The sequence below is a fragment of the Megalops cyprinoides genome, chromosome 21 (genome assembly GCF_013368585.1).
Source record: "Megalops cyprinoides isolate fMegCyp1 chromosome 21, fMegCyp1.pri, whole genome shotgun sequence".
Taxonomy (NCBI): Eukaryota; Metazoa; Chordata; class Actinopteri; order Elopiformes; family Megalopidae; genus Megalops; species Megalops cyprinoides.
In genome coordinates this window covers 11,422,218-11,560,651 of record NC_050603.1, presented here as the reverse complement: position 1 = coordinate 11,560,651, position 138,434 = coordinate 11,422,218, and the positions used below count along the sequence as shown (strand labels likewise).

General features: G+C 41.9%; 2 protein-coding genes across 5 annotated transcripts; one reads left to right on the top strand and one right to left on the bottom strand.

The window, feature by feature from the left end:
- Window positions 1–33,876: 33,876 nt before the first annotated feature.
- Window positions 33,877–62,787, bottom strand: LOC118768969 (ephrin-A4-like). Of its 3 annotated transcripts, XM_036515965.1 has the most exons (5): window positions 62,177–62,787; window positions 44,111–44,406; window positions 41,440–41,508; window positions 36,676–36,696; window positions 33,877–36,438 (listed from the first exon to the last, which is right to left on the bottom strand). In XM_036515965.1, exons 1-5 carry the CDS (start codon window positions 62,299–62,301, stop codon window positions 36,338–36,340), a joined length of 612 nt encoding a protein of 203 aa, XP_036371858.1. In that variant the 5' UTR covers window positions 62,302–62,787; the 3' UTR covers window positions 33,877–36,337. The 3 variants fall into 3 exon arrangements, with proteins under 3 accessions (XP_036371858.1, XP_036371856.1, XP_036371857.1); XM_036515963.1 differs by lacking the exons at window positions 33,877–36,438; window positions 36,676–36,696 and having other exon boundaries at window positions 40,796–41,508; XM_036515964.1 differs by lacking the exons at window positions 33,877–36,438; window positions 36,676–36,696 and having other exon boundaries at window positions 40,796–41,508; window positions 62,172–62,208.
- A 21,965-nt stretch (window positions 62,788–84,752) lies between these two features.
- Window positions 84,753–137,442, top strand: LOC118796248 (ephrin-A3-like). 2 transcript variants are annotated; one of them, XM_036555056.1, is made up of 5 exons: window positions 84,753–85,600; window positions 130,598–130,884; window positions 131,739–131,804; window positions 133,047–133,124; window positions 136,448–137,442. In XM_036555056.1, exons 1-5 carry the CDS (start codon window positions 85,491–85,493, stop codon window positions 136,564–136,566), a joined length of 660 nt encoding a protein of 219 aa, XP_036410949.1. In that variant the 5' UTR covers window positions 84,753–85,490; the 3' UTR covers window positions 136,567–137,442. The 2 variants fall into 2 exon arrangements, with proteins under 2 accessions (XP_036410949.1, XP_036410950.1); XM_036555057.1 differs by lacking the exon at window positions 133,047–133,124.
- The last annotated feature ends 992 nt before the right edge of the window (window positions 137,443–138,434 follow it).

Here is a 138,434-nt window from a genome sequence, read left to right as displayed (position 1 = left end):
GTCGCACTTGTCAGAGCTTTTCCCTCTCACCAGATGACTAAGATTTGTATCCTCTATGGCAGCGTTTCCCAACCCTGCTCCTGAAGGCACACCGTCCTGCATATCTTCTATCTATCCCTGCTCTACCTACCTGACTGAACTCATCAGTGGCACTTTTGATTAGCTGAGCACACCTGATTTAGTCAAGCAGGAAGGATACATAGAAGATATGCAGGACAGTGTGCCTCCAGGAGCAGGGTTGGGAAACACGGCTCTATGGAACAACAAGTGGGCATGGGGAGTGATATCTATATACATATATATACATATATATGATTTTGCTTCAGGTTCTCAAGTTGTTGATGTATTGAAGCTGTGTCCCTATCTACCCATGTTGCTCGGTTGGGACGGATTGGCCTTGCCAATTAAGTAATTAAAAGCCAATTGAACAGTTTTGTTTAGAGACATTCAGTGTGACAGTAAAATTTATGCACAAAGGTTGCCGGGGTTCATCCTCTGCTTCAAGCTTTTGAAAAGCTCTGGTTGCCAGACGTGTAGAAAATAAAATGACTTTCCTTCTTGATAAACCCCTAGACTACCCCTACCAATATCTATTCACAAAAACAACTTTAAAAGGAAAACATAGCAACACAGTCCAAAGGGTTTGTATAGAACCAAAGCTGCAAATGTCTCCAGTGATCCAGAATGCATTTTTTGTAAATAGCCAGAGATGGTTTGTGTATAATTAAGGTTTTGTGATCTAATGTAAATCTATTGCTGTGCAATGAACCTACAGTTCTCGTACAGTAATGACAGTAACACACCATGTGCAATAAAGAATATCACTGAGCTTCTGTCAGAACTGTTGAGCATCAGTAAACATAGCTACTCCTTAGCCATTGCAATTCCTAATTCAGAAATAAGGTTATCTACCCATATTCAAACTGACAGATACCGTGGAAAATGACTGATGAATTCTGATAACATGGCAACCTGCAGTTGCATCTCCTGACCACATGGCTGCACTGTCTCCTTGTTTTATATATGATGACAATAAATACTTTTTTTGTGTGATTACTTGAAAGGGTATTGATTGCTTCTCTAGGCCTGGAAATGAGGCAGCACTCCAGCAACAAGGATCAATGCAGGAAAATCTCACTTACAGTCTTCTTTGACTGTTACGCCTCCAATTACCACTACAATGGCCCCTTCACTCCCACTTCTGCTGGATTGACTGCCATTTTTTAATTTGTCACATTAATAGTATTGATTTTTACTATCATGCATTGATGCATACTTGTAATAAACAGACCTCTTCCCTTTTGCTTTCAGTGAAATATACATACAATGTACATCAGTCAGTGGAATGAGGGATAGAGGTGGAGAAAGAGCTGTGGAAGAAGAATTCTAGGGATTGTGAATATGTGTGTAGCCTATGCATATTTTTACAGGTGAATATATGTGTAGTGTAATTTGTGTTTCAGTAAATATTGATGCTCTTTGTTCTATGTGTGTGAAGCACTGCATATGTATTCTATACAGTATGTGTGTGTGTAGCATCCTGTTTGAGTGTGTTTTCCAGTTTGTGCCTGGTGCACTGTGTGAGTGGCTTGTTTGCTCAGTAGTTCTGCCCGGTGTTTACAGGGTGAAAGCTGAGCAAATGCACTCCGAATCCCACTGCCCCCTCTCCCACTCACCTGGCCCAGGGAAAGAGTGGACAATCAGGAGTCCCACGGGGTGATGCAGAGGGATGAGGGGAGAGGAGGGGAGGATGGGAAAGGGACAGGAGCTGGAGGAAGAGGGAAAACAGTGAGAGGGAGAGACGTGACAGTGAGCACACAGGGCCCCCTGCTGTGCACATAGTTTCATTCCTAGTCGGGGTACGGCGCTGCTGTTGCACTTTTGAGTGATGTTGAACGTAAATATGTAAATAATCGCTGTGCTTTTTAAATTGTGCTTTTAAATTTTGTCTCTTGTTGCCGCCTTTACCCTGACGCTCATTGTGCCGTTTGAAGTTGTTGAAGTTTGCCGTTTGAAAGTGTATCGTATTAGTTGCCCTATAGGCTGTAATTGTACAAATCTGATAGTACTGTGTCCTCAAACAGACCTTGCTCTCAGCTGAGAACTGTCTCATTGTGGAACTGTACACATCCTGTCCCCGTACTGTCGCTGTACTTACTGTATGCACTTTTGTAAGTCGCTTTGGATAAAAGCGTCTGCTAAATAAATAAATGTAAATAAATGTAAATGTAAATATCAACAGTAAAAAAATCAGCTGTTTAAATCAATAGAGGGTAATGCATGAGCTATTTCAGTCATTCTTTTGGGTGATGTCTGCTACACTAATAATTGATGATCGTGAGAAGGGGGGAAGACAAAGGCAGCCCCTTGTGCAAACACTAACATCAGCCTGAATGCATAAGGCCTTCATGCACACAAATATGCATTTGCTCAGTAAATGTACAGTACACTGTAATACAGGTATTCAGAAAGTGTGGATTAAAGGGGACAAATAGAAATTTACGTTACTTCATTTAAAACTGTACAACCCACAGTAATCCCTTTACAGTAATTGCACAAGAGACAGATACGACACTATGCACTTCATCCATGCATACATATGAGAGAAAAAAGTAAAGCCAGTGAAATTACTACAGGACCGCCTAAAGCGTGCAAGGCAACAAAACACAATTTGCAATTGTACAATATGAAGTTGTAGGGGTTTGACTGTGATATAATGGAGTCATTCTCTGTGAGATTTTTCAGTCCGGCTGAGTTCATTCCACTTTACACATGCACAACACTTTAAGAGATGCAGGGTTTGAGGTAGAACGCCAGAAGAAAACGGATAAGGACTTCGACTAAACTGTAGCACATTCATATCATCCACTAGAGGGCAGCAGCAGTAGTAATTTGCGATTTCAAATGACTTCCCAATCTGAAATCTTTTGTTTTTGTTTTGTCAGACATAACTACCATTGAAGAAATGTACAAGTCTGACCCACCCAGCTGGCAATATAAGATTTAAGACTAGTTTACTGTACTACTCCCAATGTAGTGCTAATGATTAAATGTCCTTGTGGTTTATGTTATCAGGAAAAACTCACAGGTGTCTGAGGACTTGGATCAGTGAGCATTGGTATGTTAAATGCATATGGAAGTGAGGTATAAGAAAGTAGGTACCAAGCAACTGGTTCACAGTGATGGATGTTTCAAGAAGGACAGACGCATTAATCTCCCCTTGTTGTCTTTTTCCCGGGCCCTCTGAGACCTTCTTATGCTTCTGCATAACTGTTAGGAATATTGGCAAAATTCACAGAGAGTTCTCATACAAATGCGTGTGCTGGGGTGTCCAACCAATGTGATGTGTACTGGGGGTACACCATGCGCAATGGATGTACACTTGATTGAAGGGGACAATCGAGGGGAAGTGAAAGTTCCTCTTCCTCATTTTGGGGGCCCCTCATTTTGTTGGGACTGAAATTAGGGAAACTGGAAAAAACCACTTAGGACACAAACTAAATCTAGTTCTTAGTACCCCTCACATACTTGTTTTTTGCAGTCATGCTGTGAATATCAAATGAAGTTGGAGACCAGAACCCCAGGAGTAACATTCAAAAGATTAAATTAGCGATTTAATAAGTTATTCATTATTCTTGCAAAGACACTGGATAGCAGGCTACATTAAGGTATGTAGTTTACAAAGTTACATGTTATGTCATTTACACACAAAGGTTTTTCATTTCTCACGTCACTGCTTACATGGCTTGATTAAGACATGGTTAACAGTTCTGCTAAGACTTGGTATAGGAATGATTCTGTCCCACTGTTTTTGTTACTATGTGCCTGATATCCTTATATTAGTATGTTTTAGCAAAATGTACTCTGATGGAAAAATAATTGCTTTCAAGTCAAAAAAGGTTCCAATTCTCTTTGCTGTACCCAAAACTGCACACTAATAGCTCCTCATTAGACAGAATAAACCCAAAGGGAATCAGTTGCTAACAGGTGAATTTAGCTGAAATCAGCAAACCAATCATGAATAATGTTGTCAAGATTATTATCAGTTTCTCTGCCTCCTGTATATGTAGCTAACCTAGCTCCACAAATCACTTCTTCATCTATGCATATGCAGTATCTGTGCCTGATGGAAAACTAACACCAAACAACACAAAGCAACAATGTCCCACAGTAAACATTTTACCCTCTGAATTATGATATCAGCTGAGGGTTGTCTATGTTTTCATACTAGGTGGCTCCATCTTAAGAGCTCTGAACTAACAAAGGCATTTTAGATAGCCTGCCTGAATGTGAAACTGAAAATTGTTCAGGACGCACATATAGCAGAAATTTCTCTACCAGGATTTTCCATTCATTAAGATTATTTTGCCCAACCTGATTCATGTCACGTCTTACAATTACAGTCTCAGTTGCATTACTATGATTCCCTTAGCATTATACCATTATCTTCACCTTGACCTTACTCTATTACCCCTATTATTTGGCATCCTCCTGTTTTGCTTCTGTTTTAATGTTGTCTAACCTGTTCCGATTCTTGTTCCTCTCATAATTATTTTCCCCTTCTGCCTTTCTCTCACCCTGTTTGTATTGGTTCTGTATGCTTGATATCATACACTATATATTTTTTTGTTTACGTCCTCTGCTGTTATTGCTTTTCAAAATGTAAATGGTTTTTTGTTGTCACTTACTTTCGTCACTGCAATCTCGATTGTATCATTTCAAGTCTTGTCCTCACTAATGTAGTAATGACAACTTAACTGTAACTGTGTGTGAAATGCTGTAATCAAATGTCAGTTTTGCAATAGCAGGCTTTGTGAGGCACTTTCTCTCTGGAATGGCGCCACACAAAATTAAATTTACTGGCTTGCTCATACATGTAAGCACAAGGGACTCCTCTGAGATCAAGAGTTATTGGAGGAGTGATACAGCAGTTGTAAAAGGCATTAAGCCTTTATCAAGCTTTAACTGATTCTCAGTACACCACTGTACAGAACTTCAATTTTTATTTCAAAATACTTTAATAATAAAGTAGTCCTCAAAGAGTAGTCCATATACAAGTCACTTCTTGCATCCACAAACATAACCCACCACTGCTTGAAATCAGAATATGTTTTTTTTAATTTTATTTTATTACTGACACAAAGTCTTGGCAAAATGTAGAAGTGGTAGTCTCATTAAGCAAGCAATGGAATCTTGTGCAAGTTGCAGGCATTTTCTCCGATGTCATTGTGGTACCCTGCACTGGTATTTACTTCCTGCTATGCAAGTCAAATTATATTCAAAATATACCTATCAGGATGGACCAAAGAGATGGGAAGGTGATCATGTGACCTCCCCATGCTGGCTGCTATACGCACTGAAGGAGCTAAGCTTCAGCTGCATACGCTTCTATGTTAGAATGTCTAACCAAACCGGAAAAGTCACACAGACACAGGCTAGGTGAGTGCGCTTTTCTTTGCTTTCAGATCTGGTTGGTTTATTGACAGTTGCTAAGAGTCACAAAGGGTTAACATTACTGGTTTTCACCAAAATTCAGGGATAATATTTATCATTGCATGGGAGTACCATGGGTACTCTGTTCAATACACAACGTTGCTGAACAAGTGAAAATTAGAGTGATAATGCCTTGCTTTCCCACACAGCTTTTTGTCAAAGATAATGAGAATGAGGGGTAAGTTAATTCTGCGGGTATGCTCTTTGGGAAACTTAAATGCACCATATGGTATTACACAAGGGATTTACACAGCAGTTTTAAAAATTAAATCATTTATGCTTTTTTCTGGTGTTAACCTGTTAATACATCACCATTCCTTCACAAGGACCTTCAGTTAATTTATAATCTACTCATAGAGTCAACTACTATTGTGAGTGTGCCATGGTCATTTTGAACTGTAATGTACCTTACAAGGGAGACCTGACATAGAATCATTTACAGCCAGGTCTTCCACAAAAGCACATCTGGTTCTGGCTGCGTACCAAGGGTTATCCAGTAAAAATCTGTGATAAATTCAAACTGTGAAAATGTCAAAATGTCAGCTTGGGTACATTTCGATTCAAAGAATGTTTTGGACTTGCTTTGCCTTATTTTAAAATTGTTAGCTTAAATTAAATGTAATGAATATAGTATTGCTCTAAATATAAGGCATTCCTGACTATGAGGTAAGAAGATAATATTTTTAATGACAAAAATGAACTTCATGAAACCAAAAACAGTAATCTTAAGAACACACATGGTCAAGGTAGGTGAAAGTAAGACGCAAGACTACTACAAACTCCACGTTAAGGCAGGTGTTTAGCTCTAGCAGGTGCATGGATCCAGTGAAGTTACATCAACAATGGATAATCAGATAAGCCAACAAAACATGACAATTCAGTCAGCTAATTATGAAAGGAGAGATGGCAAGTGAACTAAGCTAATATTATATGTGCACCTGCAGATTTATGTGTGTTAACTGTGACTTCTGTGAAACAAGACCAAATGGCTTTTGCTGTTCGTTGAATGGATGACAAGGTAAATCCATGGAACTTTACTATAGTATTAGAGGTGAGTGTTGTGTTACTTTGGTGGTGGATTGATCACAAATACTGTTGGGAAAAAATGCTCCACCAAAAAACTCTGCAATGATGTGGCAATAAGCTGCCTCATTACAAATGCAATTATGGAGACAAAAATAATACTTTCTTAGCATTAGAGCTAACCTTAGTAGGTGTCACCAATCTGGCGGACCTCATTTATGCAATCCAAGTAACAAGGTTTGCACATTATTGTGTTGGTAATTGGATTTCCATTGTGTCATTTCGAGACCAAAAAGAGGACTGTCTTCTCACCTGTTTCCTCCTGACGACTGCATTTGTGGCCACAAAATAACTTCCTCTGAGAGTTAGCATCCAAAAGATGCTCTTTTTGCCTGTACACCATCTCTGTATTTTCACCAGCGCTCATGCTTCTTTAACTACCATGATTTTAAAATTGGCTGAAACAAGTTGAGTTTTTACAGAATAATTTACATATAAAAATATTACATTTAGCCATTACTGCATATTGCACTTTCTTTGTTTCTCACTTGTTTTGCAGGGGTTCATAAAAACGAATTTATTCATGCTATTAAATCTCAACAATTGTTTTTCAGAGTCCTCCTGTCTTTGGATGATTATTGAGTTTAGTGAACATCTGTTCACTAAACTGTTTCCCTATTAATAAAAAGGAAAATTAATCTAATGGCTTAATGCACTCATATCTTTACCAGCTAGCTTGTACCTTGTCTGGCCAACCACTGAAACCTGGTCATGCAGCGCTTCTAATATTGTTGACTCCTTATGGTTTTTTGATTGTGTTGTACTCTGCCTCACTTGTAAGTCGCTTGCATAAAAGCATCTGCCAAATGAATTAATGTAAATGTAAACGCATTCATTGTGTAAAATATGTCTTGAGTCATATTGAAAATTTGTTTTCACTCACAGGTCTCACACATGTACAAAGGGGATTTCAGCAGCTGTCCTTTTCGTGGAACACAAATCAGACTCCTCTGAGCCATGGCAGTGAGAGACCAGCAAACACTTTGCTTTGTCACTTGGAACACAAGAGGCTTGCAGTCAACGAAGTCCTGCCCCCGCAAAACCGAAAGCATTCTAAATCACCTCACAGCCCTGGGGGCAGATGTTGTCTTTCTCCAGGAGACTCACATAGGTTTGGATGATACACATGTCTTAGAGGAAGCAGGAGGCTGGAGGATGTACCTCACAGTGTATGACTCACTCCGTAAAGGAGTGGCCATCCTGATAAAACAGGACATAGATCACGAGTATATAGGCCATGAAGAAGATTGCGACGGAAATTACCTTGTGGTAACCTGTAGAATGCATAATCGGCTTTACACTCTGGTGAGTGTGTACAACCATCAGACAGACAGACAGGTTTTACTCAAGCTCACACAGTACCTGCAGGAGATGGCCACTGGGGTGTTAGTAATCGGAGGAGACTTCAACACAGTTCTGCACCCAGGCCTGGACCGGACATCTTTGTCCCACAATGCCCATCATTCCGTACTGAGGCGATGTGTAGGGAAAATCATAACATGCCTGCACCTTGTGGACATCTGGAGAAAACAGAACCCTTCAAAAAGGGCTTACACCCACTATGACCCCAAGACGAAGGGGCGCTCCCGGATAGACTTCTTCTTGATCCCCCAGGAGACGGTGAGCAGCGTACATAGCTGCCAAATTGGCAGCGTGCCGCCGGGCATATCTGACCATGACCCCGTCTCCTTGAGACTTTTCTCTGCCTCTCCAGATAGTCCCTGCTTCTCTCTGCAGTTGCATGGAATGATCCCACCCCCTCAGCTCGCCACTCCACTCATATGTCTGTGGCTGCAGCAGAAGCACAGAGCCCTCCTCTCCAGGGAATCTTTGTCAGAGAGGAGAGTGGGACGGATCAGCGGGGGTGAGATCATAAAGGCCCTCCAGTGCCTGATGGATTATGGGAACCCAGTCCCTGATGGTGTCCCTGTCTGCTTCTACCAGAAGGCATGTCGATGGATGCTGACGTCACACCTCAAGGCGCTTTATAACAGGATGCTCGACGATGGGTTTGTCCCCAACTCCTTTAGCGATGCGGTCATCCTGACGCAAAATGGTGGCCACCACCACAGCTTCAATGTTGACTACTTAATCTTTGCCAGAGTATTAGCCAGACGTCTGGAGAGGCACTTAGGGCCCATTACAAAGAAGGACAGCAAGTCATTTGGAGGAATTACTTCACTCGTCACCTACACAGAGGGATCTAAGAGGGTCAGGTGGACCTATCTGGTGAAGGTTCTTGAGGCACAGGGACAAAGAGGCCACTCTCTCACTCGAATTATTATAATATTGGAAAAGCTCTTGAGAGATACTGAAGGGCCAGACCAGGGTTCCTCAGACCATTACAAACAGCTGTGTCAGGGCTGTCCTCTGACACCAGTGCTGCTGTCCCTCTGTCTGAAGCACCTGGCCAAGCAGATATGCTCATGTGATCCAGCAATAGAGTTGGGAGTCCAGACAGAACCCAGTTGCCCTCACAAAATAGCCATTCTCGCAGGAGGCTCCACAGCTTTGTTCAAATGTAATCTGTCAGCTCAGCTCCAAAATTTTTCAGTGGAATCTGGGTTGCTGGTCACTGAAGCTATAAAGGATGAGGGGCAAATTCTGGTTCAGGTAGATGAGGAACAGTGCAAACAGGAACCACAAACTCCTTCTATGTGAAACTGCCAGTCAGCACATAAATAAGTAAAGTTAAATCTGTAAGTTGTTGGATAAATTGGTAGGAGCCCCTGGATAATCAAGAATGTACTCTTATTATGATTCATGATCTCGCTTTCAGGTCTTCTCAGTGCTCAAAGCTCAAAGCAGTGTTCCAAGCTCTCAAAGCCTGTAGAAAATATAATCCAAATCTATAACATAAGCCTCAGAGGAAAAAAAAAATCATGTTGAGTTATCAGAAATAAACTAATCTAAGATTCATTCTCATCAATATTACTTCATTAGTTCAAACAGACCATAAGACCAAACAGACCAACAAGTTCATTGAGCCCATGTGTCTGGCTTTAGATTTACCCCTTTCAATATGTTTATGGATTCCTGGAAATTGTATTGAATAAGGCTAAGGCTAAGATCATGAATAAACTTTACTGCTGTTCCAAATGATTCAACAACACTCAATGCTTTTTAATACATAATGTCTAATCACTGTACTCTCTGTCAATTCTGACTCTATGTCCAGAGGAGGATCCTTGGATTTATGCTGTCCTGCCTGCATAGAGAATGCTATGCACAAAAGCAAAAAAAAAAAAAAATTCAAACGGGCTTAGTCTGGCTCCTGTTTAATCAAACTCCTCTGCTGGGCTTCATTTCAAAGGGTGCAGGTCAATCAGAAACTAATGGACAGTATCAACCCTTGAGTGACTGAAAAACCTAACTCTGTTTGTTATCCTGCAACAATTTCTGATAATTTCAAAAGCCTGCCACTTTTAATGAGGATTATCTGCTTTCCTCCTGCTTCCTTTTTACATGACTGCATATGTAACATATTTGTGTACTTGTCATGAAATCATTTCAGTTGTTATGTAATATGGTTACATTTTGCCTATAACTATAATCTTTTGTGTTAAGAAAGGTTTTAAGTTGAATCTGATACCTGATATCTTTGTAATGAGAAAAATTATTAAATATGACCTAGATCTTTGGTATAATTAAAATCATTTTACATGAAGCACATTTTAAAAGGAATCCGCTGTTAACAAGCAATACTTACTAAAATGTCTAAACTTGTTAACCTTGAAATGCAGGTTTGGGACCTACTGAATATGTAATGAAGAATGCTAATTAATCACATTGAAATTCCACGGTTGTCTATAGTTAGCATTTACTATGTGCAGAGAAAAGTAGGAGTGGAGTATTTCCAAAAGGGGTGTGGGGATTGGCAAGACTACTTCATCAGAGACTGACGTACTGTAACTATTGTGCCACTTGTCTCAATACACACTGCTTGAAGAAAGTATGTAGCTAAATGAGCAACTCTAAAATGTCATCAAAACATGAAATATGGGCATATATGGTCAAAATGCTACTTATGTGCAATTCCATGCATAGCTCATTTCTTCCTTACAGATGTGAACAAGCAACTTACATACACATTGCATATACACTGTCAATACATACAAATAACATTTTTGTTTTGACTGTGGATCTGCAGTTTGACTGCTGTTGTGCAATCAAGACGCATTGTACATGTGCTGTATGACAACCACCACTGTTGTTGTTTGGGTGCAGCCGTAGCCAAGTGAAACTACATTCTGTTGTGCATTAAACCTGTGGTTTTCATTCAACCTGAGAACATAAAGAGTATGTCATCAAAGAAAAATGTGTGGGCTGATATTCATTACATAAATATATTAATTAAAGGGTCACATTGCCTTAAAAGTTTGATAAAAACAATAAATGATAATGTATTCCTTATTTTTCAAACAGCTTATAAACAGGTAACATGCAGGTAGAACACAGATAAGATTTACACACTGTTTGTTGATGTACCACGTTTCAGGGCATGACCAAGATGCATTTCGTTTTATACATATCAATGTCACAAGCTGACATTAAAAACAATAAATCTCAAGTACATATTTAAAAGAAATATTCTGAAAGAGTGATTTTTTTTTTTAGAATGTGTGCTGATTTCACACTCTAACATTGGAAGTTTATTACTAGCATTTATTAGTAGCATTGTTGCTTCCACACTATCTGTGGTGTTAATTACATTAAAAAGATGCAATACGTAACTGATCAGCCCTAATATATCAATCAACTGTTTGCTAACAGCATTCATAGATCTTTAAAATAATGCAGAATGAATAGACTATGACACAAAATTTACCATCAAAAACAGAAATTCTCCCTGGTAGTCATTGGATTAAGTTTAAACAGACCATCAGTACAAAACTTCCACACTGTCACACAAGAAGAGAAGGTGGAGAGATGGAAGGATCATGGGAAGAGTGTATTGAATATAGTAACAGGTGGCTAATGCCACCACAGCATGGCAGTATACAGTAATTGAATTTTCATTGTCAGAATAACAGAAAGAAGATATATTGAAATGAATATATTATTAATCATTAATATCATCATTAATCATTCATATCTATAACAAGGATATGAGTGAGACTCATAAAGACTATAATATGTGTAATTTATTTAGATGAATAATGAAAAACCTGCAAGTACAAAGGAAAGGAAAACGGAATAATAAAAACTACTTATAATGGGAAGTAAGTGCACTTTGTTCTAACTTGCTCATCTGAGATAATTACAGAAAGGAATGTTGTGGATAGTACTGTGATTGTGTAAATATATCACTCAGATATGATTGTAACAGACTAAACATATTGCTGTGAGTCAGACTTGATGCATGATCACTAGTTAGACCTTGATCAGGTGGTACAGCTTGTTTTACATGGATTTGAGTATGCCATTCTCCATGTTATTAGTCACAGTGACGAAATGAAACCTTTTCTCTACGTGTGTAGGGATACTGATTTGGGTGTGTATAATACATGTTTGTAATCATATTTGTGTGTATGTGTGTGTGTGTTTGTTTAATGTGGCATATATAAGGCTCCATTTAACATTTAGAGACAGAAACAGATTCAGAACTCTGCAATCTGCAGTCTCTGTGGAGCTACTAGACAGGTAAGTGCTCTTAGTTTCTCCTTGATTTGTGATATAGTTGCAGTAATTAATGCTTTGGACAGTATTTGTAAGTTTGTAAATATAATTGTACCAGACTTACGTAGTCCTAGAGCATGACCAAGATCATATCTTATTAAGATCAAAACTTTTCTTTTAGTTGGCTAGAGCCTATTTCAAATATGATTTGAATCAACTACTGATCAAACTATGAGGAAAGGACAAAAGCAGCATCCCTGTCTGTAAGTGACTGAGGGAACTGAGCAAGCAAGTCAAGCTTTACACTTGTTTGAGGAGGTGGGTGAAGGGTACTTTTGGGATGTGCATTTGAGACACACTCCACTGTCATCTTTGCAGTTCTGTGACTTGTGACAAAGCAAGTGCAACTTCAAAAATTTGGAAAATTAGGAAATAAGGAAACAATGAAAATAGCAGAAGCAGCAACATCTGTATATAATATGGGAATCTTAGCCAACAACACTAATCTGAAAGTGAGTTTTAACACTACACAAATTTTATAAATCATGTTCTCTCCATACTGACCTTTCCCACCATTAACAAGCACAGTTTGGAAACTGAGGGCCAGTACGAAGGTAAAATTAGGGCATCCGCTTTCACACACAAGAATAAAGAACACAATATTTTTCTTTTTAGATTGGGGGTCTGGGGATTTCTGTTTAGTTTTTGGAGCATTGATCTGCATTCATGAAGTACATAATATTTTAAAGCAAAAAATCAAACATTATACTTAAAGTTAAAAGTTGAAATTTATTGAGTAACATTCCTTTTGCTGAAAAGGAATACCAATGAACTCATGTACTTGGATTTTAAATACAGCTTTAGATGAAGCAATTTTAATGAAATCTAATCGGATCCAAGAGCTGCAAATTCGATCAATTATGATTGCAGATAGCTAGTTATGACCTTACCACTATCATTTTTATTTCAAGATTAATTTGACAGGTAGCAATTACTAGTTGCAACCACAGGGCCATAGGTAGTTAACTTGCTACATCTCAGTGAAAAAAATGTACTAATCACACAATGCACCTACTAATACTAATGCACCACTTTACCGATTTGCCAACTAACAACATTTTCTGTATTACCCTTATAAAGTGTGAAAAAATGTATATTAGTTCTTTAGCTAGCTAGGTATGTGGGACAGCTAATGGGACAGAAAATGTGTCTTTGATCAATTTGGTAGTGCGTATCTGAAAGTGCATTGACAATTAGTAGAAAATGAACATGGGCAATTACATCAGTTGGCAGTAGCAAGCTAGCTATTAAGGAAATCCAATGCCTTTAAACAGCTTAGCAGTTTCATTCATTTTTACAGTTTTCAATTAATGATCACATTAGACCAATATTATCATTTCAGGGTAATTTATGTATATATTCAAAGTAAACTGAATATGATGAGCAAAATGTAACCTTTCCCTGAGTTGAGTTCCCATATCCCATAGATGTGCACATTTTCCTTTCAACTCCTTTCACAAGGAAAATATTATTTAATTGTAATGTACACAGACAACAGGCAAAGACAGGGAATGCTGCTGCTGCTGAATCTACATGAGTGACAGAGATCATATTAGAAGACCAGCTGATCTAATTGTTGTATGTCATGGGTTCTCATTTGTCACAATTTGTATTTCTTACACAGGCCTGTGGACACAGAGATAAACTACACTTCCCTAGAGTCAAGAGACTCCCTGATGTGAAGAATTTAATTTCCTGTGTGTGACATTCACACCTGCACATTCTGTTGCAATGAGTGGAGACAAACCACTCCATTTTATATCCTGGAACATCAACGGACTTAAATCTAAAACGGAAAAGGTGTTTCAACTAATAAAACATGCTGACGTTGTCTTCCTTCAAGAGACTCACACTGAATCAAAAGATCAAGATGAATTTAAGATGTTCGAGAGCTTCAGACAATTCTTCTCACACTATCAGTCCAACAGCCAAGGCGTGGCCATCTTGGTTAAAAGGAACATAGACTTTAAGCTTTTTGATCAATATGCTCTTGATGGAAGATTCCTTGTAGTTATCTGTAAAATACGAGACCAGCTTTACACTCTAGTGAGTGTATACAACCATAAGCATGACAAGCACATTTTACACAAACTCACACAGTGCTTGCAGGCAATGGCTACGGGAGTGTTAGTGATTGGAGGAGACTTCAACACCACTCTCAACCCATACATAGACAAGACATCTTTAACACAAAATCAGCAACATTCTACTTCGCGACAGTGTGTTGAGGAATTCATAACATCCATCCACCTTGTGGATGTGTGGAGAAGACACAACCCTACAGAGAAGCAATATACTCACATACATGCAGTCAAGCATGGAGAAGAGTGGGGAAATGAACAGGAAGACAGTAATACAGAAGAGTCCAGGTTGGACTACATTTTCATGCAAGAAGAGTCTGTGTGGAGAGTTCAAAAGTGTGAAATTGGGAAAATAAATGACAAGGACCACAACCCTGTTGGTCTCACATTGCTCTCAGGCATTCAAGCCTCATCATTCAACAAGAAGCAAGGAGACCTCAATGGAAAAAGAAAGGAGGATGAGCCCGGAGACCTGCAGGGTCTCAGATTGCTCTCAGATTGTACAGAGGACACCTCCTTGTTCAACAAAGATTTCATTTTAGAGACAAAACAAGGAGAAAAATGCTCTCTCCATGACTTTGAGAGTTTTGTGCTGACCTCATGGCTACAAAAAAAATGGAAACTTTGGGGTTGTAGGACTGATTTGTCCTCTGTAGTAGAGCAGCAAGGCACCATCAGTGAAGGTGACATTGTAATGGCCTCCCAGTCTCTGCCCAAGTCTGAAAACCCACGACCTGATGGCTTTCCAGTAAGCTTCTATAAGCGGTACATTTCACTTGTGGCACCACATTTAAAAGTTTTGTACAACAAAATGATGGATGACACTTTGGATGTCACATTCAAGCAAGAGTTTTTTAATAAGTCAATTCCAGCTCAAAGTGAGAGCAACCACCACTTCTTCAATGTTGACTATTTAATATATGCAGCTGTACTGGTTAGGTGCCTCGATAAGCATTTGAAACAGTTTAAAAACAAGGAGGGAGACCAGAAAAAGGAAAAAGAAGAAAACAAGGGTTGGATATACATCTTTAAAGAACAACAAAACCAAAAGGTGAAAAAATCTTTCCTGAAGGAGGTAATAGAAAAACTTGGACCTACCCTTAGTTTCAGCATGCTTGACAAGCTACTGAGAAATGATAAACAAGACCAGGACTGCAAACAGCTGTATCTGGGCTGTCCACTGACCCCTGTGCTGCTCTTGTTGTGTGTTAAACACATAGCAGAGAAGGAAATAGAAACTTTGCAGATCTCTACATCAGAAATTCGCATTTACAGGGAGAACATGACAATCATTCTTCCTAATGAGTCCATACATACACTTTCCAATAATCTTGAGAAAATGTTGCCTCGGTCTGGGGTGTTGAGGAGCCTTAAATGCTCTTCATCAGAGGATAAGAATTTCATTTGCGATGATACTGAAAGCATGACTGTGGATGTGAATTTCACTAAGAATGAAGCAGAATGGACATGTGATGAAGAAATGGAAGATGGAGGATGCCAGAAGATGTTGACACTTTTCCAACATCATATTTAATGACAGGAAATCGCACTCTATAACAGTCAATATACCAACAACAATATGTACAATTCTAATGAATTCATAATTTCTGACTAATAATTTAATAATCTGATGACCTCAAGCGTGACATCCCATAATAATTGTGCAAAGACTGAGTGGGCAAACATGGGCGCAACATCCTCCAGCACAATCTCACACGTTATAATGCAGGGGATGCCAACAGCTGAGCAAACAGAGAGAGAAAGACCGCTAGGGAGCATTATGGGAGCCCAGCCCTACTGCAATTACCATTAGCACTCTTATGCTATACTCTTTTACTGTTGAGGTTAAATCCAATAGCTTTGTTTGTTCTTTGCATCTCGGCTGAGTTTTCACTCATTCTTTCTCACACAGACTGGGGATGCCCTATGTGATGTCCTGGGGCAATATGTTGTCCATACATTCTACCTATTATGAATTTATCTGCCCTGCTAGTAGATTATCCTAATTTATCCTGCATCATATGTAATCTATTTGGTTTGTAATTGTATAATTGCTCCTCTCTCCAAATCCAGTTCTATGTTTTATATGCTATAATTGTGCATTACTTTTCTGAAATGATTTTGTAAAGTGCTCTGTGGCATTTTTTGAGTGCTACGTATAGATTAATCTCTGGACGATCACTTAGTCGACACACACTTTATTATTGTTGCTATGCAATGTAGATGGCTAGGGCATTTTTGTTGAAAGTGGCATGAAGTTTCCTATTCCCCAAAAAAGGGAATGACCCTGGGATACTATTACAGAGTATTAGTTACTCAGTCATTAAAAAAAATCATTAAATTATTGTAATTTACTAATATATTTCTTTAAATTATTTTGTAACACTGCAAAATGTTGCAATTTGCAAAACTACTCTTGCACTTGTATAATTAAGTGAAATTAATTGCTGATCAACATAGATACAATTCCAATGCAATAAAATTTCACTCAAACATAAATCAGAAAAGCGGATTCAGTTCTGCAGTAACTGAGGCTGTTATTTTATGGTTTTAGCAACAATCCTGTTATATGTCCCTTTATCCCTGTTGGTGAGCAGGGATAAACTGTAATGAAAACAAGACTGGGATCCGAGAGCGGTCAATAAAGTTTAATAATGCAAGGCAAAATTGTCGTCAAGGACAAAACGGGTCGGGAACTAGAAGCAGCAGAGCAAATCCAGAATCCAAAAACACGAGCAAGGTCCAAAAACAGGCAAGGGTCAAAAACAGTAAACGCAGAACGGCTGAGTGCTGGCTTGGTATGGATGCAGCAAACAACAATTCCTCACAAGGAGGCAACAGAAACCGAGTCCTTAAGTAGCCTGGGCTTGATTGAGGAATGAGTCACAGGTGCGCTTGATGAGTGGGTGTGGTTGAGCCGGGCTGGACTGGGTATGGCTGAGCTGGCTGACTGGGAGTGGGTGTGAGATAAACGGACACATAACAGTTGTTACCACTGTTTTTGGGTATGCCATCATGACTGTTGACACCATTCCCCTGACATATTAAGTTGGTTTACTGTGTCTGTAACTGATGCACCTGCAATTTGGCTACTACCTATTTAGATCTCTCACTTTGTTTTAGAAATTTACATATTGAAGTATTGAGTTTATAATGTCTTTTATAGCAGGAACATATTAGTAATAAGTATTGACTTTAACATGGCACACATATGTAGACTCCTTTTTAAGTGTGATTTAGTTTCTTTTGGTGTCCTTTTGGTGTTTCCATTATTTTCTCAACCCCTATATGTTCACCACTCTGTAAAGACTCATTATGTAATATATCTGTTATTTACAGCCTCATTGTTTAAATTGTGAGTTGATTCCACAAAGCATGTTTTGATTTATAAAAAGCACCAAAACTAATTGAAAAGTGCTGGGACTGATTTGTTAAAATTTCAGAAGTGCCACTACTGTGTCCTGGACAGCTCCAGTCCAATGCAAATACTGCTATCGACAGTATTTTTATTCTGTAAATTGTTACTTAATTAAATTTAATTAACTATTTAAGTAATTATTGGCACTTAGCAGATGCTCTTAGCCAGAGCAACTTTTTTACAATGTTATCCATCCTTTCTACTTGTCCTTTGTCTTTTTGTGTATTTTTAATGCTGTAATTTTTGTTTTGTCTGAAACTTGGTGTGCTGCTTTTCTTGGCCAGGTCTCTCTTGTAAAAGAGATTTTAATCTCAATGGGACAAACCTGGTGAAATAAAGGTTAAATAAAAGATAAAAAAAAATGTATACAGCTGGATATTTACTGAGGTTACTGTAGGTTAAGTACCTTGCCCAGGGGTGCAGCAGTAGTGCCCCAGCTACACTGCTGCCCTGCTATGCAAATACTGGGCGCCAGACTTACATAGTCTCACAATCGAGAACTTCCTATTCCACTATTTAACTCTTCCTATTTTACGTGCCATTTGCTTATGACATTTGCAGATGATGAGACGAGAACAAGTTCTGCTGGTATGTAGGACGATAAGGCTGAGAATAAAGGCAGATATTGTTCACAGTGGAAAGCGAAAGTGCATGAGTTCTGCATGAGATCTGAAAATATATTTGTGTGTGTTGCCACTAAGATGAATGTTTCAAACTTGAAATATAGGATGAATATTTATTTTGAACCTAAGATTTAAGATACAATTTCGACATTGTTTTAAAACTACATATTTATTTTTCAAACTATTTGTGAACACATACTATTAAAGCAACCATATTTGTTAAATGTATTTGCCTCATTGAAAAAGAACCCTGATTGCAGCTTGCGGTACACATCTGTCTGTGAGACAAGGCATAGTCAGCCCTGCTCTATGGATGCAGAAGGAGCCGGTACACTGGGACAAATGGAGGTGACTGACTCTGACAGGGTGTGTTAGTGTAACAAGCATGGAAGAAGATCCACAATTCTGCAAGTGAGACCTGAACCCTGGTTCTCATCACGTAAACTGATTCTAATGGCCAACGTTAATACCACTTGAGCTAAAGGCAATTACCTTCCTTCAACCTCCTCCTCCTCTACAGCAACCTAAGCCAGAGATCCGGGTCATGACACCACTGTAGCCAGGGTGTGGCACCTGACCGGAGGAGCAGGAACCCTGGAATAGGTACTTGGCGCATGGCTCACCAGTGTGTGGACATGCCCTGGCCCTATACCAATCCCTACCTCAGGTATGGGTCAAAAGGGCAGCAGAAGGAGTTTCACCCTCAGTTTCAGCCAACAAGATGATGATGATATATATATATATATATATATATATATATATATATATATATATAGTACATAGGATATTGCACAAAATTCAACAATTCATACAATAAATTAAAGACAGTAAATAGTAGTATAGATACCACAGGTGATAAGCTAATAATCAATTTATCCATTTTAAAGATATGGAACAGGAAAAGGCATATAGATAATATGAACCACATTTGTACAATATGTGTCTTCATAAAAACCGAGAAGTTAGCACTACTATATTGACCAGAACAGCTGCGTCAGCAGGAATTACAGTAAGCTAACCTACCCAGCCAGACTGGTGTGAAATGGACCTGCTGTACTGCAGTTTGCGTATTCGACCTCTCACTACAAAAGATTTATGAATGGGAAAATACTATTAAAAATTCTAACACAAACTACGACATACAAACACCTACAACATCTCCACGGTTTTACAATGCAGAAAACAAAGAAACCCATGGGAGTCACTGTTAGAAGCAATTTCTGCATGCCCTGGTTAAAAGATAAAAATGACAGATAACCGCTACCAGCAACTCGTCAGAAATACATGGATGAAATAAAGTGAAAATACACATTAGACCATAACAATCACTTGTATGTAGACTGTAGGTCACAGATATTTGAAAGAGAATACAACACTCACTTAAATTATACATAACATGCAACAACTTTTATACACTGATATCAAGCGGAGCGGTTTATCTATCTTTCAGTTGGAAAGAGTTTTGACTAGTGTGCATGCACACATGACATAGCTGCCTCTACACACTTACACACTGCATATACAGCCAAAATATGGCTATATATGAATATATATATGAATATATATATAAATATGGCTGTATATGAAAGAAATGAAAATGAAAGAATGGTCTAGTGAAATTCAGAAGTGGCTATATTACCTTTTTACAATGGCTGTAAAAGGCCCTTTGTAATAACAGCGAGAGAAACTGGAAAGGAACTGAAAATTCGCAGCGCACGCACCCTTGAAAGGGGACAGTGTTTAAGTGCCCTGTTTCGTTTTTTATGCCTTTTAAACATTTTGTTCGTTATTTGCGGACTGTGAGGGCAAACCATCGAAGAACTCATTTGGTTTTTATTTCTCTTAAGTTTTAAAAAGAGATGGCGGATACTTTAATATACAGTAATGTCATATGTACTTCAACATATTTCGGTTTGTTTCACTGAGTCAAGCAATGAATCACCAGAATTGTTCCATTTGGCCTTGCTTCTATCTCACAAAGCACTGTAGCATTCACACATGTCTGCAGAGTATCTGACCATGTGGTAGAATTTCTACTTTGTTCCCAGCAACCAGGGCAGTTTGATGTTAAGATCATGGACTCTGTAAATGCAATATACATTTACAGCATGATTTATGTTAAAAGTTTTGTCTTTGTCAAACGTGTATAGATTTGACTACATTGAATTTTGTGTTGTAATTTAAATACTCTAACTTTGTATGAAGAAAAAGAAAGATATCTTTAGATATAATTTAAAAAGGGATTACTATACCTGTTAAAGGACACTGATGAAAAATTGAACTGGCAGGCTTGTTAATCATGCAAAATTAAGGAAAACACCAAGAGATCAATGTTCAGTGTAAAAGAAGTAATGCCTCTATCTGATGCCCATACGCCCCCACTGATTGATGTACATGTTCATGTATATGATGAATATATGTATGAATAAAACATGGATTTGCAGTATATTCTCTGAGGGCTTATCCCCATTCTTTTTACAAAGGTAAATAAATAAAGTAGTCCTCAAACAATATTGCATACAGGGATCACCTGATGAATCCATAGTCCACCATTACCTGAGGTCACATTAGGTTGTTTCTGGTCATTTCTGACAGATGCAAGAGCTTTGTAAAATGTTTAAATGCTGTCCTTATTAGGCAAACAGTGAAATCTTGTGCAAGGCACCACAGGTATCCTTGTGGTCATTTTTGAACCGTGGCTTTGTATCCACCTCCTGTTACAAGTTGCCACCTAAAACCACCTAGAATCAAATCATTCCTATCAGGAAGCACCAAAGGGATAGGCGGGTGATCATGTGACCCCCCCATATTTGCTGCTATATGCACTGTTGGAGCTGAGCTTCCGCCCATACTGTATCTGCATCACTGTATCTCAGCTTCACACAGATGGACAGGGCTCACACAGTTTCTGCTGGTTGAAGTTCAGGTGGGTGCACTTTTCATTGTTTTCAGATCTTGTTTGTTGACTGCTGGTAAGAGTCATCTAGGACCACTGTTACTGGTTTTCACTAAATTGCAGGGCTGGCATCATTGCATGGGAGTGGTACAGGTACTCCGTTCAACACACAGCTAAACAGGAGAATTATATAACGCTTAGCTTTCACACAAAACCTTTTATCAAAGCTCATGAGAATTAAAGGTAAGTCAACTCAGTTTGTTAATTTGCCATTTTAAATAGCCACTGTTGTCAAATCAAAACCACTTGTCAAAAGATAGCGGGACCACGAGAAACTCCACATGAAACCAGATGTTTATTTACTGCAGGTTCAGAGAGTGATAAAATAACATACACCGACAGATTAAATAGTCACAATACATGAAAAATCTGTCAGATATTTCTGAAAGGAGAGATGACAAGCAAAACAAGTCGGTGAGATATAAATATATACTCACCTACAGATTTGTGTGTGTACACGGATTATGGTAAAACAAAAAACCAACTTGTTCTCACAGTTTTTTAAATGGATGAAAAGATAAACTCCCGATATTTTTACAGGTAAGCGTTGCATTCATTTGCAGTGGCTTGATCATGAATGCTGCTGGGATTAAAAAACCAAAAACAAAACAATCCACTCAAAAAAAAAAAAAAAAATCAGTCCAGTCTATGAGGGTGTTTCAATGGTGTCTGTTAGAACTCATGTTTCACAAGAAGCAAAGCTTGAACATTTTTGTGTTGGTTCCCAGACTGCAAATTCAGGGTTACTCTTTCATTTTATTTCAAATGGACAGTATTTAGAACTGCAAATCCATTTCCTTTTAGAGACAGCTTTATGCCTGCACCATTGTCTCATATTATTTTCTGTTACACTTTATTTTCGTGAGTGGGATAGTTTCTGTGAAGCTGTGGCCATCCTGCAATAAGTGCCTTCATTGATGTGCTGGGAGTGAAAAATAGTCACGGTTAGCACGTGCATGTGTCAAAGAATTGCCCTGGTTACTCCCCACTGCTCCATATGACAACAGTGTAGCCACATATCCAATTGGCAATAGTATCCAAGTGACAACTACTAAATGAGGTAAATTCAGCAAACTAAGGGAGGACCATAAAAAGAACTACCATTATCTTAAAATTGAGTGATATATCTTGTTTTTTTTAAATATACCTTACATATGAAAATGTGTAATACATTGATTATATTGGTCCTTTGCAGTTTCTTTTTTCAAGTCCAAGGTCATTCTTCTCCTTCCCTTGGAATTTTTAAGGATCATTAAATTAAGTGTTCACTACACATTGTTCAATTTCAGAGATGCATCATCATATCCATATACAATAGTAACAAAAATGTACTTCCACAGACTTGCAGTTGCGCAGTTTACAAAAGGCAAGGCAGTAGCTTTCCTTTCAACACAATGGAACCTGGTCATACAGTTTTACTCAAACTCACGTACCTGCAGAGGATAGTCACTGGCATGGCAGTACTTGGAGCAGACATCAACACGTTTCTTCAATTAAGCCTGGACCAGATGTCTTTGTCCCACAGCAGCCTTCATTTCATACTGAGGTGATGTGTGGAGAGAATTACAACCTGCCTACATCTTGTGGATATCTGAAGAAAACCCTTCAAAAAGGGCCTACATGCATAATGATGTCAGCATTTACAATATTAGAAAAAAATGTCCATTGTGATAAAAATCTACATTGTCTGGCTGCATATAAGGAATACTTCCCCACTGTAGAATAAAGGTTGAGACGTTTACCTAATTTCTCTACCAGGCACTGGAACATTTTTATGAAATATTGCCAATGCATGGAGATTTTTTTTTTCTTCAAAATATCCCTTAACTAAAAGAATCAATGCAATTCAAGCTAAATTGTCAATTAGAAAAAATCTATGAAATTCATGCTCATAAATATTTGTTCATCTGAAACAGGCCATAAATACATGAACAGAGTATCTGAGCCAGCACTGTCCTCTGATTGTATAAAAGAAGAATGGGCTACTTTCACAAGGGCTTTGGTGTCAGATTACACAAAAAGATAAGATTGTTTCAGTTTCACTTTAGGCAACTACAAATCCAGGAAATAGGTTGCCTTGATCTTATCAAACTGAAATAAGTGTCAGACTGTCTATCAGATATGATCCAGCCTTTTACTAAATTAAATAACAATTAAGCAAAAAGTTGATATGTAAAATACTTTATCAAAAAAACAATTTTTAAATGTGTTCTGAATTCTTAGGAAATGTATGAAATAAGGCTGTAGTATAAGACCATGAATAAACCATGACAAATCTCTCATGAAAACTACCCTCAGCCCCATTTACAACAATTCTGATCACTTGTGGATAACCAGAATCAACATGATTATTGCACTCTGTCCTCATGTCCAAACTACTGGTTTGATCAATGCGCTGTGATCTGGTGTGCCAGCTACAGTTTTACTGTTCCCTGTCAATTCTGTGCCTTGTTTCACCTGCCTGTAGAGTGAATGACAGGAGCAAAGGCAAAGGGAAGAAAGGAATTCACACAGACCTGGTGTGGCTCGCTACCGTATCAAACTCCTTGGGTAGGATTTGGTTTTAAAAAAAAAAAGGTGCAGGGCAATCAGCAAGATTTATTTCCACTCCACTGGAAGCCTATTGCAGGATCAGTTCCATATTTTTTGGGATCCTGTGCAAGATTTAGTGGACCACACCCACACCCACATTAATCGGGTGAATTTTATTGTTTGGAAGAAGTTAAATACAATATGTAACCAAATGTGGAACAAATTATAAAGAATAACTCTGTTCTCCAAAATAACATTTTTTGGTTGTGGACATACATGTCCTTTAAGATGCTATGGTGCCTAAGCTCTCTGCCAGTTTCTCTTCAAAATAACTTGTGTATGATTGTGATTGCTAGAGGGACCCCATGCAGATATACTTTGCATGTGCCAGGAGACAGCCCTGATGTATGGAATAACAATTTCATATCAACTGAATAATTAATTCATGAAATGTGACGTAACCAAAATGAATTTCAAAATAGACCACTGAATCAAGGAATAGAAATTGTGATTTATATTTACAGCACAGGTTATCTTATGGCTTATTGCAGCATTTCCCAAACCTCTCCTGTAGGACCCCTTGTCCTGCATGTTTTAGATCTCTCCCTGCTCCAACATAGCCGATTTAAATGATCTATTTGTTATTAAGCAGCTTCAGGAGTTCACAACGAATTGATCATTTGAATCAGCTGTGTTGGAGCAGGGAGAGATCTAAAACATGCAGGACAAGGGGTCCTCCAGGAGAGGTTTGGGAAATGCTGGCTTATTGCATTATCAGTCAACATGATTAAATTATTTATCAGAAAATGACTGTTCAACAGACAAATCAATGAGTCATAATCAGTCAAAGGTTGTCAAATCAGAGCAACCTGAAGTCTACCATGTACCTCTTCAGTCACCCTAATGCAGAGAGGACTCCAGACTCAGGACATTAGGTTTAAAAAAAGTTCTCTGTACTAGAGACTAGAATACCAAGGGAGCTTCAGCAAAAGGACATAGGCAGGCAGCAATTCAAGACTGAGACTAACAAAGGGCACAACCTAAATAACAGTGAACACAGCTGCAAGCAATATATAATCAACACAGCTGCAACACATGAGCTAAATGAGACATAGAGAACACAAGGGAATTACTCGTTACGAACTCCTGAAGCTGCTGAATAACAAACTGATCATTTGAATCAGCTGTGTTGGAGCAGGGAGAGATCTAAAACATGCAGGACAAGTGGCCCTCCAGGAGAGGGTTGGACACCCCTGGTGTAGATGAATGGACCTTTTCAGTGAAAGAGTAGGATTAAGATTTGTACTGCAAAAGAACTTCAAGTTCTTAATATGTAGTGGAAATGTGAGGAGTAATCAATTTTGCATCAATCAAGCAATCAGAGTATATTCATATGTAAGCAGAACCTATTGCAGAATGTAATAATTTATTTTTATCAAGAAAAAATTATACAAGCTAAATCTGGGGTGATTGCAGAGTTATTAGATACCATTCAAATGTTAAGCTATCAAAAATACTGTATGAACTGAGAATGTAATAATACATTAACAGTAGAACATTATTACATCATTATAAAAATTATTAACTACCATATCCATCAATTTATTAATTAGTTAAATGAATTAAACATTTGTGGTTAATGCACAATTTCACAGTCTTTTCCAGGTTTAGATATGAACTACATCACATTCACCTACTGTCCTCTCTGCTTAAAGAAGACTTACCAGAGTCTCATCTCACAGGCTAGTGTGTAAGTAAGGGGAACCCTTTTTTGTTTGTTGGCCAAAAATAACAAAAAGAGAGGCGTGAAGATATTATTTATAATTCATATTTCTTGCCATTGCACACATTACTGATTAATGTAAATATATCACCATTATATTCTACTCTGACCACAAACGAGGGTCCCGCGTGCAGAACTGCAGTTTCGACAATGCATCAGTTCTCTGTGCCCCACTCTAAATAGCAAATAAATTGGACAAGAAGCAAGAGCAAAGAGAGGAACTTCATTTATTATATACAGGGATGGGTGGAGGAGAACATGATGGTTTAATCTGTTAAGGTTGATGGAAATTACACAAAGCTTTATTTCTTATTCTGTAACAAGCACACTGTAAACACAACTATTAGAAATATCTGTTGGATGTCAATTGGAATAAAATATTGTGATATACATAGGTAAGGGTTACAATATAGGCGGTATAGTGCTGGAATGAATATGGTATTGTGGTATTATAATAAACCACATCTTAATTACATGCATTTTGCAATGTGGATGAAAATAAACAGAAACTTGTGGCTTTTCTCTGAAAATATCATTAGCTTACATTACATTATCCTTTCATATGGTTTTATACATCCACAGCTTGAAATCCAAAAGTCAATAAGCAGTATTTGAAAATGAACCCAAGAGTATATATCTAGTTAATGTAGTATCCATCCTTATAACCACGTCTGCCCATTCACCATCAATGTCTTGGATAGACATAGAATCTACACAAGCATTTTAGTGTGATCTACTGAGTAAATTTGTCGTACAAGGTGCAAGGTCAAATAATAAGGTGCAAGGTGCAATAATCACCTGCAAGGTCTAACCAAACACATTCCTTGAGTTCTTTTCATCATAGACACACCGCTAACCTCAGTCCTTTTGGTAAAGTATTATTTTCATAAAAAGTATGGATGACCAACATGAAATGTTGTTTTTTAACCGAGTAACAAACAGAGATGGCACTGTATGATATGACATGATATCTCTGATTGAGGCTGTGGTGTGCGTTTTCATTTTATCTATCCAAATCTGCATTTCCCACACAGGCCTGTGATCGAGATGCACCCAACTCAGGACTCTTCTGACGCAATAAAATCTGAGAGCAAATGACACACGTACTCTAGCCATGACTAGAGTGCTCCGTTTTTTTTCCTTGAACATCAACGGTGTTAAATCTAAGAAGGAGAAACTACTTCAAAAACTTAGGTCAACACGAGATCATGTTGTCTTTCTTCAAGAGACTCGTGTTGGATCAAATGAGGACAACATATTAAAATTAGAAGACTGGGAAAGTTACTGCACTGCATACTGCTCAAAGAGTAAAGGAGTGGCTATACTAGTTAAACATAGTACAGATTTTAAATATGTTAATCATGTGAAAGATTATGAAGGAGGCTACATTGTAGTAACCTGTAAACTACATGACCAGCTTTACACCCTTGCAAGCGTGTACTGCCAGTCAGAAGACCCATGCGTTTTACACAGACTGAAATCATGTTTAGAAAATATGGCTTTAGGAGTATTACTAATAGGAGGAGACTTCAACACAGCCCTCAATCCATACATAGACAAGAAATATCCAACACAAAATAAGAAACACGATGCAATACGGTGCTGCCTCGCTAGCCTCACGTCATCCTTTCACCTTGTGGACATCTGGAGAAGACAACACCCGAAATTGCTTGAATACACTCACAAGTGCTTAGGACAAGAGTCAAGGTTAGACTACTTCTTCATGCCCGAGGAGTCTCTGCGGCGTGTTCACAGCTGCGAAATCTTATCAAAGGAAGACTTGTCAGACCACATCCCTGTTTGTCTAAGTTTGTACTCAGGCTGGAAAGATGGCTGCTCCTCATTCATCAAAAAACAGAAAGACAAAAAGGGAGACAAGCCAGGAGACCAGCCAGGTGACAAGTCATTCTTAGTGGAAACGTATCACCACTCCTCCCCAAACAAAACTTTCATTTTACAAACTGAGAGGGAAGAATATTCTTCATGCGAGTTTGACAAGTTGGCGTTCACTTCTTGGCTAGAATATAAAACTAAATTTTGGGGGTGCAGCACTGACTTTTCACAAAAACAACGAGGTCAGATCACTGAGGGTGAAATTGTACTGGCCGCACATTCTTTGGTTAAGTCTGAAAACCCAAGACCTGATGGCATTCCAGTTACTTTCTATAAGAAGCACTGCTTTTCTCTTGCACCAGCTTTAGCAGTCCTGTATAACAAAATGCTTAATGACTCTACATTGACTGACACATTCAAGTCTTTTAATGACTCATTTTTACCACAGAATGGCAGCAAACACCACCTCTTCAATGCTGACTATTTAATCTTTGCAACAGTACTAACCCAGCACCTGAATAAGTATCTGAAACCCCTTGTCTACAAGATGAAAACAGCCTCCCGAATAACAAACCCCAGAACAAAAAATGATTCAAGGAAGCAGGATCAAGCAGGGCAATGTGAGGATACAGAGCTAAAGAACAGACATTGGATAACAATCACCCACAAATGTCCAACAAAAGTGAAATGGTCTTTCCTGGAGAAGGTGATAGACAGACTCGGAGATCCTACCCTTAATTCTACCATCCTGAACAAGCTGCTGAGAGACACTGAAGGATCAGAGCAGGGCTGGAAAGAGCTGCGTCTCGGCTGTCCACTGACCCCCGTGGTCTTGTCTCTGTGTCTGAAACACCTGGCTGAGGAGAGTTTAAAAGAGAAGGAAATGTCAAAGCAATCGAGAATTTTCATTTACAGAGAGACTATTACAATCACATTTCCAGCTAAGATAGAAAAGCTGTCAGATTGCCTTCTGAAATTCTCCACAGAACATGAATTTGAGATCATTGTTACTCCAGGCTTAGATTATTCTGAAAAAGATGATCAAAATCAGCAAGATATAGGGTAATGGAAGTGACGAAGTGAAATAAAAGGGGGTAAGTGAAATAAAATAGATGCATCCCCAATGGGAGACACAAGTTTACCCCCCTCAATATTCCTAACCACAATACTTACAATACTATTAAACTAGAAGTTTAAAATTCAAGTTTTATTTAGCACCAATCTGTGCAGCACAGGACAAAGATTAACACATAGTTGACAAGTTGACTTCAATACATTATCTTTGTTTTTTCTTTCTTCTCTAAAGTGAGGAGCCCACTGGATTATACTTATTTGCCTGCATCATATCACCCTAAAACACCTATACCACATACCACCTATGCACATTTTATTAACATATATTGCCTATATACTGCCTGAATGTGTATTAAACCACATGTACTGATGCTCAATCAGCTACCTCTACAGTTTCCTAAGGCTTGACTGGAACTGCCTATCCTTTAGTTACAGTGACTGGGTACATCTAAAGTAGAAGATGAGAATACTTCTGCAGTATTCCTTCATGTTAAAAAGCTGGCAGATGCCACTCCCATGAAAAAGTTTTAATTTAAAACAAAAAATCATGAACAGAGATGTAAAAATAATTTATTATTTTGACTGTTTGGAAATGAACATAATGACAAAAAGCTTTTCATTTCTAGGTTCGTAAGTGAAAATGCACAGGGCCCTTACACAACACATTCATACACGTTCCTAAATGAAAACAGCAAGGAATAAACGGGGAAAACTAAATATTCACACTCCGTCAAAACTAATTTCAATAACATTTTAGCATTTGTCACAATTTAAACAGAATGACACAAACCAACATGCAAACGTCTGTCCATTGGAATGAGGATGTAGACATGCTGACGTGACAGGGAACATCAGAATACTGAAGTGCTGATAACAGAGGTGGAGAAACGTTGCAAACAGCTGACTTGGGAATGCAGGTGTGTCAGAAAATTATGTCTGTAGAAACCAGTGCAGCCAGTTTCACTGACGATTATCTTCTCCACCCAATCTTCTTTTTGAGCTCCATTTTCTGTAACTTTAATACATGTAATTTTACAATATATTCTAAACTTAAGTAAAAGGACATCAGAGACTGAGGAACTGTCAAATGAATTATTCTGAAAAAATTCCACCTAATTTCAGTAACATTTTAGCATTTGTCACAATTTAAACAGAATGCCACAAACCAACATGCAATACTGAAACATTTGAACGTATGATATCAGTCTTAATGTACAGTATAATGCTGCACGGTTTTATGGTGACACAATTTGGATTGCTGAAGTTGCCCCCAAATTAGGTCTTGACACAGTTCACCTTAATACAAATCTGCCAACATTTGAGACCTTTTGAGATCAAATGCAAATAAAAATGACATTTTCAGTGTTTTAGCAAGAAATGATGTTCGGAGTGAGAGCATTTGCAATTAATTATATTTTAGATTAATAATTAATCTAAAATATAAAAGCAGTACTACAGTTAATTTGTTAATTTGTTGTTGTTTGTTAGCAGGGTACAAGCTAAGTTAATGGTCCCTTAGTTCCAAGGAGTGGGAAATATAGGTAAAATTTAGAGAGCAGAAAATTAGTGCAAGTCACTGGATCAAGATTCAGCACTGAGCGATTTGTGTTTGTTTTGTTCATTTTCATTGACAGAACTGCAGAGATGAATATTCTGGATATGACTTTGAGTTTGTAGCCATATACTGTACACTGCAACTATTATGTGCCAGGTCAAAATGTCTTGTTTGCCTGCTGTACCAGTCTTTCATCTACATATAAAATATTGCAGTAATAATTAGGAGAATCTGACCTACACTGCTGGGATGAGATAAATAAATTGCTAGGTGGGTAGAACTGCTAGTTATGTTGCTACCAGTGTACACTGCAGTTCACAATCTAGCTAAATTTAGAGGAATATTTAATCTTGCTTGTTAAAAACTGAAATGAAAGCTAGTTAGTAATTTTGTTTTCAAGCTAATTGTCAGTGAAGTACAGTTGATCTACCTTTTTAAATATGACAAAATGTTGATGTTTTTTCGGTCAGTATGCTGGCTATCAAGTGAAAATATATGTATGATTTGACCAAACAGGCAAACAGCATTTGGAATATATACGTGGTTTCCAGTATTGTATATAGGTATATTGGTATCAATCTATTCCAAGCTAAAATTGAACATGTTCAATTATCAACTTGGACACAAAAAAATTCATGGATGTTTTTAATATGTTTTTAATACTGTTTATTTGTCAATACTCTGACACTAGTGTATAAATCTTTAGTTATATCTCTAACTATTTAGTATACAGTTGTATAGCTTGATTACCAATCATTGATCATTGATTACTTTTCCTCCATATGTACAGCTGGAGGAAATCACTTCTTGGTTTTTGCTCCATTCTGTGTCAAACATCTTTCCATTTCTCAGATTTGTTGCTGGTGACTTTGTCACAGATCACCACAAACAATGTCAGTAAAAGATTATTTTGAAGCTGAATAATTTACTCTCCCATCCCACACTGTTATATTGTTGAAATCTAAACCAATACATTTTTTAATTTTTTTAACAGTGGAACTCAGTTTTTACTTACTTGCTCACTGGTGATATCTTATGTTGTGCATGGAAAGCACTTTCTCTATAAATGCTACCTATTATGAATTAACCTACCCTTCTTCAAACTGGATTATGCTAATTTTCCCAAATTTAACACCCTAAAATGGACTAAACTACATGATTAAAATGCATTACCTCTCAACAAAGGTACTGTAATGTAAAACCATTATCTATCTTCTAAACATTAATGCAAGTGCAAAATTCCGTATATTTCATTGTTTTTAGTGACAGTACTCTATGCAACTTGTTTAATTTGTCATTGTACAATTGCTCCTATTTCTCTATTAAACTGTATATCATGTCTGTTTCAATGGTATATGGTCTTGTCTCACCAAAAAAGAACAAACTTAGACTATTGTAATGCCCTGCTTTCTGGATGCCTGAATATCACCTTAAACTGGCAGCTTGTTCTAAATGCTACTGAAAGGATCTTAACAAGAATCCTGTTACCCTTTATCATTAGCCAGTCTTGTGCCATCTAGAGGACAGTGGACTACAGACTCCACTAAATTCCAGAGACATCTAGAGTGGTACTTACTATTTCAGATGTTTGTTTTATATGGTATTTTTACTTGGTTCCCCCAAATGACCCAATAACCTAGTCATACCTGTTACAGTACAGGATAAGTGTTAAAAAGAAAACACTGCTATCAGGATTTATATGTGTTTGTGGCTTGATCATACCTTATTATGGATGAACTTCATACATTTTCTAATGCAAAATCAATGCAAATACTACGGGAGGTGTTCTCAAACCCTGCCCTGGGGACCTACTGGTTTTCATTCCAACTATAATTGCAACTAATTTATTGTAATAAGCTGTTAGTTTTTTTTTAACTAGACCATTAAAATATAGAAGGGATATACAACATAGAAGTAATAAACAACAATCTACCATCTTTTTCTACCATTATGTCAGAAATAGCTATGCATGCTATGATGAACTAATTTTTCATATTCACATCTTACAACTTTTGATCAGTCATGATAAAAATGCTTTCATTTTCTGTAATCTGCTGTATGGAAAATGATTCCTTCAGAAAGAGGTTACATTTTTTAATTTATTAAATATAGACTGACAGGTGAAATCAGATACCTGGTGCACACCACACCGATTCAGTTGAAGAATTGAGATCAATTGAGAAAAACTGCAATTAGCTTGAGTTCATACTCTCATTTTGGTGGATGGATCTTCTCCTAAAGGAAAGCTGTAAATGCTGGAGGGACAGAATGTTGGTGAGTGTGGACTCGCTCATCTCCGCTGTGTTGCCTTCATAATTGTTAGTGCACACAGAGTGCATGTTGCCTTTCATTTTTGTGCTGCTTGTGAATTTGAGTGAACATCTGAGCACGACCAGCATGCGGTCTGGGAGTAATGCAAACTGAGGTAGCTGAACAGACAAGGACACATCGAAGGGCTGATGTCATTACAGGGACAGAGCCGTTTTCCAGTAAGAAATGAGACAGGGGAGACGTATCCAACATCCTACACTGCAGTCTCAAAAACCATCGTTTGTGTGATAATTGACTGCCTCATCCTTAAGGTCATATTCTTGTAGCAGATTCACAAGGGATGTTTCACCATGGTGAAAGCAAGGTGGCCGATTCCACCATGAGACGGTGCATCAGTGGCATACCTCAAGAAATACAAACATTCACAAAATATATCCTAACTTAGAGCATATTAGCACCGTGTATATGACTATGAGCCCATAACTCAGTCAATCCCCAACTCTTTCACGTTACCAGAATGTTTGTCAAATGCTTTCAAGACATTTGTTTTTATTTCACAGACACTTAGACTTTCATTTCACTGATAGATGGCATTAATGGCATTGATTTATCTTGTTTTTCACACCCTAAGAAATTAAAATCCCCATTTCACCTTTTTTCTGAAGCCAAATTCTGCAAGGCCAAACCATTATATTACACCATTTAGGAAATATTTCTGCTGAAAATGCACCTTAGATATAACTTTTTCCCCCATACAATTTGAGTAAACCATACTCAAGCTTGTAGCTGAGAATGTAACACTACAGTAGTATTGTAGAAAACAATGTTGACATCTGTGCCACAGTATACAGAGATGTCTAAACATTAGCCAGTCTTGAAGTGCCATCTAGGGGACAGCAATATACTGCAGTCTCCACTAGATTACTGCTTACTATTGACGTAAGCAGGTATTACATTTTATAGAGCATGTGCTCCTAAAAGACCCCATAACTTGACATCATATTTTATCTGTTACAGTACAAGGGATATGTTTTCAAAACACCTCAGAATAACATATATTATACGTGGTATTTTTTCAAATGTGAAGTGTGTTCATAAGACCTCTAACCATCTGATGCATTGCATGGGATGCCGTCTCAAAAGCATTCACAGCCACAGAATCACACAGGCAATGTTCCATATGAGTTATGTGGTATACTGTGCTTTCTCGAAAGACCAAATAACCATAGAGATCCAAGGAATGTGGATGTGAAGAAGTAACAGATGTATCCTCTGGACCCAGGCTTGGAGCAATGAGGAAGCACAAGCACTCACACACACAGACGCTGTATATACACAGACTGGGGTGGACAGGACAAACATACTCATGCACACTTATTCTCAATCAGGTTTATTAAATCTATTTGCCTCATTACAAGTGGGAATCTAACTGCAGATCTTCACAGAAGATGTAAAACAATTCACTAAAATGTGAAAACAAGAAAGTACAAATATATTTATATATTTTCCAACAGATGACACAGGTTCAAAAAGCATTCTCATGCTGTGATTGTGATATGTTCTGAATAGAAATTCAAATCAGATTCAAGCTGATTGGACCCTGAAGAGAGCACTGGTACATGTGTAGACATAATATAAGGAAGTATTGATGCCACTGATGGCTTGTGAGTTTTAAAAGGAAATGACAGAAATGTTACCATTAAACTGATTTCCTTCAGCATCTTTTTAAATTTTGTTTGGTTTGTTTTACTTGACTAACAATTAAGCAATGAATCATTTGAGTACTCTGGTCCAGTTGCTCTTAACTGTATTTTGGCTCTTTTTCTTTACACCCCAGACTAGTGCAGCATTTGCACAGATCATTTGACCATACTTCCTTGCATGCTGGTGAGAGTGATTTTCAGTGAAAAGGTATGATTTCTGCCTCTATTTGATGCCCATAATCCCCCACTGATTGATGTATACGTATATGGATACGTATATGATGCATGAATTAATCTTGGATTTACAGCATGTTCTCAGAGGGCTTCCTCTTTTCCACCTTCTCTCCGCTCTTTATTACAGAAGTGACGTCAGTGTTAGGAGGTTAACTCAGTCCGCCTGACACCACAGGTAAGAAGGCACATTTGTTGCAAGATTCTATCACAGAGTGTGAATGCACCCCCCTGACATGAGGCATTACTGCATATTTGGGCTCCCAAAGCAGCCTTTTGGGGTGCAGCAGGCTAAATTAGCCCTTCCAGAGGTTGTATGCATCCCTTAAAGCTCTAGATGAAATGTCTCCTTGTTTAGTCAATTTCAAGGACTTTGTATAAAGCTGGTACAGAGTGTTTGACCTGATTTGGTAAAGTTTTCGGTCTGTTTCATACCTTGTTAGTCCACTCTGTGTGCTTGGGGGCTTTTCTATATACAGTGTTAGCTTCCATGAAGACTGGCATTCTCTTAGTTGACATGTGTTTCTGAACCCTGCAAGACTGTGGCCCTCAAGGACCAGGGTAGCCTCGATTGCATCCAGAGAATGCACGAAGGGCCGATAACAGGTCCTGTTTGGTGTCTGTAAATACTAGAATTTCCTTACCAGCACCTTTCCACCATCTAGTGGCTAAAGTAGTTACTTTGTGGGAGTGGCACTCTAGGACAGTTATGGATTGAGTGGTGAGTGAGAGACACTACTGATTCTATGGTTGCGTAGTCACAACCAAAGATACAGTTTTTCATTTACCCAAAGAATGTCCTCTTTTCAAAAATCAGTATGATAGTCTCCCATTGGTAGAGGCCAATGCACATTTTAGCATTCAGTAAATAATCCCAAAACAAGCAGAATCCACTTTTCTAGAGGGTCTGACAAAGAAAAAGTGCTGCTACTTGAATGGTGAACCTCTTCCCACTGGTCCATGAGAGCTTTGACTGGAGGTCTGAGGGGTTTGAGAGTTCTGAGGGAGGAGGGTTTAAGCAGTCCAACCCAGTCCAATGTACTACGCTGTGGCTCTCTTACATCCATTCACACAGCCTATTCCAGCAGTGCAGAGTTCATCCCGAGCCAGACCAATACGGCCTATATCCAGTTATAGAGGATGTCAAGTTTTCACAGTCTTGAAGAAGAAAAATCTGTCTGGGTTTATCCCATATGAACCCACAGGAAGAGTTCTCATGAAAAAATGTTTGGTCCATATTAGACTTGTTCAAGACACTTTTAAAAAATTCAGTACAGTGTCTTTTGGTTTGGTAATGTTTTGATCAACTTCAGACCTTGTTAGTGCTAACAGTGTGGCTGTTCAGTTCAGTCACAGGTTTGCAAGCTCAAAAAGGCACTTTAAACTGGCCTGCATTCATGCTCTTTGGTCCCTTCAAGTTAAAGAGAGGAAGAGAAATAGAGAGACATAGCAAAGGCAGAAGCAAGACAGAGGTGAGAAAGGAGAAAAACAGACACAAAGGTATGAAATGAAAAGACCAGGCAGTGATGTGAGATTAGCACCACTTCACATGAGAAACTCTGCCAAGAGAAGAGGGCAAAAGGGGCACGGATGGACAGGAAGCTGGAGACTGATCAGTGGAGAGAGAGAGAGAGAAAGAAAAAAAGGGAGTGGCTGACAGAGAGAGAGATTCATTGTGCTTCCAGGAAACTGAGCAAGACAGTGGGAAAGTGTGATTTACTTTTCTCCTTATGAATCTTCAAGTATAATGTTTAAATGTGTTTACAAATTAGAAAAGCTATAAGAAATGTATGTGTTCAGGTAAAATCTTTCTCTCATAATTAATCCAAAATCAGCTCACCAAGCCCTTGCCCTAGCCTCAACCTTTAGCTGTACAGAGCTGAAACTGACCCAAGGTATGGGCTTGGGGGATACAGCATACGGTACACGCACCATTCATTGTGTACCATTGTTTGTACATCAGACAGAGGTAGGAACTTACAGTACGCTGACCCCTTGTGTGTGCGTGTGTATGGGGGAATGTCAGATGAAGGGGAGGAGGTAGAGGGGGATGAGGAGGAGGAAGAGTGAGAGTTGAGTCTTCTTTGCTGCTGAGCTGACCTTGCTGTGAGGTGCTGGTGTTTCTGAGGACGGGAGGGGAGGAGAGCAGAAGATAACCGTTAGGGCCTCTGGAACAGTAAATGTAGCTTATAAACATAACATAACACATTCACAGTCTGTTAAAATAGCCAGAGAGAGAGAGTCTGAATGAGAGGCAGAGGTGCACACTGAGGCACCACACAGGACTAATGAAGGCACAATGGGCAGAACTAAAACAGGCACTAAAATGCAGACAGAAGATGCTGCCCACTGAAACTTACCCTGCTTTGATCTTGTTGTTGCTGAAACAAATACAGAGATAGAGACAGAGAGGGAGAGAGAGAGGGAGAGAGAGTCATTAATGCTTAATTATCAAATACATGACCTGATGGAGAGTCACTCACAAAAAGCCACAAGAAGAGAACAAGTCATTCTCTGTTGTAATGGAAAGACTGGAAAGAAATTCCAAAACCCTGGTTTTAACCACTGTATTGATTATGTCTTGAACACTGTAACCAATGTGCACCCCTTTGGTGCCCACACCATTTGAGAACATTTAGAGATTATAAAACATGAAGGCCAATTTCACCCAGTGTCTCAGTTTGTTTTCCACTTTTCTATGTGACCACTTGGTGAAAATGTAGAAGACAAGCTAAACTTTGAAACAAGCTAAACTCTGAAAGTGACTGCAAAGGAGAAGGTATGGAGGTGGCATACAGGGGGATACTTTGGAGGAGAAGCTATTTACCAGTACCACAAGTGCAAATACTATTTAAAAAGCTGTTCAGCACTACATTTCCCCAGCGGAGAATTCTCTTAAGGAAGCTGAAAGCGAATGAAAAGATAAGGAAAAAGAGAGCAGTGTCATGCTCAGAAATGGGAGGGAGTATAAAAGAGATGGGTGTAAGGGGAGAGACAGGGGGGTGGGTGGGGGGGGGGGAGGGGGGCGGGGGAGAAATGAGGGGGGGGGGGTTCGACACAAAGAGAGGAAGACAGAGTGACAGAGCGAAACAGAGGAAGGGACAGAGGAAAGAAAGAGAGAGGGAGGAGAAGAGGAAAAGTGGTATGAGAAAAACTGGGGGAGACATGCGGGGAGAGACTGAAAGATCAGACAGAGAAGGGGGAAGGAGAGACGGGGAAGGAGGAGTGTTTGCGTCTGGGTGTCATTTGCACAGTAGGGGGCAGACAAAAAGGAAATAATGGAAGGAGGGTAAGGGGGGGGAGACAAGGGGACGGAGGGAGATGGAGAAGGAGAGCTGAGGTGCAAATAGGATGTTAATGTTAACAGTGTTACATGGCCGTTTAGGATGAGAGCAGTGATTTAAGACAAGACTCTCAGCCTAGCCAGCTCATTTCACCTGGAATAAATCGAGCACATTAAATTACACTTGTTGATAGAACTGGAGTTTCACTTTAATGGAGTTTGTTGGCTATCGATCCAATCTGGGGAAGGACTCCAGATTTCCACAGCCTTGATCTGAGGCCCGATCTGACCTGAAACCTTTGTGCTGTGGAATCAATTTCCATGAGAAGCCAACACTAAGTCCAGCCGTCGGATGAATTGGCGAGGGGCCTCTCTTGTTGCTCTCAGCCCTCCAGCAGACTCTCATCGCTAATCAATAAGCGCAGCATGAAAACCAATATACTTCAAATGAAATGAAGGATGGTGACACTCTGAAAGAGGAGGGGGGGGATACGTCTACCCTTAAATACGTATGTAATCATGCACACACTATTCTTGCATGATCTTATCCTTCTTTCTAGTCTTGCTACAAGAAAGACTGTCTGTTGAAAATTACCAATGTCCTGAGACTGGGAACAAGAGGTGCATTCTAATATGCAGCTTGTTTCTTTCATGTTATACCCACCCTGATATAAATGGTCTTGAAATTTGTCAGTTATTCTGCGGATTAAGGTAAACACGAGAATGTACAAAATCACCTTCAAAGGAAGTAATGGGAGCAGGAGGCATCTCACTCACCTCATAACCTAGAGCTCCATTTTAGGGACACATACTCATTTCTCTCTTTGTAGTTTTTCCTTGGTCACATAATGTGTAAACAACTGTTCCATTTTTTGCTACTTCTTCCACAATGTGAGCTTTCTTGCTACACAGATTACTGAACCACTAAAATTTGTTAGTCAGAGATGAGAACAAGCTGCGGCATGAGAGCACTGAACACCACCTGAATGTCACCCTCTGAGTTGTCAGTTAGCCAACTGCCAGCAGGACACACAGTTCCCAAACATACACTGAGTTTAGCAAAAGTCCTGTGCATAATATATAGTCATAGTAAACAACTCACTATGATATTCAAAAGATTCAACAAAACTGCAATTAAATCACATACAACTCAATACAACTCAACCATATATCTAACAATACTGAAAGGAAAATCATACGACCGCATATTCCTATCACACGAAGCAGGTTAATATATTGAGCTGAATACGGCTGCTTTATATCTGCTAAAGCACAAACCAGGCTAGACACACTGATATTACACAAGGCTTCACTCAATATTTCACAATCTTACATCGGAGCAGGAGCCCTTAGTCACAGGCACTGCTCAGAAACACGTTCACAGCACCACCCTCTGCCTCACCGCACCACAAACAGGCGCCATGTCAACTTTTTCCGCACCGCCATTTTAGCTCGACGCAGGGAAAAAAAAAAACATCCATAAATCAAACACGGAGATGGATACAGCTTTTCGTTAATCTCGAACGACCTGTAGCATTAATGAACAAATTGTCTGAAAAAAAAATATCCCGCGCGGATTGGTAAGACTGGACTCGCTTTGCTAAAAAAGGAGAGAGGTGGACGGACAGAGAGAGGGGGAGGAGGTGGAGGGGAATAAAAATGGATAAACTCTCAGCCAGTGTAAAGTGTGGAAAAAAAGGAAAAGCGAGGGTGACAGGGAAGGGGCAGAGAGAGAAGGGGGAAACAATTAGAGAGAAGGTAGAAATGGCTGTAATGGTTTCTCACAGTAGGGGAGGGGGCAGAGAGAACGAAAAAAGAGAGTGAAAAGCTAGCATTTTGTTTCTACAGGTTGCTTTATAAAAATGGTGCGAGGGACACAGGAGGAGTGAGAGGGGACAAAGAGGAGGGACAGTGAGAAAATTGAAGAAGCATTGTCTGAAAGCCCCGTCATGCTGGAAGTGATTGATGTTTATTGTCCCCTCTGAACAGGAGTCAGCTGAAGATGGGAGAGGAGGGGAGAGGGTGTGGAAGGAGATTTTCTCAAGCAACTGCCAATCCTGATCCCAGAATTCCCCTTGTGTTCCGCTGTGTTCCATCTGAGCACAAATGCTTTGATTAGTAACTTGCTTAACTTGAATTGCTTTAATTGCCTGGTTGGACTCTTTTCACATACTGTTGGCTGACAAACAATTGATGACAGTCCAGGCAATGAATTAGTAATGCAACTGGAAGAGAAATTCATTGACACAGTAGGTTTTTTTTTCTTCAGAGAAAAGACACAGTTGTAAATACATAACCACATGAATCATAATCCTCCACAGAGTGCCTATTTATTGTTACTGTACCTGTCGGATAATGGGGAATCTCACAAAAAAATAAAGAAATACAAGCTAATCACATGACTGCCCTAAATATTCCTTTCTTAAGATATATTCAGCCAATTCAATGAGGGTGGAGGATCTCATTCTCCCATCTTTCACCTATTCCTCTATTTCCAAAAGTTTGAGATCCATCTTTCCCCTGTATCATCCATACATCACCCTTCATTTCCTCTGAACAATGAGAGAGGGAGCAAGAGAGAGAGAAAGAGAGGGAGGATAGAAGTAGATATGGGGAGATTAGTTTTGCTCTGGTAGCAACAGATGATAAAAACAAAAGAGGAAGGGAAGAAGAGATGAAACATAGAGAGGGGAAGATTAGTGCCACTTCAGGAACGACAGAACAGTGGAAGGAGAAAGAAGCGGAGGGTGGTAGAGGGGAAGGAGTTTAGTTAGGATTAGTCTTGCTTTGAAAACAAGGGATTGCAGGACTGGGAGAGGGTGAGACGGAGAGCAACAGGACAAAAGGAGAGAATACAGAATACAGATGGGTGTAAATACAGTCCTAACAGCTTTCAGTGTTTTTTAAGTCATACATTTCATATGTTGATAAAAAAAAACATTAACTTTTTTATTACATCAAGTAATAATGCCACTTCTGCCAATCACCATACATTTCAGTATAAAATAGTCTCTTTTAATATCTCTTGGTCATCCTCAGAATGGCCAGTAACAGCTTTTGTCCCAGAGGTGTATAGTATAAAATAACTGACTTAGACAACAATATCCTATTACCTGCAGAAACAGAAGCAGACGTGAACTGCCAATCAAAGTAAGTTGGATTGTGTTGTGAAGGAGTTATCATAGGCTAACGCTGGTTCTTGTCATAACTTCAGCCAACGTTCACTTTTAATATTACGGCTTGTCGAGACATGAATAAGCTTAAAATACAATTCATTGCTCTCCCGCGTGGCAGCGCTATTGAACAGTATTAGAACCCCCTTACAATCATACCAGACATGACTGGTTATGGCTTGAGTAACACCATTCCAAGGCGTCACTTTGGAGAGAGGGGTGTATGGGGGAGCCACACACGTGTGCAGATAGGGACAGGAGAGAAGGAGGAAGAAAAAAAGGGGAGGGAATTGAATTGTCATTATTCCCAAAACAGCCCCATTTATGGAAATGGGAGGGAGGGAAGTGAAGTGGGAGGTGGATGAACGGACAGGAGTAGGACAGGACCCGCAGGGCGTTCTGTCCTGGCAGGAGGACCGGACAGGGGCCCGCTCCCTGGCTCTGTGACAGGAGGTGTACATCGGAAGGGGAGGGAGGCGGGGGGGTTGAAGAGATAAAGGGAAGAGGAGCGCACTGACTGCACCCACAGAGCGCCGTGACTTGGCTCGGAAAGAGAGAGGGGTGGAGGGAGGACAGGAGGGGTGGGTGTCCTCCCACCAGCTCCGTACAGGGTGGGAGGAGGTGGAAGGGGAAGGGTGAAGGGATGAAAAGAGGAGTGCTGCACTCACTGGTCTGACAGCAAACTGTGACTTTGAGCTTCATGCACGGCAGCTGGGGGCTGTCCTGTGTGGCCAGGGCTGAGGAGGTGAGGGAAAAGGTGTCATTCTCACAGTCATTATTACTGTTCTCACAATCAAATCAATAATAAATCAATAATCAATAAAACTGAAAACACACAAAATATATGTTGCAGGTTAAAACAGAAATATATTCAATATACTACTTTAAGGCAATGGACATTTCTCCTGGGGAAAATGAGATCTGTGATCAAAGTAAAAGGGGTACAATAACAGAGATTCAGAACGCAGGAGATGCAGAGGTCTGGTAAAAAACAGATGTGTGTTTCGAGGTAGATGTAAGGTAATAAGAGACTGCAGTCTTAATCAGTTTTCAGAACACAAAGGGGATCAAGAGTAACAAATACAAATTCCCTCTGGAGCTGGCTGCGTGAGCTGGTTCGGTCCTTGCCGTACGTATGCCACACACATTGCTAGGATTAGCTCACCAAGCTAAACACCTGGGTCCATGCCCAAGGGAACATACTGGTGTCTTGGCTGCGTCTGGTGACGTCACCTGTGGTGGGCTCTTACGGTTCTTCTCAAACAAATGCGCTCTCGATACCGTGCTAACGGATCTCAAGTTCCTCCCAGTGACAACCGCTGCATATCAGATCTACATAAGCCATCAGTGGATGCCGGAGATACTGGCAGAAAGACACAAGTGTCTGACAGGGACTCTTCACACCTGGGCCCTTGACTGACAGAACAAAGGAGGGCAGCTCACACACGCAGGCTCACGCTTGGGCCGTGACACCCAAATCAGCAACACGGAGGAAAAACAGTAACAGGTGTGGAGGAGGGACAGGTGATGTTCTGAGCAGGACACTGGCGCTTAGTCAGTCTTCGCTGGAAGGGAGGGAGGGACGGAGGGAGAGGAGGCAGGACATGCGAGTGATACAGCACTATCCAGTTCTACTGCTTACTGCTGGTGTAAACAAAAGCAGTGGTTCTGTTCTAACACGGAAAGATCGGCCTATTCTTTAAAATAGGCCGTTTCTGGAGGCGCTTTTAACTAACTGTAAACTGCAAAAAAACCTGTTGATGGAGATGGTTTGTTGTTAGCTTTGTTAGCGTTCCTAAACCATTCCCTCTGCTTAAGTGAGTAAACACTTCCTTAAATATACTGAAAAGGAGCAGAGCCTACAACGCGAATCAGAAGCAAATAATGTGAACACAAAACAAGCAGTACATCACAATACAACCTGGGAAATTACAATCATTGAACAGAATACAAAGACCTCGCTTCTTTTAAAATGCCGATATTTCAGGGCAACTGTTTGTGCTTAGCCACAATAAATGCCTCTTACCCTGTCAACAAATCATTACTTACATCAATGCGGAAAATTTCACAGTAGAACACGCGTTCACAATTTGCATACCGCTTACTGATTCACCTTCACGAGACGTCCATCACACAATGTGCAAATGTGCTGAATTTTTAAAATCTGAATCTGAATACTCTGTCTCACTAAGTCCTTTTTTCTCCCTTCTCTTGCTTGGTCTCTTTCTTCTCCCATGAGAACAAATCGCACCCCCTCCCATTCTGTCAGTCCCCCTCCATCTTCATTCTTTCTTCCTTTTTGACACCTCTCTGCCCCTCTGTGTTCTTACTATGTCAGTCCTCGCTCTAATTCGCTCTGCTAGTCTCTCTCCCACTCCTTTTCGGTGGTATTGTATCTCACAACCTGATTCAGAGTTCCTCCGCTTTTCCATGCTGATCTTATGTTCTCATGTTTGCCTCAATCATTCTAACAGGTGAGAAGCGGAGGTGGGACAGAATAAGACAAATAGAAGTTTGGAGCATAACCAAGACCACTGAAGAAAACACAATCCTTAAATCGCATCTTAAATCATGAAGGAGAGAAGAGGAGAGAGAGAAAGAAAGCAAAGGAATTGCAGGAAAGAATGACCGAAAACTAAAGTTTCATCTTACCCCTGTTGTTCTGATTACTCATTCTTATTTATGTGTATGCTCTGCTTAAGTGCATGGCATCGTAAATGGCCCTCGGCATGTGCATTTATCAGAAGTAAATGCACATAAAGTCTCAACACGGCTGCACATAAAGAGGTGTCCCATGCCACATTTGCTCCATATATTCACTGCTTTTTAAATTGTTATGTGTAGTGCTTCATTTCATACCCAGATGCATTCTGTCAGATGTCATTTTTCACACTACCAATTCTTTGCTTTAAGGCCCTTCTACTGCATTTGTATCTATTAAATTTGCGGTGACAGCAGGCAAGCTGATAGAACTTGCCAGATATCATTGAACTAAGAATGCTAGCGTTCTGGACACTTGCTGTTTAGCAGCGCAAGCACAAGGCAGCCCATTCGGAGACGTTTCTTCCTCCTTAATCACAGTTAATGTGATTTAGGAGTGTTGCTGTGTACCTGGGCCCGTGTGTGCAGATGTGTAATTACAGTGTACAATGCAAAGGGATAACCAGCCTCTAAAGGCTGGAGCAGCTCTGTGGTCCAACAGCGGACATCTCTGAGTGTCCTTCATCGGCACATTATGGCTCAGCTACCGCTACGGGAGGGTGATGGAGAAGACACACAAACACATACATACACACACACACACACACACACACACACACACACACATAAAAGACTCACAGCTGTAGAAGTAGTGGCGCCCGGGCAGGAACTCGAACCCCATGGAGAAGGGTGTGAACCTCTGGATCTTCTCCGAGAAGCGCACAGGGCCAAAGGGGGCGTAGGGGTGGTTGCACTCCCAGCGTTTCACGGCCCCCTCCGTCTCCACGCACCCCCGGAACTCCTCCTCCCTCACCAGGTATAGCGCCAGGGTCTCCGGAGGTGTGGAGGTGGGCGCCCCGGGAGGGTAGTGGGGGCAGTAGATGTCCAGGTAGTCGTTCGGTTTCACCTCAATGGAGAAATCGTCCTGCATTAGCCTGGAAAGCGAGACAGAGGAAGAAAGCAACAGTGCTAATATTAGATTACATTACAACCATTTAACAGACGCTGATATCCAGGGTGACTTCCAGCTAAGGCTGCAACAATAACCGCATCACCGCCATACTAGGAGATGTACGTATTAGGAGGTGTACCGCGGTGTTGAGCTCATAACTGCCATTACCGTCCTAACAGCTTTTTTTTCCTTTATCCGAGAGTGCTTCCATCCTCATGTAGCTTTTTGCTTTGTCTGTGGCCTTGTCTACACTAATCCGGATATTTTCCAAAACTCAGTTTTGAAAAGAATCACATCCACAGTACACACGTTTTTTTTTATCTCTCCACATGAGAATGAGAAAACGATTCTAAAATGCCCAGACCTCTGCACTGAGCATACACATAACATTTAGCAAGCGCAACACGAGATTGGAAAAATTCTTGCTAATTTTAGCTTTGAGGAAACAGCGATGTTACATTAAAAAATATAACAAATGCGGCGGTGAAAACTATGAGAAGCTTAATAACGCTAAGGAAAACATAATGAACCATATAACGTAACATGCATGCTACATAAAATAAGTTATGTGCGAAAGGGTTAAATGTGGGTAATAACTATTTCGTTAGTTTTAAGTTAATCCACCAAATATTTAGCATTTCATATGGTGTTTGAAATGCATGCCATGAATAACTAGTACTATTAGCCTAGGCTATGGCCTAGAACTCAGGCGATGGGATTTTTGTCTTTTGAAAGCGATAAAACAGTAGAAACAATGTTTGAGATGTTAAGGGACGAGCAACGTCAAATTAATGAATAATTAAACACGGCGCTTTGGTTGTGTTTATTACCACAAACCGCAAGGTGGCATTCTTCGAATACCGCGATAAGGAAATTTCTATACCGCTGCAGCCCCACTTCCAGAACAACAGAACCCATTCAATTTAAATGAGCAACACTGTCAGACCAGGCTAACAATACTACCAGACCAGTGAGTGTGAACATAACACCCTTCAAGCCCTACCACAGGTTAACTTGTTCAATCTGACTAGGCAACAGAAGCCAAGAATACATACATCAGTCACTACAATCCAACATCCATCGCAATACTACACCTAACAGCAACAGCAAGTGCTAGAGGTAGCGGGGATTGAGGTAGAACCTCACACGCAGTCTGAGGGATATTAGAAGTTAAATTATGCAGCTATTTATTTTCCCAGCCACCTGCCAGAGGTAACACAGGGGGGTACTGACAGAAATGAGAGGGAACATTCAGAGCATGATAATTATGATAACACTCCAACACAATGGGAGCACACTGTGCTTCATTAACGGGATCACCTTTAACCTGCTCTGCACCGTCCTTCTCAAAAAAGGAATGTACGAGAGTGGGCCTGAGGAATGTCATACATTATGTAACCGTTCCATGTGTAGAAATGTATTAAGTACATGCAGTACAGACCTGGCCCCACATGATGAAGACCATCACCATATTATATATGTGTGACTGATAACGATGGATAATGATGTTGCATATACTGTACTTTCTGTATATTTCTACACTGTACTTGCCTGTCACTATGTCATACTAGGTCTACAGGGTCTTGCTTTGATTACTAATGAGGTGAAGAAGAGGCTGCTTAGTTACTCCGTTCTGAATGATTAACAAGCCTGTCCCTTTAAATAAGGATCACCCATCAGCAGTTGCTCCCCTTGCTAGTTGATTGCATCTAATGTGGTGGGTCAATGCAAAGGTCATGCCATCTGAACAGGAGGCTGTGTTTATGACGCTAACCATTCAAAAACATGCTCAACACAGTTAAAATTATATTTGTTTTGTTCCTGTTTTTGCCCAGCCCTAATTCAAGTTCAAAGTCCTTCCTACAAAAGGCTCCAGTTCTTTGCCAGGTTTATGTTTTGGGTGGCAAATCCTCTAAGCATGGTCTGCCATATCAGCATTTTTGAGCACTGGAGTGGTGGAAATGTCCCTCTCCCCACTGTGAATCTCAAAAAAGGTAGGCTTCTGTGTAGAACTGAAGCACATTTCACATTTGCAGACATGGCATAACACCCTTTGTGTGTGGCAGTAGTCTTGAAGTAGTCTGCTTAATAACTCACCAAAGGCAAACCTCCTGCGGCAAAGGAACATGGCTACAGGCCGGGTTTTAAATGTACATACATTATTTTTCTCAATATGTATTTAGCACTTTAAGTTCACTCATCCAAAAGTTCTGCACTGCAACACTCTCTGGCCAAGAAAGAGGAACCGAGGGAGAGAGGTGGATAAAGGGGAACAGGTTTGTACAAGACGTACCAAGAAAGAGCAAAGGCAGAGGAGTTAAGAGAACAAATGAGCCAGAATCTGACTGAGAGGGCAAGTGAGAAAGAGGCTAGAAGAAGACGGAAGGGTTTCTGTGAACACCCAGCGAACCCAGGAGCTTTGCCTCCGTGCCAAAATCCTAAGCCAAGAAAAACGGATTTTTATGCAGAAAAATTCACCACCGGATGGTATCATTAAAGGATACCTAAGGGCTGTTCTCTGAAAAATCAGCAGTTGAACTTACAATTATCATTTAAATCATGCATCTTATTGGAACTCGTAATTAATATTGATACATATATGCCTGCACTCATCTGTGCCCCCAAGTCACTAGCTTTGAGTGGGAAGCATATTATTGCATGTCTTCTTCCAAAGAGTAAAAATGGGTAATACCATCTATACATCTGAATATTTAAGCACATCTTCAACATGGGTGCCAAAAAATTCATCATAAATATCATATATCATCCGCAAAATTTCATATTCATCATATTCATTGGTTAGGCTTACAAGAAAAAATACTATTTGCCTTCTTTCCACAGAAACCAGGCTGACATACTGCTCTCTTGTCAAACATGGTAACATAATAAAAAGCAAGGTATATAGCCTTCACAGTGAATGGTTTTCTTCTTGTTTCACATATGTCTGTAGAGCCTTAACAACCATTTGAGTACTGATCCAAATCATAATCTCAGGGCTGAGTATTCGAATAAATGAATGTTTGGCCTCACCCCTGCCAGGTATCAGAGTGAGGAAGAGAGAAGATGACAGCACTCAAAGACAGACAGTGGAAAAAAAGAGAGCAGGGTCCTGCTTAATTAGGGGCCCTACAGAGCAACTTGTAAAAGACAGTGAGAAGACAAGACGTATTCTAATTGGTCTTGCTCTGCAGAGAATGAGGGAAAAAGAGAGAGAGAGAGAGAGAGAGAGAGATGGGGGGACTTGAAGAGGAGAGAGAAGACCGAGGCTACAGTTGCAGGTCTAATTCCGGGGGGGGGTTCATGAGAAAGTGACAGAAAGAGAGGGAGAGCGAAGGAAGGAGCGAGAGAGTGCAGAGCCACTGAAGGGAAAAGTACAGAGGGCTCATCAGGACAGAGTGGAAAAGAAGAATAAGACCAGGGAGACACGGGAGAGGGGGACCTGAAACAGAGGGACAGGGGGGAAGATTTGAGGATAGAGCTGGCTCAGCGAGGCTGATGGACAGAACAAGATCGTAACAGAGGTGTAAAGCCTCATGATCCTTGCAGTGGGTGGAGCTACCAGGCACGGTCAATCACTGACACTGAAACAATCGTTCCAATCATTTGGTCCCCACAGCAAACCAGCATAATTGGTTTAAATCATTGCACAACTGATAATACATGGTAGCTCCGCTCACTTTGGGAGGGGGTTAATAACATGTAAATGTTCATTCACTGCAAAATGAGGAAAAAAGTGAAAAAGAGGACAAAGAAACAGGGGCAGGCCAAAAAAACAGAAAACAATCATGATGCCGGGAAAAAGAACCGAAAGAGGAGGTGAAAAAACAGAATACACACAAAGAGCAAAACTGCTCAGCCGGTTTCCCCATTATCCCACAACATGACAACGGCAGCATTTTGCTAACCACCATCATAATCAATACAGGGAAGATAATTGGTGATCAATCAACCTGACAGGACAGAATTGATCAGGTTTGCTCAAATGTGGCTTGAACAACCGCCTGGGATCAATACAGTGCCTGTGTGCTTAGCCTCTGATGAACACAGCACATCTCAATCAAATGTACTCTGTACTATTGGTCAGGACAAGACAGACTGATATACTAAACAGCCATAAACACAGATTTATTGGGGGTTGTGTGTCAGCTCCTCATTTCATGCAACAGAATTTGGTTTCTAACATGCTGTCGCGGACTGATGATCTTTTTCCCCCCCCGCCGACTCGAATGAGCCCTGCAGGGAACTATTGAGATTCCAGCTGACAGAGCTGAAAAACAGGCCTCTCTGGTTGATGGAGGCGGACCACCCCTCCATCGATTTGTGCGGAAAACTCTGAGGAATCAACTGGATTCTTTACGGTTTTCTGCGGGCTGAATCAGCTCGCAGCCAAGTCTGCGGCGTAAACAAAAATAGCTCCTCCCAAGGAAAGGGGTGGGTGGGGTGCGCGCGTGTGTGTGTGTGTGTGTGGGGGGGGGGGTGACTTCTGTGAATGACAGCTGTGTGTCTGTGTCCCTGATACTGGCGGTCACATCTCTGATTGGTGGTCCTGCCTCAGCTGGTCTCTCTCACCTACATACATTGCTCCGTTTTTGTCCGTACCCCAGCTGTCCTTGTCTGATGCCTCTTTTCCCTGAAGACCTGTCACTTTTTCCTCCCAATCTCAACGTCTCGGCTCTAACCCCCCCCCTCCCCCTTGAAATATGTGCAGATAATTACAAAGCAAGGAAGGGTGTGTCAGCATGCCTCTGCTGTCAGCCACCTCTCCCTCTCTTCCTGCCTCCCTCCGTCTTTGTCCCTCCCTCTCCAGCTCCCAGAGAAAAAGCACACGCTAATTATACCTTGCAGCCTCTAGTTTTGCCAACAACTGCTCAGAGAAGGACACGCACAGAGTAACAGCATGTTTCTGGAACAGTGGTGGATGCTCCAGTGTGCTGTGATGTTGCTCAGTCCTACACAAGGCTACAGTACGCTTATGGTGCAGTACAAAACGGAGTGTTCCCCAGTCCTTTCCCTGCAAGTTAAAAACACTCTCCATCTGTTGCCAGACCAAAAACACCTATTTCAAATTTCAAAATTCACATGAATAAATAATTTCTTTCACACAGTGAGAGTCCCTCGCGACAGTTGGCACAGGGGTACAGACACTATAAATACGAAAGGTTATGGCTTACACTGCTGTGATTTATGGAACTCGCTTTCTATATCATGTTGGCAGTTCCGTGCCAAAAAAAAAAAAATGCAAATGAGAAATTGGGAATTCTAACGTCACAGATGCATAGCCCTGTGGTCTTCTGTAAGCCGATGTACACAAACATTAACAATAAAAAAAAAAAAAAAAAACGGTCCAAAACTACAGGACATATGGTCTTACTAATTACCAGGACAGGGCCCTTGGGCCTGAGTTATATCCAAAGCCTTAATTGCTGAATTGACGGGATTACTGGGCTTAATTAATCACATCTGCAGTTTCACATAATCAAGGTGTTCCGCGAGTATAGATTCGGCGCGACCTTGAAACCCCGCAGCATTATGGAATAGCTTTACGGGGCTGTTTACTGGAGCTCGACTGGAATGAGCATTAAAGCCCGCCTTCAGAGCGGTGCAATGCTCTGCAGCTGCATGGCTGCATGGCTGTGGCGCCGGTGCAGAGCGGTGCCAGGGTACGGCCGGGGGGGGGGGGGGTGGGGGAGCAGGGCGGAGAGGGAGGGCAGCAGAGGGGAGAGAAACAACCAAAGAGGCCGGCACCTACAGGCGGGGAGGGCGACGGAGCGAGAGAGAGAGGGAGAGAGGAAGGAGGGGAGAGTAATCAAAACAAAAGTGAGAGCGCATTCCTCCCTAAAGGGCCTACATCGCTTCAGTGACCTTTCAGTCTGCGGGCCATCCCTCCATCACGGAGCGAAAGAGGGGAACGGACAGCACCGCCCCGAGTCAGTGGAGCGAGGGAGACGGGGAGGGAGAGAGACAGAGAAAAAGGAGAGGGAGAGAGAGAGAAAGAGAGAGAGAGAGAGAGGTAGAAGGAGAGAGAGAGTAGTGGTGTTTATTGTATCTGTGATTGCTATTTACATTTGCTGTGTTGATTGCTGTTATTAAAATAGGTGTTATTGGTGTTGTTGTTGTATGAATTAGGCTTTGCTTGCTGAGCATTGTGTTTGTGTGTGAGTGTGTGTGTGTGTGTGTGTGTGTATGTGATGGGAGGTGGGGTGAGGGGGTAGGTGCTTGTTGTTTGGCAGGTGTACTTATCTAGAAGGACTTTTACATATTGTCCATTTGTACATCCTGGCACTCGGCGAAGCCTCACCTGGGAGCCGAACCCCCAATGCTCAGGTTCAGTCCCTTAACCACTGCACCCGCTGCCGCAGTGACGCACTCCACACCTCTGTACCTCTGCCTCTGTAACCTTCCCATTCACCATCAACCTTCACCCTCCCCTGTCGCACTCAACTCCCCTACCGCGTACTTCGCAGGGTCGCCAGGAATGCCAGGTTGCTGTCGAGGCTCGATAGTGCCGCAAGACACATGAGCACACCGTGGTAAAGACTGCATAATGGTCAACTGCATAACTGACCTTCTATCTGTGCATACGGACAGACCAAACGCCCAAACTTTTGCAATGGACCTATCGGAACACCTAATCCCCGATTAAGAGCATTATACTCTGCATTACACAGGAAACACAACCGTGCGCTCCATGGGGCTGTTGCAACTCTGACCATCTGCTCCCTCTCTCAGAGAGGAAAAGAAACTTCTACGGAAAACTATTCACTCCATCATTTAAGATTTTGTGCATATTTCTGCAAATCTCAAGCTCTCTCAGGTACCCCCTCTTAGGTCTCAATTACTGAAAAGCTGTTTTTATGCGTTTCATATCTCACGCGCACACACACACACACGCGCCTTATTTGTCATGCCAGCAAGCTTCACCCGCCAGGCTGTGATCGCTGGCTTTGTGTATGGGGTCACGACCTAGCTTTGTTTCGTCCACTCCTGACCCTGGCAACATCTTCTTCTGTGAGGGAGCATGTGGAAAGGCCAGGTGCCATTCCTGTTTACCGTGTGGCATTACCTCATTGGTCGTTTTTTTCCTCAGCTTAAATTGATTTGTTCCATATTTGCTGCAGGGAGTTTTTTTTAATGGAGGTGACGTTTGCCTGGCTCAACAGGATCCTGATTTTATTGAGCTAGAGCTTTGAAGGGATTGTGCAGTAGCGTGTGGTTGCGGATGTATATGGAGCCCTGTGTGGAAGCGGGACTGAGGGCCGGCCTGTTGCAGCAGCACAGGTGGGCTCAGGTCAAACGCTCACGTCTCCATGGAGAAGAGTGGTGGGAAATGCCCCAGTTCGGCCTCAGCAAGGGCCGCTGGCTGTGCTCCTGTGAACCTGCAGGAGGCTTTTGAAATATTCTACAAAGAAACGAGGCAAGGGCATTTGGTTTCATTTCCTTGGGAAAGGAGAAGTGTGGGCCTGGTCTGTGATTATAATACTGTTCTGTGATCCTGGGGGGGGCACGGTTGGCCATGAAAAGCTCCCACTGGGTGAGTAAACGGCCCGAAAATTCAGTTTACTGCCAAGTTCCTCTGATTGCAGCTGTGGTAACCTCAAAGTCCAAACAGCATGTACAGAAATTCATCATCAATGCTTTACAGGGATCATCTGGGTTCAGGCATTCAAACCCTGGCCTGATTATAAAAATGTGCTGTCTGACTATAAATCACAGTGCCGTGATTGATGTTCAAGTGTTGTTTGATAGTGCTGTAACGTGATTGGCTCTGAAATGAAAGGGCGCGGAATAACAGGCTTTCACAAGGCAGACGAGGTGGGTGACGGGGTTGGAAAAATCGTAATTCCTGAGATCGAGAAAAATATGCCTAACTCGGCATGCAGAAAGGCGTTCCTTTCGTGTTTCTCAAGAAATCAAATGGAATGCTTCAGTCTGGAAAAAAAAGGAAATTGATTTAATTTTTTTTAAACACCACAGAATATTGGGTAATGAGTATGTACTGACTGAAATTAGCTACGTTTCTAACTGTCATTTCAATGCACTTGTTGAAAACACGCAGTACGTGATTCAAAAGCCAACTGCGTCCCCTCACTGCGTTGGAAGCCCAGCTGGACGGGGGACAGCGGAATAACTCTCCCAAGGAATCAATGCGCGGTCAGCGGTTATGGAGCAAAAAGGCGGCAGTTTATTAACTCCGGGGCTGTACGGGTGACAGCGAACAGGCTGAGAATATTCACACAATCAGGGTTTACAAAACAAGAAAACAGAAGCAGAAAGAAATAACCTGCGAAAAGGCAAGAATAATGCAGCAGCAAACACACAATACATAAACACATTTCTGCTGCCAAAACAGAGCCTTCGCAGCCTGATCTTAATATTCAGGACCTCAACCAACCTGAAAATGATTTTTAAAAACTTTAATACAGAAATGCAAAACCTTTAGTACCAAAGGTTGTACAGAGGAAGTATTACTCATACTCATAGTTGTATCTGAACTGCAAGGGGTAACATTTGTATGAGTGCCCATATGCAATATTCTCACATATTCCCGCTGTTGGAAAGCACTGATAACCAGACAAATGACTCATTTCCAGTATTACCCGTACCTGTGACGAATTCTGCAAAAAGCCACCATGGCGCATTACTAAGGTGCCCACAGAAAAAAAGGTGATGGGAAATGGGGTTGGTGTAGAAAAGAGCTGCCAAAGGTGAGACAGCTCTCAGCACTCTCCCACAGCTACTCCTGTCCCGGGACTGTCTGAGGCACCACGCCCCTGGCAGGAGGGGGTAGTAGCTCAGGCCTCACACTGTGTCTAGGCACTACAAATAGAGAAGCTGTAATTACCCTGATCCTGTGCTTCTGATTATTCTCCAAGATTAACAATCATGTCTGTTTAAAGAACCACCACTCATGTGAAGCAGAATCCTTTAACATCATCTTGTGCACTTCGCACAAATTCATTCTTCGTCTAATGAAAAAAAAAGCAAATGCTCTTAACTTAAAACCTGATCTCCAATCTCTTTGTTAAATTCAGAATGATTTAACGTGACCTGCCCTCTTTGATATAATTGAAATGAATTATTAATTATTAATTTAATTTGAGGCGCTCAAAGGTAACATTACTTACAATTACAGTTAAAATGACTCAGCTGCTGATGGGTGATCTTGCCTAAAACTGTCAGGCTTTTTAATCAGGAAGAACAGACTCAGACTGTTTGATTAAAGGAACATTCTTAGTACCCTCTACATCTCATTGGCCACTGCTTGTCTGCCGGCCCTTCAGAAACCACAACAGCCACCTGTAATTTTAAAACTGCAGGCATACCTTAAACCTCAAACATTACATAAATACCCAGACGTAGAACTTTCCGTGTCCTTTCCACCCGGTCTATTTTGGGCTTCACCGGCTGTGCCGACTGGGTGAGCTGGAAAGCAGAAGTCCCCCAAAATCCTGTCAGAGAGGTCAGACGAGCCCGCTTTATCAGTATGAGGAAGGAGTTTATTGACGAGGTTGTGTGGAGGTCAAGAGGTGCGCCGGTCTGGGAAACGGCCAATCTGTTGTGCCTGGTGCTGATGGCTGATATTGTTCCTTATTTGCCGGGGAGGGGGGCCGGGGGGGGGGGTTGGGGGGGCGTATGTAGGGGGGGGTTGGGGGTTGGGGGGAGAGGGGGTCAGGACAAAGTCAGCCACTGCGGCAGCGTGGCAGGCAGAGCTGATTTACATGCTGAATGTGGCCTCCTCCATGGCAGCTTAGGTCACCTGACTCCAGAACGTAGGATTGTAGGTCTGAAAACGCCGTGGCACCCTCACTCCGTACTCTTTGACACCGCAAGCTGCCTGCATTAACAAGCACCTGTTCGGCAAACACAGCGGTAACACTTTCTATTAAGGTCCCCTCAATTAACCATTAGAATATTAGAATTAGAATTAGAATTAGAATATTATTAGTGTGTGCATCGCTCACGCCTTAATGAGGTACTGCAAAGCTTTACAGTAAGAGGTTTTCAGAGAGCCATATAATTGCACCTTTTTTCTAGCTCTACACGCAAGAATATGCACATATGCTCATATGTATCATATAAGTTACATAACAAATTTCCCACCTGACCCTGACCCAACCTGGTGCACATATTACAAGACTGGACCCAAAGGCTCCCTTGGGTCAGGTTCAATTCTTTGGTCCAGGTGGAATCGTGAAGCCCTATGCGTTGCAGGATTGTTTGATGTTCAGTAAGCATTCATAAGTCATTCATAAGGGTTAATAAATTTTTTCTTAAGGAAAGGCACCATAAAACAATTAACAACATTAATAAATAAGTAAAGGTTTATTAATGGTTAATTACTAGGACCTAATGCAGTGAGCAACAAACGCACCAGTGACAGCTTTGGGATTCAGAGTTAAAGGGGTTTGACACAGTCAAAGGTTGCTTTGTGGTTACTCCGGTTTACAGGAGGTCAGTAATGGAGTGCTGACCACAGTGCCGGTCAGCACACGCTCCAGGTGTGAGGCCTAGCTCACTCGCAGGTGCGATGGAACGCAGCTGAATAACATACAGACGGGGCCTCCAGGTGGACGGGCCTGCCGCATTGTTTCCATCTCTCTCCTTCCCTCCCTCCTCTCCCTCCTTGCCAGCGCACTCCTTTGTCTTCTCTCCCTCTCTCTGTCACCACCCCTCCCTGCTTCCCTTCTTCTCTTGCAATGTTTATTTAAGCTCGTTCAGTCACCGCATTGTAATCTCATGGGACACCATTGCTCTTACTCCCTCTCCCTCTCTCCCTCTCTCTCTCTCTCGCTCGCTCCCTCCCTCTTTTTCGCTCTGCCTCCCCTGCTTGCCACAGTCCTCTCTTTCACATTTTCTAAGATTCGTATTCAAATGTGCTCCTGCGCCATGAAAGCACTCCTTCTGCAGCCAGTGCTTCCGAAATCAAAGGCATGCCACACATGAAGCCAAATTCTGCCTGCATGTTGTTAAGATGCAAAAGCAACAAGGCTCTGATAATTATAATCAATTACCCCTCTTCCAAATTATACACGCTGCATTGCTTTCTTTCTCTGTCTCCATATCAGTCGCAACCTCCCTTTCTCCCTCCAGCACTATACTGGCACAAAATGCAGACACTTTATGAAAGACCTTCAAAAACAGGAAGCCAGTAAAAATACAAAAAAGTCAAGCCAAAGCTGACTTACATTACAACCCACTGGAAAACTGCGAGCATCATTAAACTTTAGTTTCTTTCTGCAGCATTATTATCTGTTATTATTATTCACTATTGTAAATGTGTTCTGCTAATGTACATATTATGTTGTGACTGCACCATTCTTTGTCACATTCTTAGTTATTTAATTGGCTAGTCAAGTTCATGGTCAATTGGACATTGTTTCAAACAGGTGCTTTTCCTTTTATTTGTGAAGTTTCATAAGTAGCCTTAATTTATAAGAGTAAGACAGACAGCATCTCCTTCCCAGCTATTGAATGCCTTTGCCCATAAATGAAGGGAAAGGAGATAAAAGATAAGAAAGCTAAAGAATGCTACACCCATAAAAAGTGAGTATAAAAGAGATTGGAAAGGACTGAGGATGCGATTGTTAACTACAATGCATATGTAAGTGTACATCTAGCGGAAAGCTACAATAACAAAACCAAACTGAACTCTCTGAATATGACTTTTCATACACAAAAACGCATTAGCAAAGTCATCTCAATAAGGACCTATGATTAAAGATTCCATGAAAAGGTACCAAATAAATATTTTCTATCTAATGCACCAAACACTGGTAAATAAGCATTTTAAAAGGCCATTGAGTTAGTGTGTCCTTGGTACGTGCTTCCAAAAACATTCCCTGGGGTTCAGTTTATCGTAATAGCAAACCAGGCTCCAATCATAAATAAATGTTCAATTATCATCGTAAAGATCAGGCTGCAGTCATAGGTGCATTTTCAGGTTTGTCTTAAGAATCTCTCACTCTGAATCCACCTGCCAGTGTTAGAGATAAATACTTAATGTATTTACAGCAAAGTGGTGAAAAAAAAACACCGGGTCAGACACAGGTCAACACATTTGGGATAAAATCCACTTAAACGCTTTTCCCTCCAGAATCAGGAGCTTTCTGAATGCATTTTCTTAAAATCAGTGCTGATAATGACAGTTACACCTTGTGACACCCCCCTCCCCCCCGAATCTCTCCCTTCCTCTTTGTTTCTGACTTGCTCGTTCTAGTGGGAGCTGAACTCTTGACTTTCTTCCGACTGTCCTTCTGTAATGTGTTTTCCGTCCCTGGCTCCCTCTCTCCATCCATTATGGTAATAACGTCTTTTCCCTTGAACACACTGAACGGTCACTTAGAGGAACAGGAAGAAAGGGACAGAGGCCCCAGGAAGAATGAGTGTATCTTTATAAACGAAAAAAAGCATGCAATTAAAAAATATTTCTGTGTGTGTGTGTGTGTCTGTGTCTGTGTGTGTGTGTGTGTGTGTGTGTGTGTGTGTGAAATATACACATAACTTCACATATACAAAGTGCCAATAATATATGTATTCAATCCTATTTGCTGTGAAATTTGACATACATTAAATATATTTTGTATTTAATGATACGAAAAGATAACACCTCATATTACTTTACTGTAAAGGAAACTAAATGAATAGATGAAGTATTTATGCAAACAGGGCAAGATAAAATGGCAGAATGGCAAGTTTCTCCCTTTTAAAACAATAGAAATGAAGCTCTCTGGAGTACTCAGTCAATAATCAAAAGGCTAAAATCATCAAGGCACTCTCTGGATCAAAGGCAACACTGGCTGAAGAAAAAACAGGCAGGCTCCTTACAAGTTAAATGTCAGTTAAAGTCAAGCTGCTTCTTCCCAAAAAAGCAAGAAATTGTGGGTCTGAGGGTAAATTTTCAGAAAGCCTTCATTACAGAGGTCTGCTGTATAGGTAAATGTTAAAACATTAAAACTGTACAGCCATACAGCAAAGGCTTGTTAGTCATTACCTCTTTCGTGTCAGAGTTTCTCACTTTGTTTCAGCTTTCCTTCCCTCCCTTTCCCCTTTGCCCACAAATCAAAGTCTCATATTTACACAAAGATAGGAAACTGGACTTCAGACTATAAAACACACACACACACACACACAAATCAACATGTACATTTACAGACACACCCACACATTTACACACCTACATTTACACACACACACAAACATCCCTACTGAACAAAAACACGCTGCTTTCTGTGTGTTTACCAGCTTCTTCACTAACACAGTAAATTGTAGACCGTGCCATGCCTGGCCAATGCTAGGCCTTGCTGAAAAGTACTTTACTGCGTCTGTACTTTATCGCATGAGGCCCAGGTTAAATCTAACCACAGTCCTCTTTGCTATATTGCCTTGTTGAATTATTACAGGCATTACAGTTTTGAATTCCCACAAATCACCACAAATCCAGCAATTAAATGTAACACTTGCTTTGTATCAGTATTTAAATATAATGACAAACGCAGAGTGCAGTCAGATTGAGTATGCCTGTTCCGTCATACCCCATGCTCCGCATATTGTTTTACAACACTGCATTACGGCACTCTCAGATACACTGCACACTATGAGAGTGACATCCTGTTTTTGTCCTGCATTGTTCTGTTCTAACAAGACCCGGCATTGCAGTCATTTTGCATTGTTCTAGCAGCAACACCTTACCCAGGGACGCCCGACACCGGTAACAAACATGAGGAGTGCTTACACAGGCAAGCCCAGCACAAACATAATATATCAAGATGATATCTTAAATATAATGACCAGCTGGAGAAGACAGCGGAGCCCTGAGGTAGCTCGAGGAGGGGGGGGGGGGGGGGGGGGGGGGTGGGACAGGTGCGAGCACGCCTGCGGTACATTGTAAAAAACAGCACGAACACGTCAAAGAGCTCTGGCCAAGTGGCTCTGGCCAAGAGCACACACACCCCGCTTTCACCAGGAGCTGCGGCTTACCCGTCTATTGGCTTTTGCACCCTGATAGACACTTTCCATTGAAAAACACCCTGCCACTCTTACAGGGCTTAGATATAATAAGGACTCACCAGTAAGTTTTATAGCGCACTTATCACATGATATGATATCACATGATTCATTTGTATGCATGGCATTTTACCTTGCACGTTTACCTCGGTCCTTGTACTGTGCTCTGAACTTGAGCTAATTTTGACTGCTGTAGATAACACTGGATAAAGGTGGTCTACTTCATGCACTGACAGGACTAACATATAGGCCAGTGTGCCACTGGTGCTTAAGCAGGATACCAGATAACCATGACCCAGTAGTACAGGCTCGTTATCCACAAGCCAATCACTCCACTCCTACATCTAACTTCAAAACAGGCCACCCAGACCTGCATGGTCATTTAAGATGCACATATATTAGCAGCTTAAACTAAGAGTCTTCCAGAAACAAAAATGTAAGTATTCAAATGTGAATTCACTGTGAAAGTGTTTACCAGATATTCTAGGTAAGGCTGGGCTAATAATATCGGATGGTGTTCTGCCTTAGTGAATTTAAGTATGTGTACTATCACAATCAACAGTGAGCTGTCATCAACTTGTGAAGTATGTGCAAAGCAAAGCTGAGCTAGAGGTAAAAATAAATCTTTTATTTGTTTTGTATTTGCTTCCACTAATTAAGCTAAAAGCTCCACACAATTTTAGAGTGTAGCTGGGTAATTGTTGGGGTATTACGTATGATCCAGATTAGATAAGGCTAGGGAGAGATTGGACTGAGGGCTTGATAAAGGAACAATCTTGTTCTAAAATAGCCATACAACTGCAGCCTTTTAACAAATTTTCGGCACAAACCTGATGAAAGAGGAGAGCCGACTGATGTCAACAATGTTACCTATCGACTCTTCAGGAACCATATTTAATTAAGAGTTGGGAATACGAAAAACCCTCAGGCTCACTTGCAAGTTCACCATCCCTCGTATTAATGGGGGGGTCAGGCATGACCACGGCAGCAACCTCCTCAACTTCGCAAATGAACAGGCCAAATAAGCTCCTTACAGTTAGTTTTGCTTTTTAAAGTAAAACTTTTAAAAGAAGGTTTGGTGATCTGCCATTTTCTCTATGTTGTCAAGCTAGTGCAGCCTCAATGTAAATAATATAACAATTTAGTGTTCATTTAAAGTGAAAGTCATCACCCTACAACACCGTTTGCAAGTACAGCCCTATCTTCTCTAGTGTTGTCAGTCTACAGTACATGTGCCTAAATCATTGCCACAAAATAAAACTATAAGATGATGAGGAACATTTATTAAACTCAGCAAATCACAGACATGCCTTTTTTCTCTGGTGAATAGGAGATTACAACAACATATTAGTCACTAGCTCTGCTGGATAATTCGCACACTGTATCATACAGTACACAATAAAGTCAGACATGCTGCTAAATCAACACACATAGCACTCCACAGACAAGAGAATAATCAGTGGTAAAGACAATGAAAAGCGAGAGAGAGAGAGGAGAGATACAGCGAGAGAGAGAGAGAGAGAGAGAGAGAACAGTTGTTTTCTTTTTGCTTCGTTAGCAGGGAATAAAAAGCAACAACACTGTAATTATCTCGCTGTGGATTTCATAATTAGAGTTCACAGGTTATCGTAGTTAATTATTTGCGGCAGGAAGGAGAAAATTAAAGATTTTTTTAAAACACACTGTAAAAATTCAACCAAAGCATGAGATGTGCCGAGAGGTGCAATCACAGTTTTTTTAATTGAGCAAAGCCACCAAATTAAAAAGGGGTTGTGTTCTTAGTTTAACGTATGTATGCCATTGTGTGTGTGTGTGTGCGTGTGTGTGTGTGTGTGTGTGTGTGTGTGTGTGTGTGTGTGTGTGTGTGTGTGTGTATGTGTGTGTGCATGCGTGTGCGTGCATGTTCCCATGTCCTTGTGATACATATGTATCATCGGGTATAAATATTTCCCAATACCAGCAAGAACACCGTAAATGCAAATGTGATCAGTCAGTTATTAGTCATTTGCATTTGTTCAGTGTGGGGGCGACAGCAAAACTTAACATTTCTAGTACTTCCACGGCTAGCCTGGTGCTTTCAGACGGCTATGAACTTGTCCTGTAGCCTTTTTATGTGTTATGTTTCCTTTGATGGCCAAACAGGTCCTGTGAGATTGTTAATTGTTATATGTGTAGGACAAGGATATACAGTCTTAAAAAACACAAGTTAGTCAGCGATCACCATATGTATTTCAGTGTATTTTACATCACCAAGGTGATAAATTAATGCACAGTCAGTACAGAAAAGGCCTTTGTTTACAGTAAGAAAAGGAACAGATGGAAATGAAATATGAAATACTGATGTTGTTATAAAAACGTGCATTTCGTCTTGGCAAATATGCTGTCTTTGGCATGTAGGCATATTTATAGTTTCAAAGATGAAATATTTAATATCAATGCAATTAAATTACATTTTGCTTTTTTTCTTGAATGGGTATTAGTAGAGAGATTTTCTTTTTAAGAAAAGTTGGCACTCTGGTATAAATCTGTATTTCATAATGTGGAGCAGAGGAGGTGCAAAATGCAGCAAAACAATCTAATTTGTTAATTACAAAAACAGCGTTCTTACTGCACAAATTAAAGCTTTTTTACATGCAGATGCGTTTCTTTAATATAGTAATAAGGAAGAGATGCTAGGTTTCCCTGAAATGGAATGAAAAACAATACGATACAGTGTGGCAGAGAGGAATTCTATAGAGTTGGGCTTGACAAAAGAAGCATTGGAATTTTGGCGTTTGTTGGGGACCAGAAATGCGTCCCAACTTGTTCAGTGGATTACATGCGTTGCAAGGACTTAAAGAGAAAGCCTTCCTGTTGTTTTGTGTGTCTGAGTTCTCACATAGCTGTTATTGTTATACTAATGTTAGTGGTCTCTGCCAGCTGCTTATGCATGAATCCTTTTTTCATGCCAGTAGTGCCAACTGGGTTGGGGGGGGGGGGGGGGGGGGGTTGTTGCAACAGGCTTGCCCAATTTGGCGAACGCTTTTTCTGCGGAATTGGTCTTGGAGTGGGCGTTATGGAGTGCAGGAGTAAAACACGGAGGTAACACAGTCGGTTTCCGTTCACAAAGACGTCAGATTGTGATTTAAGAGGTGATTCAAGCATTTGGTGTGGAAAGCCATGGGCTACAGCAAAGAGTGTATTGACTAGCCTTGAACCATTTAGCGCGGCACGCTACCAAATGCATTGCTCTCAAGATAACTTCACACCTATGCTGAAAGCTCTAATGGGGGAACTGCCGGTACCTGTCTGGGCGGATGTTCTGACAAATACTTTGTAATACTGCTCTGACAGGTTTCTGTACAACACTAGAGACCTTTATGAGATTTTAAGTGCCATCGATTCAAAAATGGATCAATCATAACGACACTTGCGAGATAAAGTTATCGTCCTGGACAATGAACAATAATGAAACTGGTATTTGTACTGTGTGAACAACTAATTGACTGTATTAGCTGAATATATGCCGATACGGCTGAACTGTAGATGCACACAATGATATTTAATCTGACATCCTGTATAGCGTTGGCGGTACAGAAAAGTAATTCGTGTAAAAACCATCCAGAATTGGCTGGAATGATAATAACCTGTGCTGTCAGCTGGACTCTAATGCAACTACAGCCACCTGTTCACCTACTACATGCAAAACCACAATCATTATTGACACAATATTGCCATAAACTACAAAACGTCTTCACTTCTCACCTTACCTTGTGTTGGTGCTATTCCAGTAGATAACGTGTCTCCTCCCCAGTGCTGTGGAGACTAGTTGCAGAAATACAACTGCAATTTTCCAAATTCTTACAGTTCCGGAAAAGTTGCACCAACTCATCATGACCGGCTACGAGGTGAGCGGCTTAAAGAAGAGTGAAGTAAAAGGGGAAAAAAGGAGCGGATCAAAAATGGAATGTCCGGTGACGTTCAAAAGTTAAGGAATCCATTCATGATTACGTTCCGGGATTTATCTTGAGAGCCCTGTATCTTGACACACACGAACGTTACATTACTTTGAGACTTATTCCAATGGAGTCAGCCAAATAAAGCAAACTTCCTGTTTTTGTTTCCCAGAAAATTCAGATATTCATTTATCAATTCCGCACTTCTTTTCGTGTTGCCTGTACATTAGGCTTGTCTTACATAAAAGCAATGTCTGTGTATTCAACAAACGATTGCGCTTTGGCTAAACTGCTTTGGAAAATATTCGTCAAAAGTCACTATGTTACAATCGCTCATTTTAGCATAACTTTTTTCGAACTACCAGCTGTCACAAACCGACCAACTAGTGGGTGCAGGTCTCTGGAAGTCTGCACGAAAGTTAATCTGTTGCCAGCACCGATCTGTGCAAACCCGCTTGAAGTGATTTGAATAAACGAGAGTGAAGGAAAGGTTGATGGGAGGGGGGAGAGAGGGAGGGGTCATAAAAAACTTAGAACGAATCAGACAGTGAAAAGGGTTGTAACTAACACTCATCTGCTCCACACGTATACCCACCTATGTACTACTGAGAGTTTTCCGCTTCGGCAACTTCAGGCTTTAGCCAACGAGCCAATAATTATCCTAGAGCAAGACTGTAGACCAATCAAAGTGCAATGAGCTTTAATCATGATGAGGAAACGCGTTAGCACACGTACAGCGGCCACAATGCAACGTCTGACACATTAATGTACAATGCAGTGCCGTTTCACAATCCGATAATCTTACACTCGTCTGACAATCTGAGTGCTGATAATGTCTTCGAGGAAAATTAGATACTTGAGTATAGATAGGCTTTACATAGGCTTTTCAAGGATAACCATACACAATAAGAGACCTATGACCAAGGGCTGTGTGGGCAGTTTCCTCTTTCACAAACGAAGGAAAAGCCAAGAACCACAGGATGAGAAGAGGAAAGTCAGGATTTACGCGTGTACTCGTGGACTTACACGTGTCCGTAGTGCTGAAGTCTGAGCACAGTTCATGTCAGTAATGCTAGTGTGTCTTCATGGTTGTGTCTTTCATAGCTCTTCTGCTCTGCTTTTTTTTTTTGAAGTTGCCGTTTTAATTTTTCTTCTAGATACTGCCTTCGAGACAATATCTTCTAGATATTCTCTTTCCAAATTCTTTTGCCTGTTTTTACAAGTTATGTTCATCTTGGCCATGTGGGTTTGTGCATATGTATATTTGCGAGTGTGTTTGAGAATGCACTGGTGCGAGAGTGCTGTGTGCTTATGCGTTTGTGCACATATGAGTGTCTGTGTGTGTGTGTGCATTGGAGCATATTGAGCGTCTGTGTGGGGTTGAGCGTGCATGTGTATGTGTTTATGTGTATTTTCGTGATCTAATTTGCCTCGTTGAAGACAGCTGGTCCCATGGGGACTGCAGAGGCAGGCACCATTGCTCCTGTGTACCACCAAGGGCGAGAGTCAGTGGGAGGTCCTACCTTATCGACTCTGTGTGTGTCAGATTACACAACCATAATGGGAATAAAGTGGGTAGGTAACTCACCTAATGTAGTAACACCATCATTCATATGGACAGTGCGACACTGAAAATGATATTAGTCACTGCACTGTAGTGCAATGCATTAATTTCTCTTCAACAGGAACCAGTAATTTTCCATGACAATGCGTCTGATTATTTCTGGTCTTGCGCTAAACTCTAAATCAGCCATTCAAGATGACTTTTATGTGCTGCAGGCTGTCCTATCTCTTTGTTTTTTTTTTCCTTACTACAGTCACAAAAACCAGAAACGTCAAATAATCTTTTCATTAGGGGATCCTTATGACAGGCATTAAATCAAATTATTTTTAAAAGATGGCTGTTATGGTCCTCTTGCTATTGTGCTTAAAATCAAAGCAAACATGTTCAGCTGAATCTCCTTCCATTGCACTCATTGTCTGATTTAATGCTGTCATTACATCAGGTAGCATAAAATAATAAAATGTGGATGGATTACTCCAGGGCTGGACAGTCACTATCAAATAGGTTTAACAGGTCCCTAAATATCTCAGGGCTGAATTCATTTGATCAATCAATGGCATATTTCATGATATATGTCATTCAATGACTTATTTATTGTGATATGTAGGGATAATTAAGGTTTCACATAGAATGAGTCCCTCCAACCTTCTAAGACTGGAGCTACGGACTCTTTTAGATATCACTGCATGATTCACTTCAATTAACAGCTCAATCAAGCCTAATTAATTAAGAGCTCAGCGTACACAGTATGCCTCCAGGACCAGGACTGAGAAACACTGATCTACTGGATTGATGGACTTTTCCAGAAAAGCCACTGAGAAGACTGATAGATAGAAGACTGATAGGAACGTAGCACAGAGTTTTATGAAGACTGAAGGAAAGTGCAAAAAAAAAGAGGCGGGTTGGGGGGGGCGGGGGGGGGGGGCATTGAGTTCTGCAGAGGATTCAAGGTTAGAGGCAGAGGTAGGGAGAAGGCTGACCTTTCCTCAGGCAAGGATGGGGCCCAGCGAATGGCTCCGCTAAACCAGGCAAACGCTGATAATGGTTCAGAGGAGTAGAATGTGGAGGAGTCAAATGAAAAGAAAAGGGCAAAAATATCAGCAGCTGCAAATGGATGCACAGCCCAGAGGATGGCAAATGTATGACTGACCTACAGCAAAACGAAGCAGTTTCCCAGCCGCCTGCCATTGCAGATTGTGGGAGAACTTGACTGTGCCAATTTGTGAAGTAAAGAAAAGTTTTGCGGTCGTGTGAGAGAGACGGGAGGGATCAGGTGGACTCGCAGGGAATATCTTCACCCAGAATAGGTTTTTGTCTTCCTTTTGTGAATTACATGATTATTGCAAAGGGAGGAAGAAGGAGGAGATGAAGACTAATAAGAAGGAAATGCCAAGCAAAAGGATGCTAGTTGATTTAGAGATGATTGCCAATGGGGATGGGTGGTGTAGAGGGAGGCACGCCTCAGCTGTTGAAGACTGAGACTCCAAATTACAAACAACAGCACTCACTCACTGTCTGTGTTAGTGCCCACATACAAACTTTTATATATCGTACTGGTCTTTTTATTGAAAAGGTTAGATCGTAAAAGAGGAAAAGCAGGGCAAAACAAACGAGTGGGGAAGATGATTCAAGGACACAAGGGAACACAACACAGGCAAAGTAAGATGAGATAACTACACAACCCTGGTAATTAGGGGGCAGACAGTTGGTAATAGAAATGGGTAATTACAGTGGTGATAATAACTGCAAGCAAACCTCACAGCCACCATCCCTAGCCCATAAACTAACAAGACCTCTCATCTCATCATTGGCCCAGGTCAAACTGAAACCACCTATGGACACCATCACTAACGATCATCATCTTTTAATGGAGATTAAACTCCACAGACTGTACACTCATTCTCAATTACCTCCTCCTTTGTGTATTTACTGTAAGGCCACAGAGCATCATGTAGGTTATTTTGCTGACAACACGCCATTGTAAAGTTTGGCACTGTGCCTTGCTAGGGATTTGGGTTCTTCTTCATTGTACACAGTGAACATAAGTTAAAAATTGAGCCATGTTAAAAAGGGGTGTCCAAGTTGCTAATAGCCAGAGTAACAAGTGTTAACAATGTGTGAAGAGGTGAAGCTTAAAGTAATGTGTGTACCAAGTCCCTGACTGTATCAGGTTGCCACAGAATTTAGTATCTGTCTATTATCTTTGCTTAGACTTCCAACAGACTGCCTCCTGGAGTTTCCTGGGGCCTGGTGTGCAAAAAGGCCCAAAAACTTTACACTGATAATATTAGATAGTGCTGGGGGTAGCCATCTGAAGCTGGTAGACACTCTCCAGGCATTAAAGGTAATCTTATACCTTTTTAAAAGCTTCACATTATGTTAATCTGATCAACAAAACAGTGTGGAATTGAAAGCAAGTGGGTGGAACAGATAGAGACACCGAGAGACGCAGACAAAGATGTCTTGTAAACTACAACCTCTTTTTAAGTGAATCAAAAACCCATGTTATTAGTTCCACTCACTCTGCCTCCCTTTTTTCTTCCTTTCTCTCTCACCACAAATCCCTCTGCCCTATCAGTGTCACTTATGTCCCTCTCTCACTTGCTGCTTCTCTCTGCACTGTCCCTCTCTCTCCGTCCCTGTTGTACAGTGTATGTCAGGGGGGACGCTAATCCTCTTATCTCCACAGACACAGGGTAACACCAAGCCACTCGCCGTGCTGTAATCAACTGCCCTGTGTACTCACGCTCGCTCCATTGCTCCCCTCACGCCCATTCTCTCTCTCTCTCTCTCTCTCTCTCTCTGTGTCTCTCTCCCCTCTCTCAAATTCAAAAGCAAATTAAAATTGCACTTTTGTTTGACATGGCGTCTCAATGCACAGTTTTGCCACAGCATTGTGTCAAGTGAGTCATATGATGCAATGATAGCATTTTCTGTCTCTCCCAATCCCCCCCCCCCACACACACATGGAAGCTGTTCTTGGCTGCACCTGGCCAACCTGGAGAGCACATGCCATGTGTGAACAGCTGAACCATGAGGAGCGCGCTCTCATTTGCTCATGCACAATGGTGGGGGGGGGTCCAAAAAAAGACAAGAGACGAAGTGCATGATGCCCAGAACAGCAAGATGTCACCAAAACGTGTATTTATGACTGCTGTTTTCCAAAGTTGATTGATGTGTGTCAGAATGTCTGCCGTATTACAGCCTGTGTTTCATCTTTCAGCGTAGGTTTTCGAAAGAGATTTGGTAGAAGAGTTTCCAGACAGTCCCCATCCTTAATTACTCCAAACTGGATGCACCGGTTTGCACAAGTAGAAACATCCCACATACCAGCATTCCCTCAAGCCAGCTGTTTCCGTCACACCCCCTCCTCCCCCTCTCCACCTGTCCTATCCGGACTTTCATGTCCCAATGCCTGCGGGGCAGAGGTTGTCCGTGGTAAACAGGTGTGCCCCCAGTAAGCAGCCTTGTTCCAATAGCCAGGTGCGTGATCCCTCACTGAGACTGTGAGGCAAAGTTGGCAGCTATTCCGTTATACAAAATTTATCTCATGTGCAACTTCTCAATGAATTCATAAATGTTAGTTCTTTACTGGAAATTTCTTCACAGTTCTTCACAGCACACCTTCACGGCTGCTAGGTGGAGCTGAGGTCATGCGATCACCCCTGCGTTTGTATGTCTGTCCGTGAACAGCATGACTGTAAAAGTCGTGGATGGGTTCAGACAACACACACTGAAATTCTGCCTTCGGGTCAAAGAAGAAGCTATTCAAATGTAGGGCTCTTAGGGCAACTGTTAGGTGCGACGGAAGTACTATTGTACACTTTATTAAGTGCAGGAAATGTAAAATAGCTGGAGAAGGAAGTGAGGAAGCATAGCACACATAGCCGTAAACAGTAAGACATAATTAAGCAGTAAGAGCAGCTACAGTTGAACAGGGAGAGGAGGATGCAGAGGAGCACACCAGGTGTATTGCCAGTACAGCTGATGAACTGGCCCGGCGCGAAACTGCTTGACACATTAACAAATGTCCGTGAGAAGGCTTTTAAGAGTGGCTAGCGCTACTTTAATTCTCGTCTCACTCCATTTAAGCATTCGCAAAATGTTTTATTGACACTAAACAACAACAAAAAAAATGCAAACTAAAATGTACAACAAAAATCAGTCAAAATAGCACTTATAACTGTATGCAAATCATCACTGCCACAATAACTTAATTCATTATGAGTCATAATGACAATTGGAAGCAACAGCAACTGCAGTGAATAGCGACAATCTGAACTGATTACAATTTACAATCATCAAGATAACAAGTGAGATAAATAATGTGACAGTCATAATATGCAAAAAGGTATAATAATGATGATTATGTATATCCATGGTGCTTATTGTCTGCCTCCCAGGCAGCAGTGGGTTTGCAATGTGGAGCAAACTGTTTGTCAAATTAAATAACAAACACATCATCTGTGACTGACAGGAATGTGATGGCAGAACAATTACCTTCAGAGAAGGTAATGGAGACCTGTACAGGTAAAATGAGCCCAGGAAAAATGAGGACCATAAATGAATATGTGGAATGGTACGACAACCTGTCCAATGCTAATGTACTTTGTCCTTAAATTTGATGAATGATTTAATCAAGAGTTAATCAAGCCTTTTTTCTTGTTTTCTATACAAACTTAACAGACTGGTGGTTTGCTGAAATGGGCACACAATGTTGCTTAATGTACCAACCATCTGATTAAATTTGCTTGTCACAGTTAAAGATGAGGCATGTTATTGTTAGATTGGATACAGATCTTCCTATGACATGTTAATACAGCCAAGCGTCGTTTAACGTCCACGATAGCCTACATTCTGTGAAATAGGACGTTATGTGATTTGGACGTTGTGCGAACACCATACTATATACAGTATATGGTATACTATGTACTGTACCATTATACGCCTGGCAGCGCAATTGCTTTATTTCCATGAGACATGAGATAGGCCTACAGGTGTTGCGTGCGGGAAGCATTGCCTTCACTACATCCGGTTATATCCGCTACGTCCCATTCTGCGATCAGGATTTTTGAACTTTATTGTAACCTTATGGGACTACAGACGTATATGCGAACAGACGCTGTCCGAATGGACATTAAGCGGCGCGTGACTGTATGAGCAGTCCGATTACCCAACTTCTTGTGTGCGTTACGCGAAACACACACCCAGTCCTTTGTCACTCTCTCTTTTTCGACATGACAGTGTGATGTAGCTCGGCAATATTATTTTCGTCCTTATTTAATACAGCTCAGTTTTACGCAGCTGTGATGAAGTATCTGTTTTCAAAAGCACAAAAGCACTGTGGCTCAAAAGCATGCCCCCGAGGTCCAAAGTGCAGAGCCCTGGTGCCACACTGTTGCCCCTGCCCATCTCCCTGTGCCTCGTTCTATTCCTGTTTTTTTTTTTTTTTGCCTCCTCCATCCTCCCTCCCTGCTCCATAATTACAGCTCTGGACTCAAGCGGTGATTGTAAACGCTTTTCTGTTTTGCTCTCCATCTCCATCCCTCTCCTCGCAAGTGAATTACCCATTGGTTACTATAGAGACGCATTTATTAAATGCGATTGCCTGCTTTTATGATCCCCTGCCGCCCTCCCTCTCTCCCTCTCTCCCTCTCTCTCCCTCTCCCTCTCATCCTTCGATATTGTGCCGCTGGCTTGCCGCTGTTCACCTCACCCCACATCTTACCCCTCTTTTTTTCCTTCCACTCTGCAAGGTTATGCATGCCCTTTTTATTTCGTTTTGTGTAAATTCAAACCTGAAAACCTGTTTTGTAATGGGTTAGCTTTTTTGGTACTGGGAAGTTGATGAAGTATTCTTCTCTTTGCAGGGGAGATGATCCCCAGACACTTTTTTACAGATATCTTGTAGTTTTATCTATGTTTTTGTACTATAACTTTATCCTAGGATACAATGCAATATAGACTGTAACAATGATTGAATTGTGTCTGGCTTATATTAATATATAAATGACATAAATGTAAATGACATAAACGAAAGATATATGCCTCATTCCCTAATGTATTGTAATAAATGCATTATTTTTGAATGATATGTTGAGTGGAATGGAATGATTTATCAGAATTACAGTTTTCTATGCATTATATGCATTACATCATTTATTTTAATAAGGCCAATCAAAACCTATACCTTGCCAGCGGCTACCTGCTTCCCTCTAAGCTAGCGCACAGCCCCTAGTGGTATCTGAGGGTCAGACTGGCAAGAAGTGCACCATCTACCTTTCATGTGAAGCAAGCTAGAGGTAGTGTGAAGAATAACTCCATTAAAAATGATAGCACTTTATTTTTGTATGAAATGCAGGAAATACCTCAACATCACTGCAACTTTCTATCAGACTCTGCTGTTAGTGCTCCCCTCTTCCTTTTCTCCCCCCCACAGTAAAGTACATACAGCACTTAAGTGTAAAAATAAAAAAAAATAAGAATATGAATATATACCTACATACAAGCAGATTGTAACATGCTGTATATATTGAAACAGAAATTTGATTTCATATCTTTCGACATAGCGATAGCATGTTTTATTTTTTGTAAGGTGAGGTTCCTCTCCCTCTCTTTAACATGCTTACCCATCCATCATTTCAGCCTCAGCCCTTTCCCCGCTTCTCTCTCTCACTCTCTCTCTTTCTCATTTTCCGTTCCTCACTCTCGTCCCTCCGCAATATTTCACGATTAGCGCACTCTGATTGTTTTGCTGCTCATAACAACAGTGTCAATATAAGAGCTCCTGTAAATATTCATATCTCCTTCTGTCCCCTCCTTGCGTCTGCTTGCGCGTCTCGCTCTCTGATTCAGATCGACTTCATTGGCGCTTGACAATGCCATTAAACAGAACAACGCAAGACAAAGGAATGCAGCGCAGACACACAATTGACTGGTTGATCTCTTTACTGTATTTATACTAGTTATAACGTAAAAGTGCAGAGCACAAGCTGAAAAAGAAAGAGCAAGTAATTAGTAATTAAGCAAGTGAAGTAATGGTTGAGATGTTATGTATCATTTTAAAAATAGTATCTTATTGTATAATGATGTATTAATATTTTTGTGTATCTTTATATCACTGCAACCATTATTCCTGAATAGTGTATTTGGAGTGGTGTATTGTAGCAGTGAGCCATGTTGCTGCATCAAAGCCCTTAGATCATGTGATCAAATATTCAACATATTACAATCATGTGACACAGCCTCACGAAAATACATAGGGCAAAGGTGACAGCAGAGGTTTCTCAAAAGAGTACAGACCCCTGGATCACAATGAGAGGGGATCTGTGATGCTTCTGCACTGCACGGAGTTTGAGAGAAACGGCTGGTCAAAATGGCTTGAGTCCAATTACTTCAGGCCAGTATGGTCCTCCTTATGTGTAGTGTGTCCTGTAATCTATCATCTCAGTGCCATGCAGTGTGAGCTCTGCTGATTCCTTCCCTCTCCTATTGAAGGCTGCTCCTCTGTACTTCTCTGAGCATCACGGGCCACTTGAGAAACCCGTGTCATCCACTATTCATTATCTGTTCCATTGCCAGTTGATACATACATCCCATCATCAGTCTCTCACTCCCACCTTTTTCACGCCCACACCGTCACCTTCTCGGTTCCCTGTTTTCCCTTCTTTCAGTCCCTCCTCCGTGCCTCCCAATAAATGGATTAAAGATGAACTGGACATAGGTGAGAGAGAGAGAGAGAGAGAGAGAGAGAGAGAGAGAGAGAGCGAGAGAGAGAGAGAGAGAGAGCGAGAGAGAGAGAGAGAGAGAGAGAGAGCTCAGTCTGATAGGAAATTACAAATTCTTCAATATCAACACTAGCTGACACTACAATCTGTGCCACTGGGACCCAGTGAGATGCCTGCAGTGATCGATGAGTAACTCCACTGGGCTATCTCCCGCCTTCAGTGCCCATCAGTGATAGTGGCACATATGTATGACAGTCAAAAATCACTGAACCACTGAGGTATGAGGTAGTCATTCCCTTTATGGACATCAAATAATGACGGACCAGCAAAGAGCAGTGATGAAAACGCAATTACCTTTTTTTTTCACCAGCCTGACTTTTTTTCATTTAAAAAGAGTTAATCATGTGGAATTAGACACCAGCAGGAAGTTATATCCCCCGTAATTCCCCCGACTACATCTACGAAAATAAATAATAAATACGTTTAATTAAAATGAAAATTTGCCGTGTCATGTTAATCCTAATTTATGCTCTTTAATTACATCTCCATTTACTTTTCTAATGGCTTGCAAGGACGTCTATAAATCAGTCTTTGTACAGAAGGCATAGCTGTCTGTGAGCCATAGTATACTCTAATATATATATCCCTGCTAGTTTACCAGAACAATCACCAAGGTATATAAGTAAACAGAGAAGTCCCATACAATGTTTGACTGCTCTGCACACACTGAGTATGAAATATCAATGTAGTTAGTTTACCAGATTAATCACAATTATGGTATGCTGCGATGCACTCAAACAATATCTGCCCATTCATCTTTTTACTCTACCTCTCAGTCTGTGCATCTATTTATGTGTTGTTCTCTTTCTCCTCTCCATTGCTTTCTCTCTCTCTCTTTCTCTCCATTCCTCATGGGTCACAAAAGGAACAGTAATGTCTTTTCACTGACAGCCTGCTCTTCTCTCTTCTCTCTGCCTCACTCACTCTCTCTCCAGTAAATGAAGAAAACCAATGTTTCGCTAATGACCACAGTGAATAATGGTAGTCTAAATTAAGGTTTAATGTGGTGTTAAAAGTCTCAATCTCTCCCTGTCTTCCACTTTCTCGACCTCTCTCCCTCTATCTGTCTCAAGACTCCCCCTTCAACCTAAATTGTTTTGAATTATTTTCTCTCCTTTCTTTCTTTCCTTTCTATATTTCTATCCTTTTATTTCTCTGTCTTTCAAAATCTGTTCCACATTTACTTGTTTCATTCAGACCTGTGGAAAAAGATGGAAGGAACATCTCTCCTTTCCACATACATTTATTTTCTGCTATTGACCCTTTTAATGGCCATTGCTTCTTTCTGGTTCTAGAGTAGAAAGCTTGAGCTGATTCAACACCAGCCCTACCTGGTGACAGAAATTGAACGCTGTTTTCAAGGAAAATCAGGAAAGGAAAACAACAGACAGAGGGAGGAAGAGAAAAAGAGAGAGAGCAAGGGATAGAGAGACAGATGAAGGATGGAAAACAACAGAGAGCATGAAATACGAGGGAGGCAGAGACACCAACAGCAGAGGGGGAAGACAAGGAGAGAAAACGAAGAGGGGGTTCTGGGATATCATGTCACCGCCTCGTTTCTCCCTTTCTCCACCTCTGCCTCTCTCTGCCCATCTCTCGCAGTCACATCTGCATCACTGGTATGACATGGGTCCTGTCACTGAAGGACATGGTGCAGAGTAATTAGCACCGCGGTGAAAAGGGAGCCAGAAACTGTGCTCACGATTCAGTGTCTCAGAATACTGTGGCGCTTCGAGTTCTCATGTCACCGGTCCTTCAGTGCCTTCTCTCAGTGTTCTACTCAACTGAGACTGAGCAGACAGGGTGAAGCCAGAGGGTTGCTGGTAGAGATCGAGTCAGGACACACTTTTCACGTATCAAATGTATGCATGAGTCAAAGGAGATGTACTAAAGGTAGGTCTTACACACACACACACACACACACACACACACATATATAAACGGTGTGAGTGTGTGTGTGTGTGTGTGTGTGTCTGTGTGACAGAGAGAGAAAGAGAGAGAGAGAGAGAGAGACAGACAGACAGAAAGAGATCATTGCACAATTTGCAAGAGGATGTTAGATTTTTTCCTACATATATACAGTATATGTGTGTGCCTATCTGTGCATGTGTATTTGGGAATATCTCCATTTGTGTACGTTTGTGTGTGTATGTGCATTTTTGCGATTTTGACTACAACCTGTGTATCCATTTACCTGTTTGTATTTGTATGTTAATACTCTATTTGTTTACTCACTGTCCCATCCTAACTCTCACTCTATCTACCTCTCTCCTTCTCTCCTTCTCTCTCTCCGAGTCCTAGAGGGAGATGAGCAGTCCTGTTGGGAAAGTGGGGTGAATCAGAGAGCGTGAAAGAGAGATGGAGTGATAAAGGGCAATGTTCTCTCTATCTCTTCTTCCCTGTGCCAGTCTGTGTCTATACTGTTCTTCTTTACTCTGTAAATACCAGCTTCTGCACCATCACTTTGGGGAGAACGCGTGAGAAAGCTCTTGATCAAATGTTGACTGCGAAGCTTCACACAATGGGTTTCATGTACAGCAAACGCTTTGAGGTTTTACAGAGCCAGACCTGCGCAGTGTACTACATCAGCTTGAGAGCTTACAGAGCCAGGTCACAGAAACAGTTTGGAATCACAGAAAATCATCAGATGATCAGTTCTAGCCAGTGTGATACAAAAGCTCTCAAAATGCATAAGATACATCTTAGCTTCTTAAAATAATGTCTTTATATTCCATTAATATTAATATGTCCAGGTTTGGTTACACATGTTTGATCTTATCAATATCACACAAAACAAATCACACAATCACATAATAGGGTGATTTTATTTTTTAAATCCAGCAAGCTGCACCTTTTTGTTGTTGAAGGTGCACTGTAGTACTGCTTTCTGGCACCCTACCACCTTCAGCGAGAAAGCCCCCTTCTTGCCACCAGTTTCAGGTAATGGGGAATGCTTACAGGTATTGCAAGCAACAAAAACATATGGACATACTTACCTCCGCTCTACACCAGGAAAGCTAGAGTCAGTGGACCCATGCAATACTGACACAGATATGTCCATTTTAGTTTTTTAAATCTATTTAATGAATTCACAAATTTCAGTTATATCATTAATCCTCATCTCAGTACAAGTGTCTGTGACAGCTTTGAAGTTTTTCAGGATTCAAGTACTTGTTTCAAGAACTTGTGCCATGACATAAATGTGTGTCTGTCCGTGTGTATGTGTGTGTGTGTTGGGGGCAGGGGAGGAGAGGGAAGGGGATTGGGGGAGAGCAAAGAAAGAGAGGGGACTGAAGCCTCCATGTCATCTAGATTCACATTAATCCTGACAGCCTAAGTTTGGTTGCAAAGGTTTCTCCACTTGCCCTTTGGCATAGTGTCTGTATGTATCTATACCTTATCTTTCCATAATTTCAGGCCATGCCATTCAGGAGTTTATATGCATATGTGTTACTGCATACTTTTCAAAGCCTCACAAGAATGCGGCAAAGAACAGACTGTGTGGAAGAGAAGGGGAGAGGGGAAAAAGGGCTTTGAAACAATAAGAATGTAGAAATGCTGACACAGTGTGAGCGAACGGATGCACAGATCGGTCCCAGAGTCGCGAGAGAGAGAGAGAGCGAGAGAGAAAGAGAAAAAGAAAGAAAAATCAAATCATTTTCCCAGGCGAAGAAATAATCACGGTCTGAAATTCAATAAAAGCATTCGCTCACTCCTTAATCAGAAATTACAAACCAAATACAATTTGCCATCCAAAGGGAAACTGGTTTTTCCTGAAAAGAAAACGTTGTACCACATTAATGGGAAGTTCTGTATTTGATTTTGCCCTGGCTCGTGGAAGGCATTAAAAAAGACTGAGAAAACAAGGGATGGCAGCAGAGTGGGAGGGGGGCATGACATTGGGAGATCAAATGTAAAGGTGTCAGAGAATCTCCAGATAAGACGTGGGTTCAAAATGACTCAAAGGGCATATGAAAATATACTTAAAAGAGCTGGTTAAAAAAGGCAGAGCAGGCGCACATCTGAGCAACATTAAAGCACAGAGAAGATTCAGGTAATATTCAAATTTAGGCCAAAGTCTCTTTTTCCTCTACAAACCCCTGTGTCTTCTTAGCCAGCACACCTCAGTTCAAATGACGGGCCTCTCAATTTCAGCTGAATGCTTTCCTATGAATCAATACAATCAGATGGCCTACAAGCCAGTCCATTAAGATCTCAACTCCATGATCTGTATGAAATAATAATGGCATGTGGCAAAGTACACATCTTAAACATTTAAGCGAATTATCACGCAAAGTTGGTATTATTAGGACACAACATCATAACTATTCTCCTCAGGTAAGAGTGAGCTGTTACCAGGCACATACTCCATCATGAAAGCAATGAAGGACTATTTCCTCACAGGTGATTTTACAGAGAAACAAGAAAGCATTTTTTTTTTTTTGCCATTAGGTTTATGAAGTTGCATGGCAAGTGGATAAGGATTATGGAGAGAGAAACAGAAAGCAATTGAGTGAATGTGGCAGCAGAGAAGGAGGGTGGCAGACAAAGATGGTTGCTAAGAAAAGCAACACAGAGGTATGAAAAGAGAGGGAAGGGAGGAAGGGGAGAGGAGCAGAGGGAAACGGCAAGCCCGATGATGGATGTCTTGCTCCTGTTTTGTGCCCCCTAACGAAGATTCTAATTAGTGTTTGCAGAATTCAAAAGTGCCTCCACAGCCTGGTTGTCTTAATTAACTCCATTCATCTTCCCCTCCCTCTCTCCCTCTCTGCCTCTGCCCTCTTAAAATAACACGGTGACTGACGGCCTGAGACCCACCTGGATGATGAGCCCCTCTCTCTCTCTCCCTCTCTCTCTCTCCGTCTCTCTTCCCCTCGTGCGATATGTGAGTGTCACACTCTCTCAACAAATGGTCTCTGCTATTTATGCCTCTAAGCCATGTAAGACCACACCCTGTAAGTCAATTTGCATAACACAGGCTCATTGGAGACTCTTAATGACGATGTAAGAATTTAATTAACCTGATGTTTTTTTTTTTTTTTACCTTCGTTGAATCAAGTTTCAATGATCCTTACATATTCAGAATCAGAATCAGAATCAGACTTTATTTGTCAATCATGTTTCCACACATACAAGGAATTTGACTCTGGTTCCAATGTCTCTTGTAGCGATTGCATGCAAAGTCAAAATGACAACAACAAATACCAAAGAACAGTAGTGTTACAACAAACAACAGCAGTAATGCGGGACACGTACATGAAGTATGGAATGAATGAGGTATAGATGAAGAGCTATTGCACAATGAACATTAGTTAATGTATACATGAGTTCAGACTATGGATATGTACATCAGAGAGCACTGAACCAAGTCGGCCAACTCTGTAAATGTAGAAGGATATGACAAACTGTTGTTATAAACAACAAACAATGCATTTACGTAGCCCAGTTTCTTACAACCTCTGGACAGCTTCAAATCATAGAAAGCAAACTCTACATCATGATTGATCTCAAGCATCTCCTATAATAAATATAAATGCAAATTTATATTCAGCATCTGTTCAGACCTCAATACTGGACCACTTAGTCATAACATTATCCAACTATCCAAAAAAGTTTTTGACAATTTTATTAAACACCTGTTACATATTTAACACATTGCAGTGGACAAGGTGCTTTATAAGCAGAGCCCAGGTTTTTTAATATATCAGGGCTTCCATATGATCCATTTTTCCCGAGTCAAGGACAAGTGCACATTGAATGCACTCCCATGCTCCCAAAACTATCTCCTGGGTGCCAGTGGGTCGGCGAGCTTAGCTAACTCATCCGTATAAGCAGATTCTCCTGTCTGTTGGAAATAACCCCTTGAGGAGCCCTTTGCTGGCTGGCTGTACATAGAGCACGTACTGTTGATTTCATTTGAAGGTATGCAGACTGCTCGAAGAATTTACTCTCCCCGGCCTCAACTCCACTTATTTTATTCATCTTCACCGAAGAGCAATTCCACAGGAAACAATTTCAACAACATATCCCAGAGTCCGTCATTTTTTAAGCGCGAAACTCCAGAAGAGTGGGTAATATTCTTTCTCTCTGAGCGCGAAATGAACCTCTTAATGCCACCAACGGAGTAATCTTTCAATTCAGGAATGGGTTCTCCAGCACCAGTCAGGAAGGCTTTAAGTGAACTTCATCCATAAACATCTGGTGACCTTTTCCATTTTTTGAGCCTCTGCCTTGATTGCCCTTTTGAAATGCTAATCCAGAAGGTTTCCCACAAAAAAAAAGTCCTCAGGGCCGGTGTTGTCATCTGAAAGGGGAGTCAGCGGCAGGGTTTGAGTGTTCGCTTCTACGTGACTGAAGTCTGACAAAACAGCCTCATAGACATTTGTGATCCACAGCTACGCATGATCTGGCCACTTTCGACAGTTCTGTCAACTCCATCTCTTTCTACTTAGAGCGTAGCACTTATCGATTTGCCACACGTGTTTACACGAGCCGAGCCACTGCACATTTCACATTTTGCTGGAGACCTGTAAGCGCAAGATTAAAACCAAATTGTGTCATCTTTGATCGAGCCTCTGGTGGTACAGCCCTGACTACTGCTAATATCTGTCCAAGATAGGCCTTTTCTGCTATTTAAGTGAATGCTGCCTGCTGAAGAATTTTATCTCTTTGGGTCTGCGCTGTCTAGCAGTCTCATGGCTTGGACTCAGTGGACATGGGTTGGTACTGGATTTCCTATATAGCTACCTAACATTTACAACAGCAAGTAGCATATAAACGCAGATAACACAGCATAGCAACTCTGAGAATATTTCTCCATACTACACACTTATACGCACCAGGTTTGCATCTGTGAGAAAATAAAACCCAGAGAAAGTGTATGGTTGGACAGAACAAATATTTATAAATCAGCTTTTTAAAGGTTAATGGCTCGGCATGGGCCTGGCACATCCAGCTAAATGCTCTGCCCGAGGTTCATTCTAAGATATTTTACTACTCATTTCAAACTCCAACTTGATATGTGTGTCTTATGATAGATGTAAGGGAAAATAGGGAGAACATTTCTCAGGGAACGGTCCGAGATGCCCTTTCAGTGTAATGTGAGTGTTCTTCAGTCACAGATAATTTTGCTAGTCATTTCCAGACATTGTCTGTAAAGGCTGAGACAAAACGTGTACAGGCTGCCACCAGTAAAATGGTTTTCACATCCTTGCTGTGGAGAGCCTCTGGGCTTTAAATCGACAGACCTTAAATCAAAGTATTGAACCGGTGTTACTTCCATTCCGTTCCATTCACACAATACAAAAACAGCTGGGCTCAAGGAATTGCACAGTGCCAGACCCAGCAGGCTTGTGTGACTGACAAGTCTGGCCCATGAGTGTGAAACACAACAACTGCACCAGCTCAACAACAATGTGAATTCTCATATATTTTCTTTAAATATTCTGAACAAATAGCCTTGTAGAAGGGCATGCTCAAACTATGTGCTAAAAGGTCACTAACAGATTCTGATGTATTAGCCTTCCAAGAGGTTTTAAGACTTTAGATCTTTTCATATTTCATCACTTAAAATATTTTGTAAACCCCAAATGTTAATGAGAAGATTAAAATTTAATGATCATAACTATCAAATTGTGAATAAAGCACAGAATAATTATATATTTCACTTTGAAATGCTGTAATGCTTTTAGCCAGTCAGAAAAAATAGTGCATAGACTAATTTAAAAATACATTCAAAAAATGTATTTATTTAAATGTGAATTTAAGTACGCTTCTGACCATAAATGGGTTCCTCACCACAGCGCTTCTGACCGCTGCTTTAATTGATAAAAAGAAAGGTTCTTAGAAAGAAATGAGATGTAAATTACTCCACAATGGTCTACTGCCAAACAAAACGACCAACAGACCTCACAGTGGTGGAGCGGGGAGCCCGACACGAACTAACACAAAAGCAAGCTACCTCATTAAGAGAGAGCAGTGGCTGCTGCAGCAGTTGATTGGCCGTTGATTGAAAGTGAACGAGAGCAACGGCCACGGCGGTGTCACGTCGGTCAGACAGTCGACCCCGTCACCGCAGGCAGCCAGCAATTATTCAAGTATCTAATCAGGTCATCCGGCTGCTTCCACCCCGCCGAAGTGAATCCGAGCCGGGTGTGCCGCGGTCACCCGCTAAAGTGGGACGACCGCTCTGCGGCCTAGACGCTCTCTGGTGAAACGGAAGGCTTGGGCAAACTGGCTGGTGATTGGTCGCGGTCCGGATTGGCCTCGGGGTCAAAAGCATTGGCGATGAGATCCAGGGATATGCAGCATTAGCTGCTCTAATTCTTCCCAGCATCCTTTGCTGGATCATGTGTCTGAGGAGACCCAGAAGGTGCCTCCCTTCCTTATATCTGAAATCAGAATTGTTCAGTTGGATTAACGGGCTAGATTTAGAAGCTGGACATCCACTTACGCTACAACCCATAAACCCTGCTGTATTGTGGCCCTCCAAGATTCATAACATTGATTTTTTTGGTATCATTTTCTTTTTCATTTTATCATTTTATTATTACTGATATCAACACATTTCTCCTTTAATCTACCCTGTTCAGCACCATGTGCATGGCAGCAGCACTTTAATAGTGATCAGGACATTGTGCTCTCTCCCCCAAACCCAGAGCTCTCTGTGAGTACCATGGAGAGCTCTTGCTTTTCGAGAAGCAGACTCTCCTATCTCACAGTGAACTCTTGACCTAAGAACTCTTGCAGAAGACGCACAAATAGCCTTTGATGCAGACAGAGGCAGGGAGGGAGTTCTCCTGGTACAGATGAACACTCATGACTGAATGTAACCCGGGCTGGAACGAACACTCCCTTCCAAGTAATTCAGATTCAGGACTGGCCCACAGGAATTCCGATCGCTGCAATCTTATTGTTGGAAATCATGGCAAGTTCAGCTTTGTGATGCACCTCCAGACTGTGTTATTATGTCTCCACTGCATGCTCGTGTACTTGCTGTAGTTATTTCAAGAGCCCACACCACCCCCTTGGCCCAGATTTTTTTTTTCGCTCACACTGATTTATGACAGCGGGTGAGTTAAAAAAAAGACAGGGTAAACGATGGGGTATTGGTAGATTCAGCCCAGGAACCCTCCATTGATCACCAAGATGCATAGCTTGCAGCCGTGTGCCCATTCCCTAAAGACACCCATGCAAGCCTTTGCCATTATGTTGCAACTGCTTTTACCATCAAGATGAAACCTTGCTTTTATCATTGAAGGTAAACAAATGTTCTGGAGTTGTTGGGCATGTGAGCTAACTCCTTGTCCAGATAGTCTCTAGTGTGCCTACACTTGCAAAAACAAGTGACGTAAAATAGGTGAGCTACTGATCCACATGCTTACAATTTTTTAACATTGATATTCATAATATTATGTTATACATAATTAATTATACATTGTATTTATCTATTGTGCAATATGGAGCATATTTGGACATATATATCCAATACATTTTGGATCTCATTTTTTGATATGTAACATTTGCTGTAATGGTTGTGTATCTATGTGGATGAACTTTAATTCTTCCATTGGTAGAAACACAACCTAAACAATTTTTCTTGCTCAGTTATAGGACAAAAAAAGTTCAGCACCCCTTGGTGGATGCTTGAAATAAAAGAATAGAAATATACAGAAAATATATATAGATATATATAATATATAGAAATATATTTCTGTGTGTAAATTATATTCTTTGGTTCTTCCATTTCCATTATCCCCAGAGTGGTGCTGGTGCTTTTTTACCTCGCCTGCTTTACTTGTTTCATGCACCTTGGTGGAAGTCCAAGGTAGCAGTAGTACATTTCCATGGTCAGCCACATGGGACACACCTCATTCTCATACCTTTGTCTATACCTTTCCTTACCTGGCCATCCTCTCTCCCCTACACACAGAATGTCACCGGTCAATTACCATGGTGTTCATGTTCACCTCTCAGTCAGTAAATGTTCCTGTCTCTTGTTTTCCGGCCCCTCCGTTCAATGTTTCATGTCGTTGAACGTGTATCTATTCCTGAGGTTTGTCTTCACCCCCTGCCTCAACCCACCTGTGTGTCAAGACGTCCTCCTCCTGTTCTCCATCACTCCTTCTCTGCCTGTTCCTCTTCCTCCCTCTCTATCGATCTCTCTATCTCCCTTTGCACTTTCCTTCTGTGTCTCCTCTTCACTCTGTCATTCTTTCTATCCCTTCCTCATTTGCTTCCGCTTTAACCATTCCTCTCAGAGCAGTGCAAATGGACAGTAATCGATCCCTCTTTTTATCTTCTCTCTGGTTTTTTTCCTCTTTCATTCTCTCTAATTCTTATCACTCTTTTCCTTATCACCCCCAATCCCTCAGTCCTTCCTTGGAGCCACCAATTTCTGCTCTATCTCCCCTTATCGTCGTGTTCCCCCTTCTTCTCTCCGTCACTCCCCTCTCTCCTTCTCCTCCTCCACCTTTCCCACTCAAACCTCATCTGTCCTGCATTGAAAAAGTTCAGTAACATCCACACTTCCACCCTGTCCGTCCTCCTCCCTCATATCCCGTCCGTTCCCTCCCTCTCTCTTTTCTCACTCTTTATCTTGCCCTATGTTTTTTTTTTTTTTTTTTAGGCACAGCAGTGGAAGGTAAACAGAGGGAGAGGAAATTCATGTCTGTCAGGCTGCGGAGAAAGAGAAAAAGAGAGCAAGGGACAAACCAGGAGTGAGGTGTCGATACAGTTTACTAACAGCAGCGAACAGAGTGGGTGGATTTGGCGGGGGGTGGGGGAGGGGGGGCATAGAGAGTTGTGAATGAAATATAAAATGTGTAAATTTAATGTAATGTGAATGTAAGGGGAAAGAGACACATCAGAACAGGACATATGGAGTATGCATAATCATAGAATCTGTTGTGTAGAACGTTGAAATTAATATTTGTTGGGAATCAATCAAACAATATTCACTTGAAAAAGTAACATTAAAATCCAATGTGACTATGATCATTGAAAAAATGACCTGATTTTCAGCAACATATCACACTTCACACTACTTGAAATTATTAATTGTGGACATAAGAGAAGTGACTTTTGGAAGTAAACCAAATTTCTGTGATTTCTGTGATACAAGAATACACAACAGTACATAGTATTATGATATATTAAAAATGTTGAAAAAATGTTTTACAACAGATGACATAAATAGAGTGCACATGACAACAAAGCAAAAATGTCCAATCGCCTGTTTCTGAATTATACTGCCAATCTCTATAATTCAGCACTCATTTTTTCTAAATATAGTACACTTTGAATTCACAGCCTTAAAAGCAGAGGGGGAAAGTGAGGAATGGAAAAATGAACATGATGACAGATAAATACTTTTCTCAAGGCAGAGAGGGTGAGAAAAGGATGTCAGAGGAGGCTGTGAGTGGCCTGGTATCGCAGACTCGAAGCAAGAGCGAGGGACAGCGAGGGAGAAAATGAAGAAAAGTGATGAAGCGATGAAACTTTGTCTCTCTCTCTCTCTCTCTCTGTCTCTGTCTTTCTCTCTCTCTCTGTGTCTCACTTGCCTTTCCCACAGTCACCACGGCAACATGACTGGAGGGGTCGCAAGCGAGACAGCATCACTGACAAAAAAAGCATGGGAGAGAGAGAGGGAGAGAATTCAATGTACACGAACACTTGACTGACACACAGTAGTCTTAATGGAGCCATGCTCACAAGCCATGGGACAGAGTGCTCCAAATTTTGAAACAAACCAAAATGTCATGGAACTGGAACGGCAGGCCTGATGAACTAAAATTCAAAACAAATGATGGTAATTAAGCCCTGTGATTTAGCCCTGGAAAGACTCCACACTTGGCCAGACACATCCCGGCCTTCACTTAGGCCAGCCTTGCCGCTGAGAAAGGCAGAGATGTGAAAACTCCAGCTATTCACTTGCGATCACAGGTGACAGAGGAACACGAGACACTTTTACTCTGTGATCTTAAAAAAAATTCTCTCAAGGATTTTAATCTCATGCAAGTCCCTGAAAATACAGGAAATTCCAGCTCTTCATACACCATTACAGCCAGAGGTACACTGCTGGGTAACCACTCAGCGTAAATTGTACAAAATCATCCAAAAAAAGGATAATCACTGTTTTATCTTCTATATTTTCATTACTGCTTAACTGGTGTTATCATTAATTGTAGAATACATTATTACCCATGCTGCTGCTAATAATACTTGCAATGCAAATTCTACAACCACTACATCTTCCACGGCTGCGTAATGATTAATAGCAACATTACTACTTGAAAAAACAGTTATTATAATTATTATTATGGTGTATGTGAGTAGTGCAAACCGTAGCTTAATTGTTTGTTTGTTGTTGCTGGTATTTACATAATAGTTACAGAATTGTTAAATCAAAATGACTCATAAGATTCGTCTGTATATGTTTGTGTGTGTGTGTGTGTGTGTGTATGAAATGTGTGTTCTTTAAAAAAAGAAACTTCTCAAAAGGGATACAAAAAGTGTTACAACAAGGACTTTCGAACAATAAAGAAAAAAATGCATCACTCTGAAAACATCACAATACATTGCCTTTACGCTTGAGAGGGAAGAGGTACAGGCCAGAGTAGATTGTTCAGATTGGAGATTTTGTTAAATGCTCACGTTTAATGTATGTGGGAAAAAAATGCTATAATGTTGACCAAGAACATTACAAATCTAGCCCTTGACCACTATGGCTTTCTGCTACCTGTCATTTCGTTCCTGGTCACCTGACAAACGGCCTGCTCCCACGGAACAGTGTTTGTTCTGTCGGTCGCCGCAGCTAGAAACCCATGGTTAAAACGTTGTCATACGTGTAATGCTTAAACAAAGCGTTTCCATAGATATCATAGATAAGTTAATTTTAAACAATAAGTGTAATCTTTGCCAGGGTTTTTTTCACAGTGTATAAAACCTTCCGACACGTAAATGGTTAAACTTTGGGGGTGGGGGGGTGGAGTTACGGAGTGCACGAGTAAAGCCTACCAAACAGGGAGAGAGAGCGAGAGCGAGAGACGATGTGCGAAGATGCGAGGAATGCAGGCTGAAGGAAAGAAGAGGAAAAAATAAACAGAACTTGCTTATTATATTTGCGATTCATTTCTAGTAGATGTGCTACGCGCATAAAGGAATGATCACGCGAAGACAATGAAACCACGTTTTGGTGCCAGGAAAACAATGCCAGTAATTTGAAGTAAACAACTGAAAACAGGAACAATATTGATTATTTTTAAATGTTTTCAGCTACATTATACTGGATACATTTTATATCCAGTGGTTGATCACATCACGGCTGCATCTAATCCAAACACGGACCTAAACAGATAAACAGCTCTTTTAGTTAGTTATCTTTTTTCTAATCTGCGGTCTTTCTTCACTGAATTAAACATCCCCTTTCTCTCAAAGTCATGTCTTTGTTTTTGAGCGGAGAACTGGTGGGCACACGAGGAATATAGGACTGATTGTTTTTTTAGGGGGGTACTTAAAAGTGTGGAGCTGTTTCAATTTTGCAGTGCTCACATAGGGGGTTTTGAGAAGCCGGGGGACATCGAAATGGAATTGGAGTTTAACAACACGTAAAAAAAAATACTTCAAGCTGCATGAAAATTGTTGAATGCAAGGTGCCGACGGTGTTTTTGTACCATTCTGTTTGTTACCGGGATGGTCTCAACGTACCCCTGAGTAGCAGAGAGGGACTGAGAGCGACGAGAGGAGAGATACAGAGAGAGAGAGAGATCTGAGGATTATGGCTCTCGCAACGTTCTCTCTCTGTCTCATTACCCTCACCTGTGCAAACTTATACCTGGTGTATGCCAACAACCGACACGCCGTTCATTGGAACAGCTCGAACATACAGTAAGTTTACACAATGGTCCTCCCGCTCTTGAGTTTTAATGTACTTCACCTAAAAATTTAATTGTTATGTGGGTCTTGCTGCATATAATCGCAGTATGGCAGAGGGAAGACGCCGTGGCTACATCAGCTAGGTTGCAGCGTCCTTATATTAGCAAATATACTAGATAGGACTTTACAATACGAAAAACATTGTATCTATGCTGGTTAAAAAAGTAACTCGCCATCGGAAGTAATATATTTATACTGCAGTTATATATGCAGATTGTTATATACTATTTACCTGTGCACATCAATAGACTGTACTACTACGAATGACTTGCAGGTTGAAACTGTAAATCAGTGTAATTCAGTCTTAATACATGCAGCAAGGCCTTAGTTTTAAACAACGCACTTGTTCCTTTTTTTCGTTAGATAACATCATGATGTGTGTGTGTTTTTTTTTTTTCTCGGACTTCATGTTTGTGTTGAAGATGACATTTTTTAAAGCAATTAGTTAAATCTCCCAAACTTTGCTGTTTCGGCTATCAAGGTCCAGTTAAGCTCACCTATGTTTCATTTGGCATTTGTTGATTCTGTGTAGTGCTGTTGTAGAATAAATATACCTAGCTGTCTCAGTTGTACATAGTTGCTTTTATAAGTTATACTGTATGCGCGTGATGTAATATTTGGTGGATGTAACTTACGGGATAGCGTTTTTATAGACTTTCTTCCCCCGTCACTTTCTCTCCTTTTCTCTCACCCTGTTCTCTCGGCTCTCTATCATTGATCGCACCTATGACAATTCTATCACACTTCCATTTACAATTTCTTAAAATGGGAGCAGGATTTCATAGCAGCGCCGGTGTTTTGGACGTTTCTTTGTTCAGATTCCCTCCCACCCCTTCTCTCTTGCACCCCCTGTCCCTCTGTTTTCCTGCTTGGTCCATTGTTAATCACTCAATCACCATCTCTCTCTCCTCTCTATCTCTTGACTGGTGCCTCGACAAATTCACTCACTTCTTTCTCTTCCTTGCTCTTTTCCACTTCCCATTGTTCCCCTGGCATCTCCCTTTCCTCACCCTTTCTATTCCCCTCTCTCTTTCTGTCTCTTTCTTTCTCTCTCCTGACCTCAATCTGCTCATCTTGTTGTTGGACACAAAAACACACATATGTATGCCACCCCCCCCCCACACACACACACACACACACACACACATACACGCATGATCTCTGGACCGCTGTACATTTAACATTTCAAGCAGCCGTGCGCATACTGTAGCTAATATTCTGTATAATTGTAATGCACGCCGTCCTTCGCTCTGAGTAATGAAATTAGGCGAGTATTACTTTAATTCCATTTTACCCTAGCGCATTATGAGCTGTGCTGTCACTATCATAAATGGAAAATGTGTATGAAATGTAGCACTTATTTAAATTTAAAGGTGCGCATAAAGCACACACTGAATCTGAGGAAAAAACACATTACAATGAGATTGAATCTCAGCATATAATACTGACACGGACTGCAGAGTATTGGCATGATACTTTAAGTATAATGAATGTGACAAAAATGTTATTTCAAACGTTAAAGTATAACAGAATCATATAGGCCCTGATTCTGGTTCAGAGGTGCCTGGTGATTTTTAAGCACATTTGACTGTGTTAGATTTAGTTACTTTCATTTTAAACGCATTATGACTGCAGATGCACAACTGTGTAAACCGATTACCACCACTGCGCGCGATGAATAATATTAATTCACCTTGTCAATCCAGCATTGCAGATGGACAAGCGAGGCCCTATGTCAGTGAAATCTCGCTTTCACAAAAGCCACCTGAAAATGCAAATAAACCCAGTACCTTTAGTTACAGAACTGAGAACACACAATAATCACAAACCCTTCTTTGCAATAGCTTTTTGAAACACATTTTTAAAACATTTCGGTGTTATGCGGGCAGCTCTGGTGCTATGGGGGCGCTTAAGGGTTTTTCACCCCCAGTTGCCTTCTTATATCCCGATGCCCCCCCCCCCCCCCCCATTGGAATTGCACCCCTCTGTATTTTCTCCTGGTGCTGGGCCATGTTAACAATCAATTATACAACACACTGGATTTCAAAATAACAAGTAACATCAACACTACTCCCACCATTTAAGAGGGAATGTTTCACAAAACCAATGCAACAGATTGTTTCAAAGATGAGTGTCAAGATCAATCATTCTGTGTTGAAATGTATGGGTAACACTGTGCCACTGTTATTCAAGATCAAAATTCTGATTGTTCTTTCCTGTTCTTTGTGTTATCCTGAAATCTAGGGAAATATAATAAATTGCTTTATTTAAGCTCGTGGGTGGAACATCCAAGAGAGCACTGCAGAAAAGGTTCATTTAAGGTAGACATGAGAACATTGTGGTTCCATGCCATATATTTTCAGAATATCTGCTCTGTGCTGGCTTCCTCTTTGATGAAAACCATCAGCTGTAAATCTAGAATTTTTTCAAAACATGCAAAAATATGCAGGCAATTTATCCAGCTTTTCCAGGCAATTCAACATATTCCCTTTGTGGTTAACAAAAAGAATTGACAGACAATTGTATTTTAACATCTAATGGTACTCACAAGAGCTGACATATCATCCTCTGCATTGCTGGTGCTTTGAAACAAGACTAATGATGTGTTTGGGTCCTGTTAGTCACGATCCACATTTGACTTGTTCAAGCTGCAGCCACATCACAAACTGACACAAGCACACCTGTTGAAATGATTGATAGTTCATGCATAAATTCAAGTAGGCCGACAGATTGCTATTCAATGCAGACGCGGTAAAGGAGAGACACCCATTCCCAGTTGCATGGTAGGTGTCTTATTTGACACGGCTACACGGCAGCAGTACTGAATGTAGATTCATAGCTCAGCTGGTTAAAGATCTGAAAATAGATTGTGTGGGACTGTGCTCCAACAGTTCATTTAATTCAAGTTAGCAATTACATTCAAAAGTACTTGATGGATTGTACTTTCAAAAGTTTGCACTATTGAGGATTTTTCTGGTGCTGTTTCATATGTTAACCCCTAGGGCTCCCCTGTGCACTTTTTACTCCACCCTAAAGTGGAGTGAGGAAAACATGCAGTTTCAAGGCAGAATCCACACAACTCTGCTGTCATCAGTGAACAGATTTTCTGTAACAAAACCTTTCCCAATGTATGAATATCTGACGATGCCTCTTCAGCAGGAGAAGTAAGAGTCCTTTATTGCTGGAAAAAGTACATTGAATTTTTATACTGTATCTTTCTTCATATATGTACTGTGAGTGGGGTGTGTATTTTGCATATAATTCCCAAAAGAATATACATTGATGAGTGATTAGACATAAAATGGTTATGAAATTAATCTCACCACTGATGTAGTTCCATCTTCATGCCAAAGGTAAAAAGGATTCTCCAATTCCAAACTGTAAAACTTAACGACTAAATAACCCAAATGACTGATTGAAAATGAAATTCTCAACAATAGTTCTTGATTGCATCACTGATATACTGCCCTGCTTCTTCCAGAGAGACAGCTTGGCTGATTTTTAACCTGCTGAATCATGTTGTTTTTGGCTAGATTTTTTAAATGTTTACAATCAAAAATTCAATTCAATTCTGTCACATCAAGTCTAACTGAAGAAAACAGAGTATGTGGCTCCATAATTCTATTTTTGAAAGATATGGTGACCACAGTAACTGGCCAAATACAAAGCATTTTAGCTCTACAGTGTCCTATTTCTACACGTATACAAGCTGTACAGTGTTATTGAAGTAGCTGACAGGCAAGATGACATCACTTGGATTTAGCTCAATCACATAACATTCTAGCACCATTAAGACATTCAACAAGGCAGTAATTAAGTTCTTTTGTGGCATAGAAGACTGCAGTTTGATTCTCAGCTGATACAGGAGATCTCACTACCACTGAAAATACCTGTTTGCTAAATTAGTGTTAGAGTCATGCTCCCATAACTGTTGGTCTAAGGTGAGAGGTATCATGATGTTTAGCAGGTGGAGTATCTCTGTAAGGGTTTACACAGATTGATTGGCCCTCTACTAAAATAGATAGCAGTGCAAGAGCACTCTCATTATATAGTTGTAGATTGATAAGGGGGAATTCTAGCCTTGTTAAGAGGCATTATGGTAATGTCATAATTCAATTCACAGCTCGTCAGCCCCCCTGTTCCCCTCTCGGTACAGTATGTGTGTCATCCAGGGATGCACAGGGATGTATCAGGTTCTGTGTGGTACCTCTGTCCGTTTTTGCGACAGAATCTGACTATAATATTTTTTCTCTATATATGTTTGCATGTGTGTAATTTCTTTTTCACTTTCTTGTCCTCCGACAAAGTCTAGGGAGTAATGCAGCATTTGAAGTAGTTTGCTGGTAGCAGTTATAGTAGACAGTATAGTTAGAAGCCATGGGTAGAATATGTAAAGGGCATCAGGTCTAAATGATCATTGAGCATGAGCTAAGACCCTCATTGTGAATCTTTTAACCACCTGTGGACCAACATCAAATTCAGCTGTGTGCGTGGTTGATTTAAAATATGTGTCCCTTTTCTAGAGAACAGAGAAAGTAGCTGGCCAGATATTTTAATGATGTTCATTGTTTATTGAAGTGAACTTGCTGTAATATGATGCTGTCAGCAGGCTAGCCAGAGGTCATTACTACATCCTGAGATCATTACCTCTCAGTTTCACTTCTTCTATAGCGCCCATTTTGTGATGTTGGATATGTGTTTAAACCTTCTCGAATTTGCAGGAAGTCTGAGTCAGAGACCTTTACTGTATCTGTTGTGACACCAGTCAGCTAATGTTACCTATAAAGTGTTCGTTAGATAGAATTTGATGAAATGATTAAAGGAGGGATTGGAATGACATCAGCAATGCCAGGTTATGCGTCATATATGACTGCAAGCAAGCATTTTCATTCGATCAGCGAATTAATGAAACAATTTTTTATAAAGTGCTCCTATTAAATGAAGTGTCCCAGAGAGTGCTTTACTCACTGCACTTCATATAAAGTATTCAAGATTATATACATATATATGTGTGTGTGTGTGTGTGTGTGTGTGTGTGTGTGTGTGTGTGTGTGTGAAAGCTCCCCTTGGTTCCATAGTTTCAATCAAAAATAAAATTCAGTGGTAAATCTACATTGTCTATTCTGGTAGATTGGAGACAGAGCAGATGTGATATATCTTAAGAGCTTGCAAGATGTGCAGACAGTTCACAATATTATGTAAACAGAAAGTAGAAGAAAGCGGGCACAAGATTCAGTGGAGAATAGTATCTCTGATAAGCTCTGGAGTCAGGCTTTGATTCTATTTGAACCAGTAATAACACACAAAAAGAAAACACCCTCTGTGAATTAATTCCTTATTTGATCATTCTGGTCTTATTTGTTTCATTACACACAACACAAAAGCAACATGTTGTACAATATCTCAAACATCATCAGCACATTTTATTTCTGAAATGCATAGAATGCCCTATATTTATAATGAAAGATTATGATATACTTTTTGTGTGCATATGCAAATACATACTGTTTGCGTGGATGGAGCCTACAATAGCTTATTTCTTTGTGGACAACTCACTCACGACATCTGGTAACAAAATACTCCATCCCGGTAGCAAGATTTAATTGAATCTGAATTTAAGCAAGGTTATGTTTTGATATTTTTAAAGGCAGATATGACCCTGAAAGCAAAAGAGAGAGGGGAAGGGGCCTTGAGACAGTGGGGTTATTACTATTTTACTGCCATACGGAGGTAAAACAACACACCCAGATGACAGTGCAAGAAAAAGTGATGTATAATCCATTAAGTGTATTAATATGAAATAAATTCTGTGTTGCTCTCTTGCTGGAGATTGAGCATCAATAAACAATTAGGCTTTGCATCAAAAATCATTTTGTTTTTTGTGTGTTTTCATGGGGTTTGAAGTTATTTACTTCTGTCTATTTCCAAAAATCCTTCTGATGTATCCAAGCACAGTGCGTTATCAGTTACGTTGTAGCTTTTTGAAATGCTGGGGTATTCTCTGAATGAGAAGAATGTCCCTTATTGGTTTTAAGCCTGCCTTTCTGCTGTGGTAGGGTGAAATGAATAACCCCAAACCATAGTGTTTACGCTTCGTTATAGCTAGTACATCAAACACCAAAACACTTTCAACAGTTAGAGAACAGTTATGAGATATTACAACTGACCTTAGTCAAATTACAGGTCAGTTGGTAGTATGGACATCCGCTTCATTGTGCGTAGTGAGAAATTAATTGTTTAATTAAATTGTGTTAAATCAACTTCCATGAGGAATGATGCCATTTGGTATTGGATCATTAATCATTTACCTACCTGGAATTAAAAACAGCCTGTTTGGAATGGGTTTACTGTATACTGCAGTAGTTCACCAAAGCACAAAATCAACTGCAGTGTTTGTACTGCCGTGACAGAGTGTGAATTTGTATGTACACTTCTGTAGTTCTTTCAAAATTTATCAAAAATATGTGTTATGTATCAAATGAGTTTGTTTCCAGCAAGCTGTAAAATACGCTATTAAGTGAGGCATCCAACAGCCGGAATCTAATCTATCATTTTATAGTTCATGAATTTTAAAGTAATTTATATTTTATATGCATGCACGGTGAAATAATTTGTCAATGTCTGGTTTTTTTTATAAATGAGTTAGAGCTGTGTTAATCTGAGGAATTTCAGCCAGACCTCCGTGCTCAGTGTCATAAACCAAAACATTGCATCTCTCTCTGCACTTATTGGAGAATGTTTTTTAGCAGGTGGATAGATGCGTTTTTTCCAAAAGCAGTTTTAAACCCCCCCCCCCCAAAAAAATAAATAAAACATAGAAAGCCTAGTTAGAGTTTTATGTGTGCTTATAAAAATGTACTTTGGCATTAAATTCTATTTTGCATTTGGGTTCCACTTTAATTTCCCATCTTGGTGTTAAGCACTTTGAAGGCACCTCTGGCCGTGACTGAAGAAAGTATCTGGAGAAAAGTGCTTGTGCGTAGCTTGGTTTTGCAGATGTGGTCAAAAACTCTGCAACATCTGGTTTGGGGGGTCAGTTGGGCATTCTTTCTTGTTTCTATTACCCTGGATCATCAGGTTTGTTTGTGTCATAGTGGTTTAGAAAAACTGGCCCTTGTGCAGAGTGTAGTTTTCTTTGGACTGTGAAGTTTTGATCTGGCAATGACCTGCTGTTTATAGTGGACAGCATATTGAGCATTGAGCAGCAGATATTTTCAAGTGGTAAGTGCTTGAAAATTGTTTACTGTTGAGAGGATTTAAGCATGCCAAAAAGACATCTGCAACTGCTTACCCTGTAATAGCCAAAATACAGTATTCTGACTGTAGCTGAATTCCAAATTTGTTTTTTTCTCTTTGGGCCAAATTTTGCAGTCGGCCAAAAGAGAACTGCAGAATGCGTGACAGAATATGTAGTTTTTCATTATGTGAAAGTTTTGATAGAGATTGGAGTTTTGATACACTTTGCTTGAAACAAGGTGTTTTTTTCATTTTGAATGTACGCACCTGAATTGCCAATGGCAGTGATTTCATGGCCGTGGGTCCTTGGTTTGGCCCACGCGCATTGATGAAGGGGAGTGGGCCTTATTATAACCTTAGCATATGAGTCCCAGTGCTATTTATATCAAACTAGCGTCCAACCAGCAGAAAATGATCCTCCGTGCAGCCAAAGAGACATTGTGCGTTACTTTAAGTTTTCTGACCCCAGTGATGAGGCTCCACGCCCATCTAATCCTACATTTTTATTAACAGAAAGAGGAAGTTCCAGGTAGAGGTAGGAGTGTGACTGGGGTTGAAATCACTGGCAGAAGTCAGACCACGCAGGAAGCTTCGCAGAGAGCAATTTATATGGCAGTGTGTGAAAATACTATTAACCGTAATGGAGTGTAATTTTATTCATTCATAATTTTTTTTTAAAATCGCCTTGTGGTATGGAAGCTCTGTCAAGTGTGGTGTCAGTTTTGCAGTTTTGTGCTGTGTGGCTGTAATTCCTTGATTTTCATAAGGTATGTAATTAGTCTCCTAATTTAATTCTGAAAAGTGAGACTTTCATTTGGGAAACCAGTATAGCTATACATAAGGCCTACTATATCTGAAGGGTCATGTAGTCCATGATTATCCTTAGGTTAGTTTTTGCGGCATCTTGTTAACTGGGGAACCAATAGAATTAGTAGTAGCTCTGATTGGTGTTCTTCTTAATTTTGACCCTGCAGGACATTTTGATTTATTGAAAATATAGGGCCAAACACCCTAAACACACTTCCTTTGTTGCTGTTCAGATTTCTCAAGCAGAATTTAAAGTGAATGCAATAAAAGGGTACTGAATCGAGCCATCTTTACCCTTGTGATTAATAGGGCCCTATGAGTCCTGAGCTAAACTCACAGTCTAATGCACGCTGCATTATTGCATACATTAAAGAGTATTACAGGTAAGAACACAGCAGTATCATTGTAACAGCATCCATTAATTTACTGTGAATAAAAAATAAAAAGTAGTAAAGATTGCACGGCATAGTGATGATTATGATACTGTGGTGAGCATTTAACACGTTTATCTGAGTGTCACTGATTTATGATCATACTGAGGTTTCGTTACAGAAGCAAATGTGTGCTACATCATGTCCTCTGTTCAGTCATTACTTTAAATGCTTTTCTAACTCTCTGAGTGCTATCATGCTTTGTCAATTTTCCAGCTTTACCTGAGTTTGAGTTTAGCACATGCCCTGTCATTCATCATTCATAGCACTCAGACCTTGTGTAACTGCCCCTTGATTGGCTATCATTTTGCCCACTCCTTGGTCACACCTTTCTCTCTGACTTTCTATGGAACTGCAGAGCATTGCTCAGCTCCACAGCACTTTGCAATAGGTTACAAATGAAATACCACATAGACAGTGTTTTTGTGCTGTCTGTACCCACACATGCTTACTGTACATAAAACTGCTGATGCTAACAATCTGACTGTTTGATAAACCATTAATGAATAATTATTGAAACATTATTAACAAGCGCTTGCCCAGAAGCACTTGTTAATAACTAACCCCATACAAATGACTTCAGGACAGGCCAAGCAAAGTAAGCCATCTAGCTTTAATTGACATTTGATGAGCAGCTAATTTATATTAGCTGAGTGGTGTCTTTATTACAGGCAATGCACAACAAGTAATTACCGTGATAAATGTTAATGTTACAACGTTTCATGAATGACTGAGTAATGGGACCTAACCCTGTGTTACCCTGTCGTTTGACCAGGGAAATCAGACCACATGTTTTCGCATTACCTGTGAACACGCAGAAACCCCTTCGAGCAACTGAACCGAAGGAAAACAAAGCTTGCTTTATGTCAGGGCGTTTGGCAGCAGAGAGAATTAAGTGTGTGGTTAGAGAAGCAAAACTCAAAACAAATGCGTTTACATTAAAAAGTATTTCTCCCAGCTACCGTGCACAGCGGCATCCGAACTTTGCCGGTTACAGATGTCCTCGTTAACGGCAGCCCGAAACGAAAAAACAAAGCCACGGGCCCATTAAATCGACTGTAATTGGAGGCCATCTGCCAATTAAAAGAAGGGATTGAGTGTGTGTGTGTTTGCGCGCCCCGAGGAAGGTCTGTAAGGAATGCCCCCCTGCTGAACAGAATTCCAGCAGCAGCCCCCACATTGCAAAATCCACACGGCAGACCTTTTAATCCACGGCTACAGCACGATCACCTGCGAACTATTGATTTAAAGCCTGGAAGTCGGAGGCCATCAGACGTTTTATTAAGACGCTCAGCCGAATGCAGCGCGGAGGCCTGGCACACCATCGCCGTGGCACAGCTGTTACAAAACAAATTATCACGTTTCCCTGAAAATGACAAGCGCCGGGACCATGATCAATACGGAGGAGAACCATGTTTTATTCAACCACCTCATTAGGTTCAGAGAGGCCATGTGGATTTCGGACAAGGAGAAAAAAAAAAGAGCGCTAATTTAGATGAAAGAAACCTTCCCCTCGCGTTGCGGTGTGTGGGGGTTGACACTCGCTGCAAGTCAGGTACAAAGAGATGACAGGAGAGTGAAAGGACGGTTGTGTGAATTAAAGATGTTTAAGAGACGTGCCGTCCCTGTCCCCGGGGAGATGATGTGCGTGAGAAATGACCCCCACAGATTGCGAGACGGAGGGTTTACTCTTGTGGACCAATGCACAGAAACAATAGCGGAGGCTCATGAAAGAAGGTCGGATTTTCTGTCTGATCACTTTGCGAGCTCCCCGAGCCAGATCTTCCCAAGAACAGACTTGCCAATTTCATTTACGAATAACTTTTGCTCTCTCATTACATTCCTCATGCCTCTGTTAACATGAAACGGCACCGCCGCTCTACACATCAAATGCCCATGCACTCTGCTGTAGCTCTTCAACAAAGGAGCTGCATTAGTTATCGTGTTGGTTAGTGAGAGAATCTGGATATATTAATGTAGAACACTGAATGGAAAACAGGATTCTGTTGATAAATTGCATCTTTATGCATAATGACATTCACTTATGAAAGAAATTCGATTTATGGATTTTGATGTATGGTTACTGTGGTAACAGTGTACTAATAAATGAATGCATCTTTTTAAATTAAAGGCATCTACCAAAAAAACTACTCACAAATTTAATTTTACAGCCAAGTACTGCAGGAAGGCAAATTAGTGTTGCAGTGACCCTGAATGCTTATAGCAGGTATGTACATATTTTCCAGTTTACTTTCTTTCTGTTTGTATGGTCATTCTTAATACTGCAGACAGTTACATGATAAGGCAGGTTAATGAAAAAACTTATTGTTGGACTGTATTTGCAACAGTACACACAACAGAAACTGCAATGTCCTGATACTGTCATCTTTTGGTATTTTCCAATTCGCAAAAGCGATCCCATTCTTCAATTCAGAAGAATCAATTCAAATGAGGAGATGCTGACATTAGAACATTGAAAATATCATGGAATACATCAGGATTGTTTCCATTGCAAGTCATGAGTGGGATTCATAAAACAATATTTCAACAGTAAAAAGTAAAACTACCTACTTAACATGCTGTTCTGTAAAGTTATGATTACGCAGTTGTTACTGTGATGCATTATAACAAGACTAGATATTGAGTAGATTAGATAGATAGATTGTGAGTAATTTGTGTGTATAGAGATATATCCAGTCATAGTCAGCTGTCTGTTCCCAGACTGTGGCTTGCATAGTGCTTATGAAGAAGGAGGATCTGTTGGAGGATTTGCCCATGAAGCTTATATATAATGCAATTTGCTTGCTTGTTTTTATTGCCTGTTGGTGTGGGCAGGTGAGCTCAGTGCGAACCTCAAGGCAGTGCTACGCTGGCAGTGTCAAGGAAATCATTCCAACACTATTTTCATGAATGAATCCTCTGGGTGAATGAGCAGTTATAAGGTGGTTATATGAAGAGCCTAGGTCAGGCCCTGATATTGTGGCCTGATTGAATAGCATCACCCACCCATCATAAGAGATGTAAGAACACAAAAAAATGCAACTGGCCATAATGCAAAGGCTGTGGGGGGTTCTGAAGGGAAAGTTCCTGCAATTCCTCAGTAGCTGGCCAGAGTGAAAATTGTTTCATTTTATTTGGAAGAAATACTTGCGCCCAGCTGAAGTGTCAAAGTAATCAATGACACTCTTCTACAGCCACATTTCCACTGACCCGACTTCGCTGCAGGTCAGCTGTACCTGGGGTGAGCCGGAGGCTTTTCCACAGCAAATTGACTCAGTCTGACAGTAGATACAATAGTAGATTGGCCTCAAGCCCGGGCGGAAGTAGGCGTGCATTCCCTGTGTAAAATAACATAGACAGAAAGTCTTTTTAAGCGCTCACACCAAGCCTGGTAGCATGGTGTTGTGCACATACAATCAGCTCCCTATAATTGCACATCTGCTAATTACATACTCTAGTTACACAGTATGCATTTGCAAGTCAATTGTACATCCCACTGACTTTGCTGCCTGTTATGTGCATATACCAGTTCAGTTTAATTTTTGCTGTCTTGCAAAGTGGATTTTGCACCGGTTTCTATTGTAGGTAATTAGTCATGTTGGCTAGCTAGCTGCTTATGACTACCAGCTATCTTAGAATGCATGAAGTCCAAAGAGTGAAACCTGAAGATGTGATCAGTCAAGAAAAACAATGAAAGTATCACAAGCTAAATACACATCTCTATACCTTCTCATTTTTGCATTTGTTCATTCTTTCTTTGACATCTCACTCGGTAGTTAGCTGATTTTTATCAATAATACTAACAGTGAAAGGTATAACTTGAGACAAAAGGATGGCCCTGTCAGGGGTTTATTGAAACGTGCAGAGATGACACTGTCATGCCTGACAGTTATTTAGCACATTGCTCTGCAATAAGAAAGTAATGAAATACTGAGGCGGCCAGAAAAAGAAGTACTCCTTTGTGGGTCCCATCACTCCATTCAAGAGAACAGTTAGCAGACAGAAGAAATGACCTATTCCAGCACTGCTTGAAAGAGGCTGACAGAGTCTGGTAAAATCCATATGCTAATTATGGTTAGTTTCACTCCCGCACCTGTCTACTGTCTCCTGACTTCCTGTTCTGTGTTAAATTTGTGATCGTGAACAGGGTATAATCCCATTCCTGAAATTTATTATTGAGTCCATACATCACTGAATCCAGAGTAGATATTCATGATTCCATTTTCAGGAGGAGAACAGGTAAAAGCCATTTTCAGATTCAATGATTAGAATGCAAATATTACAAAAGTCCAGAATATTTCACAAGATGGATGAATATAAATGTATTTTTCCTTGGCAAAACCATGTTGCCACTGTAAAATGAATTCACAAGGTGAGACATGCTATGACTGATCACCTCTGGCACTAAGTTATAGATGTTTATCGATCATTAATCAGAATTATTTTTGTTAATTAGTTTGAGGTTATGAGTTGGACTTTGTGCTATCTTTATGTCGTCTTTCACAAGATATATTGAGGTAAAATTGGGACAGTTTACCTAAGGATGGGTCATAGCAACCACTGGAGTCATAAAACTTTGAGATATTCTACAGTATGTTTGTATTTTTCCATCTCAAATGCTCCTCTGAACAGATCAAAACACCATCATTGTATACTAGAAATGGTAGCGCTTTGGTCATTTATCAGAAAAGCAATAGATACATGGGTTTAGAGTGTTTTCTCTGCATTCCCCAACACCAAACACAGAGTTGTTCCAATACCTATAAATGAAAAAGTCCCATTTTCTCACAGCAGATAACAGGAGATCAACAGTTGACCCCAGCTGGCAGATTCATAGTATTACAAGGTCCTGCAATCTTTGAAAACTACCCCATCGTTGATTTATTTGGGCCAAAGAAAGACCGTTCACTTTTTCCCCTACTCCATTTTCACTGAATTAGCAACCTTCCCAATTTCCCCCATAGTGATCTCTAGTGCAGGGGTTACCACTTGGAAAAAGAATCACTTCCCATCCCCTGCAACAAAAGTATCTCCCGTTTATGGGGTTTTGTATTACAAACATTAATGGCCACAAAATCTTTGCCTTGTATACTCAATAGATGCTTAACCACAGCCCAAGTTTATTAATACAAATTTGGTATGACTGTGTATTCACAGTTGCATATAAAGTAATCATAGTCGCTGAAAAGGCACAGTGGCACAGATACTCTGTCAACAATGGACATTTTCTCCCATTTTCCCTGTTAGTACAACAGTTCTTCTTGCCTAAACTCAGGTAAACTCCGGCTCACAAATACTCGTCAGCATTTGTCAAATTCAAATAGAAAGCAGTAAGAAATTTAAAAATATGTATTTCTTAAGCATTTATAAAACCTTCACCATCATACACAAACATTTTTATAATCGAATAGACAAATGACGTGACGTTAGGAGGTGAATGTCAGCAAAAGCTTGGATTTTGAGAATAGCATATACAGCAAGAAGGTTCTCTTCAATATTTGTCCTTCATGCCAGAATAGAGCTTCAACAGCATGATGTAACACACCAAGTCCATTTTATCAGGAGTGCTCTGATGTAACAGTTGACACATTCTAAGATTCCTGTTAAGTATTTTCAGAACGCAACTGTGACACAGTTGTGGGCCACAGCATCTCAGTTGATCCCACTGTTGACTCATTGGTTACTTTATCAATCTAGACCTACTAACCCCAATTTCCTCATTCTTACTATTATGACTCACTATTGCATCATCCCTTCTCCTGTGCAGTCGTTGAGGGGGTGGTTTTTGTGTGGGCTCTGGGTTAGAGTGGGGCATAGAGGGAAAGGAAACCTTTGTTAAAAACGTTAACACAGCGCCTCTGCACATCATGAATACTTACGTGATGTACACCGCTGTCACTTTAGAGTGTTGCATTTGAACATAGAGAAGTTCAGGGGAGAAGAGTGGTGATGGACCATTCAAAAGATTAATAAATGAAAAGATTTTATTTATTAACTTGAGCTGGTGCTCACAACGGTCATGATGATACTGTCTTGAGGAGAACTCCAAGCTCTCTCTGTCTTTTTGCCTTTTCTCAACCGTGATAAATAGACAGTGTTCTGAAGCACTGTAGATAGGAACACTACAGCCTATTTATCATGAAAGGAAGTTCTGAATATGGATATAATAATTAAGTATTCATTAATAATTGTGAATTTGGCTATAAAAGCTATAATTATAGGAAGGTCTTTACCCTTTTAGCTGCAATCATCTCTGTAATTAGAACATCTAAAGGAGACTGTAAATTTGCTTCTTAGAATAATGAACACATTTAAAACCTCAAAATGCATCTGACCTTGCTTACCAGTCTCCTGTTAACTAATGGAAGACTGGAGAAATTATGTATCTGTCAATGAACACAAGAGGCAGAGACTGTCTGCTGTCTGATTTCCCAATATTTAACAGATTACAAGGGCCTCAAGAAGAAAAAGTGTTTTGTTGTTTAGGTATAGCAATCATTTAAAATTACTCTTGGATATGCATTCATATGCATTCCCCCCCCCCCCCCCCCCCCCCCCCCCCCCACACACACACACACACACACACACTCCATTTTCACTGAATCAGCAACCTTCCCAATTTTCCCTATCATCGTCTTAGGTGCAGGGGTTACCACTTGGAAGAAGCTTCACTTCCCATCCCCTGCAACTAAAGTATCTCCCATTTATGGGGTTTTGCATTACAAACATTAATGGCTGCAGAATCATTTCCTTGTAGATACAATAGGTACTTAACCTCAGCCCAAGTTTATTAATACAAATTTGGTATGACTGTGTATTCACAGTTGCATATAAAGTAACCATAGTCCCTGAAAACACAGTGGCACAGATGTGTAATTTATCTGATGCTCATGGCATCCAACTAAACACTTTCCCTGGGGTTGCAATCTCTATCGAGGTGAACGCCACATTTGTTTAACGTTTCAGTTAAATATCTGCGTGTTGTTTCAGAGAACAGCCCAAGGTGTCCTTTAGTGTTTCATTGAAGCTGCGCGTTAGCGTAGCGCTATGATAGAGTGACGCAGCGGAACGTGAGTCAGCTGTGAGAAGGCTCTAAGTGTTACTGAATTGATAAAAAGCTGCAAGCATTGCCGTACAAGCAGCGTGCAACCCCAGCGACTGCTAATCTCCATTTGAATTTTAACAGTTTGTGTCTTAGGCTCATCACAGAACGCTCCTTCATCAAAGCTGGTGTGTAGCCGCACGGGGCGTGCCGAGTCTTTCCCTCGTACTGTCAACCTTTCTGGTTATTGTAATTAATGCTGTATAAATCCCCCTCCCTCCTAACTATGATTGTAATCCTTTGTGAGCTGGATCTGTGGGTGCTTTACCAGAACAAAGAGCTTTTATTTGTGTTTTTTCTTTCTGTTTGTATGTCTGGCACATAAGTCTATTTGTATCTGTGTATTTTACATCTCTGTGTCCATATTTGTCCATTTATGCCTGTTTTGTATGGTTTAGGGCACCTCCTCCTCTCTCCCAGCCCGGCTACATTTCTAGAGTTTGTGAATATCATTATAAAATGAATCTCTGAAAAAAGGCGCACAACCGTTCCATGGTGTATGTGTATAGCTGTTTGTGTGTATCAGTAAAATATTTTCATAATCAGTGTGTTCCTCATCCATACTCTTCAGGCAGAGGTGTTAATTTACATTAAAGATCTCTTCACATAAATCCTCACATCAACAGCCAGTTGTTTCAGGGTTTAAAAAACGCAGTCCATTAGAGTTGATGGTGCCCTCTGCACTGTGCGAATGCCCAGCCTGGTGTGACTTCTGTCTCGTCGCTTTGTGATTGCAATGTCGACTGTGAACGGAAGCCAACCTACAGACTTTGCTGTGCGAGTTTTGAGCTTCACAGCTCTAGTATATATAGAAAATGTGAAAATTGCAGGTGAACTTTTGTTCTGAGGACGTGACAGTTTGCAAACATTGGCCTTTATATTTATTCATGGCCTTGTTAAACCTTGATACTGTAACTAAAACCTTGTAATTGCAATTTGTAAAAGGAGCTCTTGCTCCTTACAGCGTTAGTAGCAGTTAAGTTTTACTGTTTTCATTCATTTGCGCCACAGTTGCTTTCATTGGTTAAATCACTTTTTTGTTGGGTTTGTCAAGTGTATGAAAAGTTTGGTGACCTTGGTATAAAATGGATCTATTTTGAAGTTACTTTATATGTAGATATGGTCATTCATTAACTGCTTTATGCATTTATGCATGAGAGTCTATAATCATGCCTTTCACATTATGCCTGTGTGTGTATATACCTGTATTTTTTTTTCCTTAAATTATTTTTATTGATTTATATCATAAGTGGCTAAATCCCTTTCTCGCTCTCTTGGGGTTACTGTATGTAACCTATATTCGTGAATGGCCCGTGTGCCTTTCTGAGCCCATATATAATGTATATGTGCTGTGAGAGAGTGACGCTGCAGTGCAGGGGAGTGTGGGCCTGAGGAAGCATATGGAGAGCAGAGCTCAGCTCCAGATTCTTACCAGCCTGTGTGTGGGTGTGCTGAATATCAATACACTGCTGCCTCTCCCGAGCAGCTCAGTGTGCGTGCGTGTGTGTGCATGCGTGTGTGTGTGTGTGTGTGTGTGTGTGTGTGTGTGTGTGTGTGCGTGCGCGCATATACTCGTGTGTGTGTGTGTGTGTGTGTGTGTGTGTGTGTGTGTGTGTGTGTGTGTGTGTGTGTGTGTGCGTGCGCGCGTATACTTGTGTGTGTGTGTGTGTGTCTGTGCACCCCGTGTGTGTGTGTGTGCGTGCGCGTGTGTGTGTGTGTGCGTGCGCGCGTATACTCATGTGTGTGTGTGTGCGTGTGTGTGTGTGTGAGTGTTTGTGTGTGTGTGTGTGTGTGTGTGTGTGTGTGTGTGTGTGTATGTGTGTTTGTGTGTGTGTGTGCGCGTGTGTGCGCGTGTGTGTGTGTGTGTGTGTGTGTGTGTGTGTGTGTGTGTGTGGAGTATATATTTATGGGGGTGGATGTAAAAGCATGGCTGCTTCTCGTAATTAATTCTGTTTGTGTGCGTATGTGTGTGTCTGTGTCTGCGTGTGTGGGAGTCAGAGTGCAATTGCTAGTGTGTGAGTGTGTGTTTGTGTTTGTGTGTACATATGTGCATGTGCATGTATGAAGCAAATACTGTACGTGTGTGGGTGCACTGAATATCAATGCACTCTCCATTTTTCTCTGCCTCTCTCTCTATCTTCCTCCCTCTCTTTCTGTCTCTGTTTCTTCCCCCCTCTTTTTTTCTCTCTCCTCCCTCTTTCTCTGTCTTTCCTCCATGTGTGACTTTCAGGAATTATGTAGTATGCTTACTTTGGTAGGACTGTCCCTTTTCTAAGCTGTGCTGTCTGAGGAGATTTTTTTTCTGCTGCTGGTCTGTTTACACCATGTGTGGAATCAATGGGAAGTCCCGGCACAGACAGGCTGCAACACTGTGTGTGGGAGTGTGGGGACCTGCTGTACTCAAGCCTCTGGGTTTTTGCGCGGTTGCTGCTCTGTCTGTACAACACTGCAGCGTGTTTATAAAGTGTGCGTGAAGAGAGAGCCTGGTATGTGTGTCTGTAAAGAGTGCTTGGTATATATATGTGTGTGTGTTTTTGTGTGTGGGTGGGTGGGTGTATAGGCTGTAGGGAGTGTATTGACTTACATGTTTATTGTCATAACATCATTTTAAAACAGTATTTCAGGTGAAAAGAGGAGATAGAGAATGAGAAGGGAGAAAGAGAGAACAAAAAAGGGGAGATATTAAAGGGAGAGATAGAGAGGAAGATAAGGCAGGAGAGAGAGGATGAGGGAGGCAGGAAGGGAGAAGAATATTAATGTTAAGTTGTTGAGGAGAGTTGAGTTTCTTCACAGTACAGTAACCCTCATCCCTTGGTACACAAAACGCCCAGCCAGACATGCTATCTCTCTCACTCTGTCTCTGTCTCTCTCTATCCCTCTCCCACTCACTCTGTCTCTCTCCCTCTCTCTCTCTCTCTCTCTCTCTCTCTCTCTCTCTCTCTCTCTCTCTCACTCACCCTGTCTGTGTCTTTTTCTTAAGAAGTAGAAAAAAAAAACGCTTGATGTTGGGAACATGTATGCCATCTGGGCTCAACATTTTTTTTCCATTTCTAGGTGTGCATGCCTGTTCCACATCTATGAAAGGGTAAAATAGTATAAACCGAACAGTAACCATTTTTTATATTCCAGATTATGAACAGTAATGGTATGACAGGCGACAGGTCCTAATGCTCTAACGTCTTGTCCCGCATCCCATAAGCATTACAAGTGACATGCCGCAGCATTCAAATCATGGCTTCCCGTGATTTGCGCCCTTACGCTGCATTGGAACGAATCGGCTCTGCATATTCCGGGACAAGTACAAATGTATATACAGTGAACCCATTTAAAAAACAACATGTGGTCCATGCGAGGTATCACTGCATTCTGGCTCTGCAGATATTACGTTCTCCTGACAGAGGCTGAGCTGTGAATGAAGGAGGGAGGTGAGATTTGGCTCATTACGGAGGGGGGGGGGGGGTGGGGGGGGGGGGGTGGGGGGAGAGGGATACCCTGTTGTTGACTGAAGAGTATTCCTGATATTACATCTCGCCGGGGTCTCCTCGTGACAGCCAAACTGACAACAACCTGCGGCGTGCTGTCATCGAAGGCAGGGAGAGAAAGAGGAGAGGGGCGGGGGGGGGGGGGGAGTGAAACTTTTTGTTGTTGACTGGAGTTGCTCGCAGTTGTGCGGCACACGGGAGGCCTCCGCTGCGTGGAGATTCGGTGGGGTGAGAGAGGGCACCTGGATGCAGCAGGGTTACAGGTGCACCAGTACAGGCCAAGCTTCTTTGTTTTGGTGGAATGTGAGGCAGGTTTAGAAGGCGGGGGAGTACTGTAGCCGGTCACAACACCCTTCTCTTCCTGCGGGCTGTACATTTTTCTGTGGTGGACAAGCTGTGGAAAAGCAGGGAGCTCTCCACTCATGCCAATCAGGACTGTTTGAATTTTAATGGCTGTGTAGGCGCACGGAAAAGTAGAGGAAAGGAGGAGAGAGAAAGAGGAAAAGAGAGAGCGAGAGAGAGACGAAACTTGGGTCAACCACAATTAGAAATGACAGCTACATTGCCGTTTTAATCAGAAAAACAATTGCATCGACATTTCAATTACCACAGTCAAGGACAATACAGAGTTGGGGTGCTGATACCGTTTCAATTGAAGGTTCCTTTTACCAGCATTGAAAGGTTGGGCTTCTTTTTGTCCATGGCCCTTTAGAAGTGAGGTGCAACAGCGGTCAAATGCAAGATCCGAAAGTGAGAATGCATTCGAGTAATGCGGGCACAGTGCGTTGTGCAGGCTCGCCATCAGATATGAATGCATTTATGATATTCATTTGCATTAAGCTTATGTTTATTCACAGCCGTTTGATAGCGGGTGCTCAATAATTCACGAAGGTTCAATTCAGCCTCAAGGTGACATATTCAGATCTCACCATCGCTGAATTAATTACTCGACTTCTGTGCGTGACTCCGGGTGGCCCTGATAAAGGCCTGCCTCAGCAAAGAACCGCATAGAATTTCAGCTGTTCATTCGCTGCTTATTGACTGTCGATTCTACTCACGGCTTAATCACCAAATAGAGCCTTCGTGTGTGAAAGTATGTGGCTTTTTTTTTCTCTTGATAGCCAAAAGGAATTCATATGTAATTAAATAATAAAACAGACCTACCTGTGAAACTAAATGACTGACAGACTGTCACTGTCATGCTCTGCCTTGGGGAGTCTTCAACACAGTCCAGATGATTTAAAATGCAAATGGATCATTATGTGATAAAACAAACCCATAGAAAGTATTTGGGTGGGTATGCCTCTTCAGTAGCACTGGGCTAGTGTTCACTCGCTACATTTCCCTATGAGTTCATTTTTAAAAGCCTATGTCTAAACATTTATCTCGAGTTACAACTAGATGTACATGTTCATACTCACTCACTTACACTCACACTCACTGGTCTGGAGGTGTTGTTAGCCTGGAGTGACACTGTGGCTCTTTAAATTGAATAGATACACTTATGTTCTATGGTGCTGCATGTCGCTCTGGATGAGAGCGTCTGTTAAGTACATGTAATGTAATGTAAATGTAATGTTAGATAAGCGTTGTAAGTAGATTATTGATGTTCTTTTTTTTTAAAGAACAGCCCTCAGTGCCCTTTCATGCCTACCGATGGCATTGGCACTCATCTCAATTCTTTTTTTTGCAGCAGCAGCAGTCTTTTCTTCTCTTGTCAGAAGCCTGTTGGTTCAGCGCTGGAGGGAACACAGTATCAGGGCTAAATTGGATTAAATTAAATTTCGATTTGATCTGGCTCATAGTCTGAATATGAATACGGAATGAGACCCGTCCACTAATTACCAATCACGGGGCCCTGCGGTTGGCTTGGATTTTTTGACCTGCCGAGTGTCTTCCTGGTCAAATGAGCAGGTGAAAATCTTGATTTAATCAGACACTGCGTCAATGAGCTAAATTCACCAAGCCATCTTAGGGCACTCAGAGAGTTATTAGATTCTTCACTGATGCTTTAAAGAGACAAATTACTTTGTCAGGTGGCTGGATAATGAATAGCTAACCCAAATGAAGAAATGAATATTGCTATTTTAAAGGGGTTTTTTAACATGCACCCTGTCTTTGAACTGCTGAGTGCGTGTTAGGATTACTTTCACTGCAGCTAATTCTGAACTTTCACGGGAGCATTGAAACACAAGTGCAATCCTCTGATACACTTGCATGCAGCCTGCGGCTGTTTTTCACACTACAAGTCCCATGGTGCATCAGGAGAGCAGATGCTAAGTGGAGGATGCTTGATGTCAGCTGCGCCACTCATAGACTCATGTGACAAGACACAGGGACAAGCAGACTCTGCCGACATTTCCACCCCTATCCCAGCCTAACGAGGCCATTTTGTTCTGCCACTGTGGACTGCTGGCCGTCGTCAGCCGATGACACACCTGGGCTCAAACCCAGGCCATAGGGCTCTGCTATTGTAAAGGTTTTGTCAATTAATTGTCAACCCCAAGTTTACAATTAAGTAGTGACATGAACTGTCCTATAGTTGGGAACTTCACCCAGGGCTCAGCACTGGATGTTGGGTCAGATCTGCTCCTCATTAGTTACAGTTAGTTACATAAGCTTAACCCACTAGTGTGCCCTTGTGAGCATATTGGTTCAAAATTTCCCTGAGGTTTAACTCACCTTTTGTCAGTTACATTACATTAATGTTACATTAACGTATGTAACATTTCCAGGGATTGCCTCCAAGAATATAGGAGGTTAAACATGAAACAGAATCCATGTGTAGGGATTCTAGGGACAGCATTTTCTTTATTTATAAATAATATATTTGTGATCATCAGAATGTTCATAATTGTGAACAAATGGTTAATAACGGAGCCTGTGCGAGATGTTTCCGTGAAGTTTGGTGTCCTTTCACTGGCAGAAGCAAATGAGGTTCATTCCTCTAAAAAAGACAAGAAAGAAAAAACAGATTGGGTGAGCATAAGACATTAGACTTCAGTTTTTTGAAGACATTAACATTAGAAAATAAGCAGGTCTACCCTATGAAATATTAGTGTATGGGGAGCAATCACTTTCTGCCTGAAGGATGGCATCGCCATCAGTGTTGTGTAAAGACCATCTATGGGAGTGAATGGTTGACTGAATTGAACAGATTGTTGTTGATTAAGCTGAATTTTCATATTTGAGCGTGTGGTTTTAGTTCAGGTGTTGGGACGTTAAGTGATTAGACACGCATCTGTTCCCAGACAAAAAGAAGCCCAATTCCATTAACTGGTTCTATATCCAAAACGCCACATCTAACAATACAAAATTAGATCAATATTTTGCAGAAGAGAAATGGCAAGATTAGACTTATTTATTAACTAAATAGCACTGTGTCAGTAAACAGTGCAGTTGAATACTGTCTTACTGTCTTTGTTTGCACAGAAAGTGATGCTTCACAAATTGTCAAGCACTCAGTGTCACTGAGAAGTTGTTTTTAATTGTTAATTTGTTACTTAATTAATTTAGTCTTAATGTTCAGGGGAGAACACTGTTCTGGTACTTAAACACCATCTGTTCCTAAGAACAATTTTTTTATATTGATAGGTTTTATTTCCTTTTAAAGCATAAGGATGTTCTGTGTGAAATCTTACATCACAGTTACCAATTCAAATGCACATAGATCTGGAATTTGAAATTATGTTTGCTCGATAATGGGCAACAGGGACATTTATTCTAGCGCAGCGAGAGCACACTAGGTTGGTGGTCTTGAAGGCCTGAGGACTGTGCTTGGCATGTCCAACCAAAGCCTTTACCTGAGTTCTGTTTCTTCAGGCAACTGCCCCTGGTGCCATGTCTTGATAGGCAGTGCGATTCACATCGCCTTCGGAAGATCCTGACAGCAGGCAGCCATTCTACAAAATGCATCATAACCTTGTTCAGCAGTACTCACCCAGTCCTTTGCAAGCGAATGAGAATCAAACATTTCCTGCTTTATATTGTTAGCATGCCTTTGTGAAGTGCCAGGTCCAATGCATGTATTTGAATTTAGTCCTGGCAGTGGCTTCAAGTTCTAGATGTTTTTTTTTTTTTTCCTCTCATTCCTAGATGTTTGCATCTCAAACAAACAGAAACTCTGTTCATTTGTATGTAAATGTCTTCCCACCCCAGGGTTTTAAACTAAAAGTTTTTACCCACCCATTAATCGCATATTATAGATAAGCATGGATGTGGGGGGGTTTTTGCACAGTGGAGAATGGGGGTTGCATACTCCTGCTTCCCACAAGGGGACCCACTGGTTTAGGGTGTGTAATTCACCATCTGCGAGTGGGTCAAAAATTCAGATTGATCTGGCATGGTGACGAGCTGTTTGTTTCTTGGTTCCATTGTGCAGTCTCTGTACAATTATCATGTAAAATATTCAAAAACTTTGAAGTGCCTCCACACACACTCACAGAGGCAGAACCTCGAAAAAGAGCTGTGTACTTCTTAATTTTCCATGAAGTGATGACTAAAATGAAACATTGCTACCACTGTTACGATTATTATTTTTCTTAGTAGTAATATCTATATTGGTAAACATACTACTATATATTACTAAACTATACACTATATACTAATATATTACTGTATTGTATTAGTAATGCCCTCTTTGTGGTCCTGCATGTATGTGTGTACTTGATGTAAATTCCATGTAAATGTGATCCATGCAAATTTGATATGTGTGTGCATTGATGCGTATGTGAGAAATGTTCAGTGTGGTCATCATATGTGTATTACACTGTGCACAATTCTGTATGTGTGAGACAAATTACAGACAAGGACAAACAATGTCATTTCCCATCCTATTCTATTCAGCGCTGCTCTGTTCTGTTAGACTCTGTAGTCATTTAGTTGGTGCTCTTACCCGCACTGAATCACATTGCATCGGTAAAGCACAGTGCAAAAGCAAGCAAAAACCCACTGTGCAAAATAATACATAAGTACAATAAAGGGAGGGTGAAGCCTGGATTCATGTCTTCTGCTCCGCGTGACGTTTGAAATGAAATTCAATCAAGACCCAAGATTTAGAATATCATTTCCTTTTAAGTTTGTTATTTGTGGGCGAGTTACTCGCGAGATTGAGATTGAGCCGGCGTTGGTGGTGCACGGTTGCTTTGTGTTGTGGGAGTAAATCTGTTCTGTTTGACTAGCTGAGTATACCGCATGGACCATTTTCATTGAAATGCAGACGGAGCGCATGAAATATGCATTAATGTGAGGTGATTTCTTACATATTCCTGGAAGCAGAAAAAAAAAGGAGAAGCGGTGTAAATATCAATTCGTCTTCAGTGATAAACTGAATGGGGATCTTTTTCAAGCAGCCGTCTGTCACATCCTATTAGTGAAATATGCATTTCTCCCATCAACAATGCATACCAATTTCACCGCTATGATAATCTGCCTATGTTTTGCTGAACAAGCATGGAAATTGACATTGAAATTGAAATGTGATTCCATGACAATGTGGAACAGTTGCCTCTCTCTGTCCTCTGCAGTACCCCCATTGCCAATTGACATTACATCACGTTATAATATCGTTCAAATTTTTTCATCCACTTCACAATGATCTGTTCTGTTAAATAAGCACAATGTTAAATGATGAAAACAAGACAATTAAATGTAATGTATTGAGAAGATGGCTTTTTAAAACTACCTCCTTAGCTGACTAATTTGAAAGTAGAGGGGTAAAAATAACACAGTTTGAAAATGATTAAGTTTCTCCTGGTTTCCTTGCCCTTATCTCCCTGTCCGTGGGTGACTGCAGTGAGAACTGATAACTACTGTAATCACATTAGCAGCTAATCAGCGCAGGGCGATATAAACACTGATAGCGAAATTGTCATTGTGTCGTCCATGCTCGGAGTCCTCGCGTGGATTGCGGGCTCATCGAATTGTAAGATAATCAGGATGCCATTAGTGTGAGCAGCACGGGGGCTCAGAAGAGAGGCCACCCTGCTCTGTCCATACAGAGCCCTTCTGACAGCCAGTTCCGGTTCTATTGCACCTCCCACCTTTATGCAAATCGAACAGGAGACGGAAGTGGATTGGTTCGCGAGCTTCCCACACAGCCGGTATAATTAGATAAACTGTCCGCATTGTGACAAACTGTGCTCGGTGCAGGACTTTCTTCCTAGGTGCTGTGAGTCACCGTGAGCTGTTTGGGATGATGGGTGAGCAGGCTGGGTGAGGAGGCTATTAATTACCACATATGAGGCCTGGAGTGTCGTTCATCATTTTGAGATGAGGTATGACTGAGGATTTAGTTTTAAGAACTGGCACACTTCTTTAATACACTACACACAGTGAACTCAAATTATATGTCCAAAGCTATATACATCCAGCCCATTTAGTTATTACTGTAACTACATAGGCACGTTGGCACCCTTTGCAAGACTTTTCACATCCATTTATTATAGCCCTGGAATGGACAGGCTGTTTGGGTGAGGGGACACTCACAGGCATCCATTTCAGAGGTCTAAAATGTCAGCAAATCCTGTGTTGTTCTCCACTGCTCCACTGTTCAGTCCTCCCAGCTTTTGGTTGAGAAGCCCCCTGAAGAAGGCTTTGGCGAAAGATGTTGACGGTCTTAACAGTAGAATCTCTTTTTTTCCTCCATTTTCTTGCAAGAGTCTCCTAAAAGCACATTGTCTCCTTTTTTTGTGCACCTTAATGGATCTGTGAGCTAGGCGAGAGTGTCCATTTTCTTCCTGTCAGGGACACACATTTCGCGCAGATAGAGTGCATTAAATGGAACAGAACCAACCAAAAAAAAAAAAAAAACCTAACAAATTATCAAAGAAAAAGTGAGACACAAACAAAGCAAAAATATACCGTGCTCTTTGAAAAGACCTTAGGGTCCGAACTAAATGCTTTTGTTCTGTGGAACGTTAGCCGGCTACGTAGCCAGATTGCTATGTGTAGGATGTTTCGCTGATTTCTCCTGCACCATTGGCAGGAATGAAAGTAATGATCAGAGAGGCCGCCACGGAGAGGCAATGACAGTAGGGCTGTAGTCGTAAAAATCAGCAGCACGTGAAAATGGCACTCTGTGAGCTACAGTCAGCTTTCTGAAGCGGGCGGGGGAAAGATTCAAAGGGACTATAAAATGAGAGATGTTAAATGGTGTGAGGTGGATGGAGGGAAGGGAGTAGCCTGAAACAGCAAGATCTTGGCAGCGGAGGTAGAATCTGTGTGGGAGATGTACAGAAGGTCTGCTGTAGAGACAGAGAGAGAGACGGCGAGAACGTCGATAGGACCGTTCAGGAATAAGGGAAAGGGAAAAATGTAGCCGAGGAAGCGAGGGAGAAAGGTTGAAAGACTGAGATAGTCAGATGAGACCAGGCTGAGTGACGTAGCCCCGCTATTATGTGAATGTAGGAGACAGTACAAACGGGTGGAGGATGAGGATGAGAACAGGGAGAGGTGGATAGGAGAAAGAGGAAAGAAGTGGAAAATGAGGCAGACTTTATGTGTTACATTCACGATTAAGTACCTCTAGCTCTTCTCACTTAGCAGCGGGAATTATTAGAATTGAATGAAATTATCACAGTCGCGGTTTTTTTTTTTTTAAAAGCTCTGGAACCCCAGGGCCTCTCCTGCCATGCTAATGAGGAATTTGATAAATCACAGAGAGCGAAGAAGGAGAGAAGTGGAAACTCTCTGAGTGCTTCAGACAGAGGGGAGCGATGTACAAACGGACCTCGCTTTGTCAGAACGATCAAACTTTAATGGCACATTCACAGTAACTAATGCTCTGTCTCCATCACTGTCTCCCTCCATAACCCCTCTCCCTCACCGTTCTGTCACGGTCATTTCTTTCCATCTCTCTCTCTCTCTCTCCCTCACCATATCTCTTCATCACCATCTTCTCTTTTTCACTGCCATCCATCTCTGGTCTTCTGTGGAGGTTTAGAGTGTGTGTGTGTGTGTGTGTGTGTGTGTGTGTGTGTGTGTGTGTGTGTGTGTGTGTGTGTGTGTGTGTGTGTGTGTGCGTGCGTGCGTGTATCTTCGGTTGTGTGTGTCCAGTGAGGAGTGCAGTCTGGTATTAGAAAAAGCTTATACAACATAAAAAGGCAACTTTATATGTACAGAGAAACTCTCGCTGACTGACAAAAGATGAATTCACATGAATTCAGAGTTGAAAATTGAAAATTGAAAATTGGTGTGTGTACTCCTGTTATAATGGCTAGAGAAATGGTTTCCTCTCCATGGCTCCTTCTTTTTTCCCCGCCCCTCACGCTGTGAATGTGAAGCAGAGAGAGAGATGGAAAGAGGCTGGGAGAGGGAAGGAGAGGCACGTTAACTGTTGCAGAGGCAGATAAATGCGCCGTCGTGAGGATTATCGGCACACTAATATGACACGCGTGTATTTCTCAGTGTCAGCCCTCCAGACTTTGCTTAACACAGACCTGGGCCAGGAGGCTGTGAATAGCCAATGGAGCTGATTTACCACCAGGGGCTGCGCGGACTTTAAATCTCCGCAGAGATCAATAGCTGTCATAGCTGGGTCCAACCAGCAGGAAACTTCTCAAGGCCGAGACCGTGCGTAACGCTCCCTGAAGAGATGGTCTTTCATAATTGATTGCGGCATCGACTCGAACATCGCTAAACCGATAACAGAGCTACGCTACTGCAGGGCGAACGCATGTTCACCCCACGGGCCTTCCTCTCTGAGCAATTCAGTTCACAATAGGAAACAGACGTGACCTCGGCGGCGACTGCTACCCCCTGCTCCTCGCCCCACCGTATTCCGTCTCTCGCTGTCTGTGCTGATATCCCTCTCTCTCGCTCCTCCTCCTCTGCCCTTCTCCCTGCACTCCATCTCCGTCTCCTCCTCTCTGGGCCTCTGCTGTATCTTGCCTCGTCTGCATGTCGGCCTATTGACTAGAGAGTGTCAAGCAGTGTTAAAACAGCATGAGTCTATTAGTGTGCATTAGCCTCTTGAACCACCCCGGTTTCACTTGTGAGCTCGCGGATACTTTGATAAGGACGTCCACTGTTTTATATGCACACGTACCTGCCTCCTCTGTTTGTGTGTGTGTGTGTGTGCGTGTGCGTGTGTGTGTGCGTGTATGTGTGTGTGTGTGTGCGTGTGCACGCATGCGTGAGTGTGTGTGTGTGTGTGTGTGTGTGTGTGTGTATGTGTGCGCATGTGTGCGTGTGTGTGTGTGTGTAAAGCCTGTGTGTAAAGGATCAAAGAGAGGAAATACCATGCATTACAAAAACTGTCGCCAGCTGTAAGTGTGTTATGGATAACGCATTGTGTTTCCATGACCAGTGTTTCCTGAATGTGCGTCTGAAGTCCCAGGGGTAGTGGGGCAGTGCATAACAGCAGCTCAGGGGGTTGGGGGAGCTGCTGCAGGTCGATGGAGATTTTCCTCTTGTTTCTCTAAGGTTGTCATACAGGCTTAGCATTTGAGAGTGCAGCCTGTCCTCCACTCTACCTTCAACAGGTAGGCCTATCGGGTGCCTCTGGATAGGTTCAGGCAAACCCAGAATAATTCCAGGACATTGCAAATGTGAGAAGCAATCCCTCTGAGAAAGGAATATTACAGTAAGTTAGATAATAAAATGTAAAAGGTAAGCAATACATATTTCATTTGTGTCAGAATGTGCAGCATATATCAGAAAATACATCAGTTATTGCCACCGTGACATACGCAAGTTAATGCATGCATGGCAGATGATATATTCCACAACGTACGCGTGAAATTGCATTTATGAAAGTGCATATGTTATCGTAGATTTCACATATTTTGACATTTTCGAAATGCATTATATTATGGATTTCCTATTTTTACTTAAATTACTGTTTATTACTTTTCAGACTATTTTGCAATGGTACTGTAGAGGATATTAATGTAAAATAAAATCAAAAATAAAGTGTCATAATACAGTGTGACAGTGTGTCATTGCAGGAATTAGTGGTACAGATGCTGTCCCCAGGACCATATGTGTGAGGTTTAGGAAGAGGCGGAGTTTGGGTGGAGGCCTCGCACTGATATTCAAGAACTGAAATACCCCCTATCCACTAGGTGGCACTCCAAAAATTCCAATGTAACATGTAATGTTTCCAATAGTAGTTGTAGGTATTTAAGAGAGAAAAAAAAACAGAATGCAGTCCCGGCCTGTAGCTACTGGGTAAGCTTGGTCAGGGTGAGCCCGTTAAACCACTCTGATGAGCAGCTGCAGGTGAGCTTGATGGTCCATTACCTGCTCTGTGAAGGGCCTGCACAATTCCCACAGCTGCATGACAGGTGCATATCCCCAGCACCTCTTAAAGTGACAGTGCCTATAAAAAAAAATGCATGAAATCAGCTAATAATAAACACAGTTTTATGTATCATTGACTACAGTACATTTCAGTCTGTTATGAAACACTGAGATTAGTGTGGTTAATGTAGTAGAATAAAACATCATCATTAATTGATTATAACATTTACACGTAATAACAAATAGACACAGTAGATTAAATAGCCAAAATAATTAACTACGGCATTTACATGTTGTCACAGTTAAACGCATCCCGTGTAACACATAGCTGTGTAAATTTCATTTGTTATAGATTTTACAGGTTTCATGTCATGTCTATGTATTATAAGGGGGTCTATTATAAGGACAGTATTAGCTGATAGAATGAAGGGCTACAATCTCTATCCCTTGCATGTCCTGACATCATATAGCCATAAATGAGAACTGTGGCTGTAATGATGCTGTCACACCAAAATGAGGCTTGATACAAGGTTGTCTCATGCTTTACATGTGCTAATCTGAACAATCTCTTTCTGTTTCGTTCATTGCATCTCACTGCAATCTCAGGCATATTATTCTTTTAAATTCATTATCACAAATTGGTGACGTATGTAGTTCACCCATTTTTGAACTGATACGTCAACCATTTAGTAAGCTTCTTTTGTACTTAAGGTTTTAAACAAATAAATTCAGATCTCTTGTAATTTTGTCTTTCAGGTGTTTCATTGCAGCGAGAGTCTTGGATTTCAGTTCAGTTTTAGGGATTTGCACATTATGGCAGTTTTTACTGCTGCACTTAGTGGTTTCCTTTGTAAAATGGGACAGTAGTTTTAAAACTGTGTAAAATTCATTAAATGGCTTGAAAGAATCTTTAGCTATACTAGGAGTAAGAATAGGAATAAGAGTCATTCTTCTATAGGGTCATGACAGTCAAGGTCTCTTCACTGAATCTGTGTACAGCCACATGATCCAAGTGTCTGCCATCATTTTCATAGAAGAGATCCGTTATTCAGTCTAACTGACATGTGCATTGTCCTTAACTTAGAGTAAGAAAGCTTGGCGAGTGTTCCTTTTTTATTGTTATGCAGCATCACATGCTTGGCATCAACTGAAATCAAATGTAAGCATTTAAAAATGTAACACTTGCTTGAATCCGTCCTTCAAAGCTGAGGACAAAGTGCTTTTCTGTTAATTTGTTGTGCTTTTTTCCCCCTTTAATTAACAATGTGTTTTTGGAATCATCAATTGTATGTATCAGTTGTATTCCTGCGGGAGTGCTGAAGTGAGACAAATGCAATGCTCTGTTACTCACATGCAGCCAGTGGCGGTTTCTTTGCACAACAAGTTACACAGCACACTGACATGCAGCGGTCACTCATTGGAGGAGGAGCACTATTCCACTGATGTCATCTAAGCAACTTGCAGGTGCCTGACCAATCACAGCGTGCCTTAGAGCGGTGAGAAAAATGCAACCCTGGCTGACCCACACATCCCCGGTGAAACAAAGCTAATTTGTTCGGCCACTGTAAAATTCCAGTCATTGTCAGCAAAAGACATGTCCAGTTTCAAACCCGGGCTATAAAGCTCAGCCTGCACTCAAAGCAAATGCCTTGCCGGCAAAATCACCCGGGACCCAGCCGTTAAATTTAATATGGGTAGTAATTATTTAAAAGGCTAGCGATTTCTTTGTTACTTGGTGTATCAGTGGTCATTTTGTCACTGCGCTGTTTCAGACAGTTGTGGATTTTACTGCAAGTGTATCTCTTTCTCCCCAGAAGAATGGGTCTTTTAAATTCTCTATCTCTCTCTTCCTCTTGTTCTCCCTTTCTCTCTCTCTCTCTCTCTCTCTCTCTCTCTCTCTCTCTCTCTGTCTCTAAAAGTGCTACATTGGCATGACTATAGAGGCTGAGTACAGCCACGGACAAAAGCTGAATTAACAGAATTATGTCAATGCTTCGAAAGAGAAAGGCGTAAAAATCAGTTGCCGATAATCAACAATTACGTGTGCATCTACTTCCCCTTCTTCTATAAAAAGGGAGAGCTCATCAGGGTTTTTTTGTGTGCCTCCCCCCCTCGTACCCATTCTCCCTCTTGGTGTCTCGGTGTGTCAGCAGTGTTTAGTGAAGTGACTCTGAAGAGTACGACTCCCCGCTGGGCAGTGAAAGGGGCGGGGGGAGGAGGGGTGGCGGGTGAATGTCCGTCTGGGACAGTAACAACGAGATATGAAGGAAGGAGGAGTGGAAAGTGAGGAGTACAGGGCAGGAGACTCGGAGGAAAGTGACATTCCCTCCGGTAACAGCCCTCATTCCGTTGTTGTTATTTCTTCCGCCATCTGTTAAGGCGAGGGTCTCATGGGGGGGGGGTGCAGAGGCGCTGATTTGTCGCCTCGTTTGTCGGCGTTCTGGGTGGAGACGCACGCTTTCTGTCACCCTGCTAAAAAGGCCGTTTTCAATTTGAATTTGAATTGGAAAAGATGGAGGGTGAAGGAGAATATGTTACGTTCCCTTTCAGAGGTGCGGCTTTGAAAGCTTTTGGCAACACCAGGGCAGTCGCGCCATTGAATATGAACTGGAAGAGGACAGGGATGAGAGAGAGGAGGGGAGAGAGAGTGATAGAGAGAGAGAGAAAGAGAGAGAGATACCAAAAGAATGATTTGCATGCAGGGGACTGAGAAATGAAAGGAGGGGTTCCAGGCAGGAGATGAAAAGACAGGAATATGGATGGATAGAGAGAAAGGAGAAAGAGTGGGACAAGCTGACTGGGAAAGGGAGTGAAATTATAACAGCAACTGAATGAAATAATAACAGTCACCTAAGGCGAAGGGCAGAGTGAGAAGGACAAAGCGAATAGGGCATTTCAGGAGCGTGCGGAGACAGCAAGCAATGTGGAGATGGACAAAGGTGAACAAAGGCAGCAGATAAGGCAGCCAAGGGAGAGTAAAAGAGAAGGGAGAGAGGGGTGCAGGTAAACTGGTGTTTTAGGACCAGTGGGAATGGCTGCACATGCTGTCTCCACGGCGAAGGCCCGCTGACTCACTCCGGCTGCCATTTTACTCGTTAATGCCTCGCTCCCAGGGGGAACGAGGGCAGTGTGTGTGTGTTTCAGGGTTGGGGAGGTTAATGCTTTTTTCATCCTTGAAATTCTGTCGTCCCCCGCCCCCCAACCCCCCCCCCCCCCCCCCCCCCCTTTTGCTCTCCCTCTCTCGCTCTCTCTCTCTCCTGTTATCAAACCTGCAGAGTCTGAGAGGTGCAACTGTACTGAGCAAATACCCTCACTTTGCCTCCTGTCTTGCTCTCCTTATATCAGATGGGGCTTCGGCAGCCTGACAGAGAATTGGGAACTCCCCAAAGCCCCTACATGAGCCGTGCTCACCCACCATGACTATGAATTTCACACTCAGTTAAACTTAAACCCCTCTGCCACCGCCATTGATCTCGACATCACCCATAATTCCCCCTCTCTTGTTCTGAACTGGATCCCTTCCACTCCCACTCCTCCTTCTCGTTTCTCTGCCTTTGATGGAGGCCAGGATGGAGTGGGGTTGGGATTAGGGTCGGGGGTTGGGGCAGGGGGTTCACGGAAGAGGTGGTCACCTCAAAGATGTGAGGTCTGCAGGGGTCCTCAGGTTTCAACAGGGCAGTGAAATATCTGCTTAGGTTAGGGTTTGACGTGGTAGTAGTACCCCAAATGGGCACTACTGTAACCTTACAATGTCAAACCTTGTGAAATTATATATGGCATGGTCTAGATGGATCACTGGCAAATACCACTGTCATTTTTTGTATGAGTTGAGTTCAAGAGTCAAGCTTGGTTTATTGAGTACTGACAAATGAACAACTACTAAACCCTGAACAGAGTGAATCTTCATCATTATGTTTCTGAACGTTTTGTGCACAGTTAAAACATATTGCACAGATCTGTCTACTCATTTCGTGAATGTAGCTCATGGTGAGGCGTAATGAGGTTGTTAGCACACTAACTAGCTAGCTGCTTTGGTCCTGGCTTTGACAGGCTTTTTATGCCCTGGAGCAAAAACGCACAAAGTCTGTAAATTAAGTAAATGAAAATGACTATTGTTTATGTTTGAAAGGGTTACATGGTGCGTGTGTAATTTGCCTTGGACAACCAGTCTGAGACCGTGCTGTAATGTGTAATGGAGGCTCTTGAATTTAGGGCTTGGCTCAAGTGTACTTGCCGCCAAAATCAGAAAGCATTCAAAGCTTATCTGCAACTCAAGCACAAAGATGAGATCTTCACTGAGTGGTTTTAATCCAGTCTAGGAATGTCTATACAAACAGATGTCAGAAATAAGCACACCAAAGAAGTGTGTGTGTGTGTGTGTGTGTGTGTGTGTGTGTGTGTGTGTGTGTGTGTGTGTAGAGGATAGCCTCTTAAATCCACTCCAGCTGACAGTAAGATGCTCCCGTGTCTCTGTTTCTCCATTATAAATGATTATAGTATACATTCTTTTTTCCCCACACGGTTTCTGTGTTTAATCTCAAAGTGTAATTACGGCTCCTAACAACAGCCTTATAGCATTTTAAGGGCAGCGTGTAATCCCTTCTCTCTGCTGTCATATACTCATTACCTGTGATGTCATTTCTGCCAAATTACCTGCAACTTGAGAAGTAATAGAAAGGCCCAAAGGGATGCTGAGCTCGGTCTTATGTTGTGTGTAATGTATCCTCCAAACTGGATGGCTCACATGGCAGTAGCCAGAGCACATTGGAGTGTAATAGAGGTCAACGTGGGGCCGCCACACGGATTTGCAAACATGCCGAAGTCTGTGTACAGGCGTGTGGTGTGTCCATTAACCCTGTGTCCACCCCATGTTCCCACTTGTCTTGCGTTGCTCAAGATGCAGGAACATCGCGTTAATATTTCAATATTGCGGCCGGTTTTCTCGGCGCGAACCGGTCTGTCCGTGGAACGCTCCCTCCCTTCTTCCCTCCCTCCCTCCCTCACGCTCTCTTTCTCTCCCTCATCTGCTTTTCTCATTCCCCTTCCTTATCTTTGTCCTTCCATCTGTCTCTCTTTCACGTTCCCATTTGAAGTTGCCTTTCTCTGGCTGCCTGGCTGTCTGTCTCTGACATCTCCCCACCGTCTGTCACACGCTCTCCCTCCGTTCCCATCCCCCCCCCCTCTTTTTTGGCGGCTGCTGCCGTACTACCTCTACACTGCTCCAGATGGTGGCGACAGCTGTCAATCACTCAGTCACTGCCGAAAGTGTGTGTAGCCGTGAGTGGAGTGCCTGCCTGACTCCGCTTTGACGCAAACTGTGCTCGCATACGCCCAGCAATACAAACTCCTCAGCTCACAGCCTGTGTACCACGTGCGCGCCACCATGCCCCAGCAACGCATGTGCTCAGTTTTCGCACAAGCTCCTGTCTCTGTCTTTCTCTCTTTGTCTCGCTCTCTCCCACTCTCTCTTTCTCCCACCCCTCCCTCTGTCATTCTCTATCTCAATTCAATGATGTTTTATTGGTAGGACAAACAAAAGCTGTGTTGCCAAAGCATTAACAGACAATATTCAATGGTAGTACACCTATATAGAGTAAAAGAAAACACACATATATTGGACGTACATTTTATGCAAGGATATATTCAAGAGACACACATAATGCAGATATCTCTCTGAATGTCTTTGAATCCATTTCTATTTCAGTTACTCTTCCTCTCTCTTCTTCTCTCACCATGCTGCTTCTTTGCCCACCTGATATTCCTTGTATTCCTCTCTCTCTCTCTCTCTCTCTCCCCCTCTCTCTTGTCTTTTCATCTCTCTGTCAGCCTGTTTAGATTCCTTGCATCCCTCTATCAGTTGAGCGGAACCTCTCAGAGGTTCTCTGAGCTACAGGGTAAGAAGCGCGGGATGATCTGGGAGAGAGGGTGGGAAGACAGGGGAGGAGAGAAAGCAGGAATGAAGGGAATGTCACAGTAGACATGAAGAGCAAAGCAGGGAGCACGTTGCATCATGGGAAATGTTTTTTTGCAGGCTGCCATTAGAGTCATTACGCAACAGGACATTTATTTAGTAAAGCTTTCAAAGGTCATAAACAGCAGCAGAAAGCATCCCGGATGCAGGTGTAGGCTTACAGTGAGTCTTAGTCTTCATCCAGTCCGCCTAAAACGTCACCTTACTCTCTTTCCGTTCCTCACTCATCTGCCCATCCTTTCTTTTCTCGTCATTTTTCAGCATTACGCCATTAGACCCGTTCCATTTCTCTTGCTGAATAATCTCAGCAATTATCTCTCAATTTCCCTCTCCCTCCCTCCCTTCCCTCCATCTCTTCCTACTTTCTGACTTCATATAAACCGTATCACTTTTCTTTATCTCTGCTCCTCTGCTGAATTTCCCATTTCCCCCCTTCTCCTTATCTCCTTATGGATCCATCCCTTCATCTCTCCCTCCTTCCCAGCCCTTGTCCTCCATCTCTTCCCCACCCTATCTGCACATCTCTCCCTCCACCTCTCCATTTCCAGTTGAAATGAAAACTAGCCTTTATTGGTCTGGCACATCCTTTGCTCTTGCCAGCACCTAACCACACAGAAGAGAAAACAGACCCTGGAAAAATAAGATTAAGTATATCTATCTTAAAGGCACCGGCCATGGAGCTCCAAGACCGCTCTGTATTTTTAGGTATAATTGCACATTTTACAAGCAATTTGAGTCGGTCTCTCACCCCTCCCCCAACCACACACACCCATGCACACACACACACACACACACGCACACACACACACACATCTTTCTCTCTGTTTCTCTCTCTCTCTCTCTCTCTCTCTCTCTGGCTCTCTGTGATCGTGAGTGAAGAGAGTGCAGCAGCCGGGGACATGATGTGACAGCGAGGCGAGCGTCTGCAGTAATTAACGCTAATGACAGCGGCTCCCTTAACGAGCTTTCTCTCTTCTGGTGCACGGGAGGAGCAGGGAGACAGCCTTCCCAGCTGGGGTGAAACTCCGCCATTCAGACGCAGGGGTCACCCGGCATTTAAATAGCTCCTTCTCTCTTTGTCTCGGTGACAGTGTTGGTTTTTCTGCACCTCAAGCATGCGACAGGAATTAGAATGATATGCAAGGATGAGCACTGGAGTGTTAGGTCATGCAGGCTATTATGCACTGCAGGCTGTTACGTTAGCAGTTGTGAGGTCAGGCAGGCTATTAAATTCTGTATGTCTTTATTGAGCATATTTGTCTCAGTGTATCTCTTGTATCTCTTCATACAAGTCTACGCCTTTTCACCTGATATTCACTGTGCACACACTAAGTATTCCCCAGATAAAGACAGCAAACAAAGCGACTGCCGTGTAGGTACACATGTATCCATTGCCTGTACTTCTGGGAATAGTTTAATATCTGTGTGTAATGTTTGAAATGGAGGCCTGGTCTTCTGCACTATAAAGCTGATTTTAATGGGCCTTTAATGAATGTCTGTGGAACAGGGAGCATGTGCCGTGCTACATCTCTGTAATCTACAATGCCCTTTAATCAGACTTTAGCAGCGTTATGCGCCGTGCACAAATGCTGTGTTTGACGAGATCGAGATCCGTTTTGTGAAACATTTTTTCACAGCTGACTCCACGCTACCTGAGCTTCGCCGTCCTCCATACGCGTGCACATGTTGTGATTGTGTTGGGTAGGCCCTCCCTCGCCATGCCACGCTGCCCCCCCCTCCCCCTACGCACGGTGTTATTATTCTACTGAGAAACGAATGAGAGCAGAACTTGTGATGGTGATTCGTGTAAGATGCGGGGCGCTCAAAACGAACATTCGGAACCCCCCCCCCCCGCCGCCCTTTCGCCGGGTGGACTTTCAACCGCCACAGAGGCTCAGATCAGACGCGGCTGCCAAACCCACAGCGCCGGCGTTAGGACAACTCTATGAATTATGTAAGGCCGCTGACGTCCCGCGGCATGCGGAGCTGGGAGCTCGAGGAGAGAGCCGTGTTAGCGCGGCCCGCGTCTGCCATGCGTGCGGAAAACTTAAAAGCGAGGCCCTCGGTTACGTCACGGCCCTCACAACAAAGAGAGGGGTCTGGCATTGTTCAATCCATTTCCAACACTTTTCAGTGAAAGGTGCTCTTGCTGAGGGCCAGGCAGGGCTCGGCGGCAGCGGCAAATGTAACAGCCCTCAATAGGCTGAGTGCCTTCCACACAAGAAAGGTTTTCTCTTTTTTTTCAGCCACTGATGGCTCTGAAATGTTTAGACTGCGCCGCGTTTTCATGGCTTTTTTCGCTCCTCCATTTTTCCGTCTCGCTCCCTCTCTGTTATGCCGATGTGAGTCAGTCTTCTTGTCTGCGCTGCTTCTCTGAGCACCGCGGTGGAAGGATATTCTATTGTTGTCGCATGCATGAGGTGAATAAAATATGAAACAAAACATTAGGGTGTCAATCATTTTTATTAATATGGAGCATATTTGTATAAGACAACGGGACCTGTCAGAGAGCGCTTTGAAATGCATAATCCGGAGAGGCAATTGCGAAAGCAATAAAAACAGTGTAATGTAAGACTTGTAACCAATACAGTCTGAGATTGCAGCCCCTCACACCTTTGAGTCAACATTGTGTGGTGAATGATACCGTGTCCCTTTGATGCAGGACAAAGGACAGACAAACAGACATGTCAACCCTGACAAGTCTGAGACTTAATTCATAATAATTTACAGTAAAATGGTTAACAAATGTAGGGCAGAAGTGATTTACACCATATACATGTTTACATAATATACATTTTCATACGACGTTACATTATTGTCATTTAGCAGATGCTATTATCCAGAGATTTTTACACAGGTTACAATTTTTACATGTTATCCATTTATAGAGCTGGATGTTTACTGAGGCAATTTTGTGTTAAGCACCTTGCCCAGGGGTACAGCAGGAGTGCACTAGTGGGGAATCAAACCAGTACCCTTTTGGTTACGAGCCTTTCTCCTTACCACTAGGCTACACTGCTGCCTTAATTCATGATAAAATAAAGTAGGTAATGTGGTATTGTAAAAGTAAGTATTATAAAAGTGATTTATACCAACGATATCCATTTTATATTGTTTTAAATGTGTTTGAAATGAGATCAGAGGTAAAGTAAATGGAGAAAACCATTGTTAGAGTGATTGAGTGTCTAATAAATGAGCCAGGCCGCGAGTGCCACGACAGCCTTTACAGCCACCTTTGCCTCTCTGATTAGGTGTTTTGTTTTAATTAAGCCTTCCATTAAAGTGTGAAGCAACAAATTAGCGATTACCACTAAGGCTAACACCTGAAGCGTGAACTCTCTTAAAGGTCCCCCCAGACCCGTACGTACAGGCGAGTAATACCAATACAAGCCATGACTCTGTATAGCCTTAAGGTCCATATACCATTGATGAAGTGTAAAGCCCAGAAAGTACCTTTCCCACAGCATTTATTCACTGTCAGCTCGGCCACCTCTTTTCTCCTACAGTGTTAACAAGCCTTACCGTTTAGAATGGTGTTCTTTATAGCCAGTCTACATGCGTCATTTTTGGAATCGTAGATTCTGAATGGACATTTAAAGGATAGTATACTTAGTCATTGCAAAAGACAAACAGCACACTTAGAAGTTGCCAGTCTCATTGGTAGCATTGCAGATCCCACACAAACAGACCTCTTATTCCCTAATGTTATTTCTCTAAAGCATGGTCAGTGCTTTACTATATTCATTTGACCCCTATGTCACTGGAGATGGAAATAACACGTGTGGAAATGAAAATATTTTAAGCTTTAAACCTGTGGAAGGTGCTGGGTTGGATGTGCCAAGCTTGTACTAAGTAGATAAGATTGTGTTTGTATTACGTTGGTAATAGGGCAACACCTACATATCTGCATTAAGTGATTACTTTGAGTAATGAAGAACTGTGTAACACCTGTGCATTCCATGCTGATTCAAAGTGCAGTGGATATTGTTCAGTTGTGCAGGGCTGGTTTCAGGGGTCAGGTTAAGGGTAGAGATTGGAGCTGAGACAGAGCTACATATCTGCAGTTACATGAACCTTAAAATCATGTTTCACTTTATTGTTTTGTAATAAGATGTAATTACATATTAGCTACATGGAAGTTGCAATGTAATTACCCTAAGAAAGTGTGAAAGTGTCACTGGTGGCCCTTACGTGGCTGATGCACAAAACCCAGTACTTTCATTGAGGTAAACCCTTTTGGAAAACGATCTAGAAACTGACCTTTGCAATGAGCTTCATGTAGTAGACAGAGTAAATTATTCAGGAGCAGAGTAGGTTTATCTAATATGGCATTTTTCAGGATGACCTGCTGTCACCTTTGGAACCATGTAAGATCAAAATGTCCGCCATTCCTTTTTTGCAGCCATCCTCTTCATCTATCCATGGCATCCCCATTCTCTGTTATGCGCTTTCCAGTGCCAAAAAGCAAACACTTTGAGCTGGCCATGCATGGTTTGCTTTGACTGCATTAACAGGGCCCTTAAAGAGACTGTCGGTTTTTACCATCTGAACAAATATTAGCGCGATGCAAATTAAGTGCTTGATTTGAGGTGCCGTGCTGTGTGTTTATGTTAATGGTCGGCACGGAGATAAAAAAGCAAGCGTCGTGTTTGCCCTCTCCCAGCCAAAGGTGGTGAAGCGCGGGGGACCTCTGCGCTCAGCTGGAGAGAGCAGCCTCATTATCAGACGAGGGGTCAGAGGAGCGGGGTTTATGGAAGTGAACGCTTCGCTGAGCTCCATTCCCTCTAATGAGGAATGTCCGTTTTCTCCCGGCTGCCGCTTTCTGGGGGTGGTGGTGGGTCACTCGCCATGTGGATTCAGTGTATTTGTTTCACTAATTAACTCTGATACTTTTAACTCTCACCCACTCACACTGTGTGTGCGCATGCCTCTGTGTGTGTGTGTGTGTGTGTGTGTGTGTGTGTGCGTGTGTGCGCGCATATGTATGCGTGTGAGAGAGAGTTAACGTACAAGCCTGAGGCCCTGTGACGTATTTCAGTTAAATAACTTTTCAATAATTCACCAGTGTCTTTGCTGAGAGAACGTTGGAGAGTGAGACACACACACACACACACACAGAAAGAGAGCGATGGAGGGAGAGATGAGGAGGAGGAAGAGTGGTAGGAGGACAGAGGGAAGGAGACGAGAGAATGCAGACTACTCGGAGGGTGTTCAGGGCAGACTGAACACAGCCTGTGTTTTCCTTGTGGGGCCATTTCTCATGGAGCGTGGAAGGACTCGATTTACATTCATCAGAGAAAATGCCTTCGCCACACTCAAGAGAATGAGCGGAAGACAGAGCTGGGTCTCAGTCACAGACGTTCACCACTTACACTGCATTCGCGCTTTGGCAACACAACAGATCCTTCATGCCAATGAGGCTTATTGTACTTGGAGAGGGAAGAGAGATGCTCTTTTCGTGTAGGATTGTTCTGAATCACTGTTGCATTTTTTTGTTGTTGTAAGCACAGACTCCATTGATTATTATATTTTTCACATCTCATTAAGTTATGTGATACATCTTCTGAACCGAGGTGTTTTTCATCAGATGCTCTCTTTGTTTTCGGGTTGGATCGGGAAACCTGATTCCCTTTTTGGGTTTTGTCCAGCAGTTATGTCATCAGTGACAGTGATCAAATGATCAGCCTCAGGGACATAGTATTACCTGCCGTCTTTGTCATTATATTTCACGCTCTCTCTCTCTCTCTCACACTCCCTCTCTCGTTCTTTCACTCTGTCCTCATGACCTAGTGCCTGTTGCACTGTGAAATCTCACTAACATCCCCCTCTTGTTAGAATGCAAATACACCCTAGAGTTGCCAATGCGGCGTTGCCATGGCAACTCGGAACGCTAAACCAGCCATCCTCCATATTTAGCATGGACCTTCTGGCAGAGGGCTTGTTACATTGCGTTGCATTACAGTTGGCATTTAGCAGACGCTCTTACCCCGAGCAACTTACATAGGTTACAGTTTTCCATGTCATCCATTTATACAGCTGGATATTTTACAGAGGCAACTGTGGGTTAAGTGCCTTGCCCTACAGCAGCAGTGCCCTGGTGGGGAATCGAACCAACAACCTCTATATAACAAGCCCCTCTCCATTGCATTATACTACACTGCCGCTTGTTCCAAAGGTGCTCCCATACTGACCAGCAGGGGGCAGAGCAAGATTTGATAGCTTGACGTGTAGAAATGTGAGTAGAAACATCAGCAAACAGAATATTTCAGCACTGTTAGCCACATTAACGCTGCATTAAAAAGCTGTTTAGCTACCTAGCGAAGTTATTGTCTCAGTGATCACAGCTGAGTTACTCAGTAACTATCTAGTTAACTACCTAATCTTATGATCAACAAGGAATTCTGTGCATTACAGTTTAAATGACAGAGAGAGGTGTTCTCAAGTGGCTTACTCAACAAAGAGCTCGTCTTGAGTGCAGACTGAGGCCTATGCCCTGGGTTTGCAACTGGTAACATCATTGGACATTAAAGACCAGAAGCCCGCAATGGTGTAACAAAACATATCCTTCAGCCGAGGTCCCATCGTCACACTGCTCTCAGCACCCTGCAGCTCGTCAGGTGCCTGTGAGTTTCCTGAGTCACCAAGAAAATATGAATGCCACTGCTGCTATCATCAGTGATAGCTTGAGTAGAGCTGAGATGAGAGGCCTCTCAGAGCGTACAATCTTATTCTTTCTTCTGCAGTAGTTATTGTTTTTTTGCACAGTGCATTTGTATGTGCCGGCATGAGTACTGGTACTCGCTCACTGTAGTTATGCATCTGCATTTCATATTGGTACTCTCATGCTGTACTTGCATATATCGCTGTGAACAATGCTAGTCTCTCACTATACTTTTAAACAACGGTATGAATATGAATAGTGTGAAGATTTACAGCCGATCGTGGTTATTGGCATGTGCTGCAGAAGTCTCTCCTTTTTCTATCCTTTCCTCCTACTCTCCCCTCTCTGTGGTGTCCAGCAACCTTCACTATGTAACAGTCTCTCTTAGAAATAAAAGGAAATGATGCAAAAAAAAAAGAAAGTGAGATAGGGAGGCAGAGAGAGGGAGCTCAGAACATCACCTCATTTGTTTTCCACTTCAGTTCATCCCTCGGGAGAGTGTGTATCTCTTTCTCTCCCCCCCCCCCCCCCCTCTGTTCCTCTCCCTTTCTCCATCCCTCTCTCCCTCTCTCTCTCTCTCCCCCCTCTCTCTCCCTCTGTCCCTCTCCCTCCCTTTCTCCATCCCTCTCCCTCTCTCTCTCTCTCTCTCTCTCTCTCCCTTTCTCTCTCTCCTTCTCCTCTTCTCCCTTGTTGGTTTTATTAATAGTTACCGGTATGCTCACTCTCTCACTCCCGCCCTGCCTCTTTTACTCTTTATACATCTGTGTGCCTCACTTCCTCTGTGCCAGCCTCCCCTCTCCCTTTGAGATTAAAATCACTCCCGCTCTCTCCCCTTTCTCTCTGTCTCCCCTTAGGCCTTAACCTGCTACCCCCCCCAACTGTCACTTAGAATAATCCCCCCCCCCCCCCCCAATATTTCTGTCTGCATCTGAGGACATTGTGATGTAACATGCTGGCCACATGTACAGTATGTGCATGGATCTCCCCCAGAGCAGTACACCCCCCACCCCATCCCACCCGCCCTCCCCCCCATAACTTCACTGTCAGCTTCTCCACCTCCTCTCTCTGTCAGTTGCCCCCAGCAATGAAAAACTACTCGTGCCTCTTTTCCCAAATGCTACTCCACATTTGCATCCATGACCCCCTTGGTGTGCCCCTCCTCCTCTCTGTGCCCCTCGTATTGCTTCCTCAGTTACCCCACTGTGCCGTGCTCTGTAGAAACACGGATCAGACGAGGGACTGGTCTCATTATCCTCATAAAACTGAACAAAAAAAAAAATCTTTCATCTTATTTCCCAGAGAAAGAGATTGGTGGTGGAGCAACAAAAGTCTCTTTCCTTGTGTGTGTAAAATAGAGAAAGGTGAAATAGGATTTTAGGGATAGAGAAAGAATATAGAGACAGAGAAGAGAAAGGAAAAGATTTAAGGAGGTGGAAAGAAAGAGGGGTTATGGTGGTATTTTCCTCATTTGATAATTGAATAATATTCTCCCAGGAGAGCTGACCTAGAAGAGTAAGAGACAGAGAGAGAGAGAAACAGAGAAACAGAGAGAGAGAGAGAGAGAGAGAGAGATTTGGCCCGTTGCAAAATAGAGCTACTGACACCTACTGTTTTGTCTGTGCCATTGCAGTTGAGGAAGTGTTTACCCTGCAATATGATTACTCTCCTATTTTTTGCAAGTATATGTAAGTGCAAGTTGCTAAAAAAAACATGTTTAATCTTGGAAAGATTCATGTCTCTGTATAATGTTCTGTCTTATGAAAACACAGTGGTTTGTGCAAAAGTTAGCAACAAGGAAAGAGTTTCCATCTGTTTCGTTGTGGTTATTTGCTACATCTGTGAGATTCACTGTGGTTCTCTGTTACATCTTGTAGTGTGTACCCCCATCCACCATGTCCAGTCTCTGCACTGTAGTTTTGTAACTGATGTTTCCAAGGAACTTTGGACACACTTTCTCTTCTCCAAAAACAAAACCTCCACAAGTTTACACTTAGACATAACTACTTAACTGGGGAGGCCTGTGGAAACAGTACTGTATTAAAATGCAGTTTGTACACCAGAGGTGTATAGTTAAGGGAATACTGAATGGCCACTGAGTGATCTTTCTTTTATATTCACGTCATTTACAGTATTTTCCGAAAAATCTGTAAATATTTCAGTATTTGTTCATATATAAACACAACACACATATAAATGTTTGTGTTCTCGTAATTGACATTATCAGGGAGTTTCAACTATGAGTAATATTTGTTATTTGGCATGATGTTCCCTGTCATTGTTAAATGTTAAAAGGCTGGTAGTGGAAGTCTGTGCTGAAAACTCTGTGATTGAAAGGGCTTTTATTGTGTCTGCATCTGTAGAATCTGGACAGCCAGTGTTTTCTTCATTTTGTGATGAATAAATCGCTGTGATGCATTAAAGTGTACGCTTCACAACTAATCAAATAAAGTCACATTACAGCTCAAAATCTCTCATTTTCTCTCCCTCTCTCTCTTTCTCTCATTCTCTCCCTCTCTCTGGGGTTGATGGAAGCACTTTATTAAGGCAGAGATTTAATGCAGAACAACAGAAAAGGCATGCGGGTTTCATATCAGCAATACAGAGCAAGTCTCAACATATACCCTCCATGATTTTCCTCCTCTATGATTTTCTGTGGCAGAAAAATCCCCTTTCCCTAATAACAAACAGAATCAGGTTGAGACAGGAGTTCTGGCAGCAGAGGTTGGTGTCTACTTCTATTTGGCCTCTGATATTCCCTTTGTGTGTCCATGTGTGGAATAGGATAAGCAGTAACTCTCTGTTTTGATTGGCTCGTTGTTTTCTTCTGTTGGATATCTGACCCAATATTTGTCATTGTTCAGAAGTCTGTCTTGCAGAGTCTTTTCACAGCACCTTATCTTCTCTTGCCTTTTGATGCTACTTTGTAAGACCTTATAGTTTTCTGTAGGTCTGCGCTGTTAGGGCAAGCTCGTCCTTTGTTAATTGATTGGCTGATTGATCGGCTGCTTGTCTTCCAGCTTGCGCAGGGAGGGCTACACGGTGCAGGTGAACGTGAACGACTACCTGGACATCTACTGCCCGCACTACAACAGCAGCCAGCGGGGGCTCAACGAGCAGTACGTCCTCTACATGGTCAGCTACCGTGGCTACCGAACCTGCGACCCCAAGCTGGGCTTCAAGCGCTGGGAGTGCAACCGCCCACACGCCCCCCACGCGCCCATCAAGTTCTCCGAAAAGTTCCAGCGCTACAGCGCCTTCTCCCTGGGATACGAGTTCAACGTAGGCCACGAGTACTACTACATCTGTACGTATCTGAGCTGTATCTGTGCGTGTCACTGTAGTGCACTACGACACCTGTGAGTTTCTCTGTGGTTCTCTGCTGCATCTGTGATTATCAGCGTAGCAGATGATTACACAGTACCTTTGAGGTGTTTTACAGTAGTACACAACTGTAGTGAACAAGTTCACTGTCATGTTTTTTTTTCTAGAACAACACTACATCTGTGAGAGTCAGTGCAGTACATAACTACCCCAAGGAAGTTTGCTGTGATGTTTTTTCTAGTACAACACTACATCTGTGAGAGTTTGGACAGTATACAGCACCATCCAGGAGACTCACTATGCTTCTATCTAGTATGGTGTTTCATATGTTGGTTCTGTGGTGCACACTATTACTTCTGTGAATTTTATGTTTTTTTACCTGTGCAGCCAGTGAGCTGGTGATTTTTACCCTTAGTGCACAATTCTACGTATCTGACGATTCAGTTTTGTAGTCTTATGTTATTGCATTCAACTTTTACTGCTGCTTTAATGAATTTCAGTGCTGAATCTGCTTTCTTAGTATCAAATTACTCTCTGCTTTCATAGGTTAAATATGGAACACTATACTTTTATCCTAGTGTTACAACTCTAAATTGCAAAGCAGCCATACTGCTCTGGAACAATAACAATTGCCAGGAGGGAATGATTATGGAAGATTATAACAATTATCTCTGTGAGTTTCACATTTTGATTAGTGTGTAGCCATATTCAGTCATTTGAGTATGAAATTATCACCGTTCCGCTCTTCCTCTGTATGTAGCTGCACTGATGCAATATGTCCAGTGACCAGTAGGTGGCGCATGGATGATACGTGTGCCACTCGCTTTGTCGTTGCAGCAACGCCCACCCACCACCACGGCCACAGCTGCCTGAGACTGAGGGTGTACGTCTGCTGCTCCGCCAGTGAGTGTCCCTCCTCCGTCCCCCCGTCCCCCCTCCCTGCAGCCTGTCTCACAGCTCTGGCCCCTTGCCTGTGCGGCTTCCTGTCTGGGAGTCTTGGCGCTGACTCTCTCGTGTGCCAGTCAGTGCCTCCAAGTCTGTCATTTGTCTGCCGTCACCGTCTCTGTGTCAGTGTGCGTCGCTTCGACTCCTGTCTGTCACCCCCCCCCCCCCCCCCCACCCCCCCCTCAGTTTGTTTGTCATCCTAGTTTGTCACACTGGACTCTGAGTACGCTGTCCCCTCATGAAGATACAGGCGCCTCTTGTGCCAAATCGTTGGTTCCTCTTAATAAATGTAAAATGTAAAATTACCCTGAAATAAATGTACAGCTGGAAGGCATCAAGGTGTGCATTCCTGCGCGTATGATCTTACCTATCAAAAGGACAAATAAGGTCATACGTATTTTTAAGATAGACCAGAAAACACACTTTTTAGTAGTTCAGCCCTGTGTTCAGCTGGTCAGGCTGGTACACACAATATCCAGTAGCTGACTGATAAACACAGTGCTCAGGCAGCCACACCCGGTGTTCAGTAGCCCGGGATGTGCAGGAAATATATTCCATCAGTACAGGCGGGGGAAATGTTGTGTTTGAGTTAGCGGTGGCCCAGGCATTAAAAAGAGAGTCCAGGTCACCTGTGGAGGTGTGATTAGCTGTAGCAGCCGGCCCAGCCCTGCGGTAGAGGACTGGTTCCACAGTGATAGGCCGTGCTATTTTTATTCCACTAGCCTTTCCCCTATAGCACTTTTATCCAGCCCAGTGATGCAAATTCACCTCCTTCTCTCTCTCTCTCTCTCTCTGTTTCTCTCCCTCTGCCAGTGTTAATCTATTCGAGTGTCAGGGCAGTCAGTTACTGTGTACACATTACGTTAACCCCTCTCTTTGTGTCAGTATTAATCTGCTGTGGGGTGCGGCCAATCTGACTGTATAAGCATATATCATAGCAACCATATCTCACCACTGCCAGTGGCGCTCAGCCGGTCTGCCGGCCTGTAACGTGTTGTATTAACCCCATTCCTCTCCGCGGAGCTCTCTGTGTCCGTGTCAGTTCTAATCCTCCTCTGTGTCCAGTGGTTCTGTCCTTGTGCATCCCATGTCCACACTCCATCGTTTGATGAAGTTTTTTGATGCGTTCTCGGTGTCTCGGTCAGCGGGTGGGTGTTGCGCTCTCTGGGTTAACCCCCCCTCCCTCTCTGTGTCTCTCAGCCTCTCACATAGTCGATGAGTCTCATCCCACCGCGTCAGACTACACTCTCAGACCCAACATCAAAATACACAATATAGGTGAGTGCCCCCCCCCCCCACCAGTCCGACTCTCTCTCTCTCTGTCTTTGTCTCCCTCTCTCTTTCCCTCTTTCCTTGTCACCTGCTCATCTCATAGTCACTCCCTTTCTCAATATGTCATTTTAGAAATAAAAATAATAAATATGTCCAAAAACAAAATATCAGCGCATTACATGATAGATAATGTCAAAATTTTGTGAGGCAGAAACATGTACATGCACAAGTAAATCTGGCTGGATATAACCAGATCCCCCCAGTCTGTACTCTTATATTAAAATATACAGCTGTGCAGAAGGGGTTACAGTTTTGTTGTATGTATCCGGTTAATAAAACTGGATATGGTTCTCTGAGATTTCATATTTCCTAACCATATCTCAAGCTGACTGAAAAAAAGGCCAAAGCCTTTCTCTGTCTGGTATCCTCAGAACACCTCGCCACCCAGTGCTGAAAGGATGTTAACAGAGAAATCTGTCTCCTCCTTATCTACGGGACTGAGTCATTTGGTCCAGGCAGTGGCTAAACACCATAAATCAGGCCCTTTCTCGCTGCGCCCCTCTCCCCTGCTCCCTCTCTGCCTCTGTGCTGCTCCCCCGGAGCTGCTCCACAGGGGTGTGTGTAATCGCTGGCCCGCAATTGCGGCGCTCCACGTCTCATAGCGCGCTGGTAATAAGGCTCGTTAGCGTCCTTTTTTTAAAAAAAAAAACGCAGGCCCAGTGGAACTCACTTTCGGCTCAAATGGGTTTGATCAGCGCGACGTGGGGCTTACCCGAGCACAGCATGGGAGGCGACCCCAGCCGTTTGCACCCTCTCTGTCTCTCCCCCTCTCTCTCCCTCTGTGTCTCACTCTCCCTCTCTCTCTGTCTCTCCCCCCCTCTCTCCCTCTCTCTCTCTCTCTCTCTCTCTCTCTCTCTGTCTCTCTCTCCCTCTCTCTCTCTCACACACACACACCCTCTCTCTCTCTCTCCCCCTCTCTCTCCCCCTCTCTCTCTCTCTCTCTCTCTCTCTCTCTCTCTCTCTCTCTCTCCCTCTCTCTCTCACACACACACACCCTCTCTCTCTCTCTCTCTCTCTCTCTCTCTCTCTCTCTCTCTCTCTCTCTCTCTCTCTCTCTCTCTCTCTCTCTCTCTCTCTGGCCCGGCGTACACTCGGGACGCTGCCCAATTGAATCAATGTCTACCGGAACCCCCACTCAGCCACTTCCCCAACTCTCGGAAATCCAAGTTTCCACCGAACCTTAATGGCATACCGAAAGGCTAAAATGTTGCCCGGGCGTTTCGTGTCGGGACGCAATCAATCAATTGCATAAAGTGTATTATTGAGCAAGTTAACAGCAGAAATAGATCGTTATATAGCGCTGCGGCCCCCATACATATCCCTTTCCTAGAAAGGATATGATTCATTTCTAGGACTGGAAATTTGTCACTTCCAGTAGTGAGGCTAAAAGCACGAAACCGAATAAAATGTAAATCCGAGACCCAGATGTGAACTGACAGCCCAGACAACAGACGAAAAGGGACACAATGGCGGAGTGCCAGACTCTGTCGCCCTCTGCGCTCCTGGAATGTGTACGTCGCCAGTGTGTCAATGCATTCCTGTTAAACACAATGATAAAGCGAAGGGCTCCAGCCCTCGTGAAAACGGTTAACATCACAGACGACTGATAAACAATTACGTAATACTGAGAAAAGCACCTTCACCCATCTTCCCCACTCTAAAAAGTCACGTGACCTGTGCACTGAAAGGCACCTGGGAATGACACATTCACAGAGACAGGGACCAAACATAAAGGCCCATGTCCGTCAGGACCAGATCATATAACATACAATTCTTAAATACAGCAAGATATCACAGTATGTAATCTACTTTGGAAATTCTAACTAATATCTGGTCAGTGTAAATTTTAAAGGATCATAAATACGGCTCAATGAATAATGTTAAGACAAACAAAGACGCTATGTAAGACCAAGATGGCAGACTGTAGACTTTGCACAGAAAGTTCCATCACCTGAACTTCGTTACCATTTGATTATTTAAATTATATTTCAGGCTCCTGATTTCATAGTCTCCTTGGTGATGAACAGTTTTGAGTGGAATGTTTGCCCTTTAAAACAGTAATAAACCAATATAGTACTAAAATGTGTAAAAAAATATTGTCAATTCCACTCATTGCTTGAGAGGGTGTTGAGTTGTTAAATAGGTTTGTGTATGTGGTTTTGTGGCCCCATTTTCTCAAGATGGTAACCAAGTTGGCCTCCTGAACTCCAAGGTTCCCATGTCCACTGCTCTTAGCCACCCTGCACCCAAACCCACCCCTGTCACATGACCATAATGCTTCAACCAACCACAGAACTGAAAATGACCACGGGAGCCACCGTGCCTGCAGATTCCTGTGTCTGCATCACGCAAGCCAGCATGCCCACACTAACACGCAGCCAGGAATGTGTCTGAACTGTCCCTTGTCACGCATTTGGTGGCAGACTCATAGCCGAACCGGTTCTGGCAGATTTTTCTCAGGGCAGAAAAACAAATTCCCCAGATAACCCCGACATGAGTAGACGTCTGGTACCCTCCTGCTGTCATCCTCCCTCTGTGTCTCCTTCTCAGAGCAGTTTAATTCCACGGTTCCCCATAGGAGGCAGGTGTAGGTCAAAGACCGTTACGCCCCCGCCCCTCCCTTTGTCTCCCTCAGTGTATCCCCCAGTGTTCTGTGTCTCACCTCTCTGCTCTCTGTCTGCTTGAAAGCAGTGTGTCACCTGCCACGGTGTCCTGTCTGTCTGTGGCCTTTGTAATAACTTTCTAAACTCTCTTTCTCCCTCTCTCTATCCGTCCTTTTTCATTGCATCTTCCACCTTTCCTCTCTTTTTTTCCCCCCAGCTCCCCCCTTTCTGTCTTTCCCTTCTCTTCTCTTCTCTCTCATTCTCTCTCTCGCTGTCTCTCCCACCCATGACTGCTGGTTTTAACTTAATAATAAGTCTATTTTATGACTCGTAATGTTTGTTTTTGACTTATTCCAATAAAACCAAGTTAAAATTCAATTAAATTCTCTCTCCTGCTCTCTCTCCTCCCCCACTCTCTCTCTCTCCCCCCCTTTCTCTTTCTCTGTCACTCTCTCTCACCCCTGATTCTCTCTCTCTATCTCTCTCCCTCTCTCTGTCCTGCAGTGTCTTGTGGTAGGGTCACGGTGTCCTTGGCACTGTGGGGACTCCTCTCTCTCACTGTCTCAATGCAGCGTGAATGTGTCGCGGCGTGGCGTCGGTCTCTGTGTTTCTGCTCTGAGGTTGTCACTCTCTCTCTCTGTCTCCCCCCCCCCCCCCCCCCCCCAGACGAGTTTAACCCCGAAATCCCCAAACTGGAGAAGAGCGTCAGCGGCAGCAGCCCGTCCCGCGACCGTCTGCTGCTGACCGTGGCCGCGCTCTTCCTCGCCGCCCTCTCGGTCTCCTAGCAACAGTCGCCGCGACAACGTCACGCCGACGGCCCGCCACCGGCCCCCAGAGGGACATGCCAGGAGGGGGGAAGGGGGAGGGGAGGTCTCGGGTTCGATCAGGGGAAGGAGCAGAACGAGGAAGGACAGGAACCAGGCAGGATGAATCTGAAGGACAGAGGAGGAGAACAACCACAACGAACGTGTTTCAGAACACATTACACACAACAGTGTATGATAAGCGCTTAACCTGCGGACGAGCCGTGTCCATGCAGATACAGCTGCAGGAGAGATAATCGTGGAAAACTGTGAAAGAATGAATGGATGAAATTAGCCACCTCTGATTGAACTGCACATGGGGAAAGACACAGAGCCCGCAACGTGATTGTGAGTTACTGTCCACGGGAGTGCTGACGTGTATGTGCGCAACATTCATGCTGAGACACCTGAACACCGTGCAGCAACACTCGCCTGTAGAAGTACAACACGTGTCTGTGTCTCGACACATAACATCAAGTGCGTTGAAACGTGTAAAGTGCACAATATGCTGGGAAAGATGAACAACATGTTGTGTTGCGCGCATACAACCACGCTTTCTGTAAAACCATTGGCAGCACATGTAGTCAACATGCGATATGCATGTTGGAGTACAACAGGACGTGTGTGGATTCTCCTCAAATGTGGCCCTCCATCTTTTACCTGCTGCTCAATGATCCAGTGATGCTCATACTGGATTACTGCGTCCCATTTCTCTCAACTTGGTAAACATGGAGCTGACATCGGACCTGTCCGGACTGGAGACGGGCCGGACCACGCTGAACTGCACCGGACTGGACTGGAATCGTTGTCATGATTGCTGTCATTTTACTTGTTTCAGTTCTTTTTGTAAAATAAATGGGAGGGAGCGATGAGTGTGAACCTTGATGGACTCGACCGTGTTGACTCTAATCGAAATCCCAGAGAAACTCAGTGAGTCAGCTCTTTTGTGCTCTAATGAGAGCAAGAGGAGCAGCGAAGGAGGTCCTGCTATTTGTCAGCACGCAGGCTGCTGGATCCTGATTTACCGTCGTTTCCCACAGAATAGCCTTCTTGCTGTGCCACGGTGATTAGTATGTTCCACTGCTACAGCGTGTTTTTCTCCAGAGTGGCCGTAGTCTTTGAAAACCGGTGTGAATGTGCAGGTTAGCAGCCTTTATTATTTATTTGCTTGGCATAAACCGCTTCCTCGGGGTGGCTTGCATAGCTTATGTTTTACACATTATCTGTTTAAACAGCAGGGTGTTCACTAATGCGTGTGCGTAAGTACCTTGCTCACAGGTTGCAGCCCCCGCGGACTCAAACCCGCAACTCCCCAGCCTCTTACGGAAACTCACTCATTTTAAAAGCCCACGTCTTTGATGAGTATTTAGAAAACATTGTTCTTTTAGCCTACCCCCCCCCCCCCCCCCCAAAAAAAAAAAAAAAACAGTGTATGGGCCAGAACAAAAGGATTTCTATGGAACCCAGTCAGCCCCAGAGATTTTTTGGTGGATAGCCAGTTGTAGCTCTGAGAAGTTCCACAGTAGTTGTTTCAGGGAGGCTGGGTAAACACAAGATATTTTTCTATATCTTCCATTATTTAACATATTCTCCATTTCCACAGGTGGGTATTTTCTGAACCAATTCAAGTCAAGCACTCTGTGCAAGGGTCTGTCAGGGATGTAAACTTGCTTGGATCCAGTTTGCTAACAAATGTACCAGAATGAATTCTCTAATCTCAAATTAAGTGGCAGTTTATGGCTTTAGTCAGACAAGTAAACTACAATCTTGATTTCCATCATAAGCCCAACTGCGTGTGACACCCTCCTCAGCTTGATTCAAAACTGTCACGAGTGCTTATGGCAGCTTTT

What these genes read in the sequence shown, in the direction of transcription:
- LOC118796248 (XM_036555056.1), top strand. Translation starts at nt 85,491, where the DNA reads ATGGCTCTCGCAACGTTCTCTCTCTGTCTCATTACCCTCACCTGTGCA. An exon ending in TGGAACAGCTCGAACATACA is followed by an intron (nt 85,601 to 130,597) that starts GTAAGTTTACAC and finishes CTTGTCTTCCAG; the next exon opens with CTTGCGCAGGGAGGGCTACA. An exon ending in CCACGAGTACTACTACATCT is followed by an intron (nt 130,885 to 131,738) that starts GTACGTATCTGA and finishes TTGTCGTTGCAG; the next exon opens with CAACGCCCACCCACCACCAC.
- LOC118768969 (XM_036515963.1), bottom strand. Translation starts at nt 62,301, where the DNA reads ATGATGAGTTGGTGCAACTTTTCCGGAACTGTAAGAATTTGGAAAATT. An exon ending in TGGAATAGCACCAACACAAG is followed by an intron (nt 44,407 to 62,176) that starts GTAAGGTGAGAA and finishes CTCGCTTTCCAG; the next exon opens with GCTAATGCAGGACGATTTCT. An exon ending in GCGCCACTACTTCTACAGCT is followed by an intron (nt 41,509 to 44,110) that starts GTGAGTCTTTTA and finishes TCACCTCCTCAG; the next exon opens with CCCTGGCCACACAGGACAGC.